The sequence below is a fragment of the Lynx rufus genome, unplaced genomic scaffold, assembly GCF_022079265.1.
Source record: "Lynx rufus isolate CCGP_SWC_20201006 ecotype Redwood Valley unplaced genomic scaffold, mLynRuf1.p SCAF_13, whole genome shotgun sequence".
Taxonomy (NCBI): Eukaryota; Metazoa; Chordata; class Mammalia; order Carnivora; family Felidae; genus Lynx; species Lynx rufus.
The window spans coordinates 59538212-59680808 of record NW_025814827.1 but is presented as its reverse complement, the minus strand read 5'-3'; the positions used below and the strand labels follow the sequence as shown (position 1 = coordinate 59680808).

Below are 142597 nucleotides of genomic sequence, written 5' to 3'. Positions count from 1 at the left end.
ATAAAATATTCCACATTTTCCTATTTCAATGGGATCCTTTTTATCACCATATAAATTGAAGAGTGCTTTCAATTTGAAATAGTAAGTTGTAACTTACCACTAAGAGTCTTACTTCAGAGCACCTTCTTGCAAGCTGCCGAATCAGTGAATGAGCCTCAGGTAATAAAGGTTTTTCAAGACAAGCCAATAAAGCATAAAGCCACCTTCCCTAAACAGGATTTTAAAAGGTAGTAAGTAGCAAATACTACACTATAAGTTTAACTTAAAAATGTCCAATGTTGTGTCTGGTTATTTGCTATGGATAACTTTATGTAACATTTAACTGTATTATGTTTGGATACAGACAACAAAGGATCATCTAGACAGCCAGCTGATCTCTTTTGTATCCTCTTACTATAAACACAGAACATCAGACACTTCAAAATTCCCTTAGCCCTAAAGAGTTCATTTCAGAGGTTCTTACTATAAATGAAGTCCTAATTCATGACCAGAAAACTACATTAAGAAGTGTGTAAGTCCATGCAAAAATTAAGATACATTTTTTCCTCTTCCGTCCATAGACAGATACATGAATAATTTTATAATTTTATAACTCTGTCCCCTGTGTCTATACAAAGGAACTATACTCTAGATGAAATAATGTTTTGATACTTCTATACTTCTATTAAGTACCATGGCAAATGAAATCTATCCCCATCCTCTTTTAAAATGGTTTTTTCAGACCACTAAAAATAAATAAAATAAAATAGGTTTTTTTCTTTTCAATTACAAAAGGAATATATACTTAATGCAGAAAAACTGAAGAATACAAAAAGCACAAACAAATAAACCTGCAATCCCACCATTCAGATAAAATTTTTGCTAAAACTTAAAAAATGTTCATCTTTTTCCTATTTACACATACAACTTTTAAAAGATAAAGTTTTATCATTATTGTAACATTAATAGTGGGGTAATAACATTTTGTTACCATCTCTTTTACTTGCAATACATAATAAATATCTCCCAACATTGTTAAATGGGATTAACGAGGGAATGTTATTAATCTCAACATAGCACTTATATAAATACTCTTTAACCAAGTACTTATCATACTTTCCTATCATAGCTGGTTTATTCTTTCTTTCCCCCAAACTCTGTGAGGTTATAATGATACATATTATACCCCTAGGACTCAGTCTAGAGTTGGAACACAACAGGAGCTTAATTAAAATATTTGTGAAATGAATGTTCCATTTTGGATGCACCAAAACTTACTTAGCCAATTTCCTATTATTGAGCACTTAAGAGGTTTAATTTGTTGCTGTTATATAAAAAATAGTGTGATAAATATCCTTAAAATAAGTTTTAGAGCATTTCTCATTGATTTCTTGGGCTAAATTCCTAGAAATAAAATGGTGGTATCAAAGCGTATGTATGTTCATAAAGGTTTCTGAGATACAACCACTAAATTTTACTCCATAAAAGATGTATCCAATTATATTTCTACCAGCAGTGTATATGACAGAGTTTAATCTGAGCAATACATCACTTTGGAGAAACCTAAAGAATATTAGAACAACGGTTACATAGCAATTTATGCAACAAAAGTAAATTAGCTCCTCAAGCAACCCCAAAATCAATAAAACTTTTTCCTAAACAAAAGATTCACATCTAGGTTTTTTTAAATAAATAGTAAGTGGAATTCTCTTCTATATCAAAAAAGCTATTGTACATTTAAACTTGACTCACATGTTCAGCACCACATTTACTATATATAGCTGGCATTCAGGTATTCAAATGGTGCTTAAACCTCTGATTGTCTAAGATTTATACTGAGAGGTTCCTTTTTTCAAAGGTCAGCAAACAGTGAGCACACTGTGGCATACTAAAACATAAAACCCACCACAAAATAGCAAAAAATTTTCCTTAATACTTTTATATTTGGATGAAAAATGAGGCTGTATTTCTCAAAAAAAATATTAAAGTAATCCCAAGTACAGAAATTTTCAAAAAGAGTTCCATTTTCCTTTTGTTAGTATATGATAAGCAAACTTCATTATCTAGGTTTTTCCTTTAAACACTGATATTCTCAATAGGAGTGTTCTGATGGTATGGTTACTTGGATACAGAAATTGAACACTGTTGATTTAAGAGACAGTTACTCAAAGTTAGACTCAAAGGATTAACTAGGTTACAAGTTAGTAAAGCAGTTGTCATTGGTTCAGAAACACTTCGATGGTTTCTCTGGCAAATACAGTTACTTTTTGGTAATATGCTTTCACTAATTAATAGGAAAAGCCAAACTTACCACCCTCTTCAGTGAGTAATCTTTAGAAGTTAAAAAAATAAAAAATAAAAAAAAATCTTACAGCACAGAGTTAAAAAAATAAAGATTAAAGGAAGAGAAGGAAAACAGGTCATGTAATACTGCTAAAAGGTCACTATCAGACAGAAAGAATCGATACAGAATTTAGAGTTCAATACACAGATGCCAATGAACAAGTAACACGAATATGAACAAAGTTTTCTATTGAAGGTATAGCTAATATACTAATGCATGGGAAAAATATTGTTTCACTGACACTGAAAGAAATATAAATTGTCTTTAATTTGAAATACTACTATAAATTCACTCCATTTGAAAACAGAAATTATAAAATGTTAGATTGAACCATACTGAATTACTGATAATCAAATGTTTTTAAACTACAGAAATAGCAATTGCATATGGTTCCAGAAAAATAGAGTTGCAGGGAAAAGAAATAAGAATCCTTTGCTGATGGCATTCTTAACTAGTTCATTCCTTTTGGAAAGCAATCTGGGAGAGTGTTACAAATGCTTATAAAACCTTGACCCAATAATTATATTCTAGCAATATCCTAAGAAATTGACAATTAAAATGAAATTAATATAAATGTTTATAATTTAGTCATGATTGTAAAATATAAGGAAGAACTCAAATGATCATAATGAGAGAATCAAAGTAAACTATAAGGCATTAAGACAATGGAAATTATGTGAATTATATTATCATACGGAAACATATATATGTAATATGAGCTAAAAATTCCAGAATAATACGTTAATTATACTATGAAAAAGACATGTTTGAGCACTGAATCAGAAACAGTGATTTATTTTTTTAATTTTTGTTTATTTTTTTTTAATGCTTTTATTTATTTTTGAGAGAGAAGGACAAAGCCCGAGTTGGGGAGGAGCAGAAAGAGTGGGAGACACAGAATTGGAAGCAGGCTCCAGGCTCTGAGCTGTCAGCACAGAGCCCAATTTGGGGCTCAAACTCATAAACCGTGAGATCATGACCTGAGTGAAAGTCGGACACTTAACCAACTGAGCCACCCAGGTGCCCCAACAGTGATTTATTTTGATTTATTTTTTGGAAGCAATGATTTTAAACATTGTTTTCCCCTTAAGAAAAGTACATGTAACATAGCAGAGACTTAAAAGAATAAAATACAAAAACAAAAAATGAAAATCTAGTGATAAAGGATATCACCATCATACTTATGTAAGAGCCTTATCTAAGCCAGTTGGCTGAATGGCAAGCTTAGAAATTTGTACACTATATAATGTTGGTTTATCTGTTTCTCCCAGACAGATTCTAAACTTCTGGAGGGCAAAGATTATATCTTATGCTTTGACAGGGAGCTTTGGAGCCTCAGGTACACTCTTTTACAAGTATCTTTAACTATAAAAAATACATGTTTCTAAAAATCAAATCTAGCTTCAAAGGACAATAAAATTTCTTACTAGGGGATTAATGCAGATAATTCATTTATATAATGCCCATCAAACTGACCCCGTTTTTGAAGGTGAAAAATGAACTGTGAATATAAACCTATAAAGTAGAGGGGCCATTGAAGCGTAGTTGTTAAGAGTATAGCCAGACTGCTGGGGTGTGAATCTCTGTTCTGCCAGTTATGAGATGTGTGATCTTAAGCAAGTTACTGAATCCTTATGTGCTCCAGTTTCCTTATCTGTAAAATGCAAATAACAGCTCATAGGTTACTGGAGGACTCAAGGAGTCACTATATTCAAAGTTCTTAGAGTAATGCCTGGCACATAGTGCTTGGTATTATTGTTGGCATTTACTATTCTTTTGTGGATTGGATTTCAAAGCCATTTGAGAAAATGTATTTCAAACTTTGTTAAGCCAGTCAAAATGGGACCTCCAGACTGGATGCCAGTTTGTAACTGTTTGTTACTATACTGCCATGAGATATGTTGCTTCTCTGAGGATATAAATCAACTCTTTAGTTGACTTTTTCTAAGGCAAGTCTTTTTCAACAAAAGAAGTAGCATGTTGATTTGCATGCTAGCATAAATTACTAATTTCAGTGCAAACAAACATAGTTTACATCATACACATAATTATACACAGGTATGATATACATAAACATGTTAGTCATATCTCATATATGAAATAAGTATGTATAATTTTGTCTGCATTATTAAAATAAAAAGAAGCAATACTACCAATTCTGGAGTAAAGTCTCTTTCTCCAAACCAATTACTCAGATATTCCAAGACACTAGTTACTGTTGCCTAAAAAAAGGAGAAAGGGGAAGTGGAAGAAATGAATTAGTAATAAAACAAAGACAAGTTCAACCTGGGTTTCATTAAGTTTAGTTAGAAAACAACTCTGATATTTAAAATGGTCCCATTCTTTAGACTTCCAGAGAAAATTATGACTGTATTTAGTAATTGGTTAGGTGGCTCACTCAGTGAGAAGACTTTTTAGGCAAATATTCTTATATACTTTCAAGTATCAATATCTTGGTTTAAATCCTAGGATTTAGTTTGTAACTACTAATTTAGTTTATAAATACTCAAAAAATTCCATGTGCTCTAAAAAAAAATCTTTGCATAAATACCTTCAAGTTATTTTCATTAAGTCAAAGTAAAAATATAAAAAAAAAGTTACTGTGGAGAAAGATCTGTTTTAAAGCTATATAGACAGAATTTATTAAACTGTTGAAAATATTCTCTCGCTTATTCAAGTATAGTTGGACACTGAGAATGACTACTACAGCATTTAATGCAAATGATCAAGTAAGTGAAACTGTTAGCCAGTATATGATTTACAACAGCGTATGACCCTTAAAAAAATTTATCTTCCAAGGGCACCTAGTGCTATGTGAAGGCAAAACAATCAAAATTTTTACTTGCTCTTTAAGTAGGTAATAGAATTCCTCATCCTAAAAGACTGAAGAACCAAAGTACATTTTTCTCCCCTTTTGTCTAAGAAATTATTTCATTCTTTTTCTTTTTAATTTTTTTTTTTTTTTTAATGCTTAATTTTGAGAGGTAAAGAGAGACAGACCATAAGCAGGGGAGGGGCAGAGAGAAGGAGACAGAATCCGAGGCAGACTCCAGGCTCTAAGCTGTCAACACAGAGCCCAATGTTGGGCTTGAACTCACTAACTGCTAGATCATGACATGAGCCGAAGTCAGAGGCTTAATCAACTGAGCCACCCAGGCGCCCCTGTGTATTTCATAGCAATTTCACCTTCATTTTACTTCAAATCCCAAAATCTAAGACTTATAACTGAAATGTACACAATTGAATAGTTTAGCAAAATGATTTAGCATGAGCTCTGGAATTAGGTCAAACTGGGATTGAATCCCAGTGTTGCCATTAAATTTTGCTGAAAAACCATCTCCAATTCTGTTTCCTAATCCATAAAAGTTGGATATTAATAACTCCCCATAAAGGGTTATATTGGTGATTAAATAAGAACTCTTCAAGAGTTTAGGACAGGATCTTACATATTGTAAGTGTTCAATAAATGTATTCATAATACTTTCATACACATTGGAAATAAAAGAATAAATACATCCTTATTATGGATTTTACCTGATTCATTCTGCTAACAATACTAAGCAAGGGAGGAAAACCAATCTGAAAGAAAAATGAGACTGAAATTTACTAAATGGTATTATAAAGGAGGTATTGAAAAATGTTTTTCAATTTGACTACATAAATTTAAAGATAATGATTTTAGTAATTAAAATGTTAAAGTATGAAATTTCTTAAAATGATAATATGAAAAAATTGATACTATGACAATAACATGTTGTATACACTTTTTCAAAATCTTCAGCTAAAGCTAACATTTTAGGAATTAAAGGTACTTGACTTAGAGTGATTTTTTTTCAAACCTAATCTGATTCAGTTAAAAAAGTACGCTGAAGTTTAATGCTGGGATCCCTCATTATGAAAACAGCACTGATTTCTGAGAAAGTTAAGAGGATATGCATTAACTCTGCGTCCTTAAATGGTTCTTTCACATGGTGTATTTTACTTGTATATATAAGTAAAATAAATACAATAAATTTTAATAAGTTTTAATTGTCAAATTAAAATACATTTTGAAATGTAACATACATTATGGAAATTACCCAGAAGAACAACAGATTGTGTAAGAAACAGTGTCAAGATAGCTAGCTTATAGATCTGAATTTACTTATACCCCTACCACCATGTGTAAGAGTGCCTATTTTCCCAACCCTTGTTGACACAGAATATCAAATTTCCTTTGTCAATGTTAGCTGGAAAATAGCAGCTCAGTGGACTTATATTTCTATTACAAGTGAATGCGGGCATCTTCTCATGTAACAGAAATTCATATTTTTCTTTCTGTGAGCTACTTATATCCTTTGCCTTTTCTGTTTTAATTGGGTTCTTGATCTTTTCATGATTTTTGGAGATTTTACATTTTTTGGACCAATTAGTTTTTGTTGTTTTGTGAAGTGTTGTTAACACTTCATCTCCAGAATATGAAATCTACTAAGTATTTTTTTTTAGGTTTATTTATTTATTTTGAGAGAGAAAAAAAGAGTGCACGCATGCAAGTGGGGGAAGAATATAGAGAAAGGGGGAGAGAGAGAATCCCAAGCAGTCTTCCCACTGTCAGGGCAGAGCCTGACGCAGGACTCAAACTCAGGAACCGTGAGATCATGACCTGAGCCACAACCAAGAGTCAAGAGTTGGATGCTTAACCAGTCAAGCCTCTCAGGTGCCCCTGAAATCTACTAAGCATTTTTAAGCATCTGTGTCATGTTTTCCTTTGTTTCCCTGACGACTCAAAACTCATAACCCAGGCTAAAAAAAAGCCCTGGGGGCACCTGAGCGGTTCAAGCACCCGACTTTCACTCAGGTCGTGATCTCACAGTTCTGAGTTTCAGCCCCGCATTGGGCCTTGCACTGAAAGCACAGAGCCCACTTTAGATCCTCTGTCTCCTCTCTTTGCCCCTCCGTTGCTTGCACGCATGTGCACGTGTGCGTGGTTCTCTCTCAAAAATAAAAATAAACATTAAAAAGAAAAAACAAAAACCCTGAATTTTATCTAACTCACAAAATTATCACATAGCTAAAACCTAAGAGATAAGAAGCCCACCTAAGAAAGGTCACAGTACACTGTTTCAAAAACTGGGCTGCACATTTTTAAGTTAAAGAGCCACTTAACTAAGTCATAGGTTGGCAAACATTTTCTGTAAAGAGGCAAACAGTAAGTATTTTAGGCTTCGCAGGCCACACACGGTCTCAGTTGCTTAGTATTATAAAAAACAGTCGTAGCTCATTGGCTGCACAAAAACGGGCTGCAGACTAGATTCGGCCTAGGCTGTAGTTTGTGAAGTCTTTATGTTAAATTACACACCAAAATTAGAACACTTTTGTTTTGTTTATCCACATATCACCTACTTGTACATAATCGATTCCAGGACCTTCACTTGTAGCTGGTCCCACAGCCCCTTCAGCACATAACCTTTCACCCAGACAAAATTTTTTCCAGCCTTCTTCATCTTCAGACTTTGGCTAAAAGAAAAAGAAAAAAAAAAAAAAAAAAAGGAATTTACTTATTTCTATGTATTTTTCTCTTACTGAATAGTAAAAAAAGAAGTGAGGTCCTCTGTATTCCCACAACTTCAACACAAAGATATGGTACCTGTTATGGGCTGAATTTTGTCTTACCAAAATTCGTATGTTGAAGCCCTAACTTCCAGTATCTTAGACTGTGACTGTATCTGGAGACAGGACCTTTATAATGGATTATATTAAAATCAGGTTTTTAGGGTGGGCTTTCATCCAATCTGACTAGTGTCCTTATAAGAGGAAATTCAGACATACCAAGAGGCACTAGAGGCACTAGAGATGCTTGTGCACATAGGAAAGACCATGTGAGGACACAGCGAGAAGATGGCCATCTGCAAGCCAGAGAGGCCTCAAGAGGAGTCAAACCTACTAACACCTTGATCTGAGACTTCCCAGTCTATAGAGCTGTGAGAAAATAAATTACTGTTTGTTAAAACACCCAATCTGTAGTGTTTTGTTATGGCAGCTCTAGCAAACTAATACAGTGCCCAAGTGTTACACATTACGTGGGGCATGTCTAGTTTGGATCACACTTTAATGGACACTAACAAACAAGAGTAGGCTCAGAAAAGGGTGATAAAGATGGAAACTGGTATGGAAAAAAACACACTAAGAATGTTTATAAGAACAAAGGATGTTTAAACCAGGGAAAGAGACAGGATGATGTACTTCACATACCTGGAAGGGCAGTTCAGTCAAAGAAAGAATAGGTTTATACTACATCATCAAATGTAGGACCAGTGGGGAGAGGCATTCGGCTCAATGTAACCACATTAAGAAACAATTTTTATTTGTACATATCAACTTGCACATTACTTTGCATAGGTACAGTTTTTCCCCCTGAGGATAAATAGCTTTCATTAGAGTCTCAGGACAGATATGAGACCCCGAAAAGGTCTATTGTACTAAAACAATGTATTTGCCCTTTCCATTATTCCATTAGGTCAGAGACTATTTCTGCTTCAGGTAACACTGAATAATTCCCAGATTATTAACTACAGCAGGTACTTTATAATAAATGATTGAATAGATCAATAAATGTTTATATTTACATAGTTGCTTTAAATGTCAGAATGCTTTAGACATTTTTCATTTCATTATTTATGTAACGATTACTTTTGCCATGATGAACATGTTATTGCTATTAATATTCCACTGTTTTGATGGACCAGAATTTATTCAATCAATTATGTTAGGTCATTTACATTTTTGACAAAATTATGTTGTCATAATGTTACTGATGCAGCTTCTTTTTAAATTAGTAAGCATGTACCCTAAAGTCCTGATGCTGAGCAAGAAAAAAAAAATCTACTCATCTACCCTTCCTTCCCTACCCCCTTTTTACCAGGAGGCCTCACAACACGGCAAAAGGCTTTATAGCCAAACAAACTTCAATTTGCGTTTCAGCTATCCCTTTTATGAGTTAAATGACTGTGGGCAAGTAACGTTAGTTCATTTCACACTTTTCCTAGAGCAGAGCTTTCAATTGGTATGGAGAAGAAAGTAGAGTCTATATAGTGAATCTCTCAGCTTTCAACTAGTAGTCCAAGGCTATGCAAGCCGCCTCCTCTGTTTATCCCAGTGTGTCACCATGTAAAAGACATTAGGAAGCACTGCCTATAGGAAGCTTCTAAAACCTGGAATCTACCAGCTACCTGAAACTGTGAGCAAAACTGTGTGCTGGGGCACACAATTTTCTCCTTTGAAGATAAATAACTTGCGTTTGATTCTCAGGAAGAACATGAGACTCCCTAAAACATTAAAAGTATTGTCCTGGAACAATGTATCCATCTCTTCCCCAACTCCCCTTTTTATTCAGTAGTCCAGAGAGAACATATTTCCTGAAGAGTTTAAAATTATATCTAAGTTGATAAAGCACAGAAAATACTACTTTCTAGTATGCATGACGGGCTTTAGCAAAATGTCTGTGGTATGGCACCATTACCTCACTGAATCTTTTTGTAAATACTGAAAATATATTTATTTTCTTTCTTTAAAAAATATATTTATTTTCTAAAAAAGCAATGTCTAGAAGAACTCTTAAAATTTGTAGAGGCCTAACAATACCTATCCAAAGCCTCTCAAGATGCTATGGATTAAAACTGTCATAAAATAACAGCTTGCATTACTGATTCTATATTTTTAAGACCACCAATATAATGGAATTGTTTCTATTAATGGTCAGTGAAAAGGAACAAAAATAATATAGGTTAAGTAGGTGAATCTTTAAAGACTGGCAATAAATAGGAACCGTCTCAAATAGGTACACATTGTACAACTTAAAGAAACTTACATACCATGGTCACATTACTGTCCAACTGTTGTGATTTCCAGTGACTTCTATGTCTGATCACACTCTGAAGGAAGAAAAGTTAGACAAGCGATCTCCAGTGAATGGATAACTAAAAAGAAATCAGCTGTGCAACATTCTAACAATCCTGAAATTTGGAAAACATGTTTCAAACTGTATTATCTCTAATAATTATTATTTGGTAATTGATTCATAAATATTTTAACTTCATCCTTCAGAATAATGAATCTTATTTTTACAACTATGGTCTAAGAACAGAAATAAATCTTCATGGAGGAAGGGAGGGAGGGGAGAGAGGTTTAATTTGGTTTAAATAAAGTACACTCACCTGTCGAACAGATGAAAACTGTGCCACTTGTTGTTGTTGCCACTGAAGTGTGGGAGAATATCCTTCAGGAGCAGGCTGGCATCCTGAAAGCTAGAGATCAATTCATAAATATTACAGTAAATGTCAGTGGTATAAGTAGAATCTCATGCCTCTGTAAAGTAAAAGCAGAATCAAGATGAAGAGTAATAAAGTAGATGATGAAGACCATATAAGAAAAATACTATACTTTTTGCACATGCAAAACATAGGCCTTTCACTTTACTATTTATGTTCAAATTTAAACATTAGTAAACGGGGAGCCTGGGTGGTTCAGGCTATGATCTCATGGTTCCTGAGTTTGAGCCTGGAGCCTGGTTTGGATTCTGTGTCTCCCTTTCTTTCTGCCCCTCCCCGACTTGAGCGCACGCGCTCGCTCTCGCTCTCTCTCAAACAAACACACATTAAACATTAGGAAATGATCCTTGCATAGTCACTTCAATAAGAGCAATCTGGAATGGTTCATAGGTGAAGTTTCTAAACTAAGAAATATTATATGAGTCCTGAAGATATAATCTAGTCCTATCTTTCTATAATAACAAAACTGTTTGGGGCGCCTGGGTGGCTCAGTTGGTTAAGTGTCTGACTTTAGCTTAGGTCGTGATCTTACGGTTTGTGGGTTCGAGCCCCATATCAAGCTCTGTGCCGATAGCTCAGAGCCTGGAGCCTGATTCTGATTTTTTGTCTCCCTCTCTCTCTCTGCCCTTCCCCTGCTCTCCCTCTGTCTCTCTCTCAAAATAAATAAACATTAAAAAAAAAAATTAAAAAAAATAACAAAACTTTGGAAACAAACAGATACATCACAAATAAAGGATTTTGGTATGGGTACAATGTTCTCAAATAATTTAAGACACTTGACTTTACAAGGGCTACTTCAGCTTCCTAAGAAGCACAACAGTTCAAAATTAATCACATACTGCCTTGAAATAAAACAGTACGGCCACTTTTTAAAAGCTAAGTATATAAGACCTCTTCCATCAACTAAAAACTTATAAATAGGAATGATATGAAACATTACAGTATCTAAGTTAAAATTTCCTGATTATAAACATCAGATAAAGAAATTACTTAGAACATAAAAGGAAAAGGACTTATCACAATTTACAAACTGCTGCTTTCCTTTGACCTTAGGTTAAATAGTAAGTTCCCAAAGAGATCTTCTGTGACTACTTTATCTTGTTACTTATTGGTCATTATACATTTAATTTTCTTCATAGCAATAGTCACAATATATAATTATTACTTTGCTTGTTTGCTCTCTGTCTTCCTCAGGAGAATGTAAACTCTGCTAGGGTAGGGATTTTTCTGTCTTATTCTCTGTTGTATTCCCAGTGAGTGGCACAACCTAGTTGCTTAATTAAAAAATATGCTGGATATGTGGTGCCTGGATGGCTCAGTCAGTTAAGCGTCTGACTCTTGATTTCAGCTCAGGTCATGATCTTGCAGTTCATGAGTTCAAGCCCCATATCAGGCGTGCTTGGGATTCTCTGTCTTCCTCTCTCTCTGCACCTCCCCTGCTTTCTCTCTCTCTCTCAAAATAAATAAATAAACACTTAAAAAAATATTCTGGATAATATAAATGAAAAACATGTTCAAGGTGTTCATCAAGTTAGAAAAATGTAAGAAACTTGAGTTTCTATTCTTAAAAAACAAAACCCAGTCAAATTCAAAACATGCAAACTATACTAAATAAGATTAAACACCAGTCCAAGAATAATTATGAAGACAACTGGGAAAAGGTTCCCTAAAAATAAAGGATAGTGTAAGTAACCTATTTAAAGAGTCCTTTAGGATTGGATCACCTCCTTAAAATATGATCAGTAAGTCTTCATGAATGCCAGGGTTACTGAAAACCTCTCTGGAAGCAGTAAATGCCAACTGTCCTTTTGGGGAAAAAGTACAAGTTAATGTCTAAAGTCACAGGGAGTAGTCAAATCTTACATATATCATCAGAGATACTGTGGGATACCATAGCATTGATCTTTCAATTCCGGCGGGGGCGGGGGCGGGGGCGGGGAGGAAGAATCCCCTGCTGGGTAGTATAACTTACAGAAACATTCACACTTTGCTTCCTTTTCAACTTCTTTGGGTCAATTTGAGCTACCACAACATCTGGGCATTGAGCTGCTTCAATCCTACAAACAAGTAATAAATCCAAGAAATGTGATTACGGCTGTGCTTTGTTCATGTGTAGTAAAACAAGCGATCCATTTCTACAGTTCTTAACGAAATTAGAAAACAAAGTTCAGAATTGCAATTGAAGTACTAAACAATATATTTCTGAAATTAACTGGACTGAAAGCAAGGAATTTAAGAGCACCAAACTTGACACAGGTAAAACTCGCCCATATAAAGATATAATCAAGTGATCCTGATTCGACCCTACCTCGCGAGAGATTGGGGACGGACACAGAGGCGGGGGCAGAGCGCTTTATCACATTTAGGGGGCAGAGAGGACGACCAGCCCACCCTCAAGGGTCAGATCACTCACTGGACCCGCCTCAAGTATTCCTGAGGCGTGCTCGGGGGTACGGAGGGATCAAAACTTTCTGTCAAGTCGCAGGGCTCCACTGGCAACAGCCGGGGCATCAACTCTTCTACTGCAGACTCTGCTGGTATCCACGCCATGGTTTTTAATCCAGCAGTCCCATCCGGCGCATGCGCCAAATGTAGGTCACGGCGCAGGCGCAGAAGTGGGCACCTTAGGCGCGGAATTGAGGGAGGCAGGGCTTAGGGGGCGTAATTGTTCTTGAGGAAGCCTGCGGATTGTCCAAAGGTTAAGGTTTCGGTAGCGTAACGAAGACTGTGAATTTCGTTTCTTGCAAAGATGGTTCTGAAGTATTTCTTCGTGTTTCCCTTTGTTTTCTCTTATAAGGCGAGGGTAATGACTGAGGATTATTAACCTTTATGCATCTGCAGTAATGAGGGATTCTTGAACTTTTTTGAGTGAACGAGCATGTTACTGTAATTACCATTTATTGAGTTCCAGATTCTTTTTGGTTTTAATTTTTTAAAACGTTTATTTATTTTGAGAGAGAGAGAGAGAGAGAGAGAGACAGACAGACAGACAGACAGACAGAATCGAAGCAGGCTCCAGGCTCTGAGCTGTCAGCACAGAGCCAGATACCCGGCTGGATCTCAGGAACCCCAAGATCGTGACCTGAAGTCCGATCGATGCTCAACCGGCTGAGCCAGCCAGGCACCCTCAGATTCTTTTTTTTTTTTTAATTGTCTTCAAGAAACTTCTTTCTTTCTTTCTTTCTTTCTTTCTCTTTCTTTCTCAGCTCTAGATTCTTAAACTCCTGGTAGACACGTCAACTATATTTACTCATGTAATTTTTACAGCAATCTTTTGAAGTAAGTTATATTATCCAGGTTTTGTAGGGGAGGAAATCAATGCAAAGAGGGGTTAAATACTACAACTGTGACTTTCTCCCGAAGAGAAAGAGCCATTTCCAACCCAGATTTATCTGATGCCAAATGAATGAAAAATTAATTTTCCAGAGAAATTTCTTGTGCTTGGTTACTTGAAAGATCACTTTATATTTGTCTGAAATGAATGTTAGTCCTTGAGTAGCCATCACCTTTTTTTTTCTAGAAAGATCCCTTTGCTTAAATAAAAATAGTGAAAGGATAAAGCTAATGCCAATACTCAAAAGTTACCACGATTAATCTTAGAGCCAATCTTGTGAGGTAGGTACTGTTATATCTCCATTTTATAGGTGAGGAAACAAGTCAGAAATGGATTAAGTAACTTGTGCTGGGTAACAAATTCCAAGAAACAATGAAAGTATTATATTTCATTCCTTCTAAACAAGCTCTGAGTGAATACAATTGACTTTTATTTTCTAAGATTTATGTTTATTTTTAAGGTTTTTTTAAAAAAGACTGTTAGCTTGCAAGCAATTGATTTCTTCTTTTTTTAAATGTTTATTTATTTATGTTGAGAGAAAGAGTGCTTGCACGTGCATGGGAGGGGGAGAGAGAGAGAGAGAGAGAGAAAATCCCAAGCAGATTCTGTGCTGTCAGTTCAGAGCCTGACGCAGGGGCTCGATCTCACAAACCATGAGATTCTGACCTGAGCCAAAATCAAGAGTTGGACACTCGACTAACAGAGCCACCCAGGTGCTCAAGGCAACTGGTTTCAAAACCAGAACGCAGCTTTCTCATTTGAAGATAAAGTCAAGACACACTCCTTAGGTTAAGTGCTGAAGAATTTGTACTTCTTTTTTTTTTTTTTATTTAAATTTTTTGTTTTCAACGTTTATTTATTTTTGGAACAGAGAGAGACAGAGTATGAACGGGGGAGGGGCAGAGAGAGAGGGAGACACAGAATCGGAAACAGGATCCAGGCCATCAGCCCAGAGCCTGACGCGGGGCTCGAACTCACGGACCCCGAGATCGTGACCTGGCTGAAGTCGGACGCTTAACCGACTGCGCCACACAGGTGCCCCAAAAATTTGTACTTCTGAACAGTAACTATACAATTGGGAGACTTGGAAACACATTGCTTGGCTGCAGTCAAACTAGAATGTTATTTGGTTAAAAATGTTACTGATTTTGTAGTAACTTTGTATGGTGACAGATGGTAACTACATTTATGGTGGTTAGCATTTCAAAACAACAACAATTTCTTTTTTTTACTGATTTTGTAAGAGACAAACTTAGAGGAAAATGTGGAGACTTCTGTCCCTAAGTGTTTTGGTAATAATCAAGAAAAAATTAGAAACAGTAAGTAATGACTTCATTTCTGGATTTTCTCACAATTTTTTTTTTTTTTGAAACTAACTTGTTAGAAATTTCCACTCATTTTTTGGAGAAAAGAACAGGTGATTACCTAGAAGACTAACCACCAGTGGAACAATGCTTAACACTGGACTCACTGTGTAAGTATGTGGCAGAACCACGCATGGAGGAGGAGGAGAATAGCAGAATGGAACAAAGGTTGTCCTGGGAAATAATTATTTTCCAAAGAAGAGGTGAGTAATTAAGTACGTGAATGAATTGAAATAGTTCTAAATTTTTGTTTTATTTTTGAATTATTTATTTATTTATTTTGAGAGAGAGAGAGAGAGAGAGAGAGAGAGAGAGAAGGAGAGAGAAGGAGATAGTGAGCAGGGCATGGGCAGAGAGAGAGGGAGAGAGAATCCCAAGCAGGCTCCACACTGTCAGCACGAAGCCTGATGCAGGGCTCGACCTCACAAATCGTGAGATTATGACCTGAGCGGAAATCAAAAGTCAGACGTTTAACCGACTGAGCCCCCCAGGGGCCCGTAAAAATTTAAATACATAGGAATGAGTTCATTCAGGAAAGAGGAAAGTAAATTAAAAATTTATAAGAGTTGCTGGGCCCAATAATTAAACTGACATAAGAGTGATTAACAGGAGAAAAGCATTCAAATTTTGTTCAGTATTTCTTACATGTACGTGGGGCGCTTCACAAGAAAAATCAAGACCTAAACGAGTCAGGACTGAAAGCTTATATAATAGGTTGCACAAAGAGTAGTACATTTTGAAAAATGTAACAAGACAAAGGGGCCTGGGCTGGCACAGTTAATTGCGGGAAAGTAGGAAGATAAGAGTTTAGTTTAACAAGGTTTCTTTGTACATGTTTATCTCGGCTTCAAGTCCCCCTGTCTCTGGTGATAGTCCTGCTGGTATAGGAAGGTTACCTTTCACATGAGAGTTTTATTTCCTGCTTTCAGGAAAAAAAAAGGAAAAGGAAGGTCAGAAGGTCCTTCTTGCATATGCTTTTTTAAAAAGTGCCTTTAAGTGCCAAAGTGGCATATTTGGGGGTGGCATGCTCTGAACCCCTATTCTACTTAGAAGAAGGACATCCTGTGAAATTGGTTTGGGGTGCATATTTGGCTTTCTTTGGTTGGTTGATCCTAAATTGGAATCAGGGGAAAATATTAGAAAAGCTATCAACTGGTAATCAAGTTCTGGGACAATTATTATGAGGTTTTTGTTTGGCTTCCTGGATTGTTGCTAGAGATAGCCATATGACATCCTACAAGTCTGACTTCTAGGCTGCTTTCCCTGGCTGGTTACCGTAGAATAATAGGTTGGTTTCCTGGGATGGTTGCTGCAGATTGTAGGTCAGAGTCCTCTATTTTTATATATATGTGGTCTGGCCATTGCCCATTTGTATATTCAATCTCAGCAGGTAGAGGAGTTTTTTCAATACCTTATTACTAGAAGAAGTAGGTCATGTTGGAAAAATTGGAAGGAGGTCAGTATGGCTGATGCATAGAAAGTAGGGAGTGAATGGACCTGGACAGGGTTGTGAGAAATGTAGCTGTTTATAGTTATGCATGGGGCACCTTCTTGCTGTGTGCTGGGGGCTATCAATGCCCTCCAACCAAAGACTACCGGAACACTCTTGTAGTCACATGATTATGTGTCTAGGGTATGTCTCAGTAAAAGGATGCTAATACTAACTTATTTATCGTAGGATTGGGGCCTTGGTGATTTGGGGATGGTGGAGAAATTGAGGATAGTTTTGAGTCTGACTGCTGCTTAAAAACCTATGGGTGAATTTTCGCGCCTCACCGTAAGCAGTTAAAAAGGCTTTACCTGGTAGGCTTCACAGGGCAAAACTGCGCTCCTGCACCAGCTTGGTGCACAGCCAGTGCACTGCAGTCTCTGAAGGGAGTTGCAGTCAAAGACTCAGTCCCACCTGGCTGGCCTTGCTGTTGTGCATAGTTGCATTCCTAGCCAGGTGTTCCCATTTGGAGGTCTCCTTATCAGGAAACTTACCCACTCTGTCACTATGCAGTACGTTTCCATTCCTGTCACCCTCTCCCCTTCCCCCCTCCCCAGACAATGGCCCTGGTTCCATAAATCTGCAGAAAGCTTTTGTTGAGGACTCCCTCAATAGTGAGATAACCTCCAGGTTTGCACGGATCCACCTGACCCTCAACCAGTGGGAGAGTTGGTTCCAGGGGGTAATGGGACAGACTCTTCCGCTTATACAGTCATAGTAAGTAATTAGAGGCTTCACTGTTATTTCCATTTTGGCTCATTTTTGTTTTAATTGCCTACTCTGACATCTGGCAGCTCAATTCTCTCTCCAGCTCATCTAAGCACTTGACAAATTCTGTGATTAGGTATCTTAATAATTTCTTATATAGAAGGCAGAATGAAAAAGGGAAGCTAATGCTATAATTGGTAAAGAAATAGCAGTCACTCAAAATAGCCAGTTAGGGAGGTATTTGGTCATTTTGTGGTTTGGACAATCTTCCTGATTTGTCTGAGTTCAGACACGTTTACAGAGTTGTCTTGCTTTTGTCTTGATCCTTCAGGGACACTAAGTGACCTTGTCTGATGCTGGTGTGCCGTGAATTGTTTTATATTTAACAGGAGAACAATATGGTCTTGCTGTGGGTGCCAGGACAGCTCCTAAAAACACCTAGGCCCAGTTGATAAAGCCAGGCCAGTTTCAGGCTCTTAGAAGCTGCTTTTCTGGGCACCTGGGTGGCTCAGTCGGTTAAGCATCAGACTTTGGCTCAGGTCATGATCTCTTAGTTTGTGGGTTCAAGCCCTGCATCGGGCACGGTGCTGACAACTCAGAGCCTGGAGTCTGCTTCAGATTCTGTGTCTCCCGCTCTCTCTGCCCCTCCTCCACTCATGGTCTGTCTCTGTCTCTCTCAAAAATACATAAACATTTTTTAAAAATTAAAAAAAAAAGAAGTTCCTTTTCTTTCTTAGGACTAAATGTTCTCTATAGATTATCTCATTTAATCCTTACAATATGTTGTTATCCTAAGTGGCAGGTTACTGTATTTATCTTCGCTTTCAGATGAAGACACTATGGAAACTCTGGAAACTCAGGAAAAGTTATGTGACATGCCTAGGTCACCCAACTAGGAAGTGGATGCAGTTGAGATTCTGTTCTGCGTGGTCAGACTTAAGGAGCCATTGCTCTAAATCCCTATGCTTCACAAGATACAGCTCAATAAAAGTTAGTAGCTAAATAGAGACTTAATGACCAGAGCAGAGAGAGGCATAGAGCCGAGAGAGGCAATGAAAAGATAAATATAAGGAGTGTGTCTTAATATACATCCTCTGGACATGAACAGTCTCTTTATCTCTCTGTCTCTAGGTCTCCATCTCTCATTCTCTTTGAGAATGCTGTCCTCCACCTTTGGGGTACAGATCCACAAAGAAGACTACAAAGCTAACTTGATATCAGAAAATCAAGTCAAGGACTAGTTTAATTATAGAACCTGAAACAAAACCAAAACTTTACTCCTCTTTTAAAGTAAAAATACAGGGGTGCCTGGATGGCTCAGTCGGTTAAGCATCCAACTTTGGCTTAGGTCATGGTCTCATGGTTCATGGGTTCAAGCCCCACATCAGGCTCTGTGCTGATAGCTCAGAGCCTGGAGCCTGTTTCAGATTCTGTCTGTCTGTCTGTCTGTCTGTCTGTCTCTCTCTCTCTCTCTCTGCCCCTCCCCTGCTCACGCTCTGTGTCTCTCTCTCTCAAAAATAAACATTAAAAAAATATTTTTAAGTAAAAATACAAACCTAGCTTCTTCCTTTTGAAGTAGAAGTTCCCTTTTTTGCTACATGAGTTTTAATAATTTTTATGTTCTTTACAAACCAAAATATAAATATTAGGTAAAAAGAAGGGGCACCTGGCTGGTTCAGTTGGTAGAGCACGTGACTCTTGATCTCAGGGCTGTGAGTTTGAGCTCTGTGTAGAGCATGGAGCCTACTTAAAAAAATAGAATAAAATAAAACAAAACAAAAAACAAAATAAAATAAAACAAAACAAAATAAAATCAAATAAAATAGGGGCACCTGAGTGGCTCAGTGGTTGAGCATCTGACTTCGGTTCAGGTCATGATCTCACAGTTTGTGAGTTTAAGCCCTGCATCAGGCTCTCTCTGCTGTCAGTGCAGAGCCCGCTTAGGATTCTCCGTCTCCCTTTCTCTCTGCTCCTCCTCTGCTCACGTTCTCTCTCTCAAAGATAAATAAGACATTAAAAAATAATAAAATAAAATAGAAACCCTGTGTATTTAAAAAGATATCCATTATTTGTTTCTTTGTGTCACTGTAAATGGTTTAAGAGTAGATAAAAGTAATAAAGAAGATGTGGTTTATATATACGATGGAATACTACTTGGCAATGGGAAAGAATGAAATCTGGCCATTTGCAGCAATGTGGGTGGAACTAGAGGGTATTGTGCTAAGTGAAATAAGTCAGTCAGAGAAAGACAGATACCATATGTTTTCATTCATATGTGGATCTTGAGAAACTTAACAGAAGATCATGGGGGAAGGGAAGGGAGAAAAAAAGTTACAGAGAGGGAGGGAGGCAAACCACAAGAGACTCTTGAATACAGAGAACAAACTGAGGGTTGATGCCAGGTGGGGGAGAGGGGAAAGTGGGTGATGGACATTGAGGAGGGGACTTGTTGGGATGAGCACTGCATGTTGTATAGAAACCAATTTGACAATAAATTATATTAAAAAAAAAAAAAGAGTAGAGCGTGCCTGGGTGGCTCAGTTAGTTGAGCGTCTGACTTCGGCTCAGGACATGATCTCAGTTCATGGGTTCGAGCCCCGCATCAGGCTTTGTGCTGACCGCTTGCTCAGAGCCTGGAGCCTGCTTCAGATTCTGTGTCTCCTTCTCTCTCTGCCCCTCCCCCACTCACGCTTTGTCTCACTCTGTTTCTCAAAAATAAATAAATGTAAAAAAAAAAAAAAGAGTAGATGAAAGTATTTCCTTTGTTTAGCTTGATTAAATAAAACTCTTAGTAATCATCCTGGAGTTGGTCAGAGTGGCAGAATGAAGTGATGTTGGAGTATAATGCTGATAGGTCACTCTGTGGAAGAGAAGCACTTGCTGTTTGAACAAGAGCTGGAAAGTTTAAAGGCAAGTCTTGTCAGCCTTTCAAGGTGAAAAGACAGCCATAAAATGAAAACAGTGTTGTAGGTTTTAAATGAGCCTCAGCACCTTGACCTTGGATGTGCAATTTAACCTCTCTTATCTTTACATTCATTGTCATGTACAGGGATTAGACCAAATGATCATTAAGGTCTGTTTGAATTTAGAATTCTGTAACTCTCCTGTGTAATTTATTAATTAGCCTTATTTAGTATTACTATATCTAATGTGATTGTAGTAATTGTGTGTGCATACTAGAGCACCAGACCCATAATATCCTATATATGGACTTGACACCCTATTGATGCTGAAAATTCAAAGTTAGAACAATCTGATTATTGTTTTTCTAGTGAGTACTACAAAAAGAGTTGGCCAGTGCCATGTAGTGTCACCATCTGAACAAATGGAAGAGAATCCATGTTAAAAAAAAAACGCAAAGTGCTTCATTTGTACTAGGAAATGGATTAAACCAAAAAGTACAGGTGAGAGCGCCATCTGGTGGTAACCATGTAAAATTCCAAGAAATTTATGATCTACTTCACTTGACTATCTTTGAAGTTCTGGCTACAATCTTCAGTTTAGAAACATCTGTGGGTTCAGAAGTAGGAAGAAAAATACTGGTTGTTACACATTAACTAGTATTTAAGGTAATTAATGACTGAAGACAAAGTCATAGGGTGTTTAGAATACTTGATCCCAGATAGTCCCTGGAAAAAAAGTTCCAAGATCAAATATCTTTGGGAAGTGTATTTAAATCCTGCTCTTAAAGGTTCACAATAAATGTTAGCATATTAAAATCCCTGACAATTCAAAAGACCAAGTTTTTCATAATTTAACTGGTGTTTCCCAACTTTGACTATAGAACCTCTCTCTCTCTCTCTCTCTCTCTCTTTATTATTTATTTATTTTTTTAATTTTAGAGAAAGAGAAAGAGCACACACGTGGGAGCATTTGGGGGTGAGGGAGGGGGGAGGGGGCAAAGGGAGACAGAGAGAATCTCATGCAGGCTCCATGCTCATCTCAGAGCTGCATGTGGGGCTTGATCCCAAGACCCTGGTATCATGACCTAAGCTGAAATTGAGAGTCAGATACTCAATTGACTGAGCCACCCAGCCACCCCTCCCTGTCTCTTTGTAATATTCTCTGGCATTTTGAAAAATGCCAGTTTGAGGAAGTAATGGTCTTAGAGTATTGGCTTTTAACAAAGACTTTTGTTTATTGCAGCATTATTTGCAATGACCTAAATGTCCATTGATAGATGAATGAATAAAGAAGTGTATATATAAGTGTATGTGTGTATATATGACTCAGCCATAAAAAAGAATAAAATATTTCCATTTGCAACAAAATAGATGGATCTAGAGACTACATAATGGTAAGTGAAGTAAGCCAGAGAAAGACAAATACCATATGATTTCACTCATTTTATTCATATTTCATTTATATGATTTCACTCATATTTCATTCATATGATTTTGAGAAACAAAACAAATGAACAAAGAAGAAAAGAAACCAAAAGACAAACTCTTAACTATACAGAATAAATTTATGGTTAACAGAGGGGTGGTCGGTGGGGGGGATGGGTAATATAGGTGATGAGGATTGAGTACACTTACTGTGATGAGCACTGACTGATGTATAGAATTGTTGTATCATTATATTGTGCACCTGAAACTAATATGACACTGTATGTTAACTACTACTGGAATTAAAAAAAAATGTTTTTAAATAATGAAAATAAAAAGGAATTTTTGGGGGGGCTTATGTCAGGTTTTATATTTTCATAGTCAATCTCAAAACATTAAAGTGATGATAATAATTTATAATTGTTTAGGTTATCATGCTTATTCATGAATATTTAAGGAATAATCATTTTGTGTCAGGATCTGACAAAGTGCTGTAATGAGAGCAAACAATTGCAATCAGTTGCATGTTGGTAAATGTTTAACAAATATCCTTCAGATTCACAGATTAATCTCAAATGCCTTGGTCCAGGAATGTCTATAGTTTAGTTAGAAAGCCAGAGAAGGTTGTTTTAGGAGAGTCTCCCCTTTCTCCAATTCCTAGTCTGACTCTCCTTTCTAAGGAGCTCAAGAAATTTTCCTCTCTCTCTCTTTTTCTCACTCTTCTTCCTCAACCCAAAACCTCTTAACTTTCAGTATACCAAGAAAAATAGTCTTCACCATTTACAAGCTGGGTCTAATTGACTCTTTCTAATTTTTATATCTTTATATCATTCCATGAATTTATACAAATTAAAGGGATATTCAGTAAAGCTGTTATAAAAAGAGTAAAGGGATAATGGAAAACAACTTTATTGAAAATTTAAATAAGTATCTAAGCATAGCAAATACCAATTTTCATTCCATATTTTCCTTTTTTTAAGTTTTTAAAATTTTTATTTTTTCATTTATTGTCAAACTGGTTTCCATACAACATCCAGTGCTCATCCCAACAAGTGCCCTCCTCAATGCCCATCACCCACTTCACATTTTCCTGGTTTTGAAGACATATCCAAAATGGGCAATGTCCTCTGAATGCAACTACCAGCTTATTGCCTGTGATACATGAATCTGGAACATACCTATCTTGTAAACAGTGATTGCAGATTTCAGATGCATCACTACTACATCCTAGCTAATTGTTACTTCTGGTTCTTCATGCATTTGTATCATCAAAACACAGGACTTGAAGAATTTTTTGAGACCTCAAAAGGCTCATAATTTTGTTGAAGAAAGGACAGCCATCTTTGCTCCCTAATTGTAAGACTTTTGTATTTTTGGCTTTATAAGTAATCAACCTAGGGGCGCCTGGGTGGCGCAGTCGGTTAAGCGTCCGACTTCAGCCAGGTCACGATCTCGCGGTCCGTGAGTTCGAGCCCCGCGTCAGGCTCTGGGCTGATGGCTCGGAGCCTGGAGCCTGTTTCAGATTCTGTGTCTCCCTCTCTCTCTGCCCCTCCCCCGTTCATGCTCTGTCTCTCTCTGTCCCAAAAATAAATAAACGTTGAAAAAAAAATATAAGTAATCAACCTAAAGAATTTTTAATTTCTAGGTTATCTATTTCCTTAGATATCATCTTGTATATACATAGCTGCCATTAGCATTTGTCTACTTAAGAATCATATTAAGTAAATTTATCCACATAAACATCATAAAAGATGAAAGAAATACTGTAATATGTGTTCTTAGCAAAATGAGATGGTCCAGATTTTTGTTGCAAAATATTGTGTAATCAAGTTATCCTTTTGAATGAATAACTGGATGAAAATAACATTTTTTTGACCTTAGAAATAATGTTAACACGATGATCCTTGAGTTTGAGAAATTCATCTAGGAGATGGTAATCCCAAGATTAAGTCTAAGATTTCACAGTCATTATCAGGATCTAGATTGCTGTTCTCTGTCTCTTGGCATTCATCTTCCAAATTCTGAATTCTCAACTATATTTGTTGAAAACTAAAAACATGTACAAAGGTCTTGAAAAATGCTGCAGTACTTTAGGCATTGCAAAGAGAAAATGCAAGAATGATAGCTTACTCCACTATTGTATCGTCTTGGGTAATTCTATCATTTTTCTGGTTTTCTTATTATTTTAGTCTTTTTAAAAGAAGAGTTGGGGGGCGCCTGGGTGGCGCAGTCGGTTAAGCGTCCGACTTCAGCCAGGTCACGATCTCGTGGTCTGTGAGTTCGAGCCCCACGTCAGGCTCTGGGCTGATGGCTCAGAGCCTGGAGCCTGTTTCCGATTCTGTGTCTCCCTCTCTCTCTGCCCCTCCCCCGTTCATGCTCTGTCTCTCTCTGTCCCAAAAATAAATAAACGTTGAAAAAAAATTTAAAAAAAGAAGAGTTGGAATAATTTATGAGTAAATCATTTCATGATGAATTAGCAGAATGTTTCAAGATATAGGAAAAATAAGATCACTAAGATCCCATAATGTATCCTAGATTTACAAGAGTCCAATGGACTCATAAAGCAATTGCAAGTTTTATTCTATTTTTTTTTTTAAAAAGCGTCTGACTCTTGCTTTCGGCTCCGGTAATGATCTCATGGTTCGTGGGTTTGAGCCCCATGTTGGGCTCTGTGCTGACAGCATGGAGCCTACTTGGGATTGATACTCTATCTCCCTCTCTCTCTGCCTCTCCCCCTTCACTCCCCTCTCAAATAAATAAGTTAAAAAAATTATTTTCTGTGTTCTTTGGAAGATCTCTAAGAACGATTAAAAAGTCATTAAGTATGGATTCTTACATATAGAACTCCAAAAAAAAAAAAAAAGAAAATTCCAGAAAACTAAAGTTGGGTCCAGTAGATCTTGATGCTGTATCTGATGGTTAAATGCAAACCAGTTCATCTTAAAGTACATAAAGACAGATCTAAATGAATTCATTACCCATCCTAACATCTGTTTCATTGTAACAGGGAACAGAGGCTTTTGTTCAGCTAAGAACAAGGGAATTATGACTTTTTAGTCTTCATTGAGCTGCATGGTGGCAAGACACATTTCTGGGGACAATGAAATGAATGAAATTACCAAAGGTACTGTATTTTGGTTTATTCCTCACTGAATTCCAAGATCCCCATGGATCCTCTCTTCTATGTCTATTGGTTCTTGGATCGTGTTTCTTTTTGTGAATGTCCTTATTCCACTTTTATACCATAGTCCACAGCTGTTTACTTGCTGTGCTTTCAGTCAAGAATCCTCATTGAGGTAGCATCCTGAGCTCACCTTATTTGCAGGCCTATGCTAAATTTTGTGGGTTTTTTTTTTAATTTTTTAGTGTTTATTTTTGACAGAGAGAGAGAGACAGAGCACGAGTGGGAGAGGGGCAGAGACAGAGGGAGACACAGAATCCAAAGCGGGCTCCAGGCTCTGAGTGGTCAGCACAGAGCCCTACGCAGGGCTCCATCTCACAGACCAGGAGAGCATGACCTGAGCCAAACTCGGACGCTCAACAGACTGAGCCACCCAGGCACCCCTAAATTTTGTTTGATTCCCATTTCCTCCTCAGAATTTTATTCAAATTTGACAGACAAAGTCATCGTCTTCTACCTTACAAAACAACCTTAGCATACACTTTATAGGCAGAAAATACATGTTTGGTGCACATCTTATTTCTCAACTATAATGGAGAACAAGGATTTGATCTTTTTTCCAACTCCTTAAAATGCTTCGAGGGCTAAGCCTGGCAAGGTTTTAGGTGTAGTCATGTCTGGAATTAATTCCATGAGGAACCTCACTTAGGGATGGGGTGCTTGAGATCGCCAAGCTGTAATGTCTTTCCAACCCTTTTCTGTCTCTCCCATTTTGCTCAGCTCTTTGGGAAAGAGAAGCAGAAAACGCATTAAGATGAATCAGCCAGAGATTAAAGTAGTGGGGAGGAGAGGTGGCCGATGTAGTGTAGGAGGCGAGAGGTAGACTGTCTAGGAATACAAAAATCCAATGTACAGGCCACGGATTTTGGCCTGTTTTGCCTACATCAATATCACTAGCATTGCTACTGTACCTGGCACACTGTAGATGTTCAGTAAATATTTGTTGCACTAAGTGAACAAACGAACTTCTCACTTTGTATTTTTTTGGGGAGATGCGGTTTTGTAGTCCTAGGAATCAACCAGGGCCCTACAGGTGAGGATGTCCTCCTACTGGACGTTGACTGAGTGGCCGCAGAAGGTGCCACTCTGGCCTGCGGCCCTCAGGGAGTGGGGTCGGCCGCGGTTCCTGGGAAAGGATTAAGGCGCTCCAGTTCCGCTAGGGTCCCTAGCCCTCTGGCGTTTCCCAGTCTGGTTTGTCTTGGTTGTCCCCGCCCCTCAGGCTCCGTAGCCTCCCTTCCCTCCAGTCTCTTCTCCTTCCCCACCCTTCACTCGGCTCCGCCCGGGTCCCGCACTCTCACCATTAGTTCCCTCCCCTGGTAGCCCCGCCCCGGCTCCGTCCCCGCCCCTTCCACCTCCCTCCTCTCCCCTCGCGCCCTATACCCGCTCGGTTCTGCCCGGTCCCGCACTCTCCCCTTAAGTTCCCCGGCGCGGCCGCCCCGCCCCGCCAGCCCTTGACGTGGCAGAGGCGGCACCAGCCATGTTGGCCCAGTCGTGTTCTGCGCGGAGGCCGGGGGCGGGGCGGCGCCGGCCCTGATCGAGTGCCACGGCTGCTCCAGCTCGTCGGAAAGGACCGATTTTGCTGGGCGGAGGTTGCAACCGGCGCGGATCTTGTCTGGGGGCACGGTGGTAGGGACTGACTTCTGGGCCGCCTCCTCCCGGCTCCCTGGAGGGGCCGCGGGCTCTCAGCGGAAAGCGGGGGAGGGGCAGCTGTGCGGCTGTGGGCCGGCGGGCGGGTGGGCCGGGGTCTCCGGGATGGTGCCCGCTCTGCCTTCATGATACTCGGGAACAGGTTGGACGCGCCTGCTGTGGCGAGCGGGCTCTGGGGGGCAGCCTTGAATTCTGACCCCTTCGCCCTGTCACCAACCGCTCTGCTTCGTTTTTCCGGGGCCTGGGGGCCCGGTCCCCTCACCAAGCTCCCTTGGATAAGGTGCGAAAGATAGAAGTCGGGTGAAAAAAAGGTAGTTCATCATCTCGCCCAGCGCCCACTCCCGCCTCCCGGGCGATCTGCCTTCCTTACTCCAGCCTATCACCGGTTCTGGACCCTTGGGCTTCTTGGTTCTTACCTTGCTGGATCTGAAGTGCCCTAGACTTTGAACCCAGGTGACTTCGTCACCGGTAGTTCGGCCTTGGGAGTCAAAGGGGATAAGGAGAATTAATTGCCAGGTAAAGCTAACGCCTTAGGCCTCAATTACAAGTGGAGTTCAGTTTTCAGATCCGATCAGTCTTTTCTGTTGTGCTAGTGTTTTCTTCCCGTTTTGGTGGGAAGGGAAAAGCATGGTCAATCTACATGTAACCTCTGGGGTATGTTGAATTCACATGAATTTCTTCGACCTCCGCCCTGCAAAGCCATGTATACCTAGACAAACTAACTTGGTTAAAAAAAGTTTTAGATTTAAATATAAATGTTAAGTCTCCCTTCTCTCTCCTTTTCAGTAGCCTAATTAACATCGTTTTGGAAGTCTGATCATTTTTATTTGATTCATACAATTTTAGAGTTAGAAGGGGCCTTGTAGTTTCTAGCCTAAGCCCCTTATCTTTTTCATGAGAAATTGAGGATCATACAGGTTAAGCTCTTGTCCAAAATCATACAGCTATGGAAAGCAATTGAAAACACTTTATTGAGGTTTTTACAATTGAAAAGTAGAGAGGCACACTTGTTAAATACATCTGATTGGAAGAAACTCAAATTTTACTTGCATTTGAGGATTTTTTCATTTAGAGTCTATAAAAGTGCTCTAATATTGAAAATTTCCAATTATTTATTGAATAAGTGAAGCTTTTAAAAATACTGTGGGCATGTATTTGATATGCTAGGTTAAAGAGGCATTAAGTGTTTTGCTTCTTTGCTTTTAGTTATACCAGGAGAAATTAATTAACCAAAGTAACTCCCACTCACAATAAGTTGTGCTGGGAAATGACACATTTCTTTAGAATGGTCTTTTGTATTTGTACCACTTAAAAAAATATGACTACTATATTAAATCTCCATCCTAATATAGTGTCTGAATCATTTTTATTGGGCTTTCACATAATTTTAGGGGAGAGAGTGCTGATCAAATAATGATATTTTATAAAAAGCTAGTTTGTAAAAAGAATTTATTTCAGATATGCCATTGTTGGATATGGGGTCCAGCCTGGCAGATGTTCTATTAGAAAGCTATCTAGAAATTAACACTAGAAAAAACACTACCTAGAAAATCTAGAATTAGTGATTTTGAAAAGGCACAATGCCTGCCGTGGAAAGGTGAGGGAAGTCAAGGAGGTGTTGTGCATGGCCATGTCATTGGACCAGTTCAGAAGAAACAGGTGGGACTTTTTAAAAAATAATACTGGAAAGTGAGAATGTACAAAATAAAACAGATGTTATTTAGTGAGCATATATGATCTTAGAGCAGAGAGATTGAAAGGAAAAAGTGAGGAAAAGGAAGTTAATTGTGCACAAAACATCACACAGGTGGTATTTAGTGTGTCATAATAAAAAGTCAGGATGTGGAGTTACAATCTGGTTATTGTGTGTAAATGTCTTTATGCTAAGTCTCATAGAGCCTTTCTCTACTGGGTTCCTTGATCGAATTAAGTAAGCCCTATTGTCCTAAGATGGTGGTCCTTAGGACCACTTTAGACTCTTAAACATTACTGAGGTTCTAAAAAAAAAAACAAAAAAGAAAAACCACACACCTGCCTTAATAGAAGACAGGTGGATTTTCATATCTATTTTTGCGGTCAGTCTATTGTGATATGTTATTATACTTGAATTGTATGAAAGAAATCTGGCTTCACATAGATATGTAGTTGGAAAAAGGGGTATTTTAATAGCTTTTTCAGATAATTCTGCATATTCTTCTTTAATACTACACTGCAGGGGCACCTAGGTGGGTTAAGCGTCCGACTCTTGATCTCAGCTCAGGTCTTGATCCCAGCCCTACAAGAGGATGAGTTCAAGCCCCACGCTGGGGTTTGGAGTTCAAGCTCCACACCCAGTGCAGAGCCACTTTAAAAAAAAAAAGAGAGAGATACTGCACTACAACTTGATGGTTTTAACTCATAAATCAAGGGTTAATAGCAGTGTGAAATTTGAAATCTTAGAAATGAACTTTTTGCACTCTATTGCATTAAAATTCATTGGTCTGTTCTGCACTTTGAATGGGTCTTTACTCATGCATGGATCTTTACCTGTGCATGATTTTGTAACATCATGAATTGATCATTTGGGAGATTTTGCTTCACTGAGTAAGGTATATTTTCTAAATGTGGACATGGTTCATTATATAATAGAAAAATCACGATAATAACATCACTGATCTCAGAAAAATCTTTACATATTAGCAAGCTGTGAAGCTCATGGTAGTGGACCCAAGGTTTTCAAAAATTTTGGTATTTGCTTGAAAACTCAAATTTTTTCATTGTTAGTAAATACTGTCAATTATTTTCCAGGTTACAGGCTCACTTCAACATTATTGAGAAAATGTATGCCACATAGCTAACTACTAGTTATGTACCAGTTTTGGAGAATTGAGAAAATAGTCAAAACATTTTTTTGTGTTTTTGTGGTTCAGATAAAAAACCCTGATTGGTCTGGTATTTTAATGCTTTTTGGTGATGCATTTTAGATGACATAGATTAGGTAATAAACAGATGCAATTAGGTAATAAACAGAAAACTTCATTTGCTTAACATTCTGTAGAAATTATGGGAAGGATTGAATAGTCCCGGAATTTATATTCACATCTGTAACACAGAAGCTATTGCTAATCTGCAGACTATGAAGCAGGCTCCAGGCTCTGAGCTGTCAGTACAGAGCTCGGCACAGAGCTCAAACTCCCGGAACCATGAGATCATGACCTATGCCCAAGTTGGATGCTTAAATGACTGAGCCACTCAGGTGCCCCTGTTTCTCCTTTAAAACTGAGGTTGGGAGGGGGGGCGCCTGGGTGGCGGAGTTCGTTAAGCACCCGGCTCTTGATTTCAGCTCAGGTCATGATATCACGGTTTGTGAGATTGAGCCCCATGTGGGGCTCCGCACTGATAACTTGGAGCCTGCTTAGGATTCTCTCTCTCTCTCTCTCTCTCTCTCTCTCTCTCTCTCTCTGTGTTTCTCTGTGCCCCCTTACCCCCTCCCTTCTTGTACTCTCATGTTGTCTCTTTCAAAATAAATGAATGTGAGAAAAATTAAAAAATAAACAAAACTGAGATTGGCACGTAACACACCTCTGACTATCCCAGATCTTTGTTTTATCATTATTTTTCAATACCCACATTTTCTTGAAAACTCATAGTCTCTCTCTCCAAATTGCCTTCTATATTTAAAGATAATCTTTTCTAAACAAATTTAGTTACCTTAGGATTCCTGTTTATCCTTATCAGCCTTTGAAAACTCTGTGTCTGCTTTTGATTAGTGTAAAATTCTCTAGTTGTGTCTGAGATTCTGATAGGAAATAGTGTTTAATTTTTCTTTTTTTTTTAAACTGAGGTATGTTTAATATATAACATTCTTATTTCTTTCAAAGAAAAGAAAATTCTTAGCTGCTAAGGTAGTCATATTTGTTGAGCTTCACTTTTTGGAATTTTTATTATCAAATCTTTGAAAAATTTTCTAAAATTAAAATTATTGTATTCAGTATGTTTTTTTCAAATACCTTTTCTTCTCTCAGTTACATTTTAGAATCAGTTCCTCATCCTACTGTTGTTCTTTGCAACTTCACCCTCCATGTTGGCTTTTTTGGCATCCTACCTTCATAATTCTTCAGTTCTTGATGTCCTTCATCTCTCCTACAAATCTTTTGGCCAGCCACCTAACACTTGAAACTCTCTGTCCTCTCAGAACTGTGTATTTTGCAATTTCCTTCCATCACTGATCACTGCCGAAGTTTGAGATTGTGAGATAGAACTGTTGCCTAGATAGGAAAGCTGGCATTCTAGACAGGCAGTAAGCGAGTAACAAGATGGAGATGTCTCTTGATACTGGGCCCGAACCAGAGTGGCATCCTCTTCCCCCTGCTAATAAATGTAAATGATTATATTGAAATTGTATATCTCAAATTAGAGTTTAAAATGCTCTCCCACTTTCCAAAATAATAAAAAAAAAATGCCCTCCTAAATTGGAATATTAAAAATATTCTGGGTGAGGGGCACCTGGGTGGCTCAAGTTGGTTGGGTGTCTGATCGGTTCAGGTCATGATCTCATGGTTCATGAGTTCGAGCCCCACATTGGCCTCTCTGCTGTTAGCATGGAGCCCGATTCAGATCTCTGTCCCCTTGTCTCTCTGCACCTCCTCCACTCATGTGCTCTCTCTGTTAAAAATAAACATTTAAAAAAATATTCTGGCTTAATTTTCTGCAAAAGAAGTTAAATGGCATATAAATCATAGGGAACACCACTTATTAAGCATTTTATTTATTGTGCCACAAATACCCTATATTTGCACAATGAAAAGATTACCTGTCTAAAACAGAAGTACCTAGTTTTAGAAAAATCTTTTTGTTATGCACTGTTAAGCATTCACTTCTAGCAAGTTTAGTAGAAACTTGTCATTTTCTACATACAAAACCATATGAACTTTAGAATTTAATGGTTTCAGTAATCTGTTCATTAGAATAATATAACTTACAAGGCTGATACGGAAAACATAGGATCTAAATTTTCCCCCATTTTTATCTTTGTTTCTTATACACACTTAAATAAATAGGACACATATTTCATTATTATTATTTTTTTTTGCTCTAGCTTTTTCAAAAATGAATAAATAAGGATAAAATACCTCTTGCTGGGCTTAATGAGCATTGGGTTCTGGAGGGTGATTTATTTATTTTTGTTATAAGTGAGGTTATTGTTGCTTGCTAATTTTTTTCTGAGATGAATACTTTTATTTCATTTTGATTTCTCGTGGATTAATATCGCTGAACATGGGAAAAACATTTATTTTAGATTTCCTTACGAGGATTTTTAAACATCTTAAATTTTGTCACAGAAATAAGAATCAGGCTCTACAATGACAACCTATTTGGAATTCATCCAACAAAATGAAGAACGAGATGGAGTCCGATTTAGCTGGAATGTTTGGCCATCAAGTCGACTAGAAGCTACAAGAATGGTTGTTCCCGTAGCAGCCTTATTTACACCACTGAAGGAGAGACCTGATTTACCACCTATTCAGTATGAACCTGTTCTGTGTAGCAGGACCACTTGCCGTGCAGTTTTGAATCCTTTATGGTAATTAAAATATATTGAAACAATTAATGTGGCAGTATGATTTATTTTTAATATTATTAGTATTTTTTAAAGTTTGTTTTTGACAGAGAGAGAGACAGAGCATGAGTGGGGGAGGGGCAGAGAGAGGGAGGCACAGATTCTGAAGCAGGCTCCAGGCTCTGAGCTGTCAGCACAGAGCCCGATGTGGAGCTCGAACTCACGGACCGCGAGATCATGACCTGAGCAAAGTCGGGCGCTCAACTGACTGAGCCACCCAGGCGCCCCTGTGGCAATATGATTTAAAAATGTAGTTTCTTGTTCATTTATATAAAAATGTCTTTTTTATTTATAGTTATTTTTTCAAATTAGGATAGTCAAATCCAAAGAGCTGTAAAATTGAAGGATATTCTAGTTGTAGTGAGTTGATTACAGACCAAATGTAAAATTGTCACTATATGAACTGTTAGATCCAATCACTAGTATATGTAGATGCTGTGTGTCATTAGACCCATCTCGTGTCATTAGAAAAGTCATAATTGATTGGTATGGTGTTTGAATTGAAAATGTTACAATTTCTTATAGCATAAACCAGACTATCTAGAATCTTCCTTTATTCCTCTTTCCATTCTGTCTCCCCACCCAATCCGTTAGCAACTCAGATTGATTCTGCCTCCAGAACATTACTGATTCTGTCTCCTGTATTCACTTGCTGCTAGCACGCTCTACTTTAAGATACACCATCTTTTTACTGGACAATTTCATTACCCACCTAACTGGCCTCCTTGTTTCCATTCTTGTCTTTCAGTAGTTTATTCTCTATCCAGATGCTAGAATGTTACAAATGGATATCAGATTATTAAAATCCTTCAGTTTTGTCTTATTATACTTGGAATGAGAAACCCAAACTGCTAGTTAAGACTTACAAAACCCTATGTGTTATATCATCCATTTCCCTTATTGTTATCTACCTTATACCTTACCCTCTTTCTGATCCTTGAACATACCAAATTTATGCCTATCTTGGAATTTGTATAATAGCTGTATATTCTGCTGGATTACTCTGCCCCTAGATTTTCCTGTGACCTGTTCCTTTTCATTTAGATCAAATTTCAATTGTTTATTTCAGAAGGTCTTCTTTTAAAGTAGCCATCCCAGGGGGCCGTGGTGTCTCAGTCTGTCAAGTGTCTGACTCTTGATTTCATCTCAGGTCATGATCTCATGGTTCCTAGGTTTGATCCCCACCCCACCCCATTGGGCTCTGCGCTGACAGTACAGAGCCTGCTTGGGATTCTCTCTCTCCCTCTCTCTCTGCCCCTCCCTTTTCTCTCTTTCAAAATAAATAAATAAACTTTAAAAAATAAATAATGTAGTCCTCCCAAACACACTTTCGCATCCTGCTTTGTTATCTTTAGTCTCTTATTGTCACTGTCTGAAAGTATCATTTGTATTTATACATCTACTTTCTTTTTGTATGTCTTTCTGTTCCAGAATAAGCTCCATGATAGCAGGGACCTTTGATCTCTTGTTTACTGCTGTATCACCAGCACCTAGGATAGTGGCTGGTACATATTAAGCATTGAATAAATACATTTTTGAATTAAATGAATGTTTTCTAGATCTGAGTGTAGAAATCACTGAATCATTTAAAAAAATTATTTTTACTGATATTTGCTATATATTAAAAGTAATAATATGTTCATTTAACTGAACATTTGTATATGCAGTTAAAAATATGAGTTCTTTTAGAAAGAAGTTAATTTTATTAAAATTAGGATCATTGTATGATGGAACTGAAACATGAGCTCTATTGTATCTTTTCTTAAAACAGTCAAGTGGATTACCGAGCAAAACTCTGGGCTTGCAACTTTTGTTATCAAAGGAATCAGGTAAGAAAACCCCAATGCAGATGTTAATGCTGTAGTACTGGTCTTAATATGTAGAAAAATGCATATTTTAAACAAAGATGAAATAATTTTTCATATGATGAAAAATAGTTTTTAGTAGTTAAGTGATCAGAAAATTATTTGCAGTTTAAAATTTCATTCTGGCAAATAATTCATTCAAAATGTTCATTGTTTTCTCTCTGTAGTTTCCACCTACTTACGCTGGTATATCTGAATTGAATCAACCTGCGGAGCTCTTACCTCAGTTTTCTAGCATTGAATATGTAGTTCTGGTAAGAACATAAATCCTTAAGAAAGTCTTAAATATTCAGCGATTTACTTTATACCAATAGAATTGTTAAATTGAGATGACTTAAAGGGCATTGTTCCTGATTCCCACATTGAATTGATGGAGCATTTCAGAGATAAGAACTGTCCTATTCAATTTGAACAAGGTAATTTCCCTGTTGTAGTTATTTAACGGGTGGCTAGGATATTGGGTGGTGTGGTGTGATTTGCTATACTGAGTAGATCAATAAACAGTACACTCTCAATGTTGCTGTGTGGTTGGAAGGTCAGTTCACAAATAGTTAAGTTACTATGATGCTAGAACCTGATGATATATCCCCAAGTCTAACTGTTAAAGTTACTTTTGCATTGGTCCTTGTTAAGAAAATCATTTTTCTTCCCTTTCTGAACAGCTTTACGTAGTTGTTTACATATTTAAGTTGTAAAGTAACGATATCCTCTGTGATTCTAGTAGAGAAAGCAGAGTATGGTTCACATGTGCCAGGAAGTAGCAGCCTAGCTAGTTCCCAGTTCTCTTATGGTCTAATTCAGGTTGAGATCTTTATTGTTTTGTTTTTAAGCTTTATAACTACTGTTTCCTTATTTTAGGAGAAATAAATACTTGTTATAAGAAATGAAGCCTTATGCAGTTAAACAGATCAAAGATGAAAGTCTCCTTTATGTAATTATAAATAATGTTTTTAAACTTAATTTTTCCTTTGATATGTCTCATATATCTCTCCATGCATAGATAACTTCTCTCATTTCTGAAATGATTTTATTAAGATTTCATTGTATGAATGTATTGTAAATTATTTAGTCCTCTACTAATTATCCTTGTATATTGTGCTGACTGTTAATACATTATTTCCTAATTATTACAACATTTTTTAAAAGCGTGGTCCTCAGATGCCTTTGATATTCCTCTATGTGGTTGATACTTGCATGGAAGATGAAGATTTACAAGCCCTGAAAGAATCTATGCAGATGTCATTGAGTCTTTTACCACCTACAGCTTTGGTTGGACTGATTACTTTTGGGAGAATGGTACAGGTTCATGAACTTGGATGTGAGGGCATTTCAAAAAGCTACGTGTTCAGAGGAACAAAAGATCTGTCTGCCAAACAACTGCAGGTAAAGAACAAGAATGGTAGTTTCAGCCTTATCTGTGGGCATCACTCCATAAATGTCTATAAATGCCTTCTGGATTTAAGTTTCTAGAAAATATTTTTACTGTGAATGACTAATATAATTGTATTATGACAAAGGCTTTATTTAATGTTGACATCAGTTTTCTTTCATTTGCCCTTGAATTGTTGTTATACAGATGGAAGACCCTTCACTTTTTCTTTTTTTAGTTTTTTTTTAAGTTTATTTATTTTTGAGAGAGACAGTTTGTGCACACATGTGAGCAGGGGAGGGGCAGAGAGAGAAGGAGACACAGAATCCAAAGCAGGCTCCAGACTCTGAGCTGGCAGCACAAAGCCCATCGTGGGGCTCGAGCGGTGAGATCGTGACCTGAGCCGAAGTCAGACGCTTAACCAGCAGAGCCACCCAAGTGCCCCAAGGACCCCTCACTTTTAATGGTGAGACTGAAGGTGTTTTGCTAGAGATTTGAAGGGCTAATGGGAGAGTCATGCTGAAGACTGAGGGAAAGCAACCACAGAATATTAGCTTTTGTTTTTTGACATCTCATTTAGGACTGCACACTCTTACTATGTTTGGCAGGGGGAGGTATTTTAAGTCTTGAGAGTTGTATGTATGTATGAACCAAGAGTACATATTTTTTCATACACTAGGACAACATTTTTATTTTTGGAGCAAATTGAAGCTTTATCTTCCAAGGCAGAGAGGTTATGTGTGACTTACTAGGATCATCTAGGGATATTTTTCAATAATATATATATATATATATTTTTTGCCCAGAGATTTTGCTAGACCATGAGAAAGTAAGTGGACGTGTGCTTGTTTTGGGAGGCTGTTGAGAGGGTAGGATTGTTCATTTAAGGCATTTGAAAAACTTTATAAATGATTCTGATACAATCTTGATAAGAACAGTTACCCTGGAAGATGGTAGGTAAGTCTTGCATAAAGTAGACAGCTGGGAAGTCAGACTTTGGAGCATCCAGATATCCCAAATGAAAAGGAAAAGAAGAGTTTGAGAACAATATTAAATGATTCTAATTTGAAGCTTAGCAGACTGGGGTAGTAGTGCTGCAGTTAACTGAGATAGAAAGTAGTGGAGGAATTTGCAAGTTTGGATGGGGAGGATGATGAACAGTGAATAAGATCACGAATAAGGTTTGAGGAGGTGAAGAAAATTAAAGTTTGCTCTCTTTCCAGAGATTTGTTGAAGGTAAGGAAGACAATAGTGTGGGAATTTGAGAGAACCGACTTAACAGGTTTAGGTTAGGAAGGGAACTTGAATGTGTTTATACATAGAAGGGGAAGAGAGACTAAAGAGGGTGAATTGAAAGCAAGAGTGAGCTGAGCTTTCAGAGGACATGATAGGGATGCCTTCAGGAAGAGAGGAAGCAGAGTACCTTGGAGAGGAGGCTCATCAGTTTCCATGAGACAGGACAGAAAGTGGGCAAGTTTAATCTTTCTGTGCCTTAGTTTTTTTCATCTGTTGAAGAGTTAATAATAGTGTCTACCTTATACAGTGGTCATGAAAATTGAATGGATTGTGCCTGTAACTGTTTGCTGTTGTTATTTTGAAGCTGCAAACTTATTTAAAGTTCTGTAGTGTTACTTCTGATTGTAGAGTACATTTTACTTGAGTTATGTTATTGCATATGAAACACATAAGATACCTGCTTTTTTGTTGCAGGCAATAAATGCCTACAGACTAAATTTTTTCCTCCATTGAAATGTTTTTATTTTATTTTATTTTTTTTTTGCCATCTTTATTCAAATATTTCACGGCAGTTATATTAACAGTTACAGTAAATGTTCAAAATTCCAGAATCCAAAAATGAAATAATTTACTTCAAACTAATGTAAAATGAAGTCAAATGCAAAATGTCAATTTAATACAATTCTGAATTAAACTATAAACTCAAAATAGACTGTAGTTGATGAAGTCTATTTAACCTACAAAGTTGATTAGGAGGTCTCCCAAAGTCTAAATAACTGAATGTACAAAATACTAAAGATGCAGGTATAAGCCCAAATTCAAGTTTACAATGTGATTACAAGTAATTATTATAATAACAATGGCATTCAGCTATGGAACCTGACACTGAAGATACCTACTGAATAGCACCATAGCTGAAACAGCTTAATCAAAAAATGGGAAGATATTATCATCCCACTCCCTAAAAATAAAATCTAGGAAACCTACAAATACATTGGCATATGAGAGAAATCAAGTCATGAAAGGACATTAAACAAAACTAAATCACAGGTGAGATTCAAGCTGAAAAACACAACTCTACAGCCATTAGTTTCAACCCTAGTGCAGTTCCATCATCTTCAGAAAGTTCCCATGGTCCCCATAGCTGAGCATTAACTATTGTTGGGCTGTGCTGTGATGAAATGTTTTTGTTTTCCTTCTCTATCTATTTGGTTGAAAAGAGCCTGGTCTTTGCTCCCCAAATAGTCCTGAATTCAAATCTGAAACTCTTCTAGTTGTGTAATATTGGGTTGATCTCTGCTTGTTTTCTTATTCTCTGTGGAAAAGGGTAAATAATTCTTACTTTACCAGGTTACTATTCATGCTAAGGGAAATAATGTAAGAACAGTCAGTATAGTGTTAACTCTTACAGGGCTTTGTGGCAAACCCTGGCTTAATATCTTGCTGTGCAAGTTACTAGTTATGTAACCTTTAGCAGGTTAAAAACCTTTCTGAGTGTCAGTTTTCATTTATAAAGCAGGGATTAAAAAATATTCTTCATTATTATTCTGTGAAGAAATAGTATATGTGAAGAGTTTAGCACAGAGTCTAACACGTAGTAAGTTCTTAGGAAAAAGTTGCTCTTCCTGCTAGGAGTGTAGGAAATACAGGATTAGTTCATAATTTTTTCTTTGCAAATCTTTAGACTTTCTGATTTTCTGTTGTATACTTTTACTCTGTTACTTCGTGACCAAGATTCAAGAAAACTTCAGTAAAATAACATTATTTTCATGTGTCTAGAGAGGAATTTTGTACACTTAAAAATCAAAACAAAACTGGTTAGGAATTAAGTCAGAAAATTAAGTATAGACATACATATGTATATCTTATAACCCCTTTTATACGATTCCATGTACCTCTCCTTTATAACATTTAATACAATTGTAATTTTATACTTTTTTAGCTAATGATTTTATTAACTGATGTCTGTTTCACCAGATCTTAATTTCATAAGGTCAGGGGCTATATATATATTTTTTACTATTAGATGCCTGGCACATAGCAGGTACTTGAAATATAGTTGCTCAAAGGGATGGATGAATACAAGTTAAGAAATATAGACATTCATGTGGGGCGCCTGGGTGGCTTAGTCCGTTAAGCCTCCGGCTCTTGATTTTAGTTCAGGTCATGATCTTACATTCATGAGACTGAGCCCCATGAGATGAGCCCCGTGTCGGGCTCTTTGCTGACAGCATGGAGGCTGCTTGGGATTCTTTCTCCCTCTCTCTCTGCCCCTCCCCTGTTGGCACTCGTGTGTGCTCTCTCGCTCTAAATAAATAAGATAAAACTTAAAAGAAGTACAGACATTGATGTTACATAGTAACTTTTTGACTCTTAATTAGAAATAAACTCTTTCTGAGCTAGTATCCCTGTTTGCTCATATAGCACCTTATACTTTGTTCTCTTATGCTTGTTATTTCCTTGCATTGTTATTGTTTACCTGAGGGTCTCCCTAACTAGACCTTTTGCATTCTAAGGAAAGAGACTTTATGTTCTTTATTTTTGTGTTCCTAATACCTAGCACAGCATTTTGCATATGGTAAGTAGTTGATACATGTTTGTAGGAGTACTTAAATGGATATCACAAAAATAATCTCTTTACAGGAAATGCTGGGACTCTCTAAAGTACCCGTGACTCAAGCTACACGTGGTCCTCAGGTACAACAGCCACCTCCTTCCAATAGGTAATTATTAAATATGGCAAAGAGAATTTTACAATTTGTGCAGCTCTTTTAAGCATCCTGTACCCTTAACTGGAACATAGACATTCAGTAATACTATATTGTTATATTTTTAGGAATATAAATACACAGCATTAGTACATCTTCTAAAAAGTTGAGGCAGAATCATGCCACTGAAATGGTTGGTTTCTTATTATTACAGTGTTAAGGACTTTTTTAGTTTTGATATATTCCTGATCTCCTGTTTTTAAGTTCATAAACAGTTGAAGGCAGCCAAACAAAAGTAGGGCCTAAAAAACTGTTCATTTAGCCTTAGAGGTAGTTTCCCCCTCCCCAAACTTACTAATCAGAAGTAGTATTACTAAAATTGGGTTGACATATCTTCTCATAATTATTTCAGTAGCCCTAAGGCTGACTAACTGGTAAATGAAAGACGTAGTCCTGATACAATACTTGGTGTGAGTGTTTCACTTACAGTGGTTGTACTAAAACTTTGGTTGTGGACCAGTAGATAGCCATCACCTGGGAACTTGTTTGAGATGCACATTCTTGGGGCCTACCTCAGACCTGCAGAAACAAGACCCTGGAATCTGTTAAAATGAGTCCTCCCACCATTTCTTATGCACACAAAAGTTAGAGAACCATGGGTCTACCATGTATTCAAATTACTTTTTTCTATTTCTAAAAAAGGATACGGTTTGTTTCTTACAGTCTTACCCATAAACATTTATAAATGACTTTTGATTTAATTTTGTTTTGCAGATTCTTGCAGCCAGTACAGAAAATAGACATGAATCTCACAGATCTTCTGGGAGAACTGCAGCGAGACCCTTGGCCTGTACCACAGGGGAAGAGACCTTTGCGTTCCTCTGGGGTGGCACTTTCCATAGCTGTAGGACTACTTGAGGTAGTGACAGTAGCTTTGTTTTGGAATGTAAACGTGTATGTTTGTGTATCAGTGATATCTACAAGGCAATGTTGAGTGAAAAAATTAGGTCATTAAGACAGCAAATACTTAAAATTTGATCTGTGGTATATTTTTTTTGTGTATAGAGATGCATCTGGAAGGGTGTTTGTTCATCCAAATGTTAACAGTGGTAGAATAAGGGGAATTTTGCTTTTAAGTAGAATTTGAAAATTTTACACTACACATACCTTAGCTTTATAATTAGAAAGGAGACTTTTAAAAAAAAGCTTTTTAAAAAATGACATGCTATCAAATTTACAGAAAAGTTGTAAAGAACATTTTTCCCTCTGAACTATTTAAGTTGCTGACATGATGTTCCTAACCACTTGAATACTTTAGTTGTTTCCTATGAATCAGGATATTTTTGTATATAACTACAATATAATTATTAAAATCATAATATTAACACTGATACATTACTATCACCTAGCTTTCAGATCTCATTCAAGTTTTATAGATTATTTCAATAATTTCTTTTACTAAAAAGAATCTTATTAAAAATTTATTTTACGAAAAATACATTCAGAGACATGTATTTAGTGGTATGTTTATTTAGTCTCCTACAGTGTGGAACAGTCCCTCAACTTTTCTTTGACTTTCATGACTTTGATGCTTTGGAAGATTCAGGCCAGTTATTTTATAGACTCTCAAATTACTTTTGTTTTGATATGTCCTCACAATTAGATTCAGGTCTTATAGCAGCAGGACTATCATAGAAATAATGCTGTGTTCTCATTACACCCTGTCAGGTGGCACATGATTTTCTTTTGCCCCATTCAAGGTGATATAATCACCATGATCACTTACTAAGATTGTGTCTGCCACGTTTTTCCACTGTAAAATTACTCTTATTTCCCCTCCTTTTGTAATCAGTAAACATTAGAAAATGAAAGTCATTGAAACCAAGCAAATATCCCATTCTGCATAAAACTTTCAGTTTCTATATTTATTTATTAATATCATTATGGAGTTTACATCTCCTTCTTTCTGTGTATAATTACTTTGTTCCACAGTTAATGGTATTTATATAATTATATTAGAAATACTTTGCAATAACCCTAAGCAGTTGTTGGACAAAAATACAGAGCACATTTTTCAAGTTACATTATAGCTTCAGAAAAGAATGTAAATGATACAGCTTTTGCAGTCCTGTCTATTTTGAGTCCTCAAAATTTCTAGTCTACTGATAGCACTCTTATTTTTCATTTATGTAGTTATTTATTTTAAAAATTCTACCATTTTTCTCATTTCACTTTGGAAGAAGGAAAGGTAGATTGGAATACTCAGTCCATCATCTTAAACTAGAAAGATAAGCCACGCGTATGTTTTAAACATAAAAAAGAAAAATAGAACTACAGCAGCAAAACAGGAAGATGTCCCTTTTCTTACTCCTTCTCTACTCCTCCCAGCCTAGGACTGGTTAAGCAGGAGCAGCATCCTTATTTATAGGGATCAGGCTTATAGATTATTTAAAACAAAATTTTTTTTAACATTTATTCATTTTTGAGAGACAGAGCATGAGCATGGGAGGGGCAGAGGAAGGGAGACACAGAACGCGAAGCAGGCTCCAGGCTCTGAGCTGTCAGTACAGAGCCTGACATAGGGTTCAAACCCATGAACTGTACATCATGACCTGAGTCGAAGTCAGATGCTTAACCAATTGAGCCACCCAGGCACCCCATATGAATTATTTTAAAGCTAGGAAGGCACTATCATTTAAGATAAGATTTCAAAAGAAAGGTATTCAAACAAATACCATGTGTTTAAATTTCATTTTAAACATTTGATTATTCTTGGATAATTTATACTTTCTTGTTTTCTAGAAAGAATATATCAGAATTCACTTTTAGAAATATATATCCTTGTATCTTCCTTTAAACTCTTTTGACAAGTTACTTTTTTCTGATAGTGTACTTTTCCCAACACTGGTGCTCGTATCATGATGTTCATTGGCGGTCCAGCCACTCAGGGGCCTGGAATGGTGGTTGGAGATGAATTGAAGACACCTATAAGATCATGGCATGACATTGAAAAAGACAATGCCAAATATGTTAAAAAGGGAACAAAGGTAATTTGGTTAAGTTTTTTGTTTTAATAGAAAAATTTCATTTGATGGAAGAGGAAGAATACACATACTTCATAATAAGAAATCTGATATTGTGAAGTCTGATGCTGTAACTACTGTTCAGAATTGGAGAAATAGTCTCTTTTTTTTTTGATAGTTTAGGTTACAATTTTTCTGGTTGTAAATATTTAAAGACTTAATAGCACCAGTAGGTAGCTCTTTTTTTTTTTTTTTTTGTGGTTGTATTTTTTTTTTCCCCAGTAAGTGTCTCTTTAAAGATTACTCCTGAGAGAAACTCTGTGCCTTTTTTGATATTCATGTTAAAGAATATCTTTCTTGCTTCAGGAAAAATTTCTTGAATTTTCCAGTTTTTCATTTGTAAGAGGCTTCCTCTAGATACGTATTTTGTTCATAGGGTGAATAGTCCATCATTGACTTATGAGTTGTTTTCTGTTCATGTAACTTTAATTTTATTTGAGTTTGTGCTAGTACATTTTCACTTTTGACTATTGACTCCCTTGAATTGGTTCTGCTGTTAGTGTTCCTTTTTAAAAAAAAAATTCTCTGGAGTTTACAATTTTAGTTTAGTTGTACTATATTAACACTTCTTTTTGGTAGTCATAATATTTTTAAAAGTGTAAATAATAACATAATTTTTGTCACTATTACTGGATTTTTTCCTGCCACCAGATTTCCCTTTTGAGGTTGGAAGTTTTCTTAGAGCTTCAAAAAATGTTTTGTATTTGTTTATCTTACAGCTTTTGTTAGTGTTTTTCTGTATTTTGGTGTTTTTGTTATCTGGGTGTGGACTCAGCCAAGAAAAAGAGTTCTGTGTTCCTCTTCTACTATGTTTATGTATGAAGAGCAAGATATTTGTTAATACCTTTTCTCCAAGTTTAGCTTAATTTAGGAGTTTATTAGAATGCCTTAAAAATGTGAAAGTGTCAGACTTCTAGAAGTTATTGTATCACTTTATGAGGAGTTTTCTATTATAGAAAATTAGAACATACCACACTTAAATTATTATGGGTTATAGTTTTAGTATTTTTTTAGGCCATTTTGATCTCTTTATGGGAAAAATGATTTATAGGATGGTTGAGTTTATACATTGATTTGATTTGATTTAAAAAATCTTTTGTAGCATTTTGAAGCATTGGCTAATCGAGCTGCTACGACTGGTCATGTTATTGATATCTATGCCTGTGCGTTAGATCAGACAGGTCTCCTGGAGATGAAATGCTGTCCCAACCTTACTGGGTATGTATTTAAATTTTTGTAGTTTTTAGGATTATAGGCTAATAATTAGTTTACAAAATATAGACCAATAATGACAGTTTAGAAAAAACAGCCATCATTCTACCACTCCAGGACAACTCTTAACAGTTTTTGATATTGCTTTCAGTAAAGCTCACTTTACATTTTTTTCTAAAATTCAGTTATAAACACACAAGTTCTGTTTGAAAAGTTCATCTTGATGTCCTGCAGTCATTGTTTTATTATTGTAGAGCTTTTTGAGCTATAATTCACACACCATAAAATTTACCCATTTAAAGCATACAATTGAATGTGGGTTTTTTTGATCTGTTCACAGGTTGAGGAACCATCACCAAATTTAGTTTTAGAACATTTACATTATCCCAAGAAGTAACTGTACCCATTAGCAGTCAATGCCCTTTGCGGTTTCCTTCTCCTTCTCTCTCAGCCTAGACCCCTAATCTGCTTTCTGTCTATAGATTTACCTTCTCTGGATCTTAGGGAAAAACCATTTCATCTTTCACCATTAAGTATGATGTTCGCCGTGAGTTGTTTTTTTTTTTAATTTTTTTTTTTAATGTTTATTTTTGAGAGTGAGAGCGAGCGAGAAAGACAGTGTGTGTCAGAGAGAGGCAGAGAGAAAGGGAGACACAGAATCCGAAGCAGGCTCCAGGCTCTGAGCTGTCAGCAGCTTGACACGGGGCCCGAACTCACGAATTGTGAGATCATTGACCTAAGCTGAAGTCGGACACTTAACCGACTGAGCCACTCAAGCTCCCTAGCTGTGGGTTTTTGTAGTTGCCTTGATCAGGTTGAAGGATTTTCTATCCTTAGTTGAGGTTTTTGTCCTAAAAGGGTGTTAGGTTTGGTTAAATGCTTTTTCTACATCTATTGAGATGATCACATGGTTTTTGTCCTTTTTTCTATTAATATGTTGTATTACAGTGATTTTTATGTGTTAAACCAACCTTGTATTCCTGGGATGAATCTCATTTGTGAATAATACTTTTTATATATTGCTGGATTTGATTTGTTAATATTTTTTGAGGATTTTACATCTATCTTCTTAAGGGATCTTGATCTATAGTTGTTTTATTTTTCTTCTTGTGATGTCTTTGGTATTGGCATCAGGATAATACCGGATTCATAAAATGAGTTGGGAAGTATTCCTTCCTCTTGCATTGGCAAGCATTACTTCAGGGATAATTTAAATAGGCTTTAAAAAACTCAATTAGGGGGGCTCCTGGGTGGCTCAGTCGGTTAAGCATCCAACTTTGGCTCAGGTCATGATCTTATGGTTCATGAGTTCAAATTCCACATTGGGCTCTGTGCTGACAATGCAGAGGCTGCTTTGGGTCCTCTGTCTCCCTCTCTCTCTGCCCTGCTTACACTCTTTCTCTCTAAAAAATACAAAGACATTAAAAAAAATTATGTCAATTCATTTCTCAGGTTTATTTATTTAATTTTATTCATCTAATAAATATTAATGAGCACTTACTATGTATCATCAAACTGTTCAGGGTATTGGATATACACAATGAACGAAACCTAAAAATTTACCCTCATGGAGCTTATCTTCCAGTGTAGGAGTGTTCATGTAATTTTCTATTGAACATGTTCTCTGTGTTGTCCCACTGAAATCTGGTGAGTGTGACTGAGACCCTGAATTTAAAATTTTAATTTTAATTGATTTACATGTAAGTTTTTGTATTTTCTAATTAAAAAAAATTTTTTTAACGTTTATTTATTTTTGAGAGACAGAGATAGAGTGTGAGCAGGGGAGGGATGGAGAGAGAGGATGGACACAGAATCCAAAGCAGGCTCCAGGCTCAGCTGTCAGCACAGAGCCCGATGCAAGGTTTGAATTCATGAACCACGAGATCATGACCTGAGCCAAAGTGGGATGCTTAACTGACTAAACCACACAGGTGCCCCATTTACATGTAAATTTAAATAGCCGCATGTTTGGATGCACAGTTCCAGTGAGAGGAGATGAGACAAGTAAAGTAGATAGGATGTCAGTAGGTAACAAATGTTAAGGAGAATAATAATGCAGGAAATGAGGTTTGCAGTTCTAAAGGTGTGAGAAGGGAAGGCCTCATTGAAGATGAGGTTTTAGCAAAGACCTAAGGAAATGAGGTAGTGAGCCATATGCATAGATGAAGGAAGAGTGTTCAAACAGAATAGCAAGGGCAAAGTTGAGAACATGCATAGGGCGTTTGAAATATAGCAAAGAGGCCACAGTAGTGGAGTGGGGTGAGTGAGAGGGACAGATTGTGATGGTCTTTTGACTATGGTAAGGGCTTTGGATTTCACTTTTGTTGTTTTAATCTTTTTTTTTTATTTTTTATTTAAAAAAAATTTTTTTTTTCAACGTTTATTTATTTTTGGGACAGAGAGAGACAGAGCATGAATGGGGGAGGGGCAGAGAGAGAGGGAGACACAGAATCGGAAACAGGCTCCAGGCTCCGAGCCATCAGCCCAGAGCCTGACGCGGGGCTCGAACTCACGGACCGCGAGATCGTGACCTGGCTGAAGTCGGACGCTTAACCGACTGCGCCACCCAGGCGCCCCTGTTTTAATTTTTTTTTATGTTTATTTATTTTTGAGAGAGACAGAGACAGACCACAAGCGGGGAAGGAGCAGAGAGAGAGGGAGACACAGAATCCAAAGCAGGCTCCAGGCTCCAAGCTGTCAGCACAGAGCCTGACGCGGGGCTCTAACCCACGAACTGTGAGATCATGACTTGAGCCAAAGTCGGATGCTTAACTGACTGAGCCACCCAGGCACCCCTGGATTTCACTTTGAGTAAGATCAGTAGAGGAGTGATATGATCTGTAATGCTGTAAAAAGGATCATCTGACTCCATTTACCTTCAGTGGTGAATAGGAATGCAGGAATACCAAGTGGTGGCCGAGAAGTGGTTGGGTTTTGGATATATTTAGAAGTAGAAGATTTGCTGATAGATTGGATCAGGGTTTGGGGAAAACTGAAAATCAAAGGAATTTACTGGAAGGATTGAATTGCCTTTTATTGAAATGAGTAAGACTGTGAAGAGAAGAGTATTTGGGGAGAAGATTAGGAGTTTAGTTCTAAACATGTTTGGTTTAAGATGCCAGTTGATATCCATGAGATGTTGAGTAGGCAGTTTGATATTATAACATAGAATACAGAAGATAGATCTGGGCTGGAGACATAAATGTGGGAGTTGTCAGAATATGGTGTGTATGTTTTTTTTTTTTAATGTTTATTTATTTTGAGAGAGATAGAGTATGAGCAGGGGAGGGGCAGAGAGAGAGGGAGATAATCTCTAGCCGGCTCTGCCCTGTCAGCGCAGAGTCAAACATGGGGCTTGATCCCATGAATTGTGACACCGTGACCTGAGTGGAAATCAAGAGTTGGATGCTTACCTAGCTGATCCACCCAGGCACCCCACTGGTGTTTTTTTTAATAGCAGTAAAAATGGATGAGATTGTAAGATTTAGCAATCTAAGAGCAGTGCAAGTTGACTTAGAGTGAACTAGAAAAAGAACAGAGGGGTGCCTGGGTGGCTCAGTTAGGCGTCCGACTTTGGCTCAGGTCCTGATCTCGTGGTTTGTGAGTTCAAGCCCTGCATCTGGCTCTGTGCTGACAGCTCAGAGCCTGGAGCCTGCTTCAGATTCTGTGTCTCCCCCTCTCTTTGCCCCTCCCATGTTCATGCTCTGTCTCTCTCTGTCTCTCAATAATAAATAAACATTTTTAAAAAAAAAACAGAAAGAGAGGATTGGAAACAGCTGGTAGAGATTACAAGTTCTCAAACTTTCATATGTGCAGATCATCTGGTTATCTTGTTAAAGTACAGATTCTGGATTGGCTGTGCATAGGATGGGACTTGAAATTCTCCTTTTCAAATAAGATCCTTGCTGATAATAATGTTGCTGGACCAAGGGCCACACCGAGTAGTGAGGTTATAGACAGTTATTTCATGGAGGTTTGTTGTGAAAAGGAAAAGATAAGTAGGGTGGTGTAAGTTGTCTTTAATGTAGGATGCATATCACCAGGTATAGTGATAACATAGATCATCATAGATGATATTTATAAAAGTAGAAAATCTAAAAGAACCTATTTACTAACTGTTGGAATTAATATGTTGTCAAGACTTCTAGATCAAGGTTGTTGTACAAAATTCAACTATATTTTTGTACACCAGTGACAAATATAGAGAAAACAACATTTAAAAAGATATATAATATATAATAACATCAGAGATAACATAAATCCAGTATCAAAAATAAAATTACCATTAATTAATTATGCCATATCAGTTTTATTCTTTTGCCTATTTTAATTTTTATTGTATTGTTTGAAAGCTACTTAAAATATTTTAAAAATATGAGCAAATGTATGTAAATGTTTGTATGCATATGAGTTTATGGGTGTATCTGTCCCCTTTTTGTAGAACAGGAGAAAATTCTACATATCCTTATCCACTTTGCATTTTCACTTACATTCTAGATAGTAGTCTACAGCAGTATATTACCTCATTGTGTGGATGTACCATATTTTACCCAACTAGTCTCTAATAGATGGTCCTCCGGATTGTTTCCAATCTTTTATAACTAGTAATACTGAATACCCTTGTGCATATATTTGCTTTTTGTTTTTGTTGCCAGAATATTTTTGGGATAGATTCCTAATAGTGGTTTGGCTAGATTAAAGAGAAACCACAAGTGTAATTTTGTTAGATATTGGCAAATTCCCCTGTGTTGAGGTTGCATCATTTTGCATTCCCACCAGCAGTGTATGAGGGTAACTGTTTCTACAGCCTCACCAACAGAATATGTCATCAGATTGTGATTTTTGCTGATCTATTAGAGAAAAAATGGTACCTCAGAACTGTTTTTATTTGATAGTTAATGTTTTTTAAAACTTAAAAAAATGAGAACAGGTACATGCTTACTGAAAAAATTTGTACAGTACATGTACATAGTGCTTAAAGTGAAAATCGTTCCACAGCATCCTCCTATTCTTGTTCGCTAAGTTTCATGATCCTGTTATGTCTGATGTGATTGATACACACAGACAGTATATGCATATATATACATATACAGGTATATATTTGTTTTCAAGAATGAGAATGTGTGCTGGAGAACTGGGTGGCTGGGATGGAACAGACACATTTGCTACTGTGTACCATTTTGTATCTTTTGAATTTTTGTAGCATGTGGATGTGTTATCTATTTATAAAAAATAATGTTAATAAATTACTGAGAACAAATGCAAGTGTTAGGGGCACTCAGATGCTCTCAGGATTGAGATTATTTGTAGGTGAAGATATTCTCATATATTTGAGTTTTTAAAATTAATGGTAGTAGAGTACATTTAGAAAGTATCTTTAAAATTTGTTGGTAGTATTGAGAGGTAATTTACTTTTCTGGTTTTAACACATAGGCCCAGTACTTGTGTCACATATATTATTTTTTGTTCTTTCTGTGCAGAGGATACATGGTAATGGGTGATTCTTTCAACACTTCCTTATTCAAGCAGACTTTTCAAAGAGTTTTTACCAAAGATATGCATGGACAGTTTAAAATGGGCTTTGGTGGTACATTAGAAATAAAGGTAAGCATCAAAACTTGACATGTGTGGTATGTTATCAAAAGAAATTTGTAGTCTTGACCATAATATTTAAATATCATTAATCAAATTCAATATAGACTTTAAAAGTAGGGATTTTGTTTACCAGAAAAATGTATCATCATTAAATGTACATGAAATTTTACTTGAGCATTTACAAATAATTATTGGAAAAGGAGATACTATATAGGTAAAATTTCCTTTAACTGCTTTTTCTTTATATAGGATTTAACTTTTTAAGTGTGTTTTTTCTTTCTTAGTGCTGTATTTGCTTCTGTGAGTGCTAGATTTTTTTTTATTTTGGGACTCAGTAACTGAAGAGAAATCTATTCCATTTGGATAATCAGTAGTTGTTTTTTGATTAGTAGGTTGTTGATATTATTTACTTCTTTTTTTTTTTTTTAGAGAAAGAGAGTGCGTGTGTATGTGTGTACATGTGGGCAGGGGAGGGGCAGAGACAGAGACTCCTAAGCAGGTTCCATGCCCGGCACAGAGCCTGATGCAGGGCTCGATCCCACAACCGTGGAATCATGACCTGTCCCTAAGTCAAGAGTCAGGTGCTCAACCAACTGAGCCACCCAGGTTCCCTGATACTGTTCACTTCAAATTTTGATTTAAAAAACCCAAAAGTTTAGTGTTATAAAAGCGTATTACAAAATCATTGACTTTGAACTTCCATTAAATATTTCTTCGTAATCTTTTTATTTTATTGAATGCTTGCTATGTGTATAGCATTAGGCAGGGAAATTATGAGGATCTCAAGGGATATATAAGGCACAGTGCTTCTTAAGAAGAAACTTAAGTCTTGTGGAACCTGGCTAGCTGTCAGTGGAGCATGTAACTCTTGATCTCAGGGTTGTGAGTTCAAGCCCCACATTGGGTGGGAAGCCTACTTTAAAAAAAAAGAAACTGGGGCACCTGGGTGGCTCGGTCGGTTAAGCATCCAACTTCGGCTCAGGTCATGATCTCGTGGTCCGTGAGTTCGAGCCCCACGTCGGGCTCTGTGCTGACCGCTCAGAGCCTGGAGCTTGTTTCAGATTCTGTGTCTCCCCCTCTCTCTGCCCCTCCCCTGTTCATGCTCTGTCTCTCTCTGTCTCAAAAATAAATAAACGTTAAAAAAAATTAAAAAAAAAAGAAACTTAGTTTTGATAGATAAAATTAACATTTGTGATAGAATGAAATAACAGTAGATTATAAAAGTCCTATAAAGATTTAGGGAAGAAAAATGAATGTATGCAGGACACAATTTATTCTTGGTGATAAATGGTTTTATAGTGAGTTACAGTGGTTTTGAAAGATGGCAGAATTTGAGTTTGTTGAGGAAAACACATTTTAGTTAGGATCCCATGTGAGGAAAGGTAAAGAAGTGAGAATCAGCGTGGTATATTTGGGGAAACTTCCCAGTGAGAGTGGATGGTTTGTATTGCAGTGTAAGGGAAATAGTTTTAATTATGTGGTCAGTTGTATTTTGGTGATGCATGTGTAGCCAGAAGAAGCCATTGTAAGTTAATAAAGAATAGTGTTTCAGGTAAAATTTGTCTGACAGTGGTATTCAGTTTGTCAGGAAGAAGAATCTCGAGTAGGAAAAGTGAATTAGGTTTTCTAATTTTCTTAGATGGAGACTAACAATGGCTTAAATTTTGGTGTCAGAGATTGGAAAGAAACCAATCTTGGTGACAAATTTTCTACAGGAGGAAAAACAGAAGATAGTGTTTAAAGTTTAGAATTAGGATGTATGAATTTTGGGTACGGTATTATTTTGAATTGAGGGTGAGATTACCAAATGGAGACCTCCTATGGGCAGCTGGAAATAGAGTATTGAAGTTAGGTCAGGGCTAGATTGTAAATTTGGGAGTTATAAACCTAGAAGTGTCCACTGATTTCATTATTGTTATTTTTTTAAGTGTATTTATTTATTTTGAGAGAGAAAGAGAGAGCGAGTGTATGTACATGCACATGAGCAGAGGAGGGGCAGAGAGAGAGAGAGAGAGAGAGAGAGAGAAACCTAAGCAGGCTCTGCACCGTCAGTGCAGAGCCTGATGTGGGGCTTGATCCCACGAACCATGAGATCATGACCTGAGCCAAAATCAAGAGTCATGCACTCGACCAACTGAGCCACCAAGGTACCCCTGATTCATTATTATTATTATTTTTTTAAAATTTTTTTTTTTTTTTTAATTTTTTTTTTCAACGTTTATTTATTTTGGGGACAGAGAGAGACAGAGCATGAACGGGGGAGGGTCAGAGAGAGGGAGACACAGAATCTGAAACAGGCTCCAGGCTCTGAGCTGTCAGCACAGAGCCTGACGTGGAGCTCGAACTCACGGACTGCGAGATCACGACCTGAGCGGAAGTTGGACACTCAACCGACTGAGCCACCCAGGCACCCCTATTATTTTTAACATTAGTTTGTTTTCATTAACCTCTGGGTTATAAATGTGGAAGGTGTCTTTATTCTTTATTTATTTATTTATTTATTTTTAAAGAGCCAGAGAGAGTGTGAGCATGGGGAGAGGGGCAGAGGGAGGGAGGGAGAGAGAGAGAGAGAGAGAGAGATACTGAGAATCTTAAGTAGGCTCCATACTTAGTGTGGGTCCTGACATGGGGCTTGATCCCAGCCGCCCCAGATGTCTTTATTCTTATGTACTTATAGTTGAATGTATATTTGAACTTATCTTTGAGGACACTAAAGTGTTCACTGTATGCTTATTTTGCAGACCTCAAGGGAAATAAAGATTTCAGGAGCTATTGGACCCTGTGTGTCTCTCAATTCTAAAGGACCTTGTGTGTCTGAAAATGTAAGTCACCTTTAATTTACTCTAAAAAGAAAATCTAGTTGATTCAAAGGACAGACCAACAATAGACTTGGAATGACAGCCTATAGTAATCCTTTCAAAATTATTGTAGTGGCTTTTTCAGTACAATGTGGTTCCGTTTTCATTAGTATACATCTGTTTGTGGTTGCTCTTTATGCATACCCTTTTTACCATCTACCCCTAAATTAAAACCTTCGTGCTGTCACCAGTCTTTTGTTTTTTTATGCCTAAGTTATTCCTTCCCCCAGTGTGCCTAAAAAACCCAACAAATGTGATTTGGAAATTTGGAGACTTCTGAAAGTCAAATCTGAAATTTTTTTTTGTTAGTAGGATTTCCAACAAAGTAACCAAATTAGCCAGATTTTAGTTTCAATTCCTTTCTTTTTTGTTACCCATCTAGTGGATGTATAGTACACTTTAAAATGGTAGAATTATGTACCTATAGAGAGGATGATGGAGCAAATAAGGTGAGTAATCATCTGTAGAATGTCAGAGTTTAAAAATTAATTTTAAGCAGTTTGCATGGTAAAAATTCTTATCTAAGAAGTTTTTTTGGGAATCAGAGTGTTTGATTTATGGAATTCTGATCTAGAGAACCTGTATTCTATATATGCATATGTTATGTGTTAAGTCAATATCTCTTTATACCAGTGAAACAGTTGGATAGAAAGATAGTTGTAATTACTTCATTAAATAATTTATACTGTTAAAGTCTACAATATTAAGAACTTGTTGGGGCGCCTGGGTGGCGCAGTCGGTTAAGCGTCCGACTTCAGCCAGGTCACGATCTCGCGGTCCGTGAGTTCGAGCCCCGCGTCAGGCTCTGGGCTGATGGCTCGGAGCCTGGAGCCTGTTTCCGATTCTGTGTCTCCCTCTCTCTCTGCCCCTCCCCCGTTCATGCTCTGTCTCTCTCTGTCCCAAAAATAAATAAAAACGTTGAAAAAAAAATTAAAAAAAACAAAAGAACTTGTATCAATATTTAGAAAGAATTTCAATTGTTTTATAATTTTATTGTGTAAAAATTACTTGATTTTATTTCATGATAAGTTTATATGACTTTAAAAATCTTAGACTTTTAACATTCATTAAATTAGTTAGACACCTGAAATTTAGTTTTTCTTACTGGAGTTTTTTCTCCCCCTTTTACCTTAATATATATTATAGTAATAAATTGGGAGCACCTGGCTGGCTCAGTCAGTGGAGCATACGAATCTTGATCTTGTGGTTGTGAGTTTGAGCCCCACCTTGGGTATAGAGATCACTTAAAAATAAAATCTTTGGGGCGCCTGGGTGGCTCAGTCCGTTAAGCATCCGACTTTGGCTCAGGTCACGATCTCACGGTCTGTGAGTTCGAGCCCCGCGTCAGGCTCTGGGCTGATGGCTCAGAGCCTGGAGCCTGCTTCCGATTCTGTGTCTCCCTCTCTCTCTCTCTGCCTCTCCCCCATTCATGCTCTGTCTCAAATATAAATAAACATTAAAAAATTAAAAAAAAAAAATAAAATCTTAAAAAATTGTGTTCTCTAGCTTTCAAACATACTATTTTTTTTTTTTTTTTTTTTTTACAGGAGATAGGAACAGGTGGCACTTGTCAATGGAAGATATGTGGACTCAGTCCCACTACAACCTTAGCCATATATTTTGAGGTTGTCAATCAGGTATGACTTTTTATCTTGAAGTACTCAATTTAGGCCATAAATATTTCATATTTTTTCTAATAGTAATTATGACCTAGAGCTTATTCTGTTTTGGAATTTTTGTTTGTCATTTTCTGTTTTTCAAGACTAAACTCTTTGGTGAGAGGATAAACTATAATAGAAAGAGATGTTAGGGAAACCTGCAAATTCCCAGCATTGGACAACCCAACTTTTAGTCTCAGTTTTCTTGTTGTTGTTGTTGTTGTTTTAATATAAAATTGAAGACTAAATAAATCTTAAATTCTGTTCTAGCTATGCATTTTTGTAATTAGGCATCTAGCTCCTCCTGGTTGTCACAAGGTATATAATGATACATGAAATCTCTACAAGAAAGTTTAATATGTCAAAATTCATAAAAAAGGATTGGAAGGTAAAGATTCCAGTACTTGAAAAGATTTTTTTTTTCTGCTGCAGGAAGAAGTTATCATATTAAAGAACGATATAATGTACAAATTACTGACTTACATATTAATAGTTTTTAGGCATAAAATGAACCACAAAGTATTAATAGCCTTCCTAAGACGTGTACAGGCATTTTTTTTCTTTAAGCGTCAAAATATGTGAAAAAGAGTTGTTCTTACCAAAAACAAAAAAAAAAAAAATCAAAAAAGCAAGAATGCTAATTGTCAAAGGTCACGAAGAAAGTTTCTCTTATTGACCACTTGCTATTTCTTTCTGAGGACCATTATTATATACTACTGTTGGGCTTTTCTCATTAATAGTTTTCTGTTGGTCACCTCTTCATCAGGTGATTATTTTCCTAAAAGTTGTGTTTTCATTTTTCGTAGTGAGGGGAGGAGAACTTGCTTCAATTTCTCTTTATCCAATTACTATTAGGCAAAATTGCCTTACTTATGCCTTTCTGTATCTCATCATTTCTTTATACTTCTCCCTTCATTTTGTTTCATGTCCCTCTGAATTACATATTACTTGCAGTTGATATCACAGCTGGAGTCATGTCTCTATCCTTCATCATTTTCCCCCTTTCCCAGGTCCATTTCTCTTATGTGGCAAATCATAGCTGTTTGGTATGCACTGGAAACAGGCATCCCTCTGGTCGATTTTAGAATGAATTTCATTAATGCTAGGGTAACTATATGATAAGACTGTAATAGATTTTGCTTAGTTTTTACTCTTATTTTTACATAGCATAATGCTCCAATTCCTCAAGGAGGGCGTGGTGCCATCCAGTTTGTGACTCAGTATCAGCATTCAAGTGGACAGAGACGCATCCGAGTGACCACCATTGCTAGGAAGTAAGTTGTATTTTTTAGAGATTTAATTTACGTATCAAAACTATCCTGGGTCATGCTTCCAAACAGGGGTTCTGTTTTGAGTGACATCCATAATTATAAAATGAATATTTATGACTAATAGCATTTTATTTCTTTTTAATTTAGCTTATTTGCCAGAATATTCATTGTTAGGATCTGTAAAGCAATTTAAAAAACTATTCCTAAGACATATTCTTCAAAATAATTCCTTTATTGGGGCACCTGGGTGGTTAAGCATCTGACTTTGGCTCAGGTCATGATCTCACAGTTTGTGGGTTAGAGCCCTGCGTCGGGCTCTGTGCTGACAGCTTGGAGCCTGGAGCCTGCTTTGGATTCTGTGTCTCCCTCTCTCTCTGCTCCTCGCCTGCTACACTCTGTCTCTCTCTGTCTCTGTCTCTGTCTCTCTCTCCAAAATAAATAAACATTAAAAAAAATTTTCCTTTATTTACCATATTTCTCTGAGAGGAGGAGAAATGGTAATAAACATTATCCTATTATAGGCAATAATAATATGTATATACATACCTCATATAATACAATAATTAATAGCATTACTTTTCAATTGATGATAAAGTTCTTAGCTACTATTATCATTGTATGTTTTTTCAACTCTTATTATAATGTCATTTAATTCATTTACCAGATCTTCATTCAGTGTCTCCTTTGTGGCATAGGTAATTTTGGGGCAGGGTATGGAATGCAAAGGACTTGAACATACTTGGTCAGCTATATGATATGGAAGAGTCCAGTCCTCAACCTCTCTGTAGTGAGGAGACAGTGTTTTTTTCCTTCCAATTTTTTGGAGACTGATACTTGTAAATACACTAAAAATGCATTACTAGAAAATGAAATTTAAAAAATTCACAATGCAGGTCCCTATTTTTATTATTAGACTTATTAGACAAAAAATTATTTTGTTAAATTGCTTAAAAATTAGTAAACATATAGTCTCAGTTTCTGTTCTTACCACATGGTGAACTGATACTAGGTTTGTATACCACACTTTGAGTAGCACTGGTTGAGACCACAAAAGGTGAAGTCTCTTAACAGTTAATATTATAGGGTAGTATTTTGTGTAACAAAGCCATGTCCTACATTTATTAATGTAGTTAACAGTTTCCAAAGGGAAGTGATTAGGCATGACAGATGCCTTTTCTTGTTCCTATCTATATGATGTATTCTCTGAATAAGACATATATTTGGTGACGTGTTCTTGCACAGCATTTGCACAGAGAACAGGTTGAACTGAACCTATAGCCCCTCTGTTTTCTTACAAATAAATTATTTCTCAGCTCCTTTGATAACCCCTCTGTATATACTTGTGACATGTAAAACAAAGGGAAGATCATTTTGGAATAAAATTAGTCAGGAAAGGATTCTTAGATGAGGTGTGTCTAGAAGCAAACCAGTTTTTGGTCTATTTCTGTTTGTCTTGAACTTGATTGTCTGGGTAGGGAAAGTGTTGATCAGTATAAACTTAACCTGATTTAAGCATGGGCTAGAAAATGAACACAGAGACATCTGAAGCTCTCATTTTATTGAACTGTATTTATACTCTAGCTTCATTCCTGAAAATCATGAGATTGTTTTGGTGAGTGATGGACATTAGCTTTATGTTTGAACTGAGTATTGGTTGTATGGTCTGTTACTTATCACAGGATTATACGTAGATTTATTTATTGTCCTCCTCTGTTACCTTGCTTTGACTTAAAATCCTGCATCAGTGTCAGGGGAATATATTATTCATTTGAGCTAAATATCCCAGCTGACTAAGCATTCACTTAGATTTGTTAATACTTCATATCAGGAACTTGGAAGTTTGATTCTTGGCAAACATGTCAATTTATTTATGCCCCCTCAACACACACCCACAGACACACACACCCACGTGCACACACACATGCAACTTAAATTGGACATTCAGAACATTTACTTAAGGAAACAACTGGACATACCAAGTTGAGGGATATTTTACAAAGTTACTGGCTTAGAATTGTCCAAAATGTCTTGGAAGGCAAGAAAAGCATTAGTAACCAGTCCAGATTAAAGGAGACTAAAGAGATGTTACAACTAAAACCAATATGTGATTCTGGATAAAATCCTGTGTCAGGAAAATATTTGCTATAGAGGATGCCATTGAGACAATTGGAGACATTTGAATATGGTTTATGTATAGGATGATAATATTAAATCCATGTGTAATTTCATTAATTGATAATTAAGGCTACATAAGACTATAAGATACTCTTGTTCTTAAGAGATATATACGGAAGTGTTCACGGGAAAGGGTCATAATATCTCTAACTTAATCTGAAAAAGTTTGGCAAATGAAAAAGTATGTTTATGTATAAAGGAAGAGAGGATGATGGGGCAAATATGTTAAAATGCTATCAATTGATAAATCTAGATGATGGATATATAGGAATTTATTCTACTCATAGCTTTTATGTGTAAAATATTTTTAAAATGAAAAGTTTTGAAAAGTTAGATAACAACCCAGTGAAGAAATGGGCAGGGGACCCAGGCAGGAGCCTGGGTGGCTCAATCGGTTGAGTGTCCAACTCCTGGTTTCCGCTCAGGTCATGATCTCATGGTTCTTGGGTTCAAGCCCTGTGTCAGGCTGTGTGCTGGCAGCATGGGGCCTGATAGGGAATCTCTCTGTCCTTTGTGCCCCTCCTCCTGCTCACACTTTATCTCTTTCATTTCTCTCTCTCAAAATAAATAAACTTCCAAAGGGGGGGGTGGGTGGTGGGCAGAGGAGTTCCTGGGTGGCTCAGTTGGTTGAACATCTCTGACTCTTGATTTTGGCTCAGGTCATGATCCTAGGGTCATGGGATCCACGACTGATCCACACTGAGTGTAGAGGCTGCTTAAGATTCTTTCTCCTTCTCTGCCTCTCTCTTCCACTCGTGCTCTTGCTCTCTTTCTGGAAAAAAAAAAAAAAAAGGCAAAAGATATGAATAGACATTTTTCCAAAGAAGACATGCTGATGGCCAATAGAGACATGAAAAGATGCTCAACATCATTCATTATTAGGAAATACAAATCAAAACTATAATGAGATATCACTTTACACCTGTCAGATGGCTAAAATTAACACAGGAAACAACAGATGTTGGTGAGGATGTGGAGAAAGGGGAACCCTCTTACACTGTTTGTGGAAATGCAAACTGGTGCAGACCCTGTGGAAAACAGTATGGAGGTTCCTCAAAAAGTTAAAAATAGAACTACCCTACAGTTGAGAAATTGCTCTACGAGGTATTTACCATGAGGATACAAAAATACTGATTCGAAGGGACACATGCACCCCGATGTTTATAGCAGCAGTATCTACAATAGTCAAATTATGGAAAGAACCCAAATGTCTATTGACTGACAAATGGATACAGATGTGGTGTGTATACATACAGTGGAATATTAGCCATCAAAAAGAATGATATCTTTCCATTTGCAACAACATGGATGGAGTTAGAATGTAGTATGCTAAGTGAAATAAATCAGAGAAAGACAAATACCATATGATTTCACTCATGTGAATTTAAGGAACAAAACAGATGAACATAGAGGGGGGAAAAAGAAAGACAAATCATAAAACAGACTCTTAACTATAGAGAACAAACTGAGGGTTGGTGGAAGGGAGATGGGTGGGGGATAGGCTAAGCGGGTGATAGGCATTAAGGCAGGCACTTGTTGAGATAAGCACTGGGTGTTATATGTAAGTGATGAATCACTAAATCCTACTCCTGAAACTAATATGACACTATATGTTAACTAACTGGAATTTAAATAAAAACGTGAAACAAACAAGAATAGGTAGTCTTTTAAGAGAAAGGGAGTTTCTTGGAGAAATTTCATGGGTTTATATATTTTTAAGTTTTTATTTTATTATTAATTTTGAGAAGAGACAGAGACAGCATGAGTGGGGGAGGTCAGAGAGAGGGAGAGAGAGAATCCCAAGCAGTCTCTGCGCTGGTAGCACAGAGCCCGGTGTAGGGCCTGAACCCATGAAACTGCGAGATCATGACCTGAGCTGAAACCAAGAGTCGTACACTTAACCACTGAGCCATCCAGGTGCCCCTATATATTTTCAGTTTGCACAGAATTTATGAGGCCATTGTAGAGCTATATATCATGTATGTTTTGGTGCTATTTATGTCATTATGTCTCACCCAGACACCCATCTTTTCAAATTAACTTATCCTATCTTCAGTAATCAGCACTTATTTTTTCTTTATTTATTAGTAATATGATTTTAGGGGCCTAGGAGAGTGTACTTGTTTAAGTGAGCCATGTGAAAGTAAAGAACTCAGGTTCCTGAGATACAGTCAAAAGTTACCCTATTTTTCATATAGAAAACAACTTTGACCTGGAAAGTTTGGTTTAAAACTACTTGTAAGAATTACAGTGAGGAGGGGATATTGGAAATAAGATAGATTTTACAATGTGAACAAACTCTTTAAACTTTATTTTAAGAGCATAATTTTTAATTTATAGCTAAATAAGATTTAATTCGTGAATTTGCATGCGCTTACTTGTCAATATAGTTAAAATGTCACCTTTATGTTTCAGATTGCAGCAAGAGAATATCATGGTCATCTTAGTTGGGAAAATGCTGATTTAGATAATTTTGGTTTTAGTTCTTTAAATTAAAATTTTTTAATTTTTAAATTAAAATTTAAAATTTAAAAAATTTTTTAAATTAAAATTTAAATTAATTTTTTTAAATTAAAATTTTTTAAATTAATTTTTGTAATTAAAATTAAAGTTTTTAAATTAAAATTTAAAAAATAATGTAAACCATTAGTATAACCACCAAGTTTAAATTACTTTAAAAAATAATTTCAAAATTGCTGGTTCTTATTCTTTTACTGATTCTCATTCTTTTTTGCCTCTTGCTATTTCTCTAGGCTGAGATACTTAACAGTTACCAGTCATCTGGAAAATATTAAAAAATTATTTGTCTACTTGAAAAAAATTAAAAATAGAGAAAGAAGGAAGAATTTTGAATATGTTACTGCCTAAATCTTGGGGGGATGACTTCTTGCATCTTTGAGTCATGCAAAAGTGGTCTAGCTTTTCAAAAATCTTTAAATTTTTCTAGACTTGCTTAAAGTGAGGTACTTTGGAATTAGAATCAGCTGAAGTATTACAAAACTCTGTGAAAAATTAGACAAAAACTGTTGCTGGGTCTCCCCAGGATTAGTTTGACTGGATTGGATTTATAGAACATGTGAATTTAATAGATTACTGCTATTTTATGTGTAATAGCAAATTAATCCCTTAGACTAAAATTTTTCCTAACATTTAGCATGGAGGGAAAAGAATACATAGAAACTATAATTGTATCATTTTTTCCATTAATTGAATTAAATACCAATGAGAAAATAATTTTTGATAATTTTTAGTTTACAGTTTAGTAAATGAGTTACTTATTTTTGTTATATTTGCATGTTTCTGCCTTTAAAAAATTGAAGAAATAAATTTTTTTTTCCTTTTTTAAAATTTATTTTATTTTATTTTTAAATTTTTTTACATTTATTTATTTTTGAGAGACAGAGCACAAGAGGCAGAGAGAGAAGGAGATAGAATCTGAAGCAGGCTCCAGGCTCCGAGCTGTCAGCACAGAGCTCGATGCAGGGCTCGAACTCACAAACCGTGAGATCATGACCTGAGCCGAAGTTGGGCGCTCAGTCAACTGAGCCACTGAGGCTCCCCCTCTTTTTTTTTATTTAAATAAGATAGAGAAAGCAAGTGGGAGAGGGGCAGAGAGAGAGGGAGAGAGAGAGAGAATCCCAAATGGTCTCTGTACTGCCAGTGCAGAGCCCAATGCAGGCCTTAAACCCACAAACCAGGAGATCATGACCTGAGCCAAAGTCGGAGGCTTAACTTATTGAGCCACCCAGATGCCCTTGAAGAAATACAATTTAAAGTCTGATATAGAGACTTGTGTATCTATGTGCACATGTGCACATTCACGCACATACCTGTGCTATTTTCTTAGTTGTAAAAATCTTAATGTCTTAAGGAGTGTGTTTGGAGATTTGTCTTTATAATTACTTTAGAGGACTTGGGGTGCTTGGGTGATTACGTCAATTGGGCATCCCTTCGGCTCAGGTCATGATCTCGCAGTCTGTGAGTTCGAGCCCCATGTCGGGCTCTGCACTGACAGCTCAGAGCCTGGAGCCTACTTCAGATTCTGTCTCCCTCTCTTTCTACCTCTCCTCCACTCACACTCTGTTTCTCTCTTTCAAAAATAAAATAAAAACATAAATAAAATAATTACTTTAGAGGACTTTATTAGGTTTGGATATATTTTTCTGAAAAATAATGCTATACTGAAACTGCTGTTAGTGATTTTTAAAATGTTAATTTTCCAGATGATGTTGGAATTTTGAAATATTGGAGTAATTTTCTGCATCATTTTAATTTAAATCTGTGTCATAGTCAACTATGATATTGTGAATATAATAATACAGCGCATTTCTATGCTTTCTTCTTGGCTTTAGCTGGGCGGATGCTCAAACTCAAATCCAAAACATTGCTGCATCTTTTGACCAGGAGGCAGCTGCCATTCTTATGGCCCGGCTGGCAATCTACAGGGCGGAAACAGAGGAAGGACCAGATGTACTTAGATGGCTAGACAGACAGCTCATTCGACTGGTAAGATGGAAACATGGTGCTTTATTCAATCTGTATGTTTTTGATTGTCATAAGTATTTGTTGCTGATAATCTCTTTCAAAATACTTAACACTTTAACTACAAGACTGTATGAGGGATACCTATTCAACTTGCTGAGAAAGGCAGCTTGAATGAATAGTAAGTACCTTTATGTCTCCAACTGAGCTAAAATACCTTTTTCTTTAAAATGAAAGAGTGACAATTATGTAACCTATTCTTTTTCTTTTTTTTTTTTTGGTGGGGGGTGCTGGTATCACATTTGTTCCAAATTTGATCCTAAATTATTGTGACTGTTTTTTAGTGCTTACTTGCATATTTTTTCTTCATTGCTATGGTTTTAGTTTTCTGTGTTTATTTAAGAGAAGTTAATTGGGATATAAAAATTATACACTTTAACATACAAAAATATGGGTAAGTTTTGATTATCTGGATCTATGTTACTAAAGTCTGTGTTAGTAAAGTTATTGATAATGATGGTATATTTGGGTTTTTGACACGGCAGGAACCCATTATTTACAGTATGACCTAGAATGCTTAATTAAGTTCTGGGTTTTTTTTAAGTGTTTTAAAAAATATATTTAATTTTGAGAGAGAAAGCATAAGCAGGGGAGGGGCAGACAGAGAGGGGTACACAGGATCTGTAGCGGGCTCTGTGCTGACAGCAGCGAGCCCAACATAGGGCTTGAGCTCACAGACCATGAGATTATGACTGAAGGTGGACGTGCAACTGACTGAACCATCCAGGCGCCCCAATTAAGTTGTATTCTTTTTTTTTTGAGACAGAGAGGGATAGAGAGCAAGCAGGGGAAGCGCAGAGAGAGAGGGTGAGAGAACCCCAAGCAGGCTCTGTGCTGTCAGCACAAAGCCTAATGTGAGCCTTGATCCCATGAACCATGAGATCATGACCTGAGCTGAGATCAACAGTCAGATGCTTAACTGCCTGAGCCACCTAGGCACCCCAATTAAGTTCTGTTCTTAATACCCCGTTTTTACTCAGCAAACTCTGGCCTATTATTTTAGTCAAACACCCTGTTGAGAACTCTCTCTGCTAAGCTATCAGATTTCTTTTTTTTTTTTTTTTTTTTAACATTTATTATTGAGAGACAGAGAGAGACAAAGCATGAGCAGGGGAGGGGCAGAGAGAGAGGGAGACCCAGAATCTGAAGCAGGTTCCAGGCTCTGAGCTGTCAGCACAGAGCCTGACGCAGGGCTCGAACTCACAAACCGCAAGATCATGACCTGAGCCGAAGTTGGACGCTTAACTGACTGAGCCACCCAGGCGCCCCTAAGCTATCAGATTTCTGTTTCTAGCAGGAGTTTTTTGTGCTCTTTGTTTAGATTTTTGTGTAGTCTTTAACACATTCTTGAGTGAATTAGTCTTTGTTTAATAAGATCAGAGGGGCGCCTGGGTGGCTCAGTCAGTTAAGCGTCTGACTTTGGCTCAGGTCATGATCTTGTGGTCCATGAGTTCGAGTCCCGCATCAGGTTCTGTGCTGACAGCTTGGAGCCTAGAGTCTGCTTCAGATTCTGTCTCCCTCTCGCTCTGCCCCCTCCCCCTCTTGTGCTCTGTCTGTCTGTCTCTCTCTCTCAAAAATAAAAAAAATTAAAAAAAAAAAATAAAATTTGTCGTTAAGTAGCGTCATCCAGAACTTTTTTTTTTCATTTTAACTTCAAGAGTGTTTTTATACTAGCACTTCTCTGTGAAGAAAACAGTGTTACAACATCAGCATGTCTTTTTAAAAGAGGTAAAACCTCTCATAGAGTCAACCATCAATTGGACACCATCAGTACAAATACCAACAGTTCCTCTAAGATGAACCATTGTTTCTAGATAGGAAGATAAAATATTAAATATATTTTGACTTTTGCTAGTTTAGGACAGCAGAAACATTTTCTTGAATTTCACTATCATTTAGCAGTTAGACATGACATTAGTGAAATCAGTTGACTCATCAAACTGAATAGAGAAGCTGTTATATTTGTAAGTGGGCTTCATACCCGATGTTGGGCTTTAACTCACGACCCTGAGGTTGGGAGTCTCATGCTCTACCTCCTGAGCCAGCTAGGCACCCCCTTTCCTGAGCCTTTTCAATGAAGGTGACTTTGTTTTAATAAACACTTTATTGTTTTGAGAAGAAGGTATTTGAAGTAATCAGCACCTTTATTTGCTAAATGGCTGTGATTTGTAGGAAAGTGCTTTTGCATTTTACTAGAACTATTTCTGAATTTGTAGGTTATCAAATATGACATAAAATTTAATAGTGCAACTTGGTTATCAGTCCACATAAAACCCACTGATAAGTAGCTTTCATTGTAAATATAGACCTTTTCTGTGTCCTTTGCTGCACGAGTGTAGTGAAATGACTCAGAAGATTATAATTCTTTAGAATTCTTTGTGGGCTTATGTCTAGAATCTTTTTCTTCTATCTTATACCTGAACTTCAAAATTTGCTGCATTGTTTGACATACTTGTAAAACAGAAATACTATTAAAATATAAAACAAAATGGCCTTGTAAATAACTAAATGAGACAGTTAAACAAAAAGTACAAAATTACAAAAACCTAAAATTATAATTCATGTCTGCACATTCTGCAGTTTTATAGCATTACAATGGCAGTGCAGGGCTTTTGGGGATAGAGAATAGATGAGTCATGGCATGCTGAAAATTTTACTCTTCTGTCACACCAGTATAGCTTGTCTCTTCCATTTTTTTAAAAAAATTTTTTTAACATTTATTCATTTTTTAAGAGAGAGAGACAGAATGCAGGCAGGGGAAGGGAAGAGACAGAATCTGAAGCAGCCTCCAGGCTCTGAGCTGTTGGCAACAGAGCCCAATGCGGGGCTTGAATTCGTGAACCTGAGATCATGACCTGAGCCAAAGTCAGACTCTCAACCAACTGAGGCACTCAGGTGCCCCATATCTTCCATTTTTTAAAAACATATTTATTTTGAGAGAGAGAGCATGCATGTAAGCAGGGGAGGGGCAGAGAGAGAGGGAGAGAGAGAATTCCAAGGAGACTCCATGTGAAGTTTGATGCAAGGTTTCATCTCAATCGTGAGAGCATGACTAGAGCCGAAATCAAGAGTCAGACGCTTAAATGATTGAGCCACCTAGGCACCCCTAGCTTGTCTCTTCCTATAATTCAGTTGGCAAATGTGTGTAAGAGAAAATTGGTAGAGGTAATTTGGGAAGGAGAGGCTGGCATTATCAGACTATCACCCTGCTTTCTGGGCAAAATAGCTTTCACCAGTTATTGGTGGCCTCCCTTGTCTTACATCAAAAACTGGAAATGGAGTTCTCCAAGTGAGCATAGTCCTACTGCATAGTGCCACACAGGGCTGTAAGATGGCTAGAAGAAATTGCTAACAGGATTTAGAAAACTGTCCATCATTGTGGCTGGCATTTTATGGTATGCAGAGTTCAAACACCAATTTTTGACAAAATCACAGTCTCTTATGAACCCCTAGTGACTAAGAGACCCTTATATGTGGTAAATGTGGTGAGAAGGTGATCTTTACATTTGTCTTTGATTGAATATTAGCATACAGTTGAAGTGAAGCTTCAGGTGATGACCAATGAACCTTAGTTATGGAAGCTAAACACTTTTGTACTGATTTCGCACTGCTGAAATTTTAGCTGTAGCAATTATAACAAATAGAGAAGGGGTTAGTAATACCTTTTAGGTACTATACTTTTGTAAATTTTTGCTAATGAAAAAAAATCTATGAAATTATATTAAACTTCTTGCCTTAATTTGGCATAGTGAATATAATTTTCTTTTTTTCTTCATGACTCTAATTTTTGTTAAACATAAACATCTTTTGGGGCACCTGATTGGCTCTATCAGTTAAGTGTTTGACTTAATTTCTGCTCAGGTCATTGCTCTCACGGTAGTGACATCTGAGGCTCTTAGCTAGGCACGGAGCCTGCTTAAGATTCTCTCCCTATGTCCTGTCTCTTTCCTGCATGCAAGCCTGTGTGCATGCATTCTCTCTCAAAAAAAATAAAAAAAACCCAAAAAACAAAACAAACATCTTTAAAAAAAATTTTTTTTAATGTTTATTTTTGAGAGAGACAGAGCGTGTGGGAGGGAGGGGCAGAGAGAGAGGGAGACACAGAATCCAAAGCAGGCTTCAGGCTCCAAGCTATCAGCACAGAGCCCGACATGGAGCTTGAACCTGTGAACCGTGAGGTCATGACCTGAGCCAAAGTTGGATGCTTAATTGACTAAGCCACCCAGGTGGCCGAAACCCAACATCTTTTTAAAAAAGACTGTTTTGTAGATAATGGGGCAATGTATGGCCAGGTCGGTGCTGTACCACAATTGCTTCTGACACTTTTACTGTAAGTCTTTGCTTCCCTTTGTCAGCATCACTTAAGACACTGGTATCAACATATGATTTGTTGCATCCATCCTCAGTCTCTTTTTGAGTCCATCTTATTTATGCCCAGCTTCATGGATTTGTTTCTTACCTTTTTTGTTGTTGTTCCTTACATTTTTGACTCCTGACCTTTTCTACTGAGTGACATCCTTTTACAACTTAAACTTGATATTTGACTTTTTTTTTTTCCATTTTAGACTTTTGGTTTACCACTAACAAGTGTTTTGTTATTTTGAAAATAATTGTATTTTCCCTGTTCAGTTCATCTGATTAGATTTGGCCTAGGAAATGTCTCTTGTTTAAGACTCTTGGGACTTTCCTATTAAATGCTACCCCAGCCAAATTTTTTCTCAACATTAGTGTGACAAGGCACTTTAGATGTGTTTAAAAAAAAATTTTTTTTTTAACGTTTATTTATTTTTGAGACAGAGAGAGACAGAGCATGAATGGGGGAGGGTCAGAGAGAGGGAGACACAGAATCTGAAACAGGCTTCAGGCTCTGAGCTGTCAGCACAGAGCCTGACGCGGGACTCGAACTCCCCACGAGATCATGCCCTGAGCCGAAGTCGGCCGCTTAACCGACTGAGCCACCCAGGCGCCCCTAGATGTGTTGTTTTTAAAGATGACCACATTTCTGGGGTGCCTGGGTGGCCCAGTCAGTTGAGCGTCCGACTTCAGCTCAGGTCGTGATCTCACGGTCTGTGGGTTTGAGCCCCGCGTCAGGCTCTGTGCTGATAGCTCAGAGCCTAGAGCGTGCTTCGGATTCTGTGTCTCCCTCTCTTTGCCCCTTCTCCGTTCATGCTCTGTCTCTCTCTGTGTCAAAAATAAATAAACATTAAAAAATAAACAAAAAAAAAAAAGATGACCACATTTGTCAGTACCATTTTCTTTTTATTTTTTCTTAATTTTTTTTTAAACGTTTATTTTTGAGACAGAGAGACAGAGCATGAACGGGGGAGGGTCAGAGAGAGAAGGAGACACAGAATCCGAAACAGGCTCCAGGCTTTGAGCTGTCAGCACGGAGCCCGACGTGGGGCTCAAACCCACGAACTGGGCGATCACGACCTGAGCTGAAGTCGGACGCTTAACTGACTGAGCCACCCGGTGCCCCAGTACCATTTTCTTATAGAGGTTAGACTTTGACCATTAGGGTCCTTTTATTTGTATGCCTTTATGCATAAATAATTACTGAATTAAAGACAGAACTAGATATCTTGCAAGTGTTATTTTCCTCAAGAAAATTATATTACTGTTGCTTTATCTGCCTGGTTTTATTAACTCTTGAATAAGTCAGACCATGAATCTTTGATACACTTCCTTTATGCTTCAATCTTTTTTTTTTTCCCATCTATATTTGTATTTTGGTTAGGTTGTATAGGACTGCTCCTCATGATTCCAGTAATTAATGCTAGGGCACTTGATAAATGTTCAAAAAATTTTTAAGAAGTGGGGCACCTGGGTGGCTCAGTCGGTTGAGCGTCCGGTCATGATCTTGCGGTCTGTGAGTTTGAGCCCCGCGTCAGGCTCTGTGCTGACAGCTCGGAGCCTGGAGCCTGTTTCAGATTCTGTGTCTCCCTCTCTCTCTGCCCCTCCCCTACTCATGCCCTGTCTCTCTCTCTGTCAAAAATAAATAAACATTAGGGGCGCCTGGGTGGCGCAGTCGGTTAAGCGTCCGACTTCAGCCAGGTCACGATCTCGCGGTCTGTGAGTTCGAGCCCCGTGTCAGGCTCTGGGCTGATGGCTCGGAGCCTGGAGCCTGTTTCCGATTCTGTGTCTCCCTCTCTCTCTGCCTCTCACCCGTTCATGCTCTGTTTCTCTCTGTCCCAAAAATAAATAAAAAACGTTGAAAAAAAAAATTAAAAAAAAAATAAATAAATAAACATTAAAAAAATTAAAAAAAATTTTTTTAAGAAGTAATGCAAAGATTAGAAATGTGTGTGTGTATGTATATATATATATATATATATATATATATATATATATAAAATGCAAGTTTTATATTGTTATCTGTAGTATAATCTATACAACTTTAACCTATACATACATACTTATACCCGATACATACTTTATTTAGGTTGTATATATAGTTTATACTTTAGGCTATATTTATCAGGAAATAGGTTAATATGCATTTAACCTGGAGGCAGAAGGACTTTTAACATGAAATGAAAAGCAGGAGCATTAAATAAGAATATTAAGAGATGTATTAAAATGAAACAAAATCTGTGTAGTAAAAATACCATTAGCAGAATTTAATGCCATATTTTATGTATGATTTGTATGTAGGACATATTCTTTACATTTGGCAGAATGTGGAAATATTCATGTATATGTGCTCTTATAAATCAATAAGATTTGGGCAAAAAGAGCAAAGGTCATGAGCAAGGAATTAGCAAAAGAGGGAATACAAGTGACCAGTAAACATATGAAAAAATTATCAATCTTATTTATAATCAAAGTTAGAAAATAGAAAAAGACAACAATATTTGTCAAACTGGTAAGAATTAGAAAAACACAGTAACGCTTAAGAATTGGTTAGTATTCAGGGAAACAGCATCATAGCTTGTAGGTTTGAATTGTACAACTTTTATAAACATTTGTATAACCTTATATGTAGAAGGTAGCTGGTGACATATATCAAAAACTTAAAAACTTCTTTTTACCTAGAAATTCTACCACTAAGAATTTATCCTAAAGATATAACAGGATAAATATATATGCTAATAGTGAAGGATTAGATAAGATGGTTATGGTGTATATTTTTTTTTAATTTTTTTTTTTTCAACGTTTATTTATTTTTGGGACAGAGAGAGACAGAGCATGAACGGGGGAGGGGCAGAGAGAGAGGGAGACACAGAATCGGAAACAGGCTCCAGGCTCTGAGCTGTCAGCCCAGAGCCCGACGCGGGGCTCGAACTCACGGACCGCGAGATCGTGACCTGGCTGAAGTCGGACGCTTAACCGACTGCGCCACCCAGGCGCCCCTGTTATGGTGTATATTTTAATGTAGTGGAATGCTAGTCGGCTTTTAAAAATGAAATAATAGATTATATTTAGTGATATGAAAAATGTTCAATGGAATAATAGATTATATTTAGTGATATACAAAATGTTAATAATGCAAGGAAAATTTTGGACATAAGTCTCAAACATGCCCTACTCTGAAAATTAGCCTTGTGGATATCACTGGTTACCCAAGTATAACAACAATGGGCTCCTGGCTGGCTCATTTGGTAGAGCATGTGACTCTTGATCTCGGGTTATGAGTTCGAGCTCCATGTTGGGCATAGAGCTTACTTAAAAGAAAAAAAAAGATTTCTTAGGGCAGCTGGGGTAGCTCAGTCAGTAAGCATCTGACTTTGGCTCAGATCATAATTTCATGGTTTGTGAGTTCAAGTCCCACATCAGGTGAGCTCGAGCCCTGCTTTTGGTGAGCCCCACTTATCTGTCTCTCCCTCTCTCACTCTCTCTCACTTGTGCCCTCTCTCTCTCTCAAAAAAAAAAAAAAAAAATCCAAACATTTGAAGATGAGTGGTTACTTCATTGGAGCAATATGTTGTTTGCTTCTCAAATTCAAATGTATTTCTTTAATTGTAATTATTCTCTTGGTAAGTCTATAAGTAATATTCAAATTTTATCCTATATCAATGATCTGCCTTATAAAGAGTAATAGCTTTTTAAAAATAGAAAACATATAGGCAAGAGGGTTGTTTAGCTGTGTGCCAGGGAAAATATTGCTAACACATTTTATTTTATTTTATTTAGTGTCAGAAATTTGGAGAATATCACAAAGATGATCCAAGCTCCTTCAGATTTTCAGAAACTTTCTCCCTTTACCCTCAGGTGAGTAGATAAAAGGTCCATGTTCTTTTCTTAGTGTTGACAGTAGCATTGGGTCTCATTTTTCCTGTTGTATTTTATTACTCATCTTATAGGACCTGTTGTATTAGGTTATTCTTTTGGTAATGTTGTAAGTTTGGGATAGCTGAGAAATCACTATTGTGCTTGAGTAGTCAGTGAAAAGTATATAGTATTTTTTTTTTTTTACACCCACCCCTAAATGTATAGTATTTTTATGATGGCCTTGAAAATATTCATCTCTTTGTGGTGAGTAGAAATTTACACTGGAGTCCTAGTGTGGAGTAGAATCAGATGTCAGGCAGATTAACTTTCAACTTTCCATCTAATATAAAGGATCTAATTACAGTAGTACCAAAAGGAAGTAACTGTACTGGTCAGCTAGTCTTACAGAACAATCTGATATACCAGGTAAATAGAAAGAGCTGATTTTATGTATCTTAGGGAAGTTTTTCCACTTGGGTAGTTGAATCTACCTGTCTTATTTTGATCGATATTTAAAAAAGTCTAGGTTGCTTATTTATATGATGAATAGCATAGATAACATTTATTCACCTGAGTTCTGTGTGAAGGGAACTTTAGGAGAATAAAGATGGCTGACATGGATCCTCCTTTCAAGGATCTTTCAGTTTGAAGGGTGTCATTTGGAATATACCTAATGCAGAACAGAAAGAGAGAAATGCTATGAGAGATATGCAAAACTTAAAGGAAATTTAGAGGAATCCTTCCAAGTGAATGTTGTGATACACCTTTATAGAAGAAGGAGCATTTTAGCTCAGTCTGGAATAATGATTATATTGAGATGTGGAAATTTAAATTTTGCCCGTGAAAACTTTGCTTAAACCTTCAGCTTTCTTTTCTGAACTACTCTTATTAATATTTTTTTTGAACATTTTTTATTGATCTCTGGTGTAGAAACTTGTTGTTTATGCAGGGAGACTTCCCTAAACCTCTGGTTGCAGGTTTGGAGAACTAGCAAAAGGCAGAGTCTATTTGTTTTAAAGCAGACAGAACCGTTTCTGATTTGGGAATCCTTAGGCCTATTAGTAGCAGAAACTAATAGGAAAGAGAATGAAGGCATTAGCCTAATAAGTATTTGACTGAAAGCCATACACTTTCCTTTTTCTTCTCTCCTAACTCCAAACCTTCTCTTTAGGCTTTTGATAGCTGATAGATCTCCCAAGAGATCTGGACATCCCATCTTTTCCCCTCTATTGGAAATAGCAGAGGGCCCAGAAATAATTTTTTTGGGGGGGTTTCAAAGCCTGATGGTCTTCCAAAAGGTGGCATAGCTTACATTTAAAGAAGGTCTTTATTTCTAAAATATTTACCTCCAAATTTACCAATTACACATTTCTGTTGGTAAGGAATGGCTAAAGTGGTGAGGGATGAGAGAGCCTCTCAGTGAGTTCTGATCACTGAAAACAGAAAAGGAATGAGAATGTCACTGAGCTGCCTTTGCTGGGAGAGAAGCGTGGACTGAGTCCCAGGCAGGAGCAACACACAAGCACTTGGGCCCTGAGGGCTGAAGGAAGTTGGGAGGAAACTCCAAGACAACTGAGAGTTCTTTGGAGAGCTGATTCTGTTGATTGTATCTGAGACTCTTATTCAGGCCTAACTCTTCCCCTTTTGAGCTCTTTAATATGAGGAGTGGGTAGAAGGAAAGTGAAAGGAGAAAGAAGTAATGAAAAAAAGTCTAGAGTATGTTTCTTAGGGATGAGGAAGAACTTAAAAATGTGAATATATGTAAGTCCTTTTCTTTTTTTTTTTTTTTTTTTTTTTTTTGTCATCGCTGACCCTTCCCAGTACAACTTTTGGGAGCCCTACAAAAAGTAGAAAATCTGTTAATCTACTTTTACTCTTGGAGTCTTTTGATGGTGGTAAGGAATAGTAATAAAAAAGTTCAGAGTTGTGGCCAAAGACATGAGGAATAAAAACAAAGGATGCTGATAATGCACAATGTAGTATAACTTAGACCAGAACAAGGAGTTTTTTGTTCCTATTTTTGTTTTCCTTTTGAGTCACCTCTTTTACTTTTAATTTTTTTATTGTTTTGTATATACATACACACACACACACACACCTACACACATGTTTTTAATTAACTTATTTTTTGAGAGGGAGAGAGTGCACATGTGAGCTGGGGAGAGGGGCAGAGGGAGAGAAAGAGAGAATCCCAAGCAGGCTCCATGCTGCGTGTAGGGCACCGTGACCCTGAAAGTATGACCTGAGCCAAAATCAAGAGTTGGACACTCAATGGGGTGCCTGGGTGGCTCAGTTGGTTAAGCGTCTTACTTCTGCTCAGGTCATGATCTCGCGGTTCGTCAGTTCGAGCCCCGCGTCGGGCTCTGTGCTGACAGCTCAGAGCCTGGAGCCTGTTTCGGATTCTGTGTCTCCCTCTCTCTCTGCCCCTCCCCTGCTTGTGCTCTGTTTCTCTCTCTCTCTATATATATATCTCAAAAATAAAATGTAAAAAAAAAAATAAAAAAAGTTGGACACTCAACCGAGTGTCTTGTTGTTGAATTATATTTTTAAATAACTGATAAAGATCATAGTAAGATTCTGAGGAGTACAGTTTAGAATGTTCTTATTATAACTTGTTTTATTGTGTTAATAGTTATAATCAGGTGCTTTTGTAATAGTAAACTGTTGCAATAAAATCAGTAAAACCTATCTCACATGTTTTTTTCTTGTAGTTTATGTTTCATTTAAGAAGATCTCCTTTCTTGCAAGTTTTTAACAATAGTCCTGATGAGAGTTCATATTATCGTCATCATTTTATGCGTCAAGATTTGACTCAGTCTCTAATCATGATTCAGCCTATTCTGTATGCATATTCTTTTAGTGGACCACCAGAGGTAAGAGAAACAGAAAACAAAAATTGGTTGTTGCTGTGATGTGTCATCAAAAAGTGAAAACAATTAAGTTTTTCTTGGAATATAGTTACTACATACAAGAATTTAGTTTAAGAAGTTATGTTACATTATTCATATATTTGCAGATATTTATGAGTGCTTATTATATGCTAGATTGCACTAGGAAATCATTTAAAAAAATAAAAAAATTGAGGTGGAAGAAACTTTTAAGATCAATTTATGCAGTTATTTGGTTGATCAAATTCTGTAGGGTTTATGATTGTTCTCATATCTTTAACAGTGCCCAGAGGTAATGATTCTAGAACCTGTAGCTTATTCCAGGGTTTAGTGTCTGACAGGACATTCTGTCTGAACAAAGCTTCTTGCTTAAAATGTCATTTTCTTGTAGCCTCTCTTGAACATGAGATACAGTTGATTATAAAGATGTATGCTTAGGTGATGATAAAGTTATCCGTGATAAAGCTATGCCATTCCTAGCAAACTGTCCCACTTATTTTAACCTATTATCAAATAAACAGTTTTTTCTATTTTGTAGCTAATGTTGTCTGTTTTACCACTTAAAAGTAAATAATGACTATATATGAAAATAATATTGAAGAATGGTCAGTATAAAGAGGGTATTTATAATATCTCTTGATTCATGATCTCTCATGATGCCTTTATATACTGTTTTGTAAAAAATAGTTTATAAAACATTCTATTTTGTTACTATAATTTTTTTTAGCAGTTTGTCATAGTTTCTACTTTTCTAGAAAATATAAGGTGTTAATGTGATGGTCTAGTTATTTATTTGGTCTTGTAGTTCTTTGAATCAGGAAAGAAAGTTTTAGAGATTTTGTTTCTAATTTCAGAGTAATATATGTAAATTTAGATACCTGTAAAATGTAGATTACTGTTTAGAAGAAATTTGGAATCCCACCATCCCTATTACCTGCTGCTGTTAAATTCTAACCTTGCCATTTAATCCATGAACGCCATTAGCTTCATTTACTTAAGGCTTTGCTTTTGGAGTTTTCCTCCTTCCTGCATCATCACCTGCTGTTCCTCTGGATCATTCTCATTAACACAGAACCCTAAATAGCACCCACGTTAAAAACCAACAAACAGAACCACCTTTGGCTTCACATTTTTTCTAATTGCCACCTCATTTCTTTGGTCTCAGTTGCAGCTAAACTCAGTAAGTTACCTGAGTAACTGTATGATCTCACCTCACATTCTCTTCTCAACCTAGATGATTCAGATTCTTGTCCCTAACATTACACAGAAACAACTCTTACCAAGCGGCTACCAATGTCCCACATCTTGCCAGAACTCTCAACAGCATTTACCTAATGAGGATTGTCCTTAGAAACCTTTTGTCCTAGGCTTCTCTGACACCTGCAGTACCTACTAGTTTTCCTCCTAATCACTGCCTGTTCCTTCTCTGTCTCCTTTTGCTGACTTCTTCCTTTCAGATCTCTTAAGTGTTGGCATGCTCTAGGGCTCTATCTCTGGATTCTTCTCTGTCTTCCTTTCTCTGAGTGATACAGTATAATCACATAGCTTTAATTACCATCTTTATGCATGTGATACCCAAATATATGTCATTAATTCTGGCCACTCCCTTTCATTTTCTATTTAGAACTATTTTTCTGTCTCCAAATTTCCCCTTTCCCAAGCTTTTTTTTGTCTGTCACTCAGTGGGGTCATCACCAGACTTAGGAGTTATCCCTAATTTTCTCTTGGCTTTACTCTGGTTTTCTATTGTTACCTTAGTTGTGATTTCTCAGAAAATTAAAATATACTGTAAGAATTCATGAAAGCAAGATGTCTTAAGTTATAAGGTAGAAATTTAAAGTTTTAAAAATATCTTGGAAAGATCTATTTTGTATCTTTAAATAATTTATTTTTCCATCTTCCTCTTCTCTCATTGTTTTCTTCCATTAGCCGGTTCTTCTTGATAGCAGCAGTATTCTTGCAGATCGCATTCTTCTCATGGACACGTTCTTCCAGATTTTGATTTACCATGGTGAGGTAAGATTCCATAGCATTTAAAGCTATGCATGTATGTGCAATAAAATCTTTTTATTTATGGAAACTTTCCCCTCTTCACTAAATGGCTACTGTTTCCTCTATGATAAACTTTTATTTCCATTTTTATAAAATAGGTTTAAATATGATTTTTCCTACTACAGGTTTTTAGACTTCATTTGCAGTTTACCCACCTGTGGTTATTTTGTCCATTTGTCTACATACGATTCAACAAGTGGATTTTACACAAAGCATAGTATTGTGAAAGTAAGGACATTGATGTAAACATAGGAGTATAATACTTTTGATTTTACCTGAAGACCTCAAGAGGAGAAAAGTCTGCCTTTGTCAGTAGGCAGGCTTTCCCTTTCATTATTTCACGTAATCATTTAAAAAGTATTCTGTATGATGTGTATAAAGCACTTTGTTCTTAAAAATATTCCACATGATCTAAAAACTCATTTAAAGCATAAGTGAATTAAAATTTATACCTTCTCTTAATTGGAATGGTAAATTATTGAAAAGAGAAGAATATTTGAGTAGTCAGTAAACTTTAATTCAGTTCTTTAGCAGAGGTCTGTTCATTCCTGCACTTACTCACTCAGCAATAATTAAATGCTTTCTCTGTATAAGAAAGTACTGTTTTCTGGATGCCTTGAAAGATAGAGATTCGTTTTTCATAGACCCACACTCAAACTTCTAGTCTAGAATTATAGTAACTTGTGCAGATTTACTTTTCCAATTGTTTTAGTTGTGAGTTTAGATTTGCACTGTAAGAGTAGAGGTGTTACTCAAAATATCCTTTTGAGTAATATTGTCTAGACCTTTTAAAAGATTTACTGATTATTGTTTTTAATTGATATCAGTACTAATGTCCTTTAATTTTTAAGAATAATGCCTATTACATGACAGTGAAATATTTTGCTTTTGTGTGTGTGTGTGTGTGTGTAATTTTAAGTAGCTTGTTAATGTAATTAAAGGAGAAGTCTGAAATGCACATGACTGTTCCTCTGTTAACTACAAAGATATAAAGTGATGCAGAGTATGTATTGACTGATGCAGTTAAGTTAGAAACCAAACCAAATTTAAATTTTTGGTTGATTTAATCCCATGCTTTTTGGAGCCATTACCTTAATAAAAGAATTGACTCAGATGATCTTTCCAGGCATATTTATAGTGTTATTGCTATTATTATTAAAGTTTTTATGTTTTCATGTCTTGCTAGAATGTAACTCCATTGATAAAGATTTTATAATAGTCGGTGATTAATTTTGAAGTATCTGGGAAGTCTTCTGTTAGCAAATTTTCTGGTTTATTACTTCTTTTTACTTTTAAAGGAGAAGTAACCTCATTTTTCATGTATTTACTCAAAAATACGTAGTATTAATTTAAAACCTGAGATAAATGAAATAATGATCTATAGTTTTCTTATTTTCTGAAGATTAATTCCTTTCTAAAAATCTCTTAAAGATTTTGAATAGGTAAGAAATTAAAAGTAATAATTCCTTTAATTGTTTTAAAATTAGACCATTGCACAGTGGCGCAAGTCAGGATACCAAGACATGCCAGAATATGAAAATTTCCGCCATCTTCTACAAGCCCCAGTGGATGATGCCCAGGAGATTCTTCACTCCAGATTTCCAATGCCAAGATACATTGATACTGAACATGGAGGTAGCCAGGTAAGTACAGTTAATTTGCTTGTTGCTAGTTTTGTAATGAGTTGTTGCTATTTGCCTTCTGACTTTAATTTGAATAGACTGCTTCCCAAAGCAAGTAAAAGAGGGAGGAGATGGATAGGAGGAGGTTTACAAGGGAAAATATGCTTGCTTTTTGCCTTAGCTTTGAGTGCAAAGCAGTAGTTATTGACTCGTTACCTAAAGCTAGCAGTTTCTCCCATCTTCTGCTACCAGCCCAGATTTAATAACAGAGCCAGGATGGTGTTATCGTGGTTTGTCTGCTTTAGCTGAGCAAGAAGAGCAAGTTGGAAAATAATTTAGTGTACCTTTTTCAGTGTAATTTTCTTTAATCTGTGTATTTAATGAAAAAGTCTATGAATATGAAGTTTATGGTAACAATTTTTTTGTTTTCTTCATTCTGTCATTTCAGTTTTCTAGAAAATGTCATGTAATAGGAAAACATTATGATATTACAAAAGGCTTTGTGGTTTTTAGAATTATTAGGATTAAATAAGATACATGTACATATACACATGTACATATATATGTGCATATAGCCTTTCAGAAGGCTAAGTTGAAGACCCCTTAACATACACTCTTTTTTTTTTAAATGTTTATTTATTTCTGAGAGAGAGAAAGTGCAAGCAGGGAAGGGACAGAGAGAGAGGAAGATGCAGAATCCAAAGCAGGCAACAGGCTCTGAACTGTCAGCACAGAGCCCAACGTGGGGCTCAAACTCATGAACTGTGAGATCATGACATGAGCCAAAGCTGGACACCCAACTGACTGAGCCACTCAAGAGCCTCCTCCCCTCCGCCTTTTTAAATTTAATTTGAGGTTGAGAGTAAGTGGGGGAAAGGGGCAGAGGGAAAGACAGAGAATCTCAAGCAGGCTTCATGCTCAGCATGGAGCCTGATGTGGAGCTCAATCCCATGAGCCTAGGATCATGACCTGAGCCAAAATCAAGAGTTGGATGCTCAACCTACTGAGCCACCCAGACACCCCCATACACTTTTTTTTTTGTTTTTTAACTTTGTTTTTATTTAGTTTGAGAGAGAGAGCAAGCAGGGGAGGGACAGAGAGAGAGAGAAACAGAATCCCAAGCAGGCTCTGTGCTGTCAGCATAGAGTCCGATGTGGGGCTCAGTCTCATAAACCATGAGATCACGACCTGAGTAGAAATCAAGAGTTGGACACTTAACTGACTATGTCACCCAGGTGCCTCAGGTGCCTCTGTACACTCTGAAAACACTTTTTACTTCTCCCTTGTAATTTTATTAGAATTATAATAAAGTAATTATAGATTATTATAAGTTTGTTTCTCTTCTCCTTAAAGGCAGGGATCTTGCTTCATTTATTGTTGTATCCGTAGTGCCTAGTGCAGTATTATAAAGTAGGTGGTAAATATCAGTAACTGTTATTCAGAAATGATAGCAGTTATTTTTAGGATTTTATTATATTTATAATAGGAGCTACCACGTATTGAGAATTTGCAAAGCTGATAGTACTTTACACACCTTATCCCATTGGACCCCTCTAACAGTTCTGTTGTTACCTCCATTTTACAGATAATAAAACCAAGACTTAGGTTACTTGTCGCCAAGGAAACACAGTAAATGGAGAAACTGGGATTTGAATCTAGGTGTTCTGACTCTAGAGCCAATTTTCTTGTGTTAAGCTGCTTACTCATAGAGTAGAAAATGATTTTGTGTGGTACTAAATTTCAAAAGATAGGACTGCTTGTGTTCTTCCAATATGAAATTATATTCATGCCTGGTTCTCTCATCAATGTCTTACCATCTTACCATGTATAGTGCTATTTTCTGCTTTTATTTTAGTTACTATTTTTACAATGATATGACTTAATGGATAGATGGTTAAAATGTTAGGTAACTTGTCTTATGGAATAGCCTGCAGTTTAAAAAAGTTTGAGAGTCATTGTTTAAAGAATGTGTAGGTCACTTTTTGGAACTTCAAACCTCTGATGATGTTTCAGACCAAGTGTTTAGTAAAATTCACACTAATCTTGTCCTACTTGTTGCACACATAATTTTTATATACTGAATTTTTTACTAATTTATTATTTGTTGTTATGAATGTATGATTTAGAGAGAAGAGGGTATATTTATTTGTAACATGTAGTGGCCTACATATTTCCAAAATTAGTTCATTTTTAAAAAGTTGCCTTTTAATTAAATTTTAGATCACATAATGTATTTGTTTGGCTCATATTAACTAAATCTATTTTTGATGGATGTTATTTCTTCTTTGCTTTTAAGGCCCGTTTCCTGCTTTCAAAAGTCAACCCTTCCCAGACTCATAATAATATGTATGCCTGGGGACAGGTAAGTGCAAATAGTGGATTTGGGAAATTATTTCTTTATGTATTTATAGTTTGTCATTTTAATGAGAACTACACATTTTCCTACATATTTGCTAATGATTTCTGTTGCAAAAGTAATGAAAAAATGAGTAGAAAATCGAATTAAGCATTTGGTGGCACCATAGAAAATAAAAAGTAATTATGTCAAATAGAATTCCTTCATATCCCAAGTTTAATACTACACCCTTGAGACAAAAAGCAATATAGTGTATAAGATAGGAAGTGATGATTTAAGCTAATACTAGGACATGAACTACAAAAGGGCCACACATAGTAAGTTGGAGAGGTCAGGGATTGTAGTTGAATAAGAGTGGCAGGAAGCCTGGAAATCATTGTTAATATATTTTAATTTTTTTAAATGTCCTACCTCTTGATACAGTATATCAACATTTATTGAGTGTCCAATGTACAGAATTCTGTATTGGTACTTTAGAGTACATAGTGATCATCCTTTTTTTTTTTTTTTTTTTTTTAATGTTTCAGGTTCTTATTTAAATTCTAGTTAGTTAACATACAGTGTAATATTTGTTTCAGGAGTAGAATTTAGTGATTCATCGTTTTTATCATCCCTGCTTTTTTTTTTTTATTTTTTAAAATGTGTATTTATATTTTGAGAGAGACAGAGACTGAGTGTGAGCCAGGGAGGGGCAGAGAGAGAGGGAGACACAGAATCTGAAGCAGGCTCCAGGCTCCGAGCTGTCAGCACAGAGCCTGACATGGGGCTTGAACTCACGAGCCATGAGATCATGACCTGAGCCCAAGTCAGACACTTAACCAACTGAGCCACCCAGGTGCCCCTTGATCATCCCTGCTTTAAAAGAGTTTGTAGTCTAGTATTAGGAAAAGATACATATCTGAGTAATTAAAATACACGAGTCATTATAAGATATGTTCTTTTACAAAGATATAAAATATAGAGGGTTTAGAGAAGGAAGAGAGGAAGAGAGCACATGGTGGCAGCAGGAGACAGTGTGTGATAAGAAAAGAGCTCAGGAGAGAGGACATTTCCTTATAGAATGGTTACTGTTTGAAGAAGTAGAAATTGTATGAGGAAGGGAATTCCAGGTAGAGGACAGTAAGGTACAGGGACATGTAGGGATGAATAGAACAATAAACTGGAAATGTATTGTGCAGTTAAATTGTAGAGGATTTTGAATGCCAGACTGAGTGCTGAGGAGCTGAATCTATTGGTAAGTAATAAAACATTACTAAAGGCTTTTGGGCAGAGGAGCAAATTTGAGTCTTAGAAAATATAGTTGAATCTTGAGATTAATTGAGAACAGTCTGTAGGTTGAAACTATATTTTGAAGTAATCCAAATGAGGGGGATTGAAGGCAAGATAGTGAAAAGGAATAGATTTTGGTGATATTTTAAAAGTGGAACCAGTGAGATTTGCTAGAAGTTGTAGGAAAGTAAAAGTTACTCTAAGGCAAGATCGCTAAATGCAAAATCTGAATTCTGATTGGATTCTAGATTAGAGAAAACAGCTATAAAGAACATAAATGGGATGATTTGTATCCCATTTGAATATGGACCATATATCAGATACAGGTATAATATTAAATTTCTGGAGTGTGATTCTGCTGTTGTGGTTATATAGGAGGGTGTCCTTGACCTTGGGAGATATATCCTGAAGTGTTTGGGGGTGGGGCACCTGATTGGCTCAGTCGGTTAAGCATCCGACTTTGGCTCAGGTCATGATCTTGCAGTTCATGCATTTGAGTTCCGTGTTGGGGTCTGTGCTGACAGCTTGGAGCCTGGAGCCTGCTTCAGATTCTGTGTTTCCCTCTCTCTCTGCTTCTCCCCTGCTCATACTCTGTGTATCTTTAAAAAATAAATAAACATTAAAAAAAACTGTTTGGGGGTAAAATACCATGAAGTGTTCAACTTACAGAAATGATTCAACAACAAAAAAAAAGGAGAGGAAGAATATATAGAAACAAAGCAAATGTGGCAAAATAAAATGTTAATCAGTGAATGTAGGTAGAGTATGTGGGTGTTCATTGTACTTTTCTCTCAACTGTTCTGTAGGTTTGAATTTTTAAAAAATAGTTGAGGGAGGGGCGCCTGGATGGCACAGTCAGTTAGGTGTCCAACTTCGGCTCAGGTCATGATTTCGCAGTTTGTGAGTTCGAGTCCTGCGTCGGGCTCTGTGCTGACAGCTCAGAGCCTGGAGCCTGCTTCAGATTCTCCTTCTCTCCTTCTCTCCTTCTCTCTCCTTCTCTCTCTTCCTTCTCTCCTTCCCTTCCCCCACTTGTGCTCTGTCTCTCTCTATCAAAAATAAATAAATGTAAAAAATAATTGAGGGAGTACAAGGTAAATGTAGGGTTTTGAGCCTGGGTAACTAGGAGAACATGTGCCAGTAAGTGGGAAGGTAGAGAGAAAACGTTTGATTTTAGGCACGTTGAGTTTGAGGTAACATCTAGATGGCCAAATGGAGCAGGCTGTTAGAAATTTGGGTTTGGTGATGAGGCAAGGATGTGAAAGTTGATCATGGACAAGTTATATTTAAAGTCATCAGTGTTACTTGTCCAAGGAAAGTGCAGAGAGGCAGAGGAAGGATGAGATAAACCTTGAGGAAGTACAAGTGGTAGGAGTATTTTATAAATAATCACAGAGGTGGGAGGAAAATGAAAAGAATACTATACCATGGCATAATAGGTGAGGGAGGACTTTATAGAAAAAAGAAGCAAGAGAGTTAACAGATTCTGAGATGCTGCAGATGTTTGAAGGAGGGTGAGGGTAGATGGATTTCAAGGGTCATTTGTGGCCCTGGTAAGCAGTTATTTTATTTTATTTTATTTTATTTTATTTTATTTTATTTTATTTTATTTTATTTTATTATTTTATTTTATTTTATTTTATTTTATTTATTTTTTTAATGTTTATTTATTTTTGAGAGAGAGACAGAGTGTGAGCAGGGGAGGGGCAGAGACAGAGGGAGGCATAGAATCTGAAGCAGGCTCTAGGCTCTGAGCTGTCAGCACAGAACCAAACGTGGGGCTCAAAATCATGAACTGTGAGATCATGACCTCAGCCCAAGTCGGACATTTAACTGACTGAGCCACCCAGGCACCCCTCTGGTAGGCAGTTTTATTTTATTTAAAAAAAAAATTTTTTTTAATGTTTATTTATTTTTGAGACGGAGAGAGACAGAGCATGAACGGGGGAGGGTCACAGAGAGAGGGAGACACAGAATCCGAAACAGGCTCCAGGCTCTGAGCTGTCAGCACAGAGCCCGACGCGGGGCTCGAACCCACCGACCGCGAGATCGTGACCTGAGCCGAAGTCGGACGCTTAACCGACCAAGCCACCCAGGCGCCCCTCTGGTAGGCAGTTTTAAATAGTGGTTGAGTAGAAGATAGATTGTAAGGAATTAGTGGGTGCTAAAGAAGTGGAGGTTGTAATTGTAAATGGTTCTTTTGCAAATTTAGCCTGATTTCAAGTAATAGGATAGAAGGTTGATTGTTATTAGGGTAAAGGCACGGAGTTTATTTGTAGACCAAGTATAAGATGCTGACAAAATAATAGCTTATAACAGCTTATAGATATTTAAGATCCTCAAAAGCAGATCATGTGATCACAAGCACGATATGGAGTTTCAGCATTGGTAAGGAGGCAGGACATTTATTTCTGCAAAAGCAAATGGTATGAAGGGTGATGACAGAGAAGGACATTGAGGAGAGAAAGCTCACATTGGGTAATTGCCTATTTCTTTTCAGTAATGGTGAATTATTTGCTAAGAGTGAGAAATGCTAGGGGTAAAGGACTAGAAAATAGAAAAGATGTTAAAACAGCTATAAGGAGGGGCACCTGGGTGTCTCAGTCGGTTAAGCATCAGACTTCGGCTCAGGTCATAATCTCGCGGTCCGTGAGTTCGAGCCCCGTGTTGGTCTCTGTGCTGACAACTCAGAGCCTGGAGCCAGTTTCAGATTCTGTGTCTCCCTCTCTCTCTGACCCTCCCCCATTCATGCTCTGTCTCTCTCTGTCTCAAAAAAAATAAATAAACGTTAAAAAAAAACAAACAAACAGCTATACGGAATATAAGAAAGCCACAGCAGGTAAATAAGAAGCTTTTACAGCAGTGAGGGGCCACTTTATTTACTATTAATTTCTGTAGCTTGCTTCCATTATGTTCTTTAGCCATGCTTTATAGTTCAGGCATTGCATCAAAGATGATAGACTTTGGGGGGTGATTTAGCACTTCGGATAAGAAAGATGGACACATTAAAGGGAGTGCAATAATTTAGAGCAATGTTAAATGACTATGAAGTTCAGGCTGGGTAGAAAATAAATGAAGCAGTGATTAGGATGAAGATGCCTTCTGTTTGAATATAGAGGTGCCTCAATATTTTGCCCTCATTTCTCTGCATACACTGTTCTTCTGGGCAATTGCATACATCCTGTGTCTTCAGCTTTCATCTGAGGCTAACTTACAAACCTCTCCCTTTGGTTTGGCCTCACATTGAGCTATAGACTGTTACATATCACTTGAGTTTCCTGTAGACATTTCATAAGCTGTGTGTGCCAACTTGAACTTCTCTTTCATACCATCTTGTTCTGCCTGACTTACTCATTTTTACAGAGGGCCCCACCATATCTCATTTCCCAAGGCTTGGAACTGTAGTCATTTGCATTTTATTTTCTCCCTTCTGTCTCTATTCACAAATGGTTGGATCTATTTCCCTTATCTGTTCCCTCCTTTCCCGGTCACTAACTGAGGTCAAGCCCTGTTACTATTCACATAGACTGTCAGTGCTTCAGCCCTTTTCTTTCCATTTTGGCACTGGCCAGAGTAGTCTCTGTAATGCAGTTCTTGGTCAGAGTACTTCCTAGAAATCTTTAATCTTAAATAACCCCTTATGGAATTACATATAAACTCTTTATAAGACCTTCTTTTGAGGGTCATTTATGGCATAATCCAAATAAGTTTTCCCACTTTTAGCTACTGTTTAGTCTTATTCCACTTTGAATATACTAAGCATGTTACCCTCTGTGTGACTTGTCCCTATCACCACTTGTACACATGGTAGCCGTCCATCAAGGCTGAGTTCAAAGTTCACTTACTCCTTGAAATTTTTTCTGTCATCGCATGACTTGATTTGTATACTATCTCTGCCCCTTCATTCCTTATTTTCATCCATTAAAAAAAAATTTTTTTTTAACATTTATTCATTTTTGAGAGTGAGAGAGACAGAGCATGAGCGGGGGAGGGGCAGAGAGAGAGGGAGACACAGAATCAGAAGCAGGCTCCAGGCTCCAAGCTGTCAGCACAGGGCCCGATGCGGGGCTCGGACTCATGGACTGCGAGATCATGACCTGAGCCGAAGTCAGACGCTCAACTGACTGAGCCACCCAGGTGCCCCTCATCCATTTCTGATGGGTCTTATCCCTCCCGTTAGATTGTAAGTTACTTGGGAGTAATAGCTATGTCCTTTTAATTTTTGACTTTCCACAGTACTTAAACGTAGCATGTATTGAGTATTACAGATCTGGGCAGGAGAATAGAGATTAGAGTATGGGAGCTTTGTGGAGGTGTTCAGGAGTTAAGGAGCATTTATGATATAGATAAATAAGTTGAATCCATGGTCTAAAAGTTCTGAAAGGTAAGGTTTTTATAGTGAGGATAGGAGCTCACTCTGGGAAGATGTAGAAAGAGTATATAGCACATGAGAGTAAAAAATGTATGCCCATATAATGGATATACATATACATCATCAATATCACCCTCTACCCCATTCCACTTGCTGTAGAACAAAAAGCCAACTATGACGTGGAATTTTGGAATACAGAATGTACCATAAGTCAGCCTTTCCATTATACTTTAGTTATCTTGGGGCGCCTGGGTGGCGCAGTCGGTTAAGCGTCCGACTTCAGCCAGGTCACGATCTCACGGTCCGTGAGTTCGAGCCCCACGTCAGGCTCTGGGCTGATGGCTTGGAGCCTGGAGCCTGTTTCCGATTCTGTGTCTCCCTCTCTCTCTGCCCCTCCCCCGTTCATGCTCTGTCTCTCTCTGTCCCAAAAATAAATAAACGGTGAAAAAAAAAAAATTAAAAAAAAAATATATATATACTTTAGTTATCTGAGTACTGGTTTTAGTTCTGGATCTCACAACTAAAGAGAAACTTGTTTAGGGAAAAAAGTTGCAAGAAAACAGGAAAGTAGCACCAGTTAATAAAGTTCATGGAAATGGTGATTAATCGTCAATATGGAGAAGGGGAGGTTGAAGGATACTTTAAAATAGTATTTGTCGGGTCCCCTATCAAATGCTCTGAGGGGCCAGGTGACTAACAGATGAGTGAAGCTGGATGAATATAAGAAAATCTGATACTCTCATTGTGAAGAGGCAATACCTGGGGTCAGAGGGCTTATGGGAAGGATACAGAAATCCTTTTCCAAAGGGGGTAACTGTTCCTCCCCTCCAGCTGATTGTTGCCATTCACATAATTTAGTTAACAAAATGTTGTGAGCCCACATTAATGCAGACCAAATAAAATATATCTTTGTAGCTTAATTTCTACATTAAAAAATATAGTTTAGGGGCACCTGGGTGGCTCAGTCAGTTAAGCGTCCAACTTCGGCTCAGGTCATGATCTCACAGTTCATGGGTTTGAGCCCCGCGTCTGGCTCTGTGCTGACAGCTCAGAGTCTGGAGCCTGCTTCAGATTCTGTGTCTCCCTCTCTCTCTGCCCCTCCCCTGCTCACGCTCTGTCTCCCTCTCTCAAAAATAAACAAACATTTAAAAAAAAATTTTTTTTTAATGTAGTTTAGATCATGTAAATAATAACTTGCTTCTTGCTTTTCTGGGTTTAAATTACAACATGGGGGCACCTGGTTGACTCGGTAGAGCATGCAACTCTCGACCTCGGGGTCGTGAGTTCAAGCCCCACATTGGGCATGGAGCCTACTTAAAAAAAAATTACAACATGGAGATGTAGTTGGTAGACTTATAAAGAACTTGTTGAGCCATTAAACATGGAGAAACATCATTCTGGGCTGGTAGTTGAAACCTCTATAAGTTTTCAAAGTCTTCTCTTTGCCTTTTCTTCCTTGTATATTACAGAGTTTAATACGTGCTTGATATGCACGGTAAGACTTGGTAAATATTAGTTTTTCTTGTTATCAATGGGGAAAAAAATTAAGTCTCTCCCTAAAGATATTTTAAATAGGAAAGAAAATCTGTTTTAAACTTTGAAGTTTATTATAGCCTGGAAGCAAAGGCATTAGAGGCATAAATGAGAGCCCTAAGGTCTTTCTTGACCTACGATTTTTGTAAATTATGCTATTATTTTTATAGATATCATAACTAATAAATTGAATCTATGCTGTTTTAGTTACTGTGCTGAGATTTTTATGCAGTCCTATTTAACCATCAAAACACTCTTATGAGGGAGTACTATTAACTGTATTTTTCAGAAGAGGAAATTGAGGCTTATATAGCTTAAGTAACTTATCCAGCATCACATAGGCAAATTATGGCAGGTCTGGATTTGACTCTAGGCCTTTATGACTGGAGAATCTGAATTTTTAATCATTAAATTAAATTGATGATTGCTATTTAGGAAGTTAACTTGGTAGCCAGGTATTTTACTGAAAATTATACAATCTTACACTTTAGTTTTCTTTTTGTCAGAAATCGAGTCCCCAGTGAGTTTTATCTATGGATGGCCTGAAGAGGGCACCACAGCAACACTGTTTCCCCATTGCTTGTAGTGCTTCATATACTAAATGATATAAAGTTTAGATCTTTCTGCCTGAACCTGGATATATTTTAAGGAGGAAAAAGGCACAGTTGAAAAATTAAGATCAATCAGCTGCAAGTTTTTGATAAGTTTGAGGTGACCGTTACTATTTATAATTTCAAATAAGATCTCTACAGTATATAAATTAGAAAATTGATATATATTTTGCCTTGACCAGGAGAAATAGATCTGAGATTGGGTGAATTGAGGTGGAAAATGTGTAAATTGAAGAAAAATCAGGAATAGTTGCAGAAAGAAAAAATCCAAGAGCTACCAGGTTATTACTAGTCTAAGTCATATTTTTGAGACCTTTGCTTCTCTGTGTTAACTGTGAATGTTGAATAAGGAAAGATATTTCAGTGTTATAAAATAATAGGTTTTTCAGAAAAGGTAATAATGATAATAGTTGAAACATGTATTCCTGTTGTGTGTGTCAGGTATTCTGTTTCTTTATACAGTTGAACTTATTTAATCATTATAACAACCATGTGAAATAGGTCCTGTTATTATCCTTATTTTAAAGATGAGGAAACTAAGACACAGAGGGGTTAAGTAACTTCCTCAAAGTCATACAGGCAATAAGTGGCTGAGCAAGGAATTGAGCCCATGCAGTCTGGCTCCAAACTCCAAGCTGTTAATCCCAGTGCTATTGTCTTCCTTCCTTAACAAGTTTTTAAAATTCTTATAATTAGCTCATGAAAATACATAATAAAATGGACTTTTCTTTATTCAGCAGAAGTTATGGCAGGTCTGTGGCTATGCCAGACTAGAATTTACAAGAGCTATAAATTTCCATCTTACAGTTGATCCTCACTTGCTGATCTCTGAAAATTACCTAACTACTTTGTGTTAGATTTTTTATATTTACTTATAAATGAGAACTTGAGTATTAGGTGAAAAATTTAAAAATCCAGATATAAAATCTAGAAAACCTTTTTTAAAAAAATTTTTATTTATTTATTTTAAGAGAGAAAGAAAGAGTAAGTGGGGGAGGGGCAGAAAGCGAGAATCCCAAGCAAGAATCCTGGGGTTCAATCCCAGGAACTGTGAGATCATGACTTGGGCTGAAATCAAGAGTCAGATAGATTCTCAACTGACTGAGCCACCCAAGCACCCCTAGAAAACCTTTTTCATTATTAGTGGATTGGATTACCAGGGTCATTCTGTCAACACAGTTTTTATTAAAATAAAGAATAGGAATTTTCCCTAACTCTTGTTACGTAGAACCCACAGAGATCAATTAAAGTGACTTGAATGAAAAGTTATAAGAATAGTTTATTTTAAAAATGCTGTGTGGATGCCTGGGTGGCTCAGTCAGTTAAGTGTCTGACTTTGGATCTGGTCATGATCTCACAGTTCATGAGTTTGAGCCTTGCATTGGGCTCTCTGCTGTCAGCACAGAGCCTGCTTCAGATTCTCTGTCCCCTTCTCTGTCTGCCCCTCCCGCACTTGTTCTCTCTTTCCCTCTCTCTCAAAAAAACAAAAATTTAAAAATAAATAAAAATACTGTAAATATTCTTCCTTCCAACTGGCATTTCTGTTAAAATATGTGCAGTTTTTTTTTTTTTTTTAAAGTTGGGGGGAGAGGGCCAGAGAGAAAGGGAGAGAGAATTTCAAGCAGACTCCATGCTCAGTGCAGAGCCCAACGTGGGGCTTGATCCTGGGATTCTGGGATCATGACCTGAGCCAAAATCAAGAGTCAGATGCTCAACTGACTGCCACCCAGGTGCCCCCAAATATGTGCAATATTATTTTCCTTTTTTTTTATTTGAGAGAGAGCTTGTGAGCAGGGGCGAGGGGCAGAGGGAGAGGGAGAACAAGAGAACCTCAAGTAGGCTCCATGTTCAGCACAGAGCCTGACATGGGGCTCTATCCCATGACCCTGGAATTATGACCTGAGCTGAAAGCAAGAGTGGATACTCAACCAGCTGAGCCACCCTGGTGCCCCGAAATATGTGCAATTTTATTTTTTTATTTTTATTTTAGAGAGAAAGCGAGGGAGCACAAGCAGGAGAGAGGGAGAGAGGGGGAAAGAGAGAAGAGAGGGAGGGGAGAGAGAGAGGGAGGGGGGGAGAGAGAGAGAAAGGGAGAGAGAATCTTAAAAAGGCTCCATGCTGAGTGTGGAGTCCAGTGCAGGGCTCTATCCCATGACCTTGGCCAAAATCAAGAATCAGAAGCCCCAAATCAAGAGTCGGAAGCTCAACCGACTAAGCCACCCAGGTGCCTCTCAAGTGTATTTTAGTAGGCAGCAATAATCTCACCAAGAGAGATTTATTCCTTAGTAGTGATAAAAGCGGCAATACAGTCAAGACAAATGAGCACTTACTTTAGTACTATAAAGATTAAGTTGGGTCTGGAGCTATTCTGATTCTGCGGTGCAAATCTGATGCTGACCACTTACTGGTAATGCAGATTCTGCAAGTGAAAGGACATGGTTCAGAACAAGACTGCCCCCAACTTCAGATGCCAGCTGCAGGTGGGATCCCAGGTTCCCTGTACTTCTGACCAACTAGCTACAGATCTGTGTGTGTGTGTGTGTGTGTGTGTGTGTGCGCGTGCGTGTGTATGTGTGTGTGGTTGTAGGGGGTGGCTTCCCCACAAGCCCCCCCTCAGGTTTGATAATTCCCTAGAACAACTCACAGAACTCAGGAGAGCACTGTTACTTATGATCACAGTTTTATTTTAAAGATTACAAATAAGGATTAGCGAAGAGACCCACAGAGTGAGGTCTGGAAGGGTTCTAGATAGAGCTTTTGTGTTCTTTCTCTGTAGAATCAGGTTGTGTCACCCTCCTAGCATTGATAAATTTGTTAAACAGGAAGCTCCACTGAGCTTTGGTGTCCAGAGTTACTTGTTTGTTTCTTTACTACCAGCCAGGATTGATTGAATCTCCAGCTCCCTTCCTCTTTTCCCTCCCTTCACCTCACTTCCCTTCCCTAGAGGTCAGGCTGTCTTAAATCCCCCCACCCCACCCTCTAATCATATTGATCTTTCTGGTGATTGGCCCTCATCCTGAGTTATCTCATCTCAAAGCATAAACTCAAGTGTGATCTGAGGGCTTATGAATAACAAAGACACTATGTTTTCAAAGACACTATGTTAGGAAATTCCAAGGAATTTCCCTCTCGGGAACCTGGGACTAAGTAAGGCCAGTCAGATTCTGTATTATACAACTGGAGCATAGGCATTATTCTGCTTACAGTGATTTTCTTGTGATTTATTTATTTATTTACTTATTTACATTTTAAAAAATGTTTATTCCTTTATTTTTGAGAGAGAGAGAGAAAGAGAGAGAGTAGAGAGAGTATGAGCACACATGTGCACAGGCCGGGGAGGGGCAGAGAGAGAGAGAGAGGGAGACGGGATCCAAAGCAGGCTCTGTGCTGTCAGCACACTCTATGTTAAAACTGCTATGTTTTAATCATAGCAAATATCTTTCTTTTCTTCCAGGAGTCTGGAGCACCTATTCTCACAGATGATGTTAGTTTACAAGTGTTTATGGATCACTTGAAGAAACTTGCTGTGTCAAGTGCTGCTTGAAGTGCTAAGCATATTAAGGACACTTAAGATGAAAGAATACTTCAATTTCTTTTTTCAGTTTATCTGTGGAAACCAATACAGGTATCTCTCTAGACTCTTTGTATTAGTATGGTTTGAGACATGTGGAAAAATGTTCACATTTGTAGAATAAGCTGGAATATAAGAGCAATAAGAACAAATTTATTTTGCTTGCCACAGTATTATGGCTGGTTTTAGAAATCTGAGGTCTTTATAACTTAATTATGTTAAAGAGTTGAAATACAGTTGGCCTTGCACTACAGAGACATAACTCATTTGTATATTGCAGAAAAATACAAAGTGGCACTGAATGTCCTTGCTGACTTTTTGAAAACTTGTTTCTTGATTTTAACCAAGTAAGCAAAATCATTGACAGTAATGATAAATGTGAACATTTTTGCCTATTCATTGAAATATATCTGTGATTTTCAAGCACTTATATATACACCTTTTTCTGTACTTATTCTGTTAAGGCAGATTTATTTTTATGATGATTTGTTTAGGAATTATTTGACTTTATCTATGGTAATTTTCATGAAGATAATTTAATGTTTTTGGTCATTTGGAAAAATAGTTTAGAGATGGAAAGTTTTTTGGGGTAACAATCCCACAACTGACAAATGTGAAATTCCCATAAAGTACCCAACCTATGTAATGAGACATGATAAGTTTTTTAAAAAGGGAGATAGAAAATAAACCATTTTGTCAGAATGCGTTTTAGGAAGGCTTTGCAGTAAAATAACTGTCATCACTACTAAAGCAAATTTGGTTTTTACTGCATGGTTATGTTGTTTCCCCTTGTTTTTCTGAGGTAAATTTTACATTATATCCTTCAGTATTTTAACACTATTTTGGGAGTTTACATATTATTTCTTATTTCTGCTTCCATATTGTGAAATGTATTAAGTTCTTACTCAAACAGTATTATATAATATTTTGTTGAATTATATCATGTGGTGATGCTCAGTTTTATTTTGATTTATTCATTAGTATAATTCACTTTTACCTTTTAAAGTTTACTTGTAGCAAATGTTTACATTGCTAAAGCCAGATATGTTTGACAATGAAATTTATATCAAGTACTGCAAATAAAAGGTGGTGCTATGATAAATGCTTGGAAGGACAGTTTGATGATTGTACTTGCATGAACACAATCGTATGATAAAACAGAAACTTAAAAAAAAATGTTTATATGTTGTATTCAATTAAATAAATTGCTCTGTTCCATTTTATTTGAATTGAACTGTGCTAGGCCTAAATACCAATAAAATATACTTTTTCTGTGTTTTCCTGCTTATTTCAAAGTCTAATAAAGCCTGAGAAGCCTGATGTAAAATTAGACCAATTATAAAACCTGCTATGAGTAGATTAAAAAGTATTCATTTTTTAAGAATAGCTTTATTGGGGTATAATTCACACACCCACACAATTCACCCATTTAAAGTATACAGCTCAGAGGTTCTTAGAATATTCAGAGTTGTGTAATCATCGACCACAGTTATTTTAAATGTTTTTATGTATTTTTGAGGAAGAGAGGAAGAGCACAAACAGGGGAGGGGCAGAGAAAGAGGGAGACGGGGGTGTGAAGCAGACTCTGCAGTGACAGCAGAGAGCCTGATGTGGGAGTCAAACTCACAAGCTGTGAGATCATGACCTGAGCCTAAGACAGATGCTTAACCAACAGAACCACTCAGGTATCCCAACCACCATCAGTTTTCGAGTATTTTCATCCCCCCCCAAAGTAGTTGTTTTGGCTATAAGGAAATTGTGTTTTGGAGTTAAACACACTTTTGAAAGCCTCTGTGATGATGATACATGTTTATTTGTGTGGCCCCTTAACTTAAGCTCTTTAAGAATGCATTGTTACTCTCGAATGATAGAATTCAGTACTTACCCTTTACTTCTAACTCAATTACACAAGCTGAAGCACCTTTGTATTGAAGGGATAAGGAGGAGCAAATGTATTATGCCCTTTTAACTTGACATTTAAAAGAAATAACCTGGGATCTGTGTCTAATTTAGATATTACTAAATTATTAGCTATTTAATTTGATTGTTGAAGAACGAAATGTTTAACCCTTTTAATGAAATTTAGAGTGAATAAAGAGCATTTGTGAATTCAGCAGCAGCACTGAGAAGCTCCAGTAGGTCCAGAACTATTTTGTATTCACTGTTGAGCCTACTGCCCCCTAGTGGCCTTACCTCTAAAAACAACTTTAGGGGCACCTGGGTGGCTCAGTTGGTTAGGTGACTGACTTTGGCTCAGGTCATGATCTCGCAGTTTGTGAGTTCGAGCCCCGCGTCAGGCTCTGTGCTGACAGCTGAGAGCCTGGAGCCTGCTTCAGATTCTGTGTCTCCCCCTCTCTCTACCCCTCCCCTGATCACGCTCTGTTATTATATTATTATATTAATATTCTATATTATATTAATATAGAATTAACATATAATATTTAATATAATTAATTAATATATAATATTAATATATTATTTATTATTATTAATAAATAAACATTAAAAATTAAAAAACAACTTTAGACCTCATCTGTGTAGTTTTATTTTGTTGTAACAACATAAATTTATTCTTTTGTTGGCTGATTCTAAAAGTGAGCTGACATTTTCTCTATCCAGTTCCCCACTGGATTGATAAACTTGTGTCTTATATTCCCTACCTACACAGACTGCATCTGAGAATGTGCTTGTCCAGGCCAGAAACCAATGAATCATTTTCCATTCTTACTCTCCACATCGTTAGTAACTATATTCACCAGTTCAGCCTCTCTAATAATCCCCCTAATCTATTTACTACGCTCTGTTTTACTGCTGTTCTACCTTCATCGTATCTTACGTGGTTGGGGCAGCAGCCCCCTAACCAGTCTACTTTCCCCAGTCTCCTCCACCCCTCTCTTCAATTCACTGAAATACAAATCTGATGATGTCATTCCCTTTGCCCTAATAATAAAATCCAAATACTTTGATCCAGTAACATTGCATACTACATATCAATTTGTTCCTAGATCTCCTTTAGAAAAATAGCACAAGGGCGCAGATGAAAAGATGTGCAGTATTGGAGAGAGGTCTCTAGTTCTACCTAAGCATTAGTCTTAGGTGTAGTGTTTGGGAATTATATAGTGACAAAAGCGAATGCATTTTTCATTAACTGTTACAAATTAAGTGCTGTGGCTTATTGCACTTGGTTTTATTTTATTTTATTTTATTTTTTTTTTATTTATTTTTTTAAACGTTTATTTATTTTTGGGACAGAGAGAGACAGAGCATGAACGGGGGAGGGGCAGAGAGAGAGGGAGACACAGAATCCGAAACAGGCTCCAAGCTCTGAGCCATCAGCCCAGAGCCTGACGCGGGGCTCGAACTCATGGACCGCGAGATTGTGACCTGGCTGAAGTCGGACGCTTAACCGACTGCGCCACCCAGGCGCCCCCACTTGGTTTTATTTTAAATGAAAATAATTTTTCAGTTATTTTTCAAACACCAACAAATTAGGATTATTTGCTTTCTAATGCTTATCTTTCCATTTTATTTTCATTTTCCATGTTTCCGATATACATGCATGCATACTGTTTATACTCCCACATGCTTGATTTGTATTCATCTTGAGCATTTTATCAAGTAATTCAGATGGTTTCTCTTGCTTGCTTTTTAATAGTTTATGTAGTGAAATTAAAACACTTCATCCTTCCTTTCTTTAATAGAAAAACAAAAGCTGATCTAGATTTAATGTATTGTTATCTGATGAATATAATAATCAGTATACAGTACTAGATATGGAATAATGAAGTTACATTACTAAAGAAATTCAGATTTTTTTTCTTTCCCATCTATGGATTATACCGACATAAAGTCCAATAATTTGGGTTGAGGATGTGATACTGGGAAGTTGGGGGTTTTTTCCCTCCTAAGGAAACATTAAAAAAAAAAAAACCCAAAAATATTAAAATGTCTCAAGCATTTGGAAGATGGATGGAGATGTCAATTTTAGGCTTAATCAACATAAAATTAGCTATGTATTTTTAAAAGTTAAGGATAACACAGATCAAACCAATGAAACTTTCAAACCAGATCATGTAGCTTCCAAACCAGTGGAAGAAAAAAAGCAATAAAAGCAATCTGATCATGGGGTACCTGGGTGGCTCAGTCAGTTGGTTAAGTGTCCAACTCTTGGTTTCGGCTCAGGTCATGATCTAACAGTTTGTGGGTTCGAGCTCCATGTCAGGCTCTGTGCGGACAGCTCAGGGCCTGGAGCCTGCTTCAGATTCTCTGTCTCCCTCTCTCTGCCCCTCCCCTGCTTGTGCTCTCTCTCTGTCAAGAATAAATAAACATTTAAAAAAATTAAAGCAATGTGGTAAAAAAAAAAAAAGGCAAGAAAAATGAAGGTAGCAAAGGGAAAGCATGGTAAAAGACAAAGGAAAAAATACTGGATTAATACTTTTTAGTGTATTTTATTAAAATTGAAAAACATTTAATGGTTTTTCACTGTAATGAGCAAAATCATGTACTATTTGAAGAACACTTTATTAATTTCAAGTTTTTTTTTCATTTGAAGCAACAGATATAAATAGCAAAACTTTCTAAGTAAATTTGATATTTTCACAAATTTCATAAATTCCTAAATTCTTAAAACTTTCTTCGGGATTGATGCTAGCGACTTTCGAAAAGCTTCTTGGTAGAACAATTTCCACTATAGTATATAAACTAGAAAATTGAAGATAAATTCCTATTACATTTGGTAAAACCCTCTGAAGTTTTTCTTCTTTCACAAAAATGAGAGCAAGTGGCTGAGTGATGGTGCATATTGACATTTGATCCTTTGGTTTCGAAGAAATGTCCAGTTAGTTATAGATCAAGGCATTTGAATATTGCTTACTTCTTTTGACCATGTAGGACAAACATCTGTTACTTTCATGGTGTTCTTTGAAATTTGATTCTTCCGTATAAATGTTTATTTTCTTATATTTTGTTACTGCATATTTAATTGTCTTCTCTACAGTTTCTGTGTGCTGATCTAAAGCTTAGTGTTTGTTTTTTTAATTTTTATTTATTTTCGAGGGAGAGAGAGAGAGAGAACAAGCAGGGGAGGGGCAGAGAGAGAGAGAGGGGACAGAGGATTCAAAGCAGGCTCTGTGCTGACAACAGAGAGCCCGATGTGGGGCTCAAACTCATGAACCATGAGATCATGACCTGAGTAGAAGTCAGGCACTTAATCCAACTGAGCCACCCAGGCACCCCTAAAACTTAGCATTTTACTGTAAATTGTTTAAGCCTGGTTTAGACTGCAACTATTTTGAGTTTTGATTAATGTCATCTAAAACTTTACACCAAGAAAAATTTCTAAATTGTTCCACTGATGTAATGATTTATTAAAACATTTTTTTTCATGTTTATTTATTTATTTTGAGAGAGAGTGGGGTGAAGGGCAAAGAGGGAGACAGAATTGCAAGCAGGCTCCATGTTGTCAGCACAGAGCCCGATGCAGGTCTTGAACCCATGAACCGTGAGATCATGACCTGAGCAGAAATCAAGAGTCACATGCTTAAGTGACTGAGCCACCCAGGCACCCCAAGAAGCATAATTGTTTAGTTGTTTAATGACCAAGCCATCTAAAATTTTTCCTCTCATGAATTTCAGGGAAGATTAGATGTTATAATCATACATTTACTACCCAGGAATGTAGAAGTAGTTTCAAACTTGAGAAATTGTGGAATTTTGGAGTTCAAAGCTCCACTGAAGTCAAGTCCTACCTCTTTAAAATTTTTTTTTTTTTTCCAACGTTTTATTTATTTTTGGGACAGAGAGAGACAGAGCATGAACGGGGGAGGGGCAGAGAGAGAGGGAGACACAGAATCGGAAACAGGCTCCAGGCTCTGAGCCATCAGCCCAGAGCCCGACGCGGGGCTCGAACTCACGGACCGCGAGATCGTGACCTGGCTGAAGTCGGACGCTTAACCGACTGCGCCACCCAGGCGCCCCAAGTCCTACCTCTTTATCCAATTCAAGAATTCCCTGTCAAAGCCCCAGATTGTTGGTCATCTGACCTCTGTAAAGTACTTTCAGTGACAAGTAAAACATGATAGCTGTAAATTGCTGAATCCTGCAAATGACTTAACACGTTTAAAGATAATGTTAGTGAATTGGGAACGAATAACATGTCACATACCAAAATAAACCTTGACCAGAATTTGATGGATAATATTTAAATCTGTTTTATACAACACATTCTTCTGAGGAACTGTGATCATTGACCTACAAAGCCATCCGGCATTCTCTGATATTGTCATTAAAAGAGAGCAGGGCGGCCTATAATGCAGGAGGTATTTGCCAATTTAGAAAAACCGCTTCCAAGTAGCACATCGTGCACCCACTTTCTAACAGAGCACTGTGTGTTTTCCAGCTGCAATAACCAGAGTATTTAAGTAAAGAAACGTGCATTGCAGAGCCAAGTGGTGTGAATCTGTTTTCCATAGGAAATGTGGCTTGCTCTCCTGGGGAAAATGCTGTTTTCTGCCCTGGGTCCAGATAATGCTCAGCTGCCTTAACAGGGCAGAGCAGTCCCAGAATGATCTTCTGTATATGTTTAACCTATTCTGGGAACTGCACTGTTTGTTTTGACAAAGTAGGGAGATCCATAGAATCAACAATTTTTGTAGAGGTTAGAGATTTTTTTAAGAATAACAAATTTGGAGATTGCTTTTGAGTTACAGTAAGGATGTCATTTTGAACTGTGATAAGTATACTGATAAAAGAACCTCTAGAAATGAAGGATTACATTTCACTTTATTTAGTGCATTAGAGCAGATAGTTCCTGTCTTCAAGGCAATTTAAAAATAACTTAATCTGCAAAGGCTTAAACATTAATCTTCATAAAATCCTTGTGAGATGCTGATAGGTCAAATACTTTGCATGTTTGAAAACATCTGTGAAGAAGTAAAATTCAACAGAGATGTATCCTACAGCAGTACTTCCCAAACTTGAACATGCATAGGAATCACCTACAGATAATCAAAATGCAGATTTTGAAGTAGGTCTGAAACGAGTCTGAGGTTTGGCACTTTTAACAAGTTCCCAGGTGATACCAGTGTTGCTTTCTGGACCACAATTTAAATAGCAAGTTCTGCTAAAAGCAACATTTTCAGCATGTTTTGGGACTTCCATACAAAGAAGTCCAACAGTCAGTTGGAAATGTGCATTCTGGAATCAGGAGACGCAGGTTTTGGAACCATAAGCATAGAGTTTGATAGCTGAAGCTATGAAATTAGATGAAGTTCTTTTATTAATTATTTACTAAGTGCTAACAAGGTATGTAGGGAGCACAGTCAGGCAGTCTTCCTCTGTTGAGCATGGATTATGCCATCATGTATGGTCTCTTGCAACGTTTAATTCTAAAATTCTATTTTTAATGAGAACATTAAGCCAACTGATTTATCAAATATATCTTTTTCAGCAAGGAAGTATTTCTATTAGAAAAGCTATCAAGTTACTGAAATATTAATGGTAGTACAATATCATGTGACCAAAGAGAATGTTTTCATTGAATCCCGGGTTTTGATAATACCCAGAATTAGGTTCTGTATTTTAACAGGGGTTTTGAGAAAATAAGATCCTAAGTAATAATCTGTGAAATGGCTTAATTAACAATTGCCTTTAATCATTTTAAGGATGATATGTTCCATTTTTTAGGACCATGAGATAGATTGCTAAGACATGTTATGAAGTGTTCTTAATTAGGTATGTTTATTATGCATGAGGGTAGACATGGATCTTGCCAAAGTTAGAAAAATAAATTTAATAGTCTGAGCAGACTTTAGACCAACAGACTACAGTTTTGTGTATGTTCTTGTCTTCTCATCTTCTCATCTGTTTACAGTGAACCTTTTCGATTATGTTTGCTTATTGAACGTCACACACACATTTGACATGGCTTGTTGTAAATGACTCTAATGATTAGTTTCCATTTGGAGTCTAAAGTCCAGCATGGTTTCAGGGAACTAATGTTTTGTTATTGCAGGTTCTCTGGCAGGAACACTCAGCACCCACTCAACCGCAGCACTGTGCGAACTCAGCCTATACCGGTGACAGCTACATCTGCTTCTCCACCTGCACCTTACAGTTTTATTTATTTATTTATTTAAAAAATTTTTTTAATGTTTTTTATTCATTTTTGAGACAGAGAGAGACAGAGCGTGAGCAGGGGAGGGGCAGAGAGAGAGGGAGACACAGAATCTGAAGCAGGTTCTAGGCTCTGGGCTGTCAGCACAGAGCCCAACGCAGGGCTCGAACTCACAAACTGTGAGATCATGACCTGAGCCGAAGTCAGACGTTCAACCGACTGAGCCACCCAGGCGCCCCTACAGTTTTGAGTTAATAGCATTTGTTGTCTGTAAAACTTAAGAATCTGACTGTATCTAACGAAGGAGACTAACTGGATTGAAAAAACTCTCCACCTTTCTGCAAGACCTTCCATAAAATCATATTTCTGTGGAATGATGTGGGGATTTCTTTTGATTAAATAGATTATGAAGCTGTGATTGTCAGAGATACATTTAAATTTGTCCAGAGAATACTTTTATTTATTAAGAATATAATCACAAAATGTGTTTAATAATGATGTAGCTATGATATATGTTATATATGGCTCAGTTTCTGTCATAGTTAAAACCCACTTATAACTTAAAACCTAAGGTTACCACTACAGATGAAGAAAACCAAATGTTTTACATAGTGTATGAGACATGTCAGTCACCATGCCTGCTACACCCGAGATGTCCTCCCTCTTACAGCCCTCTGCTGAGTTAAGCAGCCAACCTCAGTCTCTTTCCTAAACAAAGGGATGGGATCAAATTTTCTAAAGGCACTCCTAAAAGTTGAATAGAAAAATCCAGAGAACAGTAGCCATTCTGTAATGAGAGGAAAAATGATAGAAAAGAAACAAAATGTGTGGAACATTAAGGTTAAGATCCATGAAGTCCAGCTGGGGAATGGTTCCTAGATTGCCTTGAATGTTACAGAATTGCTATTTCTGGAATCCTTTTATCCTGATTCCCAAATGTGCCCTTACAACAAATCCCCATTATGTGAGAAGAATTAAACTTATTGGTGAAACGAAGATACAGTGACCATGATAAATTTACCTTCTGACCTGATATTGCAAAGAATAGGGATTTGGTATTCATGAAACTAATCAGAGGAACTGAGAGTGTGGCACATTTGGATACAGTCCCAGGAGTCGTAGTGTTTTATCTGCCCATCTGGTTTAGGGGTCTTTCTAACACTATCCAGCAGGATTACTAACTTACAGCTTTCTGAAGACAACAAAAGCCTTCATGTCAATGAGTAACAGGAATTATATATGATTCACTCCACATCTTTGTAACTAGTATATTGAATGAGTAGGATCATGAGCCATAATTATGAAAGCTACTGTAATTTGTGTCTGCCTGTCCCTTTAAACTTGTTCAGCGTGTGTAGTTTCCCACCCCTCAGCCACCTAATGGAGACTGTAGCTAGCTGATCACTTTTAGGTTACTCCCACCAAATAGACTTAAAGATCACTCTAAGTCATAGACATAGTCCCATTTAACAATGGCTAGGTCCTGTGCTAGGTGGGAAGCATGCATCACCCCATTTATATTTCTGCTTGATGGCCTATCTTACAGCTCACTCTGGGATCTGCTATCTATGTTATCTGGACATCTTCGTCCAAGCCCTTTGTTACGCACCCACAAGAAGAGTATGAATGGTATGCATAAAGAGAATCCCACTGTCAGTATCTGGTTCTTCTCTCACAGATACTTCTTTTTTTTTTATTATTATTTTTTAAATGTTTATTTATTTTTGAGGGAGAGAAAACGCACGAACATGAGCGGGGGAGGGACAGAAAGAAGGGGAGACACAGAATCTGGAGCAGGCTCCAGGCTCCAAGCTGTCAGCACAGAGCCTGCTGTGGGGCTCAAACCCATGAACTGTGAGATCATGACCTGAGCAGAAGTCGGACATTTAACCAACTAAGCCACCCAGATGCCCCTCTCACAGATACTTCTTAATCAGCATGTCTTGGGAATGGGTCTGTTTTCTGATACATTCTTTGCCCAGATTTTTCTCCTGAGTCCCACCCTCTCGACTCTTCCTCCACACTCTATTTCGTGATATACAGTTCTTACTGTTATTCCTAGTTACAGGATTTGCTTATAAACTGCTCAAAGTAAACCTTAACAGCTGAACCTTCATCAACCAATTCTTTTTTACATTTTTTAAAATGTTTATTTATTTTTGAGAGAGAGGAACAGCGTGTAAGTGTGGGAGGGGCAGAGAGAGAGGGAAACACAGAATTTGAAGCAGGCTCCAGGCTCTGAGCTGTCAGCAGAGAGCCCGATGCAGAACTCATGACCTGAGCTGAAGTCGGATGCTTAACTGACTGAGCCACCCAGGTTCCCATTCATCAGCCAATTCTAATGAAAGGTTATGCTTGCCTTTAAAATGCTGGACAAAGCCATCTGCCTGCTTTTCTTGTTAATGAGGAAGGTGACACGAGGCAGCAGCTCTCTGCACAATGTTGTGTGGTTATGGTCTTTTCTGCCTGCTGGGTCTACTCTACTGGGTGGGGATTCCTTGTGGGCTATAACCACAGGAAGTCCCTCCCTGCTTGGAGTCTGGGTTAAAAATGGACACTTCTTTTCACAACTCAATGACACCATATGTAGCATAAATGTTTCTTGGAAGTTGTAGCTAAAAAGTAACTCAGAGATATTACCATTCAATCACTATATTATATGTAATAGTATGTAGGTTACATAAGCCCTCAGAGATTAGAGATAAAAATGATTTATACAGCAGTGCTTTGTGCTAAAAATATCAGTTGCTGATGATTCTAGAAAGTTATAGAACTAACCTACCAGTCAGATATCTGTAGGGAGGAAGGCATATTTAATATTTGCCTATCAATGAAAGATTTTTTATGTGTTAGAGGACTCATACAATAGAGTATAATTGTCATTTATTTCTGAATCCTGTGATTTCATAAAATTAATAAAGTTTTATTTCTAGCAAATCCTTTACTATTAAATTTTTAGAAGGATGTGAGACAAAACTTGTCAAGAGACAAAAATGATTCTGTGTTCTTTTTTTCTGTTGAGGAATGTGTCATTACATTTCTCTGTATTATTTTCACTTTCTATTATTTGTGGAATTGCTGAACTAGTTCTTGAATTCAAGGAACACTTTAATTGACTCTGATTTTTTATATTATTAAGCCTTCAGTGAACAAAGGAGAGAATCACTAAAGGAAGAAAATAAATAATAACATAATAAAAACAGCAAAGGGAAGCATTTTAGAGAAACATGTTAGAAAATGCTAAGGATAGGGGAGCCTGTGTGGCTTAGTTGGTTACGTGTCCGACTTTGGCTCAGGTCAGGATCTCATGGTTTGTGGGTTCAAGCCCTGTGTTTGGCTCTGTGCTGACAGCTCAAAGCCTGGAGCCAACTTCAGATTCTGTGTCTCCCTCTGTCTCTGTCCGTCCTCTGTTTATGCTCTGTCTCTGTCTCTCAAAAATAAGTAAAAACTTTAAAAAATTAAAGAAAAAAGTAAGTGCTAATAATAAATTTCAATCGAGGGGAATATTGCTTGGAGTCACTAACACTTTTTAACCTCAGGGGGGCAGTAGCTACTACATAACTGAAAACAAATCACACTTTAATATCTTCCTCCTGCACTTTAAATTCTGAACTTTTCTAGTTCTTTATGTGATTTTTTTTCCTATCAACACCCATGCTTTAGTGTTTGTTTTCTGAAAGCTAATATCTACTCCTGTCTGAAATAATTGGACCTCAAAAGTGAAAAATAGTTTGTTGAAAGTGTACAAAATTGGAGATGACTTTAGTTCCACATCATGCATGACAAGCTTTCATAATCGGAGTTCCCAGAAGAAAATTATAAATACATGACATTTTTTATTTGCTTTGTAAATCAATTCTTTTAAAAGCAGTGATTATGGACTCTATAACACAATAAGAGAGGCTGCATTGATATTGAGGTCACACATTATCCTAGTATCTCCAGATGTGACCATATTTTTGGCCTATAATTTCTTGTAGAATATTTAATATTTTGACCATATTTCCATTCTTGTCATAACCTAAATATAGATTTAAAGTATGATGATAGTCTTTTTCTTTTTTTTTTTTAATGTTTATTTATTTTTGAGAGACAGAGAGAGCACGAGTAGGGGAGGGGCAGAGAGAGGGAGACACAGAATCCGAAGCAGGCTCCAGACTCTGAGCTGTCAGCACAGAGCCTGACATGGGGTTCAAACTCACAAACCCTAAGATTGTAGAGGCCAGTCACACACAGAGAGTCGGGACACCGAGACTTTTCTTTCCAGGAAGCAGCTTTATTTGTGCCAGCACAGGCTCATCAGGCTAAGACCCCAAAAGGCTGAGCCCCAAGTGCAGTGGGGTGTTGTCTTTGATACAATTTTTACTCCTTTGTCTCCCAATCAGTCTGAATGGGCAGTCTATGTTACAGAGTCATGAGGAGTGCCATGCATGCACACATAGCCAGGTTACCTTCCCTTGTCTTGAGGTTTTCACCACATTCCTTAGGGAGGGGCTCTATCACATTCCCCCCTTTGATGCTCAGATCCCCTATCTTGGGTCAAAGAGCATCATCTTAGTTTAGAGGTTTATATTTCCATAACATCATCACATGCGTGGCAGTTTTCTTTTTGACAATTACCTCAGTAAGGCTGGAGACAGACCATATAACCAGGGGAGCCAGGCAAGGTAGGATTAAGCAAGGCCCCCAAATCAAGAGGATAATACCTGTGATGGTTTTGAATCCCCTGAGTGTTGAAAACCATCCTCCAAATACCTCCCCGGGGTTCCAACCTTTCCAGGTCTGGACTAGGACATGAGCAACCATTCTCATTCCATCTGTGATCTCCTCTAAGACTTTTCCTTCATCATCTATCTGTAGGCAGCAGTTGCTCAGATTAAATTTTCCACAAACTCCTCCCTCAGAAGCAAGCAAGCAATCTAAGGCCCAGCAATTTTGATAGATAGCATTGTGCATTTTGGTCTGATGCTTGGCTAGTAAGTTAAGAGCTCTGGCAGTTTCATCGGTTATAATTTCTGCAACTGCTTGCAGTCTGATTATGTGGTTTAGCGTGTAAATGGGAGTGCAGTAGCCCCAGGAGCAATCCTCTGCCCAGGTGGCAGGGACATAATATTGGATTATATGCTCGGGAGGCCATTCATCATCTTTCCAATCGCCAGTTTGTAGGGCACGTCATTTCCATTGAGTCTCCCTGTCCCCATACACTTGGACTCCCAATTGTTCCCCTCTGGCAAGTGCGAACAGGAAGAAAGATGGACGAATAGTTCTCAGCACACATGACCCTGACCTGAGGGACGTACTGTATGGGCTGTCCTTCCACATATCCAGTATAGTCCACCTGGGGCCCACCACTTGATGGCTGCATTGGAATTGTCCCAAGCCTTTAGAGATCAGAGAAGTTAGACAAGGGGTGGGGATCAGGCTCAAGGAGATCTGGGGAGCCCCACCATTGGGTTTCCCAGGCAGTTGAGTTATAAAATCTTTGGCCTAGGCATGTTAAGCTTCCAACATAAATGGTGAACTTTCTTCCCCATTGGGCAAGGCAGTTTTTCCCAATAATTGAGGTTTTGAGGAGCTAAGCCCTGGTAGTAGGACTGGGGTATTCTGTTCCCTTATATGGTTTGCAAGGATATAATTCTCTAGCCTTCCATGGCCATTGACCTCCCATGTTGGTTCCCCCGCATACATAGCAAGAAGAGATCTTCAGAATCTGGGCTATAGTCTCTGCTAGGGCTAGAAACAAGTTCCTTGCTGTGACTGAAATGGGAGGGGGCTACTTCTTATTTCTTTATAGAAGAAGTAGAAACCTTGATGGGACATGGTTGGATGGGTGGTAATGACTCTCTTGAAATATAGCACAGTCCCTGGGTTTCTCCCTTGCCCATGAATCCAGATGCCAATTCGGGTGCCCCTTTGCCATTTTTAGTCTCCTGGGTTAATGATGGTAAAATTAACAGGATTACAGGCTTTTGATTGACAACCTGATGTAGTGGTCCCTTTCTTAAGGAGCACTGTTGTGCCTTCTTTTTCCCAAGTAGCCCATGAAACACAGCTTCAGGTGGGGCATAAAAACTCAGGTGTATAGGCACATAAACCGTTTTCCTCACACACGTATTTGTCATTGAGTGGGTATTCCCGCTCCCAATCTAAGCCTCTGCATGGTATATCAAGAGTCCTTGGGCCCTCTATGAAAAGTGCCCACTTTTTTCATATGACAGATGCCTCTGGGCCAATACCTATAACCGCACATACATCAAACAGTATTGATACCAGTCATTTGGGGTTAATAATTTGTGTCTGACCAAAGCCCACCCTCCCCGCACCTTAGGAGGATCGGACTTCCAACCAATCTTCACTAGGGGAGTATTGTGGGTCAAAGCAAGTGTACTGACTCTCCCGTTGGCAGGTAGAATAGGTGGTCTTATTGTGTCTGCAGGTCTCCAGGACTTTTCCTTGGCATGACAAGTGCATATGATATAGTAAGGTCCAGGTGACTCCCTGGCCTGACCTCGTTATGTGAATACATGCATCACAAGAAGAGGAATCTAGGTCTACAGAAGGGGTCCAGATTAGAAGCAACCAATACCAAATGAAGCATCCTATCTATAAAAGGAAGGTAAGTGCTAACAGAAACCTCTTAGAACACTCCCAGCTAGGTGGGGCGGCCTCTGCCAATCCTATGGCGGAAAGTAGAGCAAGAATCACAATAACAGTGAGACACAGGGGTGGTGGTGCATCACAGTAAGGAAACAGATATAGAAAATAAGGACAGTCTGTCTGTTTCACTGGACCGTTGATTCTTCAAGCTTCTGTGTGTAGATTAGTTAGCTTCTGCAGTCACTAAAGCAGGGCTGCAGTCTCCCAGAGCCTCTGGAGTTGCAGATTGCTTCTTCTGTGTGGTCAACTTGCATGGTGTTAATGGATGAGGAATGCACTCCCAGTTTTGAGATGCCAGCTTCACTCTGCTGTGGTGAATCCAGGGACCTACTTTGGCTACATTTACTGCAGTAGGTGTGGACAAAATAATAGTGAACGGGCCTCTCCAGAGGGGTTTTAGGGGTTGGACATTCCACTCCTTCACCTATACAGCATCTACTGGTTAAAGGCGTGAGCAGCTGTGGTCAGGCTCACAGGTAATCACTCCCTAACCCAGTGGTGTAAGGTGGTTAGGGAGAGCCAAGGGCCTGCATCTGTTGCCTTAGGGTTAGATTGCCTATCTCATTTAGATCACCCCTTATGCCCTTGATAATGGGGGGGGGCATCCATAAAAGGTTTCATAAGGGGAGAACCCCCATCTACTTAGTGGGGCTACACCCGATTCTTAACAAGGTGATTGGCAACATCTGGTCCCAGTGTAGGTGGGTTTCCTGACATAGTTTACTTAATTGCAGCTTCAGGGTTTGGTTCGCTCGTTCCACCTTCCGGGAGCTCTGGGGTCAGTATGCCATGTGTAACTTCCAGGTGATCTTTAACCCCTTTGCCACCAGCCACACCACCTCAGCCTCGAATGCTGGCCCGTTATCTGATCCCATAGTGATAGGGATCCCAAACCGAGGAATGATTTCTTTTTCTTTTTACTGTTTGTTTTATTTTTGAGAGAGAGAGAGAGACAAAGAGACAAAGCACGAGTGTTGGAGGGGCAGAGAGAAAGGAGTCACAGAATTGGAAGCAGGCTCCAGGCTCTGAGCTGTCAGCACAGAGCCCGACATGGGTCCTGAACCCACAAACCTCAAGATCATGACTTGAGCTGAAGTCAGAGGCTTAACCAACTGAGCCACCCAGAGGCCCTGAGGAATGATTTCTTTTAGAAGAAGTCAGGCCATTTCATGTGCCTCTTCTGTGCAAGTAGGGAAGGCTTCCACCCACCCTGAGAAAGGGCACACAAAGACCAACAGATATTTACAGCTTCGGACCTCGAACTTTCCTCGGGGAAGCTCAGTGAAGTACACCATCATATTTTCAAATGGGGCTCCCCGGACACTCTGCACCCCAGGGGCACCCTTGGGTCCCTGCACTGGGTTATTCTGGGCACACATTTCACATTGCTCACACATGGCTCAGACAATGCTGGAGAGTTGAGGGATGTAGAAATGTCAGCTCAGTGTAGTCTTGAGAGCTGTCCAGCCAATATGGGTTTCCTGATGGAACTGCTTGACAAAAGCTGGAGCCAGGGCCTTAGGAATTGCTACTTGGCTGTCTTCAAATTTCCACCATCCACCTGGGAGGTAGCTTCCATTTTCAGTCATAAAACAGGTACTGTCATGTTGTAATTAGGGTCCCATTCTGCCAGTGGACTAGGGAACAGTGCAGCGGCTAAAGCTGCTGATTCTATTTCTTTGGAGGCTGCAGGCTTTGCCTCTCGGTCTGCCTTATGGTTTCCCCGTGCAGCCGTGGTGTCTCTCCTTTGATCTCCCTGACAATGCATGACTGCCACTCTTTTAGGGGCCCACACAGTGTCTAAGAGTTCAAGGATTTCCTTATCACACTTTATGTCTTTTTCTCCTGAGTTTATTAGACCCTTCTCTTTATATAAAGCCACATGTATGTGGAGGGTGGTGAAGGTATACTTAGAGTCTGTGTATATATTAACATGTATGCCTGCCGCCAGTTGGAGGGCTCAGGTTAGTGCGATGAACTCTGCCTTCTATGCCAAAGTCCCCTTTGGCAGGGGTTTGGCCCCAGTGATAGAATTCAGGGTCACCACCACCCTGCAAGGCATTCTCCCTCTTTCACAAAACTGCTATGTCAGTGAAATACTCAGCGTCAGGGTCCTTGAGGGGCTGGTCCTTCAAGTCTGGTCAGCTGGAGAACACCTTATCCATGACTTCGATGCAGTCATGGTCTGGTTGATCTGGCCTGACAGGCTGTAGGGTTGCAGGGTTTAGGGTTCACTACTTCTAGGTGAATGTGTGGGTTCTCACATAGCATTCCCTGATATCTGATCATCCAGGCATTGGTTAGTCAGTATTGTCCCTTGTATTCCATTGTCAATATTGAATGTGGCATTTGGACTGCCAATTCTTGTCCCATAGATAACTTGTCATCCTCAGACACTAAGAAGGCCATGGCTGCAAGTTCCCATAGGCAGAACAGCCAGCCTTGGGCAATACAGTCAAGCTGCTTGGAGAGATATGCCACCGGGTGATGCCATGACCCCAACAACTGGGTTATGACTCCCACTGTGATGCCAGTACATTCATGAACGTACAAGAAGAAAGATGTGGACATGTCTGGGAGCCCCAGACCAGGCACGTTGGCAAGGGCCCATTTGATCTCTTCAAAGGCCCTTTGCTCTACTTGCTGCCATAACAGAGGTTCCCACTCTCTTCCCTTTGTGGGCTAATAAAGGTGTTTTGCCAAGACCGAGAAGTTAGGTATCTAGATTCTACAGAAACCTGTGGCCCAGAGAAATTCCTGAACCTGACATCGGGTTGATGGGACCAGGATCGAACAAATGGCCTGTTTTCTCTCCAGGCCGAGTAGGCGCTGCCCCTGGGAGAGGTGAAAGCCAAGCTACTTTACTTTCTTTTGACAGAGTTGGGCCTTTTTCCTTGATACCTTATAGCCAGTTTCCCATAGGAGGGTAAGGAGCTGCCTATTTCCTTCCATGCAGTCCTCCCGAGACCTTCCAGCTGCAGTAAGTCATCTATGTGCTGAAGCAGGACACAGCCATGTTGATCCACTGGGAAGGCTCTTAGGTCTGAGGCTAATGCAGTGCCAAAAATGGTGAGGTAGCTTTTAAACCTCTGAGGCAATCTGGTCCAAGTCAACTGGCTCTTGTCACAATTTTCAGGATTCTCCCCTTGGAAGGTGAAGATCAGTTGATTCTGGGGGTGGCGGCGGGGGGCAGGTGGATGCAGAAGAAGGCATCCTTGAGGTCTAGGCATGTGAAGGCAGCTACAGCAGGGATAAGACCCAAGAGAGTGTATGGGTTTGGGACAACCGGGTGCAGGGTGATGGCGGCCTGGTTTATTGGGTGCAGGTCTTGGACTGGCCGATAGTCATCAGTACCTGGTTTCTGGATTGGGAGGAGAGGCGTGTTCCAAGATGATTGAGAGGGTCAGAGGATTCCGTATTTTAGAAGTCTTTCCAGGTGCTTCTGTATCTCCACCTGTGCTTTACAAGGGATGAAATATTGTTTTTGGTGGATTGGCCCTGACCCTGGCTTTAGTTGTACAATTGCTGGAGGTATGTTCCGGGCCAGTGCTGGTGGGTTGTCCTCAGCCCACACCCCCGGTACTCTTCAGAGGGAAGCTCAAGTCCCTGTTGTGGCTCCTCCATGAGACTGTAGAGGTGCCATTTTTCCCCTTGGGGAATTGTGAGAGCCATAATCTTTTCTTCCAGTTTTCTTAGAGTCAGAGCAGCTTGTCTATGGGAGTTGAAAGTTATCTGGGCCTGCAGCTTTCCCAGCAGGTCCTGGCCCATTAAAGCCACGGGGCAGTTGGGGAGGTACAGGAGTTCATGGATGACTTCATGGCCGCCTAAATTGCATCACTGAGGCAGCAGGAAAGGATGGTGTGTCTGATTGCCCATGGCCCCCACAATGGTGGCTTGTTTCTGTGAGAGGGGGCCCATGGGTTGGGTCATCACCGAGTGACTGCCCCAGTAGCTACCATGAAGTCGATGGGTGGCCTCCCCACATTAATTCAGACCATAGGCTCTTGGGGGCCTTAACAAAATAGAGCCTGGTCTGTGCTATCCCTCCTCATAGTCCTCCATGGTGGCTAGCCCCACAAAATCATCTTCAGGGGCCCCATGAGGCTGTGATGCTGGTTGGTACTGGCCCTGGACCACATGGCCTCTTTCTTTCTTCTTGGGGCCCTGCCGAGAATTACCCAGCCACAGGGGGCACTCAGTTTTCCAGTGGCTCTCCTGATGACAATGAGCACACTGGTTCTGTTCTAACTTTGGTCCTGGGTGAGATGATCCTCCCCAACGTTCCCCTTTTTGGCCCCGGCCCTGTCCCTGTGGGGCACCTTTCCAGGAACATTCTGACTGCTTTACCAAGGCAACAGCTAACAAGTTTGCCTTTTTCTGAATCTTCTTGTGAATCTTGCCTCTGCACTGCCTGATCACGGATGACAAACACCTGAGTTGCTACTTCCAGTGACTGACTGGCATTCATGCCTGTGAAACCCTCTAGCTTTTGCAGCTTGCACTGGATGTCCCCTTCAGCCTGACCTATGAAAGCCACAATGACAATCGGCTGGTTAATGAGTGCCTCTGGATCAAGAGGAGTGTAGAGATGAAATGCCTCACATAGTCTCTCATAGAACTGGCTTGGGCTCTTCTCGGGTCCCTGGAGCACTTCTGATGTTTTATTCATATTTATGGCCTCCCCCCCCCCACCGCCTTTCTTCATGCCATTTAGAAGGGTTTCTTGATACTGTTCAGTCCTTGTGAGCCCTTCATATGCACTTGAGTCATTTGGGTCCCATTTGGGGCCCTCCCTAGGGAAGTGAGCCTGAGCATAAGCATGAGTGTCTAGTGTCCCAGCTGGGGCATTCTCCTCTAACCATTTTAGAGCCACTTGGGTAATTTGGGGATACTTCTCCGTGTTAAAGAGGGTCAGGAGGAGTTGGTGGGAGTCCATTCGAGTAGGTTTATGGGTTTGAATTATGGACTGCATTAATTCAATCATAGCCTGGGGCTTCTCCTATAGGAGGGAGTATGGTGCTTCTAATTTAGGAGGTCCATAGTGGTAAAGGGTTGGTACACAAAAAACACTGGACTCCTCAGATCTGGTCTTCCTGATCATAATAGATGGGTTCCCTAGCTTCCCTCAGTGGCATCTGTAGGGCTCCCTGGTGTTGCTGCAGGGAGCGACTGTCTTCCCTGGCCTGATCTTCTAGTTGCCTTCCAGCAGGGGTGTATGCAGTTAGGACCCAGTGAGCCAGTCACGTCCAGAGAGGCTGGTGGTGTTAGAGGAGGCAAGGCCTCAGGACTAGGGGCAGGCTCCGGTGGGGTTTCAGAAGCCGGGGCGGCTGGAGGTGCAGGTGGCAGTGAGGGGTACAGTGGGCAATATGGTGGTGGGGTCCCCTCAGGCTGTCCCCACAGTATGGGTTTTTCAGGTTTTGGCCGGCATTTGGAGGAAGCCGTGACATGAGCCATTATAACTTTACAGTTCTCTTCAATACAGACTTTTAGCCAAGGCGACCAGGATAGGACCAGGTCTTGCCAACAGTCAATATAAGGACATTGGTCAGGGTGGCCTGGATCCCCCACAACGACTCTGAACACTCGGCCAACGAGTTCATTTTCTTTTTTTTCTATTTTTTTAACTTTAAAAAAATTTTTTTTTTTTTTTAAGACAGAGAGAGACAGAGCATGAACAGGGGAGGGGCAGAGAGAGAGGGAGACACAGAATCGGAAGCAGGCGCCAGGCTCTGAGCCATCAGCCCAGAGCCCGATTCGGGACTCGAACTCACGGACGGAGAGATCGTGACCTGAGCTGAAGTCGGACGCTTAAACGACTGAGCCACCCAGGTGCCCCCAATGAGTTCATTTTCAAGTGGGCCTTTGGAGGGCCAGCTTACCAAGAACAATGGCCAATTAATTTCCCAGAATGTCCGGAGCTTTCTGGGAGTTTTTTTCACACTATAATCTCCTGAACATCCCTTTTTGAAATTCCTCAACATACACTGTAGGGGAGTCAGTTTACTCTTCTTTCTTCCCCATAACGGACAACTTACATGCACAAGAGAGGAAAAGGGGGAAGGGAGGGACTAATTTGGAGCGGACGCACACGCGCTTCGCGCTATGAACCGTTTCCGGCTGATCTCCTCTCAGAGGTATTTCAGGCGCCTCTTAGTATTGACGGGTGCAGTATCAAGCCCTGCCTCGGATAGACTGCGCGGGAATTCTGACACCGCCCTAAGCCATATGAGGTTGCCAGGGAACCGTGGACCAGGACTCAACACTCGCTTCGGCTCATTGGTCAGGTCAGAACTTTTCTGCTGTCGGTTGCAGTCACACACAGCCACACAGTGACTCCATCCCGCTGCCCAGTGCCCAGCGCCTTAGCGTTGTGGTTCCGGTTCCCTACTCCAGCAACCCTGGCAGGTGGTCAGGCTTCTCTTCTGCCTCTTAGGGGCAGGTCTGCCCAAACGATCCTGGGTGCTTACCAGTCTGATGGGCGGTGCTCCTTGAGGTGGTTCCTGAGCTTCACTGGGTCCCTTTGTGCACCTGGGTCCTTGCCCCAGTGCGCTGGGAGGGGCTAGTCTACTATGGATCAAGCGGTCTGCTGGCGCCAGGTGATGTTGCCTCTCCCGGTGCCCCAAGTTTCATACCCCCGCCACAAGGGAGGTGAAACACCGTCTCCGCTTCCGGGGTGAGCCCCCATGCAATGTAGTCGTCAGTCACACACACAGAGTCGGTACACTGAGGCTTTTCTTTCCGTGCCAACATGGGCTCAGCATGCCAAGACCCCAAAAGGTTGAGCCCCGAGCACAGCGGGGGCAGAGGCAGGGGTTGCCTTTTGTACAATTTTTGCTCCTTTGTCTCCCATATATGGTAACATACAGTCTGAATGGCGGTCTATGTTACAGAGTGGTGAGGAATGTTGCGCACGCGCACATAGCCAGGTTGCCTTCCTTTGTCTTGAGGTTTTCACCACATTCTGTAGGGAGGGGCTATACCACAAGGTCATGACCTGAACTGAAGTCAGTCGCTTAACCGACTGAGCAACCCAGGCGTCCCATGACCGTCTTTTTTTTTTTTTTTTTGGAAAAGCACAACAGCCATAATCAGAGGAATTTGTGTCAGAAAGTTATATTTTACAGTGGAAGATCCTACAATGTTAAAAACTCTTTCACTTGTGTTCAGTTTCTGTGCTTGAGTGAATTACTTATGGTATGAGTGGAGATCTTCTATGGGGATAAACAGCTTTGGTAAATGATAGTAATAGTGCATGTTTCAGCTATTTTCTTTTTTTTAATTTTAGTGTTTATTTATTTTTCAGAGAGAGAGAGAGACAGGAAGAGAGAGAGACAGAGGGAGACACAGAATCTGAGACAGGCTCCAGGCTCTGAGCTGTCAGCACAGAGCCGGATGCGGGGCTCAAACTCATGAACCCTGAGATCATGACCTGAGCCGAAGTCAGAGGCTTCACCGACTGAGCCACCCAGGCGCCCCTGTTTTAAAGCATTTTAAAGCATTAACTTTTGAGTATTTGCTCTTATTTCCAGTTGGGGTAATCCAAGATAGTTTAGTTTCAGAGATTTTTTTCTTCTGTTATTTTTTTTAGAAATAATCAGATATGTTTTCATCTAGCAAGGAAAAGAAAACAGATATAGTTCATATCTTATTTTATTTTATTTTATTCTATTCTATTTTATTTTATTTTATTTTACTTTATTTTACTTATTTTTGAGAGTGAGCACGAGTGGAGATGGGCAGAGGGGGAGAGAGAAAGAGAGAGAGAGAGAATATTACAGGCTCCACGCTTACTGTGGGTCCTAACTCCGGGTTCCATCCCAGGACTCTGGGATCATGACCTGGGCTGAAATCAAGAATTGGAAGCTCAACCGACTGAGCCACCCAGCTGCCTCTAGTTCATATCTTGTAAGGAAAAAAAATCAACTGATGTTGACTTTAAACACAAATGTAGACAGCAGAGTATGGCAGAGTGAGATGTTTAGGGGCATGGACACTACATGGGTTCAAGTCCCAGTTTTGCCACTCCCTGGGTGAATCACTTTGGGCACATTGTGCAGCCTCTCTGGGCCTGTTTCCTCAGCTCTGGGATGGGGACAATCATAGTACCTACCTCAAGGGTTGTGTGAGGATTAAGTGACAGTGCTTGTAATATGCAGTCAGGCCTCCCAAGACAGTGATGACAGCCAACACTTACAGGGCATTTAATAAATGCCAGCCAGTGTTCTATGTGCTAAGGATAACCTCTGAGACAGGCACTATTATTATTCCCATTTTGCCAATGAGGAAACTAAGGCACTGAGTGGTTAAATAACTTACTCAAGATCACATAGCTACTTAGTGGTGGACTAGAGAGCCCAGGTGGTTTGCTCCAGAATACTTGCTCTTTTTCTGCCCTATTCCCTGAGGGTGGCTAAAATTCCTGTGGAACTTGTACGTGCTGGAGGTCAGGGAAGTGTGTTAGTGGAGGTCATTGAGAGGGTTGAACTGTGGGCTGGCCCCAGGCAACTGGAGGCTCTTCACCCCCTCCTTGTCCTTGTAATGTAAATTCCCCCTGCCACCAGCACCCTTCCCTCTTTGTAACACAGCCTTGATAGAGGTTGACTGAATCCAGTCAAGGCAGCTGCAGAAACTTTTAAGATTCTGGCCAGCAGGTGCAGAGATCTACTTGTCTTAAGGCCGCCCAAGATGAGCCTCCTAAGTAAGTTCCCTTGCGTCCCAGTCTGGAATGGCCTGCCTCTTTTTTCAGTCTGTCCTTGTCCTCTGTGTATGGTGGCAAGTTTGCAAACCCACAAAGGGTCATTCGATCATCACTGGCTTCTGGCTGGAAGGATATCCCATTTGGTCTTGGCCATCAACCTTTTCCTAACTGTTGTCTCTATAACGGGTGGGCTGTTTCTCTTGGCGATGCTTGGAGAGACCCTGGTTATGAAGCCCTGCTGACCAGACTCCTACCTGCTCACACTGGTCCTCCAGCCCTTCCCAAACTCAAGCGGGTCCACAGTGGCCACTGGCTGTGGGCCATCTCCGCTGTAAACTGAGATGACCTCTTGCTCAGTGTGCTGGTCTTCAGGTACCTTCTGCACTCTTCATGAAGGGGTTTGAAACCTCTTGTGGCTCTTTCCAGCTCCTTGCTCATACCCAGGTACTCGCTGTTATCTCTGGCCTTCTCCATACCACTATCTATATAGTCACCTTTAGAACAGAACTCTAGACAGGAACAAAGACTCAAGCCTCTTTTGACTGAGGATTTACACTTGGATCTCTACTACTTATCCCTTCTACCAAGCACTTTGATGCTGGCTAGAGACACAAGGCCTCACACTCATGTCCTAACTCTCCTTCTTTTACTACTACTCATCTCCTACTTTCCTCTCCCTCTCTTCCGAGGCTCCTGATTTCTTTATTTTTAATGGAGATATCGTCTGTTCCCCCAGTATTATTGCCACTGGCATTGTCACCACCACTGAGAGTATATAACACAATCCCAGACCCTGGTACTATGTCAGACATGTGTTGCAAAGAGAATGTTGGTACTTGCAAGAAAATCTAACAAGTAATTATCTGGCAGGGGTATACAGGGTCATTTCAGTTGGGTAATTTCTATTCCCAATTAATACACTGGGAAAATATAGTAGATAAAACTGGTAAGATAGACAAGGGTCAGATCTTGAAGGGCCCTGAAGGCCAGGTTAAGAAGCTTAGATCTTATCTTGAAGGCAGTGTGTTTCCCGAAGCATATGCAGGGCAATGCCTGATCTGAGCAGAAAAGTCTGCAGGGTGGTAGGCTGGATGTCATCAAGAAGGAGGGCAGATGGGAAGTACTTGTGTTCATCTGTGCAAGATGGGGGATTCTTGGAGGAAGGTAGTAGAAGTGGTAGGACTACCTGGAGATTGGTTGTGGGAGGGAGAGGAGACAGGCAGCCTGTGCTCAGAGTTATCTCACTTCAGCTAGAAAATTTGCACTTCTTTATTTTTTACCAACTTTACTGAGGTATGTTTGACATGTAAAAATTGTATGTGTTTAAGGTGTGCAACTTGGTGTTTCGATGTATGTATATATTGTGAAATGATCACCACAGTCCAGCTATATAACTTATTCATCATCTCTACCTAGTAACCATTTTGTGTTAGTGTGAGTGGTGAAAAGACTTACATTGAGATCCTTAGCAAATTTGAAGTATACAATGCAGTTTTGTTGCAGTTTCCTTCTTAACATTTTTTTTTAATGTTCTGTTAATATTTTGAGAGAGAGAGTGTGAGCAGAGGAGGAGCAGAAAGAGGGAGACAGAATCTGAAGCAGGCTCTAAGCTCTGGGCTGTCAGAGTAGAGCCAGATGCGGGGCTCGAACTCACAAGCTCTGAGATCATGGCCTGAGTTGAAGTCGGAGACTTACCTGACTGAAACACCCGGGTGCCCCATTTTTTCCTTCTCTTTTAAGGCTGATAATTGTTCATTGTGTGTGTAATATATATAATATTGAATGATTATTCAGCCTTAAAAAAAAGAAGGGTATCCTGCCATTTTCAACAGTATGGATGAAACTGGAAGACATTATGCTAAGTGAAATAAGCAGACACAGAAAGCCAAATATTGCACAATACTGCACACTTATTTTTTTTTAAAGTTTATTTATTTGGAGAGAGACAGAAAAAGTGTACGTGCAAGTGGGGGAGGGGCAGAGAGAGAGGGAGAGAGAGAGAATCCCAAGCAGTTTCCATGCTGTCAGCATGGAGCCTGAGCAGGGCTCAAACCCATGAACTGCAAGATCATGACCTGAGCCAAAGTTGGACACTTAACTTACTGAGCCACCCAGGTGCCCCACTGCATACTTATTTTTAAAGATACTTTCCCAGTAAAGCCTTTTCTGACTTTCCATGGCTTGCTCCATAGCTACCTATACACAGTTGCCTATATATTTTATTTTATTTTATTTTATTTTATTTTATTTTATTTTATTTTATTTTATTTTTATTTTTATTTTTATTTTTATTTATTTATTTTTTACTGTGTCTGTCTTTCCCACTAGAATGTGCTGCTGTCCCTATTCAGGGCAGTTATTTTTGCCCAGTTTTTGTATTCCCAGGGCTTATTAGATTGCTTGGCTCATAAAAGGCTATCAAATATTTGTTGAATGAATAAATGAATGAATGAACTAATGAGTAGACTTATCAGGGTAGTAGGTATTATTTTGTGAAGGGTTATGGCCAGCCCTTGACACACAAATTCCCTGAGAGGCACAAATGGAAAACACCTGGATCCTGCAATGCAGACAAGGGTATTATCTTAGAGCTGGTGCAACAAGAATGTTGAGGCGTGCAATCTGAACATTAGGGATTGGCATTGGCTTCTTGAGTAGCAAATGGTGTTTCTGGATTTTAATGTGTCTGAGGCATTAACAAATCAGGGAGCCCTCCATTCTATGCTTCTCTGACCTGGTGAGCTAAAATTCCAGTGTGCCACCATGGAAAGCAGGGAAGTAATGGGGAGCTGCATCTAGCCACCTGCATTTTATTATTATTATTATTTTTTTTTTAATTTTTTTTTTCAACGTTTATTTATTTTTGGGACAGAGAGAGACAGAGCATGAACGGGGGAGGGGCAGAGAGAGAGGGAGACACAGAATCGGAAGCGGGCTCCAGGCTCTGAGCCATCAGCCCAGAGCCCGACGCGGGGCTCGAACTCACGGACCGCGAGATCGTGACCTGGCTGAAGTCGGACGCTTAACCGACTGCGCCACCCAGGTGCCCCGCCACCTGCATTTTAGACAGATACTCTTTGCACTATTTGCTGTGTTGGGAGTGGACCAAAATAAAAGCAGCTTAAGCTACTTGAAGTCTTCCATCTTGCAAAACCTCAAAATTAAAGCAGGCTTCAATAGTCTAGTCTAATTTGTTATTGTCAGTTTTTTTATGATTTTTGCTAAACTAACTGGTTTGAAACTGTATTTTATTGTTTGATGCAGATTTTCAAAACTTTTAGTCTTGTATTTAAAAAAAAGTTGTCATATCTCAATTCCTGATCCTCTGAGTACTTCTGTCTTTGCTTGCTGATTAAAATCAACAGAATTTTGTCCATTTTATGGGTTTTTTCAAAGAGCTATCTTTGGGGTTATTTATCAATTCTGTTTTCTTATTCATTACTTTATTCTTTTATTAATTCCTTTTTTGTGCTTACCCTTGACTTGTTTATTGTTTTCTTATAAATGCTCAGTTCATTTATTTTAATGTTTTCTTGCTTAATATTTAAAGTGTTTATTAATATTTTTGTCTGAGTGTCTCATTGGTGATATCATATCCTTTTATATGTAGTGTTCTCATTTTGGTATCTCTCAATTGATCCTAATCATAGCTTTCATTTTTTTCTTTTACTTGATAGGTTTATAGGAAGTATATATATCTATTATATGTATATCATATCCATGGCATACATTATACCGTATCTCTGGTGTACATATCCATTAACTTGGGCTTACTATGTATTTCTTGAAATATCATCCTTGTTTATTTTTTACCTACTTGATTTCTCAGGATAGAGACTGTGTCAAAGTCTCCTGCTACTACTGAGATGCTGAAAGTGTATTCTTGTATTTCTGAACACCTGTTTCCTTTATGTGTTTCAATACAATCCTAGTCAGCATAAAAGATTTGACTGTTATGATGGTATTAAGGATCATGTCACTTATTAATATAACATGATCCTATTTATCCCATGTAAGGCTTTTGGCCTTAAATTCCTCTCTTAATTTGATATTAGTATTTTCATCGTTGCTTCTTTTATATTTGTCTTTGTCTTTCATACATTTTCCTTCCCTTTAACTTTTATCTCTTTATGTCACTTTGTATTAGATAGGGCTCTTAAAGACAATCTGCAACCCATTTGACTATAAGACATTTGGTTTTACTTTTCATCTTGTTTCAAGTTTTATTTTCCTTTTTTTTGTTTTTTGCATTTTCATTATTTTGAAGTATGGATCTCATTTTCTTTGATTTTTATCTTCCTTTGGAGATACTCACAAACATATTTGAATTCTGCTCGTGGTACTTAGTTTCAAAGTTTTTCAAAAGCATTCTGCAACTTACATTTCTCTACCATAAACGAGTAGAACTATATCTTTGATTACCACGGCAGAGTAGTTTCATCTACCTTCCACCTTCTCATTCCTCATTGTCCCTCACCCACCCAGTTTTTGTTAATGGGATCTGGATTTTTACATCTAGATTATTGTAAAAATTTTTAAAGTTATGTTTTGATATTGCTTTAGTTTAGTTTTTTTTTTTAACCTATTTCTGCAGTATTTAAATTAAACATTAAAATCCTTTTGTGTTATGACTCCCTCATTTTTCACTTCCTTTTAGGCCTCTTCTCTTGGTCATTTGAAATTTGTCTTCCAATATGTATTTTTTTCCTCTATGTATTTTTTAAAAGAATTATACATGAGTGGGTATATTTTCTGAAATATTTATTTGTTTTATTGCTTTCCCAAGTGTGAGACAACTTGGTTGCACATAAAATTCTTGGATCAAAATGAGTTTCTCCTTAAAAGGTTTAAAAGCTTTTTTCCAATGACCGTTGGCCTTGAATCTTACAGTACATCGTGTTTTAATCCAGAGTTGGGAAAAATAGGTGGTAGTGTGGTGTAATGGTTCAGAGGACTGACACGAGTACCTCGCAAACAGGGGTTCAAGGCTTCTATTTACCACTTATCTGCCTACTACTTACCAGCCATAGGATATTGGAAAAGTTAGGTCTTGGTTTTCCCACTAGTGTAAAGAAGGAAACTGATGTTGAGATTAACCTCACAGAGTTATTGTGAGGATTCAGTGAGTTAATTTATATAACAGCCTAGCATCTGTTATCATTTATTTGATTTCCCATTCTGTTTCATTTTGGACTTCTTTTTCTGGGGATATCTGTTGTCTAAATTTCAATGTCTTCTTTCTTTTTCCTCCATGGTCATCATCCCCTCTCTCATTGCTTTCATCTTTGATCTCTACCTCTGTATTTTATGAGTATATAAGTTTGCCTTCATTTTTTTTTTCTTTTATCATACCTGCCTTTTCTCTCAACCTAGATTGAATTCTGCTAATATGTGTCTAAACCTTTTTAAAGTTGTGAAATATGAACATACAGAAAAGTGTCTACATCATAAACATACAGCTTGAGAAATTATAAGAGAACAAAGTGGGTACCAAGTCAGGTTGAGAAAGAATATTGTAGCATTCCAGGGTCTCCACACAGGCCTCATCTCAGGCACAGACCCTTTGCTCCTGTCAAATGTCCCATACTTCTTTTTTAATTTTTTTTTAAATGTTTATTCATATTGGGGGGGGGAGAGTGTATGGGGGAGGGACAGAGAGAGAGGGAGACACAGAATCTGAAACAGGCTCCAGGCTCTGAGCTGTCAGCACAGAGCCCGATGCAGGGCTCGAACTCACAAACCATGAGATCATAACCTGAGCAGCAGTCAGATCATAAACTGAGCCACCCAGGTGCCCTAGATGTGCCACACTTCTGATCTTAACCACTGCCTTACTTTTGTTTTTTAATAATTTGACTACCTACGTATGCATCCCTAAATATCATAGCATTTCAACTTCTAGGGGCACCTGGGTGGCTCAGTTGGTTGAGAGTCCAACTTTGGCTTGGGTCATGTTCTCGTGGTTGGTGGGTTCAAGTCCCACATCAGGCTTTATGTGGACAATGCAGAGCCAGCTTTGGATTCTCTGTGTCCCTCTTGCTCTCTGCACCTCCCCACTTGCACGTGCGTGCGTGTGTGTGTGTGTGTGTGTGTGTACACGCGCACGCGCGTCCGTGCTCTCTCAAAAATAAGTATTAAAAAAATGTTTCTGTCTGGCTTCTTCCACAGAGTATGTGATGAGTGCTGTGGTGAGTAGTTTTAGGTTGCTCATTTTCATTTTTGAAGAGTATTCTATTGTTTGTGTGTACTAACATACTATCCCATTTACAGTTGGACAGTGGGTTGTCTTTTTTTGCTAATACAAGCAATGCTGCTGTAAACATTCTAAAAAACTTAAAAAAATAAAACTGTATATATTTAAGCTATACAATGTGGTGATTTGATATACATTTACATAGTGAAATGATTACTGCAGTCAAGCTAATTTAACATATCTTCTTCTCCTATACTTACATTTTTTGTATGTGATTACAGCATCTAAAATCTACTCTCTTAGCAAATGTCTGGTATTCAATATAGTATTAACTTGAAGTGTGTATCCTGGTGCCCCTGTGACATTTCTTTGGATAAATATTAGATCTAAGAGAGGGTTTATTGGTTAATAGGGTATGTATATGATTAGCCTAGTAGATATCATCAAACCATTCACCAAACAGTGCTGTGTGCCATAGTGCACATAGTGATTTCCTTAAAATCATTTATCATTTTGCCGTCTCATTTCAGCCTGCTCCTTCCTTGTCCCACTTCTCTTCATTAAATCCTGTGTCTTTTTTATATTTTCCTTAAAAAGCTAATCAGAGTTTGGAAAATTTCTTCTGGAGTATAAAAAGAGTTTATTTTTGGAGGTTAGTTCTTTTTTTCTTCGTCTCTTACATATTGTTCTCTTTTTCTTTATCCTGTGATTTCTTCCCATAGACTCATGTTGGTTTTTCTTCTTTATTTTCCTTGAATAAGGTGAGATGAATCCAGACTGTATTTATCATCAGACAGGGTGAGTAGGTCCTTTGTTATTTGCACTTCACTCATATTTCCCACAAAAACGTATAGATGTCTTGATATGGTCCAAAGATGTTTTGATATGGTCTCTTTTCCAGAAGAGATAAATGTTTTTAATGGTTTCTTTTTCAGAGAAGGGCAGGTTAATGCACTTGAGACTTCAACTTTACTTCCCATTTCTTTTTAAAAATTTTTAAATGTTTATTTATTTTTTGAGAGAGAGAGAGAGAGAGAGACAGACAGGCAGACAGACAGACAGACAGACATACGCAGACAGCAAGCCGGGGAGGGGCAGAGAGAGAGAGAGGGAGAGAGAAATCCCAAGCAGGCTCCCCACTGTCCATGCAGAGCCTGATGTGGAGAACTCACGAACTGTGAGATCGTGACCTGAGCCAAAACCAAGAGTCACATGCTCAACTGACTGAGGCAGCCTCTCAGGCGCCCCACCTAACTTCACATTTGTAAGTAGGCATTTGTTTAACTGACACACCATCTATCTCTAATGCTTGATTCTGTGATATATGAAGCATCGTAATACATAAAAACTACTATCCCCAGCAGTCAGGTTACTATGGCAGAAGCCACCAGCTGCCACCGAACCCGCGATGCATCTTCTTGCAGCTCTGTACGCATACTTATCACCCACGACTTCCTGGCATTTGCAGTCTCTGCTTGGGTAGAGATTTGGGGGAGTAGGGTGGGGAAAGGGAGTATTGGGGTGATACTGTATTTGACACGTGGAGAATCACCTAAGGGAGCATATTGGGCAGTGACCTTTTTCTCTGGGTTACATTCTTTTGGACTCTGAGTCAGTGAATGGAAAGTGGGGGTGGATAAAAATATCTTTTTTGAGTTTGAGGTGAAGCTCAAGCCCTTGTGGTAATGTGGGGGAGGTGGGTTAATGGTTGGGAAGGGGCCTGGGGGCACCCTCTGGGCAGCCGGTAATCTTTCTATTGATCTGGGTGCTAGTTACACAGGTGAGTTTAGTTTGTGAAAATTCAATATATCATTTAGGATACATGAGCTTTCCTGTATCTATATTACACTTTAATAAAAAAATCTTGTTGCTTGTGTCAATAAAAAATCTGTATTGTTTTTCCCCTAAGTGGCTTCTTTTTCATGATGCAAACCAGAGTATGTGGCATGATGAACAAATAGATTTTTCTATTTGTGCATTTCCAGAAGTCTTGGACTTTGTTTGATTCCACTAAGATTCAGGCACAAGGTTATTGATCACTTAGTTATATGTGTGGTGGGTTTTGTTTTATATTTTCATGGCTATTTCAGTGCAAACATAGGAGCACCTTTATGGGAGGATGTTAACCATATTTCACTTTGGCCTGGAAGGCATAACACATTACACATAATTAGCAAAGTAGAGACACATGAAGGCAATGTATATAGTCTTAAATCTGAACCGTATCAGCTGGAAACATTATAGTAAAGAAGCATTAATATCTGTGAAGAATCAAATCTAAATCTATCTTGTCATTTTATGGGATAATTGTATCAGTTTTAGGATGACTACTGAGATTTTTAAAACTTACCTTTTGAGCTATTTAAACTAATTTTATGTCTCAGCATAAAAGCAGATTGATGACATCTAGTGAATTGACGATGTCAAGATAGACAATCCACATAACTAAAAATGTATCCTCTTTCACATACCATTAGTATCATATGTACCCTGAGGAGTAAAAACTACTAGTTTTTCCTGAATTAGTTATATTTTTAAATGGACCAGGACAGTGTTTTTCAAACCTGATTGTGTATCAAAATCAGTTTAGGGAGCTTGTAAAAAATCTATACTTAATTGCTGTCACACCCAGACTTACTGAGATAGTATACCCATGGGTGTGCCTGGATGTGGTATGCATTTTAATGCATTGGACTTGGGTATACGTTTTCTCTTTTTGTTTTTCTAAGACTCTGAAATACTATCCTTATAGCTGCATCTGGCCCAGAGGGATCATTGGGTCTGGTCTTCTGGTCCTAAGGGCTCCTTGCATAGACTGTCCTGAAGGGAAATTAACTGTCTTTCAAGAAGGTGTTGTTGAGGGGCTCCTGGGTGGCTCAATTGGTTGAGTGTCTGACTCTGGATTTTGGCTCAGGTTATGATCCCAGGGTCGTTGGATTGAGCCCCTCATCAGGCTCCATGCTGAGTGTGGAGCCTGCTTAAGATTCTCTCTCCCCCACTCCCTGCTTGCTCGATCTCTCTCCTTAAAAAAACAAACAAACAAACAAAAAACAAAAAGAGGGAGTTGTTGACATTTTGTAACAATTTCAGAGTTGGGATGGATTTTAGGGAAGAGGAGGCAATGTGAGTCCAATAGTATCATGCATAGGGAGCTGAAACTTGAGTGTATGGGGTCATGGAAGAAGTCTAAAATCCCATGGAAAACCACTGTTAAAACTGGGGCTGTCGATTACACCTCACTGGCTACAAGTGTCCATGAGGGCAGGCTGATGGAATAGAAACAACAAGGGCATTGTAAGCACAAAGTTTAATATTTGAATCCAAGTTTTTACACTTTATAACTGTTTGACTTTGACCAAGTTAATCTACTTGTCAGAGCTTCAGTTCTTTTCATTAAAAAATGAAGGAAAATAATATCTACCTCATTGGGTTGTTGTTGAGAAAATAAAATGTGAATGTGAACATGCCTTGGCATAGGGCCTGGGACATAGAAGGCTCTCAAGAAATATGTTTTTTCTCCTTATCTATGCATTCTCCTTTTCAGTCCACTCTTTATGAGTTTTTAAGAATTTTTTCAGATGGAATGAATGGGATTTAAAAATTTTTTAATTTTAATTTTATTTTTAGAGACAAAGAGCACGAACAGGGGAGAGGGGCTGAGGGAGAGAATCTTAATCAGGATCCATACCCAGTACAGAGCCTGATGCAGGGCTCGATCTCATGACCCTGGGATCATGAGCTGAGCTGAAATCAAGAGTTGAATGCTCAAATGACTGAGTATCCAGGTACCCTTCCCTAAAAATTTTTTTTTTTTAAATTGAGGTATAATTGATATGTAACGTAACAGGTGCACAACATAGTGATTCAGTGTTTGTATACACTGAAATTATCACCACAATAACTCTAGTTACCATCTATCTCCATAAAAGTTATTAAATTTAAATTTAAATGTTTTTATTGTGATGAGAACTTTTAAGATTTACTCTCTCAGCAACTTTCAAATGTGAAATACAGTATTATTAACTATAGTCGCTATGTTGTACATGAAATCCCCATGACTTATTTATTTTACAACTGGAAATTTGTACCTCTTGATCCCCATGACCTATTCATTTTACCCTCAACCCCCTTTCTCTCTGACAACAGCTAATCTGTTCTCTGATCTGTGAGTTTTGTTTTGTTTGTTCATTTGTTTTGTTTCTTTTTGAGTTTTTAATGTCTCATTTGTTGCTATGGTAGTTTTGTAGCAAAAGTAATAAAAAAAATAATTTCATTCATTCATTTATTCAACAAATATTTTTCAAGTACCTGTTTCAGTTATCCATTATTGTATAATAAATCCCCAAATTTAGTGGCTTAAAACAATAAAAAAGCTCAGTTTTCTTATAGTTCTGCAGTATGGGCTCAGTTGCAGAGTTTGATTGATCTTATTGATGGTCACTCCTGTGGCTCACTCAACTTGGGGAGCAGCTGAGGGTTGGACTAATTTGGAACACTGGGATGACAAGGGCCTCCTTCCCTTCAGCAGAGCAGCCCAACTTCTTATATAGTAGCTCAGAACCCCCATGGGCTCCAAAGTAGAAGTTCCAGATCTTCTCAAGGCTTAGACCAGGAATTGACAGTGTCACTTCCAAGTCTCTGATTAGAAGCAATCACATGGTATATGCCCCAATTAAGTGGACAGGGAAAGTACACAAATGTGTGAATATTGGGTGTTGTGGTTCACTGGGAGTTACTGATGTAATAGATTGTCACAATGACTGTTGCTGTGGTAGATATTGACAAAGGGTCCACGATATGAGGAAGCAAAATTGATGTCAAAAGGTTACATTCTAGTTGGAAATGAGGTTAATATAGAAGTACTTATAAATAATACTGAATTAAGGCTATTAAGTCCTTATACAATTGTCAGATCTGTGCTGAGAGAAGAATTCTGTATGGAGATGGAGTGCTTGAGGCAGTCATGGATGCACGGTGAGTGAGGTGGATTCTTGAGAGATGGGTAAGAGTTTCCCTAAGAGGAAGGCTGTGTACTTCAACAGTCGTTAAGCTCTGTGATAGTTCATACTCCACACCTGGGATGTTTGATGTCCTTTCTGAACAGGTGCTTGGTTTTAGAATCTTTCTAGGCCACCCCCATTCCTCAGATGCCTTCTGGTTTGTTAGGTGGAGCTTAGCTCAGGAGGGAAGGAGACATAGACATATGTGTAGCAAGAGCAAAGAGGATAAAGCTTGACAAAGCAGGGCAGGGATGAAACTACATGTTATTTTCAGGCCGGGCTACCTTCAGGGGGACATGCATTTGTATCTTCTGCAGGGATGGTGCCTGCATTTACATTGTTGGAGTCTTCCAAAGGCACAACAGCTAAGGTTATCTTCCATTCTTAAACTCCTGTTTGCCTCACAAGATAGGATTTTAAGTTTGAAATTCTGTTCTTGCAAAAAGACCAATAGTCTCACTATTGTATAATTGTCTTTATGTGTATTTAAAAATTTCAGGCATGGGGCTCCTGGGTGGCGCAGTCGGTTAAGCGTCCGACTTCAGCCAGGTCATGATCTCGCGGTCCGTGAGTTCGAGCCCCGCGTCGGGCTCTGGGCTGACGGCTCAGAGCCTGGAGCCTGTTTCCGATTCTGTGTCTCCCTCTCTCTCTGCCCCTCCCCCGTTCATGCTCTGTCTCTCTCTGTCCCAAAAATAAATTAAAAAAAAAAAAATTTCAGGCATATCAAAGATATTTTGAACTCCTAAAGGGCCTGACTTTACACACAAAATCTGTCTTCTTTTCCCCCTTCTTAGTGTGTGGATTTTGGGTGGAGCTGATTTTGACCCCTGTGCCAGAGGTGGTGACCCTGTGACTCAGGGCCGGGCCTCTTACCAATAGCCTCAGGACTTCTTCCAGAACTTTGGGGAAGAGGATCTCTTTTCCTGGGTCTCCAACTGCTAGGATTATACAAAGTACCTTGTGGGGAGAGCTTGCCTGGGAAAGAAACCGCAGAGGGAAAAGCACAGCTGAAGGGATGGAGAAGGAGGCAGAGATCCTGATGACACTGATAGAATGTGTGGACAGAGCTGGCCCTTAATTCCTTCTCCTTCCTCTTATAGGAACCAATGTGGGCCATTTATTAGAATTCGTTCTTGTCAGTGAAAGAGAAGACCATATAGGCCAGGGTGAGTGGAAAGACAGAAAGATGCAGGAGGTCAGAGAAGAGCAAGATCAGAGGCAGCTGATGCGACTGGGAAGATGTAGATGTGGTGGACTTAGCTGGACTCCAGAGGATGGAGATGGATAGGCCTGGTGAATGGAGAGAAAGAAGGGCTGAGGGAAAGGGTGTGAGAAGAGAAGTGTCTTCCATTTTTGAAAGACAAACGATCAAATGTGAGAAAGAGAGGGATAGGTTAGAGCAATCTCCTAGTAGAGTCAAGTCTTGCAGGAACGGAAGTGAACTAGACTTCCTCTCATCCCAGATATTTATTTATATCTTCAAATAGTTCTTTTTTTTCTCTAAGTTTATTTATTTATTTTGAGAGAGGGAGAGAGAGAAAGCAGGGGAGGGGCAGAGAGAGAAGGAGGAGAGAGAGAATCCCAAGCAAGCTCTGTGCCGTCAATGCAGAGCCTGGTCTCGGCTCAAACCCACAAAACGTGAAATCATGACTTGAGCCGAAATCAAGAGTTGGATGCTTAACTGACTGAGTCACCTAGGCGCCCCGTGGTTCTTTTTCTTAATAAAGACGTACTCAGTTTCTCATAGAATACTATTTGGAAAGAAAAATAAAATGAAAAAAGAGAAAGCAGTTATTAACGAAATCTTCCAAAGAGTAGTTTGGTTAACCACAAAAAGAAAAAAAAATGCTTTGCTTCCATCTGGGTTAACCAGGGTACCATTTCTGGTTTCAGTGCAGTCAGTCCTCACAGATCCAATAATATCAGATCTGGCCTTTAGCATTTGAAAGGGGAATTTGACCTTTAAGTTTGAAAGGAAATGAGAAACAAAGGGATTACATAATTAAAAATCTGTTTCTGTCTCTTAAAAGCAATTCAATTTAGGTCAGGAGCCAACAGTCTTCCTTTCCCTCTAATTGTTTTACCTTGGCTCCGGGTACCCTGTTCTTGTTTCTCCTGTGAATAGCTCATTAGTGTTGGGCAGATGTTCCCCTTGGGTGCACTGTGTTAATGGGGAAATAATGGAGGCAGCATTGTCATCCAAGAGAAGTTAATATTGGATCCAAAATAGAACGATGAATGAGAACATGTGCCTCCTACATGCCTGTTAGCAGCAAACTCTCAACTGTGGTTTATTTTGTATTTGACCTTGGTAAACCTACCATTAAGAAAGATGAGGTGAAAATATATGAAATGTATGGCTGTATCCTTCTACCCAGGTCATCTTCCTTTTAACATTTGAAAAGAAATGAGGTAGATACATATATAAAAAAAATCATGCAGATGGATATTTGAATATAACATATATATATATATATCAAGACTAAACCACTAAACCCATCAGTTAGGCACAATTCTGGGAATACATGATAAGATAAGTCACTGAGAAGTACAAGACTAACTAAAAATTTTGTTTTGGACTAGGTAATACAGTTACAAGTTTCAAACCTCAAAAAATAATAGGTTTATCCCTGTCCCCCATCAGCTCAGTTGGTTTTCTCACAGGTGAACACTGAAGTTTCTTACTTACCCTTCGGATAACTTTTATGCACATATGCACATATAAACCAATCAAATGTATCTTCTTTATTTCCCCTTCTTTTATGAACAGTTGGTTGCATACTCTATATTTTCTGCCTCTTCATTTTGCTTTTTCACTTAATACATGTTGGATATGTAAAAACTGATGATTTTTAAAGTGCACTAGATGTGGACTCTGGAAATTTGTGTACAAATCTTATCACTGTATTTAGGGCATAATATTGCTTGCTTTTAAAAAGTGATACAGTAAAAAGAAATAAGTAAATGCTGGATAACTACTTAAATGATCAATTTCAGCCATAGCTACTCAGTTTTATTTTTGGCAGATTTTTTTTTTTTTTTTTTTTTTACTTTTTACCCATGTAAGTCATAGTTCTTATAGAAAAATTAGAAAAGAGAAATAAGCAAAGAGAAAGAAATCATCCATAAGTTTTGTCTTTCAAAAATATCCATTTATATCTTGGTGCTTAATCAAATCTTTCTTCCCTTTCCCTTTTTTTCTGTGTATACATACACACATATTCAAAGATACATGCAAACAAACATATTTTAAAAATGAGATCACATTATACTTCTAGTTTTGTAACCTGTTTTTCTTAACAAGTTTCCATGTCAGTGAAAACAGGTCTATCCCATAACTTTAAGTCACAGCAGACTATTTCATTGTATGGATAGTCCATAATGAATATTTAACCAATCCCCTGTGGTTGAAGAGTTCACCAATTTCAAGTATTTGTTATCATAAATGACTCACATTCTAACATTTTTACAAGCTTAATGCCTTATTGAGAAATTTTCAGATACTTTGCCAAAAGATATTATACCTCTATGATCTCTCCTCTCCTCTCCTCTCTTCTACCCTCCCCTCCATCCCCTCCTGTGTCTCTGTGTCCTTTTTTTTTTTTTTTGGCAGGGGTGGGGGGTGGGGGAGTTTCCATCAATAAGGTATTTAATTCTGTCCTGGTAAGATAATGGGCCTAAATCAGGGTGGGCAACTGACAAAGTGTGTAAGAAGAGGCTTTAACAGCTGGTGGGAGAAAAGAGAGGTTTCTGCCTCTGTAAACTCTCCGTGGGCATTAAGGTGGCATATAGCCCTGCCTCTGCAATGCTTCCCATATAGTATTTTTTTTGTTGTTTATTTATTTTTGAGAGGGAGAGAGAGCTAGCACGAGTGGGGGAAGGGCAGAAAGAGGAGACAGAATCCCAAGCAGGCTCCACGCTGTCAGCACAGAGCCCAGTGCAGGGCTCAAACTCATGAACTGCAAGATAATGACCTGAGCTTAACTGACTGAGCCACCCAGGCACCCCTAGTGTTTCTGATATAGTATTTAATACAGGATTTTGGGGGGATATAGTATTTTAATGAGAGTTCACTGGTATCAACACACAGCCATGTGAACTAGATATTTAGCTTCCCAAGGTGACTGCTCTTTCAGCGTGGTGTTCTGTGTGTGTGTGTGTGTGTTTGCATCAGAGCTTCTGGGCCCAATTCTCCAGGATTTCTCAATTAGTTCACAGTATCTGTGAGCCCAGGATCGCAGAGGAACAAGACAGTCACTGATGATGAGCAGCAATGAGGGCACTTTTCGTCCCATTGTGATAACTCTGGTCTTCATCTCCCAAATCATCTGGCCTTAAGTTTCGAGATTTGGGATGTTATTTCAAGCTGCAGGTTGTTAAAGTAAAAAATAAAAAAACCCTTTCTTACCTCCAGTGCAATTAATAGATGTCTTTCTTGTTAAGTAGTTCAAAGTCTTCCATATTTCCTTTTAAAAAAATGAAAGAAGTATTAGGTTACACAAGCCGGAGTGATTGATACTCAAGACCCTGTCTTTCTAACCATTTTAATGTGGCATAACATTTCCTAAACTACACTGGAGCATGAGAATTCTCTGGGGTCTGATTTTAAAGGTGTTCAGGGCATTCTGATTAGATAGCTTGTGTTTGCTCCTCTAGACCCACTTCCTTTGGCTTTTCTCCATCCAGCTCCATGTCCCAGGAGGGTGACCTCTATTAACACTTGAAAGAGCTCCTCTTCCTCCTGGCTTCTGGTTGGGTTCAGTCTGTAAGAGGTTGGAGGGAGGGCAATTGGGGTACTTCCCTGCTTAGCTTTCTTCCTGCAGGCGACTCTGAGTGGTGGGAGGTAATAGCTGAGGCTAGTCTCAAGTATTGAACTATCCATTGTGCTTTCCCTGCCACATCTTTGTAAAAAAAAAAAAAAAAAAAAAGTTATGGGTTGAATTGTATCTCCTTAAAGTTATTGAAGTCCTAACCTGTGAATGTAAGACCTTTGGAAATTTGGAAGGTCTTTGGAAATAGGGTCTTTGCAGATGATCAAGTTAGATGAGGTCGTTAGGGTGGTCCTTATTTCATTTTTTTTTTTTTATTTTTTTTTTTCAACATTTATTTATTTTTGGGACAGAGAGAGACAGAGCATGAACGGGGGAGGGGCAGAGAGAGAGGGAGACACAGAATCGGAAACAGGCTCCAGGCTCTGAGCCATCAGCCCAGAGCCTGACGCGGGGCTCGAACTCACGGACCGCGAGATCGTGACCTGGCTGAAGTCGGACGCTTAACCGACTGCGCCACCCAGGCGCCCCGAGTGGGGGTGGTCCTTATTTCAATGTGACTGGTATCCTTATAAAAAAAAAAAGGGAAATTTGGACTCAGAAACACACACACACACACAGGGAGAATGCTGTGTGAAGGTAAAGGCAGAAATTCGACATAAGCCAAGGAATATCAAAGATGGCCAATAAGCCACCGTTGCTGGAGAGAGGCATGGAACAGATTCTCCCTCACAGCCCTTAGAAGGAAGTCTCCTTCCAGCCTCCAGAATTGTGAGACAATACATCTCTGTTGTTTAAGCCACCCAGTTTGTGATACTTTGTTATAGCAGCCCCAGGCAAATAAAACACGTCCTTTATTAAGTTCTCTTCCAGTTATCCAATTTGTATGTACTGTGTCTTTTATGTGGGGCTCTAACTGATTCTCATCATATGAGATTTTGAGGTTTTGGCATAGATCAAGGAATCTATATGTTAACACACACCCTAGGTGACCCTTAGGATGAGGTTTGGGAAGTCTGCTGAACTAGATAGGGATATAGGCTTTGAGTCAAACTCACCTGCATTCTGAAACTGGCTCTGTTTCTAGCTGGGTATGCATGGGTACCACTCTGAGCTTCAGTGTCATCTGTAAAGTCCTTATTACTTCTATCTAATTTTGTGCCCTGTTCCCTTGGCTTGTTCTGAACTGGCCACCTGCCCTCTTAGAGCAGACATTAAAAATATTTGTATGCAGATGACCTCTACATGTATATATATAGTTCTAGACTTACCTCACATTTCAGCTACAGTTCTGAATTTCCAGTTGTTCTCTACAAGTCATTGATATCTGGTAATAGCTATTTCCCTAATTATTTTAGTGGGTTTTTGTATCGCTGTCATTAAAAAAAGCAATTGTATCATGTGCTATTGTGAATTTAAAAATGTTAATTCAATCTTTTTTAAAACAGGTGGCAGATTATTTGGCAGATCCAAATAAATAAAACAACCTATTGATTGAATATTTTCATTTACATCTTTCAGTATCACCTCAAACTCAGCATGCTTAAAACTAAACTCTTCAACCTCTTTCCAAATTGACTTCCTTCCTGATTTTTTTGAGATCCTTTAGTTACTATTATTTTTTCAGCCAAATGAGTGAGAGCCTTTTAGTATCCTTTGGTTCCCTCTGTTTCCCCATATACCTTCATACCATTAATTATTTAAAAAAAATTTTTTTTTTACATTTATTTATTTTTGAGAAACAGAGTGAGACAAAGCATGAATGAGCGAGGGAGGGGCAGAGAGAGAAGGAGACAGAGAATCTGAAGCAGGCTCCAGGCTATGATCAAGCGGTCAGCACAGAGCCTGATTCGGAGCTCGAATCCACGAACTGTGATATCATGACCTGAGCCGAAGTTGGACGCTCAACCGACTGAGCCACCCAGGTGCCCCCATACCATTAATTATTATGATTCCATTGCCACCAGACTCCTGGCTCTTATCCTTTTCCACTTTCTTTAATCACATCTTGGTAGTTTCTCTGAATTCTGCCTCTCTTCCCTCCCAAGCTCCCTGTAGTTTTCTAGAAGAGAAATAGATCTGGAATTCTCTTTAATGACTTTTCCTTTTCCACAGAGTTCCAGCTCTCTGACCTGGTTTTCCAGGTCTTCCTCAGGCTGTCCCTCTACCCACAATTCCAATCTCATTTCTTCTGTTTTCTCACATGCATGTTTTTCTCAGTCAGATTTATCTATTTACTTGTTTCAAGATGCTGTCCTTACTTTCCGTGAAAATAACTCACTGAATTCCTTTAATATCTTCTCTTCCTTTAAGGGTATCTGGAAGGGCTCTTTTTGTAGATGGCCCTGTCCTAGACCTAATGAAGATTTACAGAATGAGGTAAACATGTTCCTTGACCTTGAGAAGCTGTTGGGAAAATGAGGAGAAATGGATAGAGTTCACCTCTTTGCTTTAGCTGTCTTCATGATCAATGTCTGTTTTGACTAAATCAATTTTATGGAGCCTGGAACTGGTGGTTAAAGACCAGATTGAATACTGCAACCATGTTACGTATGTCCATTTGTATTTTTCAAGTTGGCTGGGCCAGGGGCCATACATTCTGTGTGGTACTATCGCTGGGGTTAAACGTATATATAAGTCATTCTTGAAATGGGTTATTATTCTTCATAAAGATTTTTTTTGCAGTATAAAACAAACACTATGGCTTTATCACAACACAAGAAAACATGAGTCACAAACTTACAGTCCAAAGACAGTGATTATAGACCTAGATAAAGTTTTTTAAAAATTTTGATCCTGTCATTTATTTTTTTCCACTCACCATAGCAACTAGAAAAAAAACATTAAAATAGCAGCAAAAAGTCCTGTATTAATCTTTGGGAACTAATTCCAAGTAGAGCTTTTCATTGTTCTTTTTCATAGCACTTGGTTATTTCTTCATTATTTGCAATACTGTATTTTCTCAATTCTCATTTGTTTCTCTCATGTAAATTTCATAAGGGCAGTGGATGAATTTGTTTTGTTCCTTAGTGAATCCCAAGAGCCCACCACAGTGCCTGACTAGAGTTGGTCTTCTGGAAGTTCCCTACCTCCCTTCTCCTTTTCAGTTGTTTTTAGAAAACTGTAGTAACAAGAGCTTAACTCTGCCCAAATTTTTGTCTCTATCTGAAATAAGGTAGCTTTCTTTATTTTTTTCACCAGGATGCTTACAATCTTACTTGATATTATTTTCAGTTGGTTATTATAGTTTTCTTTTTTATTTACCCTTAAGGGGATGTGTTTGAGGTAGCCTTGCATTTAATTTTTGTATTTCAGTTTTAATATTAAATATTATACTCATAATGCATTTTTTGGAATAATATAAATACTCATTTTTAAAAAGGAATAAACTAATATACTTTGCTTAAAGCTTAAGACATTACGTTTTTGTATTAGTCATACATTATGTATACATGTATGTATTAATGTCTTGAGATGGACTCACAGGGGATTGTATCTGCAGTAAAACCCTCAGGGACATACTGTATATTAGAAATATAATTATACTGCTAAACTACAAGCAAGTGTATTCTTTTTCAATCTAACCAAGTATGGCTCTCAGCTTATAGTTTTCGTTTTGTTTCGAGATGCATTTGTTTCGTAAAGACCTCAAGGAATTATGATACATAAGAAATGGGTTTATGTTTTGTTGCTAAAGTATGATCAGGCCAAAAATTACATGTATCTTAGTGATGACAATTTATCTATTCAGGCATTTTTAGTTAGAGAGCATTAGAGTTTCTGAAAAAACCCTTCCAGACGCTATAAAATAGAATTCATCTTAAAAACCATATTGTTGATACCACTGTTCTCACATGTCTTTTACACTTTGCTTATCTGTCATTTACACTATTAACTCCACTGAAGCATGTATGTAAAAAAGCATTTTCTTTTTTTTTTTAAATTGGGATATAATTGACATACAACATTATATTACAAAAGTGCATTTCCCATATGAAAATCTTGTACTACCACACTAGTAGTCACTTACCTAGTTACTAACATAACATGTGACTCTCACATTGTTTTTCTTGAAAAGTAGCTTGATGGATTCATTTTCAAGGATTATCAATAATTTGGGGTAAATTACAAGCTCCCACTGAAATAGGTCTTTATACATTGGAATCTATTTTTCTTGACAAAGAATCTCTCCTTAATGGGCAAGGATTAACAGAGGTAAGACCACCCAAGACCCCAGATGGATCAGTGTTGCCCAGTGGCTAGAGGCTACTGAACAGCCAAAGATGCACTTGGTTGGCATGAGGAAAACTGCACAAACCTTCCTCTGCCCATCCCTTCTTTAGTTTGGTCCTGATTTTCTGTGTTACCTGACACCTGGCAGGCACCCAAATATTTGTCCATTGAATGAGTACATTCAGTAATTAGAGAGGAGCTTTTTAAGTTAATCATAGACAATAACAAAAAAAATAAGTTGGTAGAAACGTGTCCATTAATACTATATACCAGTTACAGTAAAACCTTTGATTTGTGAGCATAATTCATTCCTGAAACATGCGTGCAATACAAAGCACTTGCATATCAAAGTGAATTTCCCCATAAGAAATAATGGAACCTGAGATGATTCATCTTCCCAACCCAAAAATATCCATATAAAAATGATTACAATACCTTAATATAATACAAAATAATAAAGAAAATACAAACTATAAAGAAAAATAAAGAAATTAACCTGCATTTACCTTTGAAAATCTTCTTGGTTGATGTGAGGGAGAAAAGAGAGAGGAAGGTTATTGTGTAAGATGACTTTGACTATCATTAACAGAATCACTGTTATCTATTGGTTCAATGGAATCTTTTACTGTATGGGCACCATTGTATATGTTTGCATGAATGTTGACTACAGTACAACATTAAATACAGTCATATACTGTATTTAATGAGCTGGCAATAAGGCAGCACAGGAAAGGGTCTATATCTGCAGGCAGCCTGACCTAGAATTGAAGCAAAGCATTCCTAAGCTTACTCTTGTATGGAAAATCAAAGGACTGTCCATAGGTGCTTTGAAGTGACAAAAAATACACTAGTGTCTGTTGTGGGCACCTTCCAACATTCTGAAAAATCACCGATTTCTGCCAAATACCGAGACCCAAGACTGAACGTCCGAACGTGAGAGACAATCACCCACAATCCTACAGTGAGAGAGGAAGAGAGAGAGAGAGAGAGAGAGAGAGAGAGAAAGATAAAGAGAGAAAAGAACCATTGGCTCAGTTGTGATCATGCGATGTTCGGTGTCACATACTACTTGTCTTGCAAGACATTGCTTGTTTATCAAGTTAAAATTCATTAGAAATGTTTGCTTGTCTTATAGAACACTTGAAGAACAAGTTACTTGCAATCCAAGGTTTTACTCTGTATTCAAATAAGGTGAAGTTGTCTGGAGGCTAAAGGGAGCTGGCATTACTATTTATTTTCTCCAGGTTATTGGAGATACAGTCCAGTAACTGTCAGGGACACGGTGGAAAAAAATCTAGTGCAAAGAGATGGTGTCAAAGTATTAAAAGGATGTCTCTTTCACTTCCCCTTTCTGCTGCTTTTCATTGGTGCTAACCAGTGATGTTGGCAAGGGCCCTGGCATGGGACCCTGATGGCAGTATCTGAGGTATTATCTCGGAGCCTAGCTTGTTGTTATTGATTGTGTAAATTTATTTAATCAGGTAGAATTTATTCCCTAGTATATTTACATAGGTAGTTGTTGAGAAATAATAAATAATTTATCTTACATTTTAAAATGATCAGGATGTAGTGTCTTATTTGCATATGAATTCTGATTATATATTGTGGTGGTTGCCAGGCTTGTCACTGCAACTAACAGCAGTAATCTGGGAAAATATTCTTAGGATTTTAATATTAAACCAAGAAATTAAAAAAAAATGATCCCTAGGGCATGAAAAGAGACCCTAATGTCCCCAATGGGTTGGGTATAACATGATTCTTGCTCTTTGACTCTATACATAGCAGTTGCTTAAACAAATGGATGCTGTTTTTATTTCCAAGTGCTCAATTTTATTTATCAAAAAAATTTTTTTAAGTGTACTTATTTTGAGAGTGTGTGTGAGAGAGAAAGAGAGCAAGCAGGGGAGGGGCAGAGAGAGAGAATCCCAAGCAGGATCTGCATCACCAGCACAGAGCTGGATGCAGGGCTTGAACTCATGAACCATGGGATCATGACACAAGCTGAAATCAACAGTTGGTTGCTTAAACTGATTGAGCCAACCAGGTGTCCCCACGTTCTAAATTTTAAATTGCCTTTGGGCTATACAGTTACAGTCTCAAAAATAATATGGTAAATATTTGTACATTTTAAAAGAATATTAACATTTCTATTTTCTATTTAAGAGAAGGAAATAAAAACAAGCCCCATTACTTGTGGGAGAATTACTCTTTTTTTCTTTAAAGATGTTTTTTGCTTTTTAATGTTTATTTTTGAGAAAGAGAGAGAGTGCAAGCAGGAGAGGGGCAGAGAGAGAGGGGGACAGGGGATCAGAAGCAGGCTCCAGGCTGATAGCAGAGGGCCTGACCCAGGGCTTGAACTCACGAGCCACAAGATCATGACCTGAGCCGAAGTCAGACACTCAACTGACTGTGCCACCCAGGCACCCCTAGAATTACTCTTTGATTACATCAAACACTTTGGGACTGTTTATTAAATTACTATTCAGGCTCTTATTGGTTGGAAGAGGGCAGAGGGATATAGTGCATCATTTTAAAAGAAACCATAGTGACTTTTGATCTTGGGTTGTGCAGAATGGTTTACTCTTACTTCACTTGGCTACTGCTGTCATTAGAAGTGCATACTATCTTTTGAGTAAAAAGACAATTATAATCATTTTGATGTATATTGATTTGCCCAGAAGATGTTAATTTTTATTGTAGCCTAGATATTGAGAGGAGAGAATAAACCTGTGGAAATAGAGGTAGTATTTAAAATAAAATTCTTAAATTCACTGATCTCAACTTGTCATTCTTATTTGAGATAATAAAAAGATACCTTAGGGAAGAATGCAGATTCTGACTAATGATTAAATCTGAAGGCAGCACGGGACAGGGGAGTTTGAAACTCATATCATTTTATTATTGTCAATAGCAGTCACAAAGACTGACAAGAACACCTAATAGATACCTCCTTCAATAAATTTATGAGCTAATCTGAGTTAATCTTTGTAAAATCCCATGAGCCATCTATACCTGGACACTATACCAAGCAATTCATAAGAGGCCACATGGCTTTCTCATAATTAGAAAAGAGTTAGAGCCTGGTGTATTCTATGCAATCATAAAAAAGCCTCAATTCACTCTTCTGTGATTAAAACTCCAAGATATACAGAGAAGGAACAAAAAGCTCTATATTGGAATTCTCCAGCATGTTTAAGAATGAATTGAGTGGCTCAGACCTAAAGCCATCATACACAACATTGATTAATCAAAACACAAATGTGAACAGGTCCCAGGTTGTTAAAAAGAATCTGACAGCACCGAAACTTGGCTGAGAGGATTGGGCACCTTAACTAAATTATGAGGCAGGCAAAGTGTGAGACTCAGTTTCCCTGTCCCCAGAATAAGGCTTTAAGATTTAGATGATCTGATAATTATCTTTTAGGCTTAAAATGCCATGAGGCTATAATTCTAAAATTTAGGGATTGTCTATTTCCTTGTCTCTAAGCTGTCTTTGGAGCACCTCCCTCATCTACTAGTTGTGAGCCTTTTCACTACATCTCAGACCTAACTAAGGGGACTCACTCAGCTGTGTCTCTTACAGGCTCTAGGTGTTTTGTTTTGTTTTTTTTTTCCTTCTGTACTCTCTCCTCTCATGTATCCTTCACCTTCAGGACCTCCTAAACCAGCAACCTAATTTGTTCAAATGATTATTCTAATGTGTTACCTCTAACCTGATATATTTGCATTTATAGAGGGATATTTTCAAATGTTTATGCACTTTTTCCCTTATTTTGTTTAGCCCTTGCAGCATTAAGATTAGACAGTGAGGTTGAATCCTATAGTGCCAAGGGAAGGAAGAATACCAAGAAACACAGAGAGAAGAAAAAGATCTCATTGAGTTTCTATCTAGATTGAGCAATGACAACAACAGCACTAGAAACAATAGATACAAAATTCCTGGATTTTAATTATTTAATTTAATTTATTTAAACAACAAGTGCTAGTTTCTGCTTCTGGTAATTGCTTAGCAGCTTCTATCAGAATAACCCTTCCACAAATAACTATAAACTTTGCATAAAATAAAAAAACACAACCATCTAAAGACATCAGGAAGCAAACCAAAGCAAGCACATATCGTATGTATTTTATGTGGACTTTTGGAGGAAGGGAGCAGTACTGAGTGGGTTTCCAATTTCTTATAGGTTTCAGTCTGAAGCTAAGTCCCAGTTGTCACGATAGAAACCCAAACATGGATAGAAACCCTATAGCCTGAGTTTAAAGTTTGCGGCAACCACAGCAGTTGAAATGCAAGGGAGTAGTTTTTGAAAAGCGAGAGCTGCGGAGAGGGAGCCCAAATTCTTCCTATCAATTGCCCAAATGTCTGAATGAGCCCTGAATGACACACATATGGGAAGATTCCAAGCTTCCCAGCCAAGGCTTAAAGAACTGAGCTGAGATTTCTGAGCTTGAATTCAGCCTAGTTAATTTTTTGTGAAATAAACAGACAAACGAAAATAAAACTCTTTGGAGAAACATAACAGAATTCATTTTTTTGATGTTGAAATTGAACAGTATATAAAAATACATAGAACCTCTTTGTGCGGCTTAACAAATTGTCCAGTTTAAGAAAGAAGATACTGTTAGTAATTGAGAATCTTTTAGCATGCTCATTCATGATCATAGACCCCTTCCTTCCTCCCTCCTAATGGTAAACACTACCTTGATGATTGGTTACTGTTTCTTTTCTTTTTTCTTTTTTTTTTTTTTTTAATAATTTTACCACCTACTATAAGAGCAATCATACCATAATTACTCTTATACAAGGGCCACAATTACAGGCACACACATTTTTATAGGATGAATACTTAAGAATGGCATTGCTGAGTCATAGAATATGCATGTCTTTGCCTTTCCTGAATAATATCACAGTATTTTCCAAGTAGTCCTACTAATTTTCATGCCCACCAGTAGTATATGAAGGTTTCTGTTGTTTAAAATCCTTGACAACTCCTTTTTTTGTATCAAATTTTAATTTTCTTGCCAGTAATGCTCACAATATTTTGCAGTCCTCATTCTCAGCTGATGACTGTTTCTCCTGTTTCTCTGAGAAAATACAGTTGGAATAGACACGCCACAGCTCACAATTCGCAACTTCTACCTCCCCATCTGCATCACTGCCCCTGTACATGCATTTTCTCCTATGCTTATGGAGGAATGGTCTCTGCTGTTAGCTGTAGCAATCATCCCACTTGTGCCCTGGATCCATTCTTTATTATCTATGCAAGGACATTGAATTCTGTCCTCTTTTTCCCGCATCATCATTTACCCTTGCTCTACGATAGTTTCCATTTCTGTTTCTCCCAACCTAAAATAAATAAAATAGTTGTTAACACAACGGACAGCAACTGCTCCACCTTTCTGCTTTTCTTTACAGCAAAACTATTAAAGAGTTGTCTCTTCTTGTCTCCAATTCCTTACTTCCCATTCTTAAACTCAGTACAATCAAGCTTTCTTCCCTACTATTTCACCAGAACTTCTCTTGTCAAAGTCACCAACTGATTGCTGGATCGCTAACTCCAGGGTTACTTCTCAGATCTGTCAGCAGTATTTGACATTACTTTCTTTAATTTTCCAGGATACCTTCCAAGTTTCCTCCTACTCCACTGGCTATTCTTTCTTGGTCTCCTTTGCTGGTTCCTGCTCCTCACTCTAATCTCTTTTTTTTTTTTTTTTTAATTTTTTGTTTAACGTTTATTTATTTTTGAGACAGAGAGAGACAGAGCATGAACAGGGGAGGGTCAGAGAGAGGGAGACACAGAATCCGAAGCAGTCTCCAGGCTCCGAGCTGTCAGCACAGAGCCCGACGCGGGGCTCGAACTCACGGACTGCGAGATCGTGACCTGAGCCGAAGTCGGCCGCTTAACCGACTGAGCCACCCAGGCGCCCCTCTAATCTCTTAACATTGGATACTCTGGACCTCAGTCCTTGCATTTCACCTTCATTTTTTTCCCTGTCTATTGGTGAACTTACCCAGTCTCATGGTTTTAAACAATATAATTAAGCTCATAACGCCCAAATTATATTTCCTTTCTGGATCTGTTCAGGGAACTCCAGATTTGTTTATTCACCTGCTTACTTGACCAATTTTCTTGGATATCTAATAAATCCCTTAACATGCCCAAAAACAGGCTTTTGATTTTTCTTAGAGTTTTTGCATAACATTTGCTTATTGCAAATTAGAAAAAGATGTATCTTTCTCTAGACAGATGCTGCCTGTGTAGGGTGCACTGCTTTGGCTTCTCTTTTTTGCAGCTTCCCTTATCTTTCTCTTCAAACTGTTCCCACAGGTTTTCATTTCAGAGAATAGCGACTCCATCCTTCCTGTTGTTCCAGTCTAATATTTTGCAGTTGTCCTTGACTTTGTTCTTTTTCCCAACCACGTCCAATTAACCATTAGTCCTGATGGATATAGAAGGTTGGATAAGGGGGAAGAAAATTCTAGCTAACGGAATAATGTGTCAAGACAGGGAGCCCAAAGAGCAGGTAACACATTTGAGGAGGTAGTGTAGCTCTTGAGCCTTGGCAACATTTTTCATGCTATGCCTTTTGCCTGGAATGTCTTCTTTTCCACCTTGTACAGCCCAGTGCATGTTTTACAGCTTAGCTCAGATAGGATCTACTCTATTGGAACTTCTTTAACCCTGTCTTTTTCTAATTATTACTCTTTATGTCAGTTTGGTTTTGCCTTTGTTTTCTTATCTGCACAATGGGGATAGTAATATTACCCGATTCATAGAATTTTTATGAGATTAAATTGAGTTAATACTTGTAGGTTGCATAGAACAGTGCTTGGCACATGGTAAATACTAATGCTTTTGATAATGCTGATGATGTCACTGTCTTCCCAGTAGATTGTGTGCTCCTGAGGAGTCAGTGGAGTTACGTGGTTTATCTTTGAATACCCAGCATTTAACATAGTGCTAAGCACTTAGTAGATGATTAATAAATGTTTATTGTGGCACAAAAACAGACACACAGACCAATGGAATAGAATAGAAACCCCAGAACTAGACCCACAAACGTATGGCCAACTCATCTTTGACAAAGCAGGAAAGAACATCCAATGGAAAAAAGACAGCCTCTTTAACAAATGGTGCTGGGAGAACTGGACAGCAACATGCAGAAGGTTGAAACTAGACCACTTTCTCACACCATTTACAAAAATAAACTCAAAATGGATAAAGGACCTAAATGTGAGACAGGAAACCATCAAAACCTTAGAGGAGAAAGCAGGAAAAGACCTCTCTGACCTCAGCCGTAGCAATCTCTTACTCGACACATCCCCAAAGGCAAGGGAATTAAAAGCAAAAGTGAATTACTGGGACCTTATGAAGATAAAAAGCTTCTGCACAGCCAAGGAAACAACCAACAAAACTAAAAGGCAACCAACGGAATGGGAAAAGATATTTGCAAATGACATATCGGACAAAGGGCTAGTATCTAAAATCTATAAAGAGCTCACCAAACTCCACACCCGAAAAACAAATAACCCAGTGAAGAAATGGGCAGAAAACATGAATAGACACTTCTCTAAAGAAGACATCCAGATGGCCAACAGGCACATGAAAAGATGTTCAACGTTGCTCCTTATCAGGGAAATACAAATCAAAACCACACTCAGATGTCACCTCACGCCAGTCAGAGTGGCCAAAATGAACAAATCAGGAGACTATAGATGCTGGAGAGGATGTGGAGAAACGGGAACCCTCTTGCACTGTTGGTGGGAATGCAAATTGGTGCAGCCGCTCTGGAAAGCAGTGTGGAGGTTCCTCAGAAAATTAAAAATAGACCTACCCTATGACCCAGCAATAGCACTGCTAGGAATTTACCCAAGGGATACAGGAGTACTGATGCATAGGGGCACTTGTACCCCAATGTTCATAGCAGCACTGTCAACAATAGCCAAATTATGGAAAGAGCCTAAATGTCCATCAACTGATGAATGGATAAAGAAATTGTGGTTTATATACACAATGGAGTACTACATGGCAATAAGAAAGAATGAAATATGGCCCTTTGTAGCAACGTGGATGGAACTGGAGAGTGTGATGCTAAGTGAAATAAGCCATACAGAGAAAGACAGATACCATATGGTTTCACTCTTGTGTGGATCCTGAGAAACTTAATAGGAACCCATGGGGGAGGGGAAGGAAAAAAAAAAAAAAGAGGTTAGAGTGGGAGAGAGCCAAAGCATAAGAGACTGTTAAAAACTGAGAACAAACTGAGGGTTGATGGGGGGTGGGAGGGAGGGGCGGGTGGGTGATGGGTATTGAGGAGGGCACCTTTTGGGATGAGCACTGGGTGTTGTATGGAAACCAATTTGTCAATAAATTTCATATATAATAAAAAAAAAATAAAATAAAAAAAAACAAAAAAAAAAACCCCCCAAAAAAAACAAATAACAATAAAATAATACTCCAAACTGTAAATTCCATATAGTCCATTGATTTTCACAAAATGATTTCATTGATCTTTGTTCAATTCTACTCTCTGTAGCCAAACTTTGGTTGCAGTTGACAAATAAATGTAGTTCCAACATTAAAAAAAAAAATGTTTATT

At 38.3% G+C, this 142597-nt stretch overlaps 2 protein-coding genes across 8 annotated transcripts in view; one reads left to right on the top strand and one right to left on the bottom strand.

Annotated features, from left to right (window-relative positions):
- GEMIN2 (gem nuclear organelle associated protein 2) overlaps positions 1–13188 on the bottom strand; it is an 18183-nt gene extending 4995 nt beyond the window's left edge. Inside the window, exons 1-8 of one of the 4 annotated variants that reach the window (XM_047075635.1) lie at positions 13043–13188; positions 12602–12686; positions 10516–10605; positions 10174–10233; positions 7706–7819; positions 5858–5902; positions 4477–4545; positions 98–208 (exon numbers count right to left, since the gene is read on the bottom strand). In XM_047075635.1, coding sequence (XP_046931591.1) covers positions 98–208; positions 4477–4545; positions 5858–5902; positions 7706–7819; positions 10174–10233; positions 10516–10605; positions 12602–12686; positions 13043–13179 — 711 coding nt within the window. In that variant the 5' untranslated portion in view covers positions 13180–13188. The remainder of the gene's footprint in view (positions 1–97; positions 209–4476; positions 4546–5857; positions 5903–7705; positions 7820–10173; positions 10234–10515; positions 10606–12601; positions 12687–13042) is intronic. The other 3 variants (XM_047075633.1, XM_047075632.1, XM_047075634.1) reach the window with 3 other exon arrangements.
- An 8617-nt stretch (positions 13189–21805) lies between these two features.
- On the top strand, positions 21806–91613 carry SEC23A (SEC23 homolog A, COPII coat complex component). 4 transcript variants are annotated; one of them, XM_047075629.1, is made up of 21 exons: positions 21806–21821; positions 24860–24976; positions 32002–32243; positions 34051–34108; positions 34312–34398; positions 35291–35527; positions 39393–39472; positions 40232–40376; positions 42346–42504; positions 43643–43758; positions 49233–49356; positions 52089–52169; positions 53753–53842; positions 55031–55137; positions 61662–61815; positions 69985–70062; positions 72774–72935; positions 74880–74966; positions 76490–76645; positions 78921–78986; positions 90217–91613. In XM_047075629.1, the coding sequence occupies exons 3-21, from the start codon at positions 32023–32025 to the stop codon at positions 90304–90306; spliced, it is 2298 nt and encodes a 765-aa protein (XP_046931585.1). In that variant the 5' UTR covers positions 21806–21821; positions 24860–24976; positions 32002–32022; the 3' UTR covers positions 90307–91613. The 4 variants fall into 4 exon arrangements, with proteins under 4 accessions (XP_046931585.1, XP_046931586.1, XP_046931583.1 ...); XM_047075630.1 differs by lacking the exons at positions 21806–21821; positions 24860–24976 and adding an exon at positions 26529–26622; XM_047075627.1 differs by lacking the exons at positions 21806–21821; positions 24860–24976 and adding an exon at positions 26533–26659.
- The last annotated feature ends 50984 nt before the right edge of the window (positions 91614–142597 follow it).

Coding starts and splice junctions, on each gene's coding strand:
- SEC23A (XM_047075629.1), top strand. CDS start 32,023: ATGACAACCTATTTGGAATTCATCCAACAAAATGAAGAACGAGATGGA. Junction 72,936..74,879: donor CTTTTAGTGGACCACCAGAG/GTAAGAGAAACA, acceptor TTCTTCCATTAG/CCGGTTCTTCTTGATAGCAG. Junction 78,987..90,216: donor ATATGTATGCCTGGGGACAG/GTAAGTGCAAAT, acceptor CTTTTCTTCCAG/GAGTCTGGAGCACCTATTCT.